This window comes from Scomber scombrus, chromosome 4, assembly GCF_963691925.1.
Source record: "Scomber scombrus chromosome 4, fScoSco1.1, whole genome shotgun sequence".
NCBI lineage: Eukaryota > Metazoa > Chordata > Actinopteri > Scombriformes > Scombridae > Scomber > Scomber scombrus.
Window position 1 is genome coordinate 4,090,843 of NC_084973.1, and position 144,179 is coordinate 4,235,021.

At 40.5% G+C, this 144,179-nt stretch overlaps 2 protein-coding genes across 3 annotated transcripts; one reads left to right on the forward strand and one right to left on the reverse strand.

The window, feature by feature from the left end:
- Positions 1 to 2,392: 2,392 nt before the first annotated feature.
- LOC133978985 (olfactomedin-like protein 2A) lies at positions 2,393 to 27,305 on the reverse strand. Its single transcript, XM_062417377.1, has 8 exons — positions 27,090 to 27,305; positions 17,364 to 17,627; positions 16,006 to 16,113; positions 15,726 to 15,902; positions 14,393 to 14,639; positions 8,592 to 8,879; positions 8,193 to 8,378; positions 2,393 to 4,729 (listed from the first exon to the last, which is right to left on the reverse strand). The coding sequence occupies exons 1-8, from the start codon at positions 27,156 to 27,158 to the stop codon at positions 4,125 to 4,127; spliced, it is 1,944 nt and encodes a 647-aa protein (XP_062273361.1). The 5' UTR covers positions 27,159 to 27,305; the 3' UTR covers positions 2,393 to 4,124.
- Positions 27,306 to 31,427: 4,122 nt separating this feature from the next.
- nr6a1a (nuclear receptor subfamily 6, group A, member 1a) lies at positions 31,428 to 120,241 on the forward strand. Of its 2 annotated transcripts, XM_062417282.1 has the most exons (12): positions 31,428 to 31,494; positions 53,499 to 53,546; positions 54,182 to 54,195; positions 67,410 to 67,419; positions 111,948 to 112,178; positions 112,903 to 112,958; positions 113,863 to 114,023; positions 114,719 to 114,949; positions 115,979 to 116,233; positions 117,846 to 117,967; positions 118,061 to 118,213; positions 118,909 to 120,241. In XM_062417282.1, the coding sequence occupies exons 1-12, from the start codon at positions 31,428 to 31,430 to the stop codon at positions 119,037 to 119,039; spliced, it is 1,479 nt and encodes a 492-aa protein (XP_062273266.1). In that variant the 3' UTR covers positions 119,040 to 120,241. The 2 variants fall into 2 exon arrangements, with proteins under 2 accessions (XP_062273266.1, XP_062273267.1); XM_062417283.1 differs by lacking the exons at positions 31,428 to 31,494; positions 53,499 to 53,546; positions 54,182 to 54,195; positions 67,410 to 67,419 and adding an exon at positions 99,968 to 100,106.
- Positions 120,242 to 144,179: the final 23,938 nt, after the last annotated feature.

Sequence of the window (144,179 nt, forward strand, 5' to 3'; positions counted from 1 at the left end):
GTCCTCACTGCCATCATCAGCAGTGTCTTCCAGGCGCTGGCTGTTGCCTGTGGTTACTGGTGTGAATGGGTGCCACTGTACAGTATGAGTGTGAAGTGAGGTGCTGTTTCATCTTCTCCATTTATCAGCGTATATTTAGTCTTAAGATGAAGCACAATAGAGTGTTCATCCAGATGCAGCATAGCTCTATTGTTCCTGTTTGTTGACAGGTTTATTTTCCTGTCACCATAGTGAACAGATGGGGCTTCCTTCCTTGCCAAAACATAAAAGATATCTTTTATCTATTTTGGAACTACGCATAATATTCCACTTTATTTAAGGCTCTTTATAATTGCCAAACTATTTGTCATCCAGTCATCTCATCTGAAAGACTATATTATATATAGATTCAAATGCAGGAGGGGCAATGGTTCAACACCTCATCAAGTTGACTTATTGAAGTATTTCAGCCTCATAAATAACCTTTGTTTAGGTTTGTTTAGGCCTTGCAGTGTTTTTCCTTGATCACATGCCAAAATTTGTGGGCATTTCGGGGCATCTTTGTCTGCGCCTCTGCTACAAAATGTTGATGTGAGGTCCTGACACAACCACTCCTCCTCTATAATCTCTAAAGGCCTCCATTGTATCTTGTACAATGGCCTTCTTTGGTGTGCTCCTCAGTCCCTCGGCTAAACCTCAGGAAAGCCCCCACTGCAAAAAACATGAGACATTATTGAGTGTGTGCCAGCTCCCATAGACAAGTTCAGTGAAAAAAAGCACTTCATAATTGGATTGTTATTCAGTATTAGACCCTGGGTTCTTATTTTACACATGAGATTGCATGAAGCTTAAGGGACTGACAGAAGGTTGAACAAGTGTAAGTTTCCATGCAGCTTTGGAAAGGATGGCGCTGCATGTTTGCTGTCCTTATTTTGCTTTTACATCCTGTTCAGCCAACTCTTTCTCCGAAGTTACTGTCACAATAAATAGCCCAAAGGATCTTAATGAGAGTCACACTGGAGTTCTCTATTTTCTGTACAGCACAACACTTAAACTGTCACAAGCCCCATTTACACGTGTCTGCAATACGTTATTCTTCTCTCACATCCTACTTATTTCTATTAGATCAATGTGAAAAAAATTGTCACACTGCAATGCACTGCACTTCAAAAGCATGGGATTCTTTTTGTAATCAACCTGAGTGAAAACATGTGGCAGACAGTACAGCAGCATGATTGGCAGTAAATCAAAATTCCATGCTATGCAGTCATTTTGTCACCTCTTGCCTTGTGGTGTTTCAACCTGTAGAATGATTCTGGTATATTTTTGGCTGACTGTGTAGGCTTCCTTTATGTTTATTATGGGACTAATACACAGAGGCCCCCATGAATTGTTGCAGAACTGGGTGTGTATTTGAAAATATGGGTTGATCATGTAATTGGAAGGTCCCCATAGTGGGAGAAAATTACCTCACCATAGCAGAGGCATGTTAGGGGGGTCTTGGAAGAGAACCTCCTCTTACATTAACCCAATTACTTAATTAACATGGATGATATGGTGAAATAGAGCAGTTTCTGGCTGTAAATTGGCATGTAACATGAAGACAAAGGCCTTACATCCTACATTCCCAACCTTACACTGTGAAGATCATACATGACGAATATGTGATGCTGATGAACATGAGGCCCTGCTGATGTGAACAGGATCAAGTTGAGCCCTGATTTAGCAACAGGGGAGCCTTTGTGTTGGCCATGAGGCACTGGGACTGAGGTAGCATAGGTCATGTGAATTGTCAGTGTTCATCAACACGGCTAGCATGGACATCATTGTTCCATTACAACATGTCAACATTTCGTGACAGAGTTCATGATTGGACACACCATTAGTGCTGCACTCATCCAACCTAGGGGCTTGCCTTACAGTCATTAATGAAGTTCTTTATCTGGGTGTAAAAAAAGAGCACTCTACACTGGGACCTTCTTTAAATAGAATTGAGGAGTTGATTTTCTTAAATGAAGACCACATGCGTGGACCCACCACACCCACCATTCAACTCTTATTTCAATGTCTCCCTTCAGAATTGCATTACTTGGAACTGAAGTTTAAGATTTTCAAACACCTAGCCAAGAAATCATGTAGCCATGCCATTATTACCATGACCCAAGACTTCTCCTTTCAGTGTATTTTGGGATTGAGATCAAGCAGAGCGTGGTAATCTTTACCCCAGAACTCATGAGAGCTTGGTCAACCAGAAAAATCAGAAGATCTGAGTCACTGGTCATCATTTCTTCAACACGGGATGGGCAAGGCGGGTCCTGCAATCCCATGGCATATACTGGATCACTGCGGATTGATTTATAAGGCTCACAACAGACTTTCATAATGGAAATTTTATTTCATAGCATAGACACACACACAGCTAGTTTCAAATGTTGTGTTATATTTCATGAGTATGTATAAAGATTTGGCAGTTGAACACATTTCTTTATTGGAATAGGCAGACCATTTTTTAATAAACACTCCTGATGATTTGAAAATTCAAAATAATGTAGCTATGAATGATGAAAAGTGTGCAAGACCAATGCACTACTACGCTGTAAGAGTTGTGTGTCTTAAAACTTACCATTCCCATTATGTGCCTCACGCAATACTGTCAGTCATTGTCAAAAAAAAGAAAAAAAAAAAAAAAAAAAGAAAAAGGTTTATGGTGTCCATTATTGACCTTGGCACAGCAAATGGCACAGTGCACAAATTGTATGAGCATGACTGTACAACATATTCAATAATTGTGACAAATGTCAAGTGGTTATGCATGTTACGGACAATGACAAAAGCTGCATGCTTTCATACAATGACATAAACAATAGAAAACAGTTGTATGATATTAATTGTCAAATGAATTCATGTAAATACAAAAGCTTAGAGACTTGTGTACATAGGATTTTGGAGTTCATACTATATTCAACACACCCCTCAGAACAACATCAACAGTACAGAGACAGGAAGCATCATGAGGCCGGAATAATAAACAAAGTAAAATCATGATCAAAGTGCTTGGTGACAGGATGGAGTTGATGGGCAAGTGAAACAATAGCTCATAGTTTAGTTTGACAAACATTTCTCAGTAATAGAACTACTCTGAAGGCAGGAATAATCTCATTGGTTGAGTTAAATGCCAGTGGGAGGAGCCAAATGACATTAGCTTTGTAAAAAGCCCGTTGAAAAGTGAAAGTTAAAACATGAAGCATGAAAGATTAGGATACCTGGTTGCTACTCACTGCAAAAATAGGAGCTCTAGCCATGCAAAATTATTATTATTATTTTTTTTTAAATTATAGCTAATTAGGTCAGCTGACCTTGAAAGTTCAAACCAATTGACAACCACCATGGCTGATTACTAAAGGCAATTAGATGCTGGCTTCAGTTAGAATTGACTATATTGAACTGACCCATTGAAAAGCATTAGCTGATTGCCATCTGCTGTCTCATTCATGGTTTATAGTCATTGACTCTTGGATCAGCTTCTGGGATACCTGTTGACTAGTAACGTCCAAAAATTCCTTAAGTATTAATTAAGGCTTATGTTTGGGATAGTGCTATCTTGATTGACATAAACCTATTTATCTCAGTTGTGGTTGGTTTCCAGACCTCAGTAATGACCAACATGGCATCTAATGGTAAATCTAACATGCAAGTGTCAAAGTCTCTCCTATTAGAAATTAATGGGCCATATCACAAATATTATCTGTGTTTGTAAAACTCTTTCCTTAAACTATTCAAGCTAGTTAGCCAGCCTGCTGACATTCCATGAATCAACATGTAAAGAAATCTATATTAGCTCTGCCCGTTGAGCTTCAACTCAACCCATAAGATTATTTCCATACTTCTCTATCCATGCCATTGGCATATTTTACAAACACGTCCTAGTACATGTTTGTAACATGTATGTTTGGTACACTGTGAGGTCAGGTGTTTGAATAGCATGCATTGGTACTGGAAGGCTGGTGTAGGTTCATCCTTTGTCCTGTTGAGTCCAATATGGCTGCTTCTAGGCTGTCAAATACTGAGCATCTTCTTTCTACTTAGGTGCCATACTGGCAGACCTACTGTGAGATTATTGTATTTGTGGCATGAGCTAGTTGTGCTCACTGGTCAACAAAGGTTACCCGATATGTGACCTGATGGCCATTGTCCCAGGCATACAAAACCTTCTCCTTGGGGTTGTAGTCAATCTGTGTAGTGAAGGAGTACTCATTGATGAAGGGCAGGCGTGGGATGGCATCACTGTTGGTGTGGGTGTCATAAGCATAGTTCACCTCACCTTCCTTCTGATTGTACACATTGACGGCATACAAAACGCCACAGATGATGAAGCAGTTCCCGTACGAGTTCCTCTTGAGACCTGTCCTCCAGGTGGTTTCCTTTTTCAAGGACAGGTCTCCAGGGTCCAGTTTACTGATGACGATCACCTCTTGCTGGTTGTAGTCATAGTCCATTGAAGGGTAGATCACCCACAGGCCGCTTTCATCCACTGCAAAGTCAATGTCCGAATGGCCCCGCCATTTCCAGGGGGTGGTGTCCTCATAAACCACATCATGCAGCAATGTCCAGGCAGCCACGTATCGCATCCTCAGATCGTACTTGATGATGTTCTTGGTGAAGGCTCTGTTGTAGTAGAAGGCTCCATTGTAGACAACATGGCCCGTGCCTATCCAGTTGTAAGGCAGTTTAAAAAGGTTGCTCCACCGGCCTTGAAAAGACAAGAATATTACATTAGCTTTATAAATTATGAACCATGGGTGAATCCTTCTTATTTGCTAACGACTCATGCCGTTGCTCAAAACAGAACTATGTGGAAGTGTCTAATATCACTGGTGGCTTTTACATCATGCCTCCAATAAAAGCCAGCCTGTTTAAATCTATTCAAAATTCCTTCTCATCACACCTCATTTCCAGTCAGTTCAAGATTTTCTGGCTCCAGTAACTGCCAAGACAGAATCACTAATTAATGATCCGATCCCTCCACAGTTAAAGGAATACAAGTTAAGTACACAACCCCTGAAAACCACAACTTGGCAATTTTACATTTTAGTTCTTGTACGAATTAAACAATCAAGATAGCTTACAATGTGTTGATTAGGGAGTTTTAGAAATGCTGGTACACACCAGGCACCAACTTATTTTTTTACGTCTGGACATAGCAAGACTAGCCAGTCTTTATACTAAGCTAAGCTAGGCTAACAAGCTGCTGGCTGTAGCTTTATATTACAGTACAGACACTGGACTGGTAGTGATCTATTTATTGTATCTAACACCACCACAAAGCCAACCAGCACTTTCCCCAAAATGGTAAACTAACATCTCATAGAATAAAAAACGGTAAGACAGCTATAAGGTTACCCTTGCATAACTACACCATGAAGATTTAAGTATCACACCTATGTGTTAAAAGAACATGGTTTCAGCTGTGTAATCAGTATTAACACAATATTGAAAGGAAAATGCTGTTTTATGATCAGGCCTGTAAAACTTAAAACTGTCTTGCAATTTACTTTTGAGGCCTTGAGACTTGACTTCCAAAAACAATTCTTGTAGAAAGTCCCGATGGACCAACTTGTGGTAAATTTAGCTTGTAAGGAAATCACTTTAATAAAATTAAAGTGATGGTGATGTGTTTGGTTAACAGTCAGACTAAATAAGCAGAATAAAGTCTAGAAAGTGTTTCTTGCAAAATAAAGTAAACTGCTTCAGGATGTCCTGCTGTGCTTATGAATGCATTATCCTTTACTTATTATGATTTGGATACATTTTGCTGTGAGTATGCTATCCTCATATTGTGCCCTTCATAGAGCCAATGACAATGTTTTTACAATACCAGACTGTGTACAGACTGGCTTCATGTGACAGTCACACAGTTTGTTTAGGAGTTCACTGCTGAACAAACACGTTGTGTACTGTAGGTGTCATTTTCTAATCACATCCTATTGGCTGTCCTAACCTTTCGACCTCAGGAAGTGTGATTTAGATAATGATAATAAATGAAAATCCCGGTAAAGGACAAAAACAACGCGCAGTAAAACACCTCCCATAACCCCCCATCCCTGAGGCCAGCCCACACTCTTAATCCCTCTCTGCTGTGCCCAGTTCAAAGGAGAGGCCAGCACACATGTCAGAGAACAGCAGGCATCACCGCCACTCACCAAGATATCTAGTCATCCGCACACAGCTGTGAGCTCACTGCACTGCGGGACACCTCACATGTAAGTGCATTTAGAAAGACCATTGTCCAAACATATCTAGATCAACAAGCCAAGTCCTTAGAGGGGAGATCATCTTAACTCTCTTAGAGAGTGTAATCCAATTCCTCAGTTGATTTGGATGTGGAAGGAGTTGATTTTCCCACCCACTGGAGCCATGAAACTACATAGACCTGCATTCCACAGATCTCATCAGTCACACAGAGCTCATTGGATAATCAAGATGAATCAATGTCAACAATGTTATTAGAAAAAACAAAGCTACAAATTAAAACCTTGTAAGAATTAGGTCAGTATATTTGGGGCAATATGTACCTTTTTAAGTTAAAGGTAATATATCAGTCAACCCAAAGTCAGAGTTCTCTGTTAAACATCTGTAAACACTAAAATGAAACCTATGAAGCCGCTAACCCATCTAAAACATTACAGCATGGTGCAAGAATGGCTGCATTTAAATGTTCAAAAGGTTGAATATTAGTAGCATCAATCCTAAAGTATTGGTATTAGTGTTGAAACCCTCATACTGCTCAAACTGTCATTAAGGCTTTTCAAACTTTCTTAGCCCTAAATCCTAAACTAGCTAGCCCCGAGCTAGCTAAATATAATTCCTCAATTGCCTCTATCAACCCAGGCTAACAGTAAGCTTAAGGGCAGATATAGTTGGACAACAAATGTTCCATTGCTTAGCCATGGCCTAAGGATGTTGTTCTAAGCAGATTACATAGAAATTACACAGCGGTTTGCACTATATTAATGTCAATGTGGAGTGTTTGAGTTTGTACAGTATTAGCATTTGACACGGTTTTGTGAGTAAGCAGAATAAAGATTATTTTAGATGCCACAATAACTCTTTATGGGTCAAACATCTACAGAGATATGGATGTTTATATCATTTTGTAAAGTACAGATGTAAAAGAGGGGGTGTTCAAACTTGGACTGTTTAGCTATGGCTAGTAAGGTTATCTTTGACTTTGGACAAAGGAAATTCACCTTATTTGATTCTCTAAAGGCCCCAATATACTCTCCACACAAGTATGCACTTCTCTTTGAATCAGATTTGATCTGCAAATACCTGGGCATCACCTACTTAGATAATACAAATTATATAACCCTATTGGAATGCTATGTAAACACGGAATAGATAATTTACACTAAAGACTACGAGCCCAAGTGTAAAATAGTGATATGTTGGTCACGACCGAATTGGCTCTATGAGATGGCTCCTTTATGTGAATGATGGGAGCTGCTTTTTTTGTCGTTGTTGATGGTAACTACCTTGCTTTTGCTTGCTGTAATTTACATTGCTTAAAATCTAAGGAGAAAGGCACACACACAAATTTAATCTAGGCTGTGGGGCGGATCTGATATCTGCTGCCAATACACTGGAATGGTATTTGTTTTTTTTGTTTTTTTTAAATCTAATTGACAACATACAATATTAAGGGCAGATAATAACAGAGGGAAGAAAGAGGATCAGCCCCTCTAAGCTGAGACACTTACTTAGTGTCTTTATTAATGTCAATCTACCCTTAAGACAATTTAACACTGTTCAATCTAACTGTTAAAACTGTTTGATGCTGCTGTTTTACAAATTGTAATTTATCATATCTTTGTTATATGTTAATGTTATAAGTGCACACATACCAATCATAGGTGAAAAAAACGGTTAAATTTGGCTGAATTATAAAAGCCAGAAGTAGTCATTAATGAAGCGTTTTGGAGCTGAAAGAGCCGACTCTTCTTGCTGAACTGAGCCGAATGATCTGGTTCACTCAAAAGAGCCGGAATTCCCATCGCTAGTGTAAAGGGGTCAGTATGCTTTAAACAAAGTGCCTGTTGGATTGTCTGTCAGCACCTGAAATCTCTCAGACATCAGAAGTGGGGGTTGGTGGGCGAAGGGGTTTAAGTCTGACAGTCTTTGTTAGCGTAGCGTGAAAAGACCCAACTAAAGCACACCTTGTTTAAAGTTTTCCAAGTTGCGGAACTCCACCAGATTGTTGCCGTAGTAATAGTTAGTGACGTAGATCTTGGAGTCTTTAGCCAGCGGATCCTTCATCCAGGCCCCCTCGTTGCGCCCATAACTGTGCTGCTTCTCTGGTTTCTCGATGGATGCTAGAGTCCCTTCGCATTTGAGGATCTTCCCTGCAAAAAAACAAAACATGCAGAACATTCAACATGTATGCCTGGGAAAGAATGACTTGCCTTAACGCGGGCTTAAATCGATTTCACACTCATACATTTCTTGGCAACGTGAAAAGACATGCTTATCTGCTTCTATATTGGCCTCTGTCACCGCAGTCGCAGCCTGAAATAGAATACTGGGTGTATTCACGGGGGGCGTATTTAAGCATGTACCGGCTCTGTGAAGAGTGGGCCGGCTGTTGTTGTTGGAGTTGTCCAGCAGGAGCACGATGGTCGGAGCTGGTCTCTCATTAGCTGCTGAATTCTGAGCGGCGACGGTAGTGGATGCAGTCGTCGGCGAAGTAGTGGTGGCGGTAGTCGTTGTTGTGGTTGTGGTGGAAGCCGTGGAGGCGGGGGGATCGGCCGCAGCGGCTTCCACGGTTTCCAGTACCATTTCGGCACCTCCGTCCTCAGACTGGCTTTCCTTGACGTGATGGACTGTGTAGGTTTTGGCAGAGTGGTCTAGGAGGGGAGGAGAGGAAGTTGTGAGTGAGACCAGGAGATAAAACAAGCAAGAATCTACAACTCTACAGAGCTAGATTTCATTTAAAATATAGCAGATGGCCAAACAAGGTCAGACAGACCCGAGGCTGAGGGGTGGTGAGACAAGAGTAACACTGTTAGCTTTTTATAGCTGTAAACAACCTGCTCCTTGTTCTTGTTATTGATGGTTACACAAGGCAACCATGACATGAGTAGTGAGTAGAAACATTATCTCTTAACTGTCCTTCATCTGTCTTTTATAAAGGAGTTTTAAGTCATTCCATCAGTGGACCGTACATATTGTATGTGTCTTCTTGACAGTGGGAGACGTATAATAAAGTCTGCTGTGGTTCCAGAGGGTTCACATCAAAGGCAGCACATTAGCAATGCAGCACAGAGAGAAAACCAGCTTCCTCCCTCTCCCTCTTTTCTGAACTTCTTTCTCCACGTTCCGCCCGTCGTGCTGTCTATTTGATTTAACTGGTTTCTTAATACAGCAGACAGAGTAGCTTTTAACAAAAAAAGGGAGGAAGTTTGTAAAAACCACAATGAAACATGCCTCAGAAACTTAAAAATGATTGCATTATACTTATGGTTTTCAAAGGAGAGGGTTAAGACCTCAGTATGCTTGAGAAATATTGCCTGTCAGATTGTTTAACAGCCGGTTATTGTTTATCGACTTTACACTATTTAGTATATCCCTCAGGGGCATGCTGCTGTAGTGCCTCTAAGTGTGTGAGATTCTTTTCTGACAGTACACTGCACTGCTTGTAACGTCTAGTTCCTGAGCTTGTGAGGAGTTTTAGAGTTTGAGTTTTATTTTGTAATCGCCCTTGTCTCTCGTTTCAGAGATTTCCACTTCCTGTCCCTCGTTTCCCCGCCTTGTGTGTGATTACCTGCCCCGCCCTGATTAGTGTCACCTGTGTCTAATTATCCCACCTTCCCTTGCTTATTAATCCAATGTGCTCCCCTTTGTCTCTGCCAGTTCGTCTCTTCAGTTTCCTGTGAGCGTCCCAGCCTTTTTCTAACGTATACTCCTTTCATATTCGACCCAGTTTAGTTTTTTGACCCAGTCTTCTGCCTTTTGTTATTCTGAACCCCCTGCCTAACCTGACTGCCTACCTGTGTACCAAACCTGCTTATCATTAAACTCTTTGGATTGGAACTATTTTTTGAGTTGAGTCTTGCTCTGGAGTCTGCTTCAATTGTCATTACAGTGTTCACTTGACTTGATCTCTTACTTTATTTTAGTTATTTATTTTCTAACTCATTATGCTTACTGTGTCGATGATCTTTATTTTTATTATAAATGATCTTTATTTTATCATATATTTATATATCTATATATTTTTTTACTGCAATCACTTTGTCATGTATCTACATGGCAGGAATGACAATAAAACATTATAAAATAAATACAATAAAAATTCAGTTATTATAGTCATTTAAAACTATCACAACTTTGAACCAAGAAAGAAACTAAAACCAAATAAAAAGTAACCTTTGAAATGAAATCCATCACAAAATATATTCCAGTTTTCATCAGTTAATGAAACCAAAGCCTCAAGGGAAGAGCAGACTTCATACATCTCTGTAATCACACATTCTTCAGTATCATTCACTCCTCAAAAACTATGTCTTCTTCAGAAGTTGATTTAGCTGCTTAACGTGTTGAGCTAATAAGCAGCATCTTGCATATTATTACATTATATCTTTGCCAATCATGTTAGCTAACGTTATCAACTCCTTGAAGGACAAAAAACTAAATGTATCTACAATCCTGCTGAAATTAGATGCACATCACATGTTTTTGCCCCCCCCTTAGGGAAATTCATTTTTCTACAGTATGTATGAAAATGCTTTAAAGACAGTTTAAAGTCTTTATTGTATTATCAAACTTAAGGAGCATAGGGCTGAGGGAACATAGGACTGTGGGAACATAACTGGGTGTGAAGGTGTGATAGTAGCTCAAGCTCTTTTCTTATTATTCACACAGCTACCTTCATTTCTACTGCAGTTTTTATATACTGGTAAGTGCAACACAGTGAATTAAAGTATGCATTGTTATCCCCATTTGTACGATTCATTAAATCTACTCCTCTAAGGACAGCAGGGTTTGTGCCCTACCTTTGAGAAAGCCTTTTCTAGCCTTTAAACATGACGGATTGTATGAGTTTTGCACTTATGAAGCAACCTTAAGCCTTTACTTTCTGTGATGGTCTAAATAATTAAAATACAACCTCATAAAACACGGAATCCTGACCATCTTTTGGAAAATCTGCGTTATTTCCCTTCAAAAACCCATTTTAGTCAACTTGTTGTTTATAACCAGATTCTGGCATCAAGAATCACTCGTGGTCTTTAATAAAAAAAAGACAGCCGGCCGAATCAAAGTTACTCTGAACAGAGAGACAGGCTGCTCTCCTTCTGTTTTTATACGCTGATGTCCTGTGCTGCCAGACAGATGTGGGAAGATTACAGCAGTTCTACATAAGCGACGCATCTTCCTGACACGCATGCTCTGAACACATGGGCCAGATGAAGGCTGGAGCACAAATAATATTCTGTCAAGATTGTGTAATAATAATAATAAATAAAAGGATGTTTCAGAAAGCAATCACGCCCTTTGAGATGTGTAAGACATTTTAATGGTACCTGGAATAAAACGCTAATTTCATAACCAAATTCCAGACATAAATCAGTGAATAACATCCTATCTCTGGTTGAAGTGTAGCGAATGACTCTAAGTGGAGAGAACATGAAAGATGAAAGAGGACATTAGCTAATTGTTAACTGATGTGACCGTTTGAGTTTAGTAATGCAGATGGGCCGCACATTGCACAACTTCTTATTTAGCTAAAAACAGATAAAAGACCGCTTTGTAATATTTTGTTGTTGTGATGCAGATATTTTAGTACTTTTTAAAGGACCAAATGCTTTTGATGTCCATATGTCCATTTCTTTGTACTAACCATCACTGTTAACAATTTGGATCTTCTTTTATTGTTGTCATAGCGACATTCTGGTTGCATGACAACATGGTATTAAAATAAATCTATTGGTGCTTAATACTGCGCTGTCATGCAATGTAACATTTTCAAACATGTGACTGGTGAGGATCTCTTAATTGACTACAGATACCTTGATCTCAATGTTAATGGGCCAACAGACTCAAAAGCAACCAGTGGTTTAAAAATGCATTCAGCTTTGGGAAAGTGAGTGTAGGTAATGAGTGTTTAACATTTTCCTCTTCTTCTACATCTCCTGAGCAATAGTGGAAAGTAACTAAGTACATTTATCAAGTGCTTTACTTGACTCGACGTGTTAAGTGTTTCTTTTTAATGTTACAAAATACTTCTTCATTTCAGAGGGAAATACTGTTGTAATTGTAATGTTTTTAGTTTAGTTCTGGGGCAAAATGTAGGCTCCTACTAACCCCTCTCCTACCATCCTTCAGTGCTACTATCACTACTATGCTGGAATTATAATGAATACATCTGGGTTTGTGCTAATTATGCTCCGAAATGATGGAATACGCACCCTAAAGCTATAGGATTTGGGCTTTGTGAACATTTTAAAAAGACAGCTGGAAACATATTTATTTATTTTATTATTTTATTTTATTATTTGCTGTTGTTTTATTGCATGTATTTTTATTTTCCCCTGTAAAGCACTTTAAGCTACACCCCTCGTATGAAAGCTGCTCTATAAATAAAGTTTATTATTATTTATTAATTTTGAAACACAATTGTATTTACAAAAGCAAATATAAACTGGAACATTACAGCTATTTAAATTCGATTTTTCTGCAAGGCACCTTTACAAGACAAGGGCACAAATGTACCTATAGTGCACACAACCCACCTTAGTAGATATTATATTTCAGTGGTTCACATTTGCCTGACAAATGTATCCACATTTTTCAGTTAGGAACTCCAGATTTTAGAAGTAAGATAATTAGAAGTTTAACTTTTGATATGTGAAGGACAAAAATACTTTTTAATACTAAAATGTTGAACTAAAATGTAGCACTTTTACTTGTAATGGCATATTTTTAAAGGTGCAGTGTGTAGGAGTTAGTGGCATCTAGCAGTGAAGTTGTAGATTGCGAAACACTGAATACCCCCACCCTCCCCTTCCGAGCGTGTAGGAGAACCTAAGAGGTCCTCTCTATTACCAATGTTTGGTTTGTCTACTCTGGGATACTGTAGAAATACGGTGGTGACATGGTAGACTCTGTGGAGGGGACCCACCCCATATGTAGATTAAGTGGTCTCATTCTAAGGTAATGAAACACACTAACTAAAACATAACCAAAACTAACAAGAATATTATATTTCATTTCTGCTGAGGCCGTTCCATTAGATGACACTACATTCTACACACTGCACCTTTAATAATACTTTTACTTTATTTCAGGTAAAGAAATCTGAGTGCTTCTTCTCAGCTGCTATAACTGTTTTTCGATTTGGCAGCTCCCACTAAAAAATGTGAGTAACTGTAGCTGAGTTTGAAATGGGGCATTGCAGGAAAAAGCATGCAGGTGCTTCAACCTTACCGGGATGAATAAAGGGTTTTTTTTTTTAAAGAAAAAGGCATCCTGCTCTTTTCTAGAGATTATGGAAATGTGGCCGAATGGTTTCAGTGATTTGACAAGGGTGGCTGGGCTCGCTGAGACTCACATACATGGCAGAACACACGGTCTGACAGCGTCATGTGCGTGTGCCCTGAGCAAAACGCAGCATGCCTATTCACTCAAATAGACTTAAAGAGGATTGGAAGAAGTCAGGAAATGTTTTTTCTCTGCGTTGGTCTGGGTCCCCACACATTATTGTGAGGAGTGAGGCTGAGGCATGTCATGAACATGGCAGCGCTCCATTGAGACAGCATTCCATCAGCTCCATGTATTTTGTCAATAAAAGATTTGGATTTCCTGCTCGCCGAACGCGCACCAGCAATCCTCCAATCCCTGCGCTCACTAGGCCAGATTTGCTCCAAACAACACCAGAATAAATCTTGTATTGAGGTGATCTCGTGTGGCACATGGCTACGGATTGTCTGTTTTATTGCTCTCGCGCTTGAGTGTAAAGTTTACAACACAATGAAACTTATCTCACATTTGTGTAAAACAACAATCTCAGTAAAACTTTATACTATCCTCAACTGGAAGCTAAACCCAGCCTAAACAAAGATCTCGACTGTGTTTGTGAGACCTGCAAACCCCCTTGGCGGCTGCTTGGGCTCGCGTGGCTGATGATCCCGATCCAGCCGAGTGTCACGTGAGGTCAGATTAGATTGCTGAAGAAACTCATTTGGATCATTTTCAACACCCACAGTGGATCACGCACAGATGATCGCACACAGATGGGAGTGGAAACTCAGCTGAAGTGTTAGCACAATGTTTGCTTTAGCACAGAGAAAAAGGCTTTCTATGAACACAGCACTATTCTGGGAGAGTATACAGTGTCCCTGCCAAGCTGAAAAACTCTCACCTCCTCTGTGCTCATCCTCGTCCGTTTTGGCAGCCTTGTAGTACGTGATGCCCCTCACTACGCCAGGCTGGTGGCCAACTACCTTGGCTTTGGCTGTAGGGTCAGGCTTGACCGGCTTTCCAGGTTTAACGACCTCTTTCTTGGGCTTTACGACCTTTTCCTTGGGCTGTTTGGGAGGGGGTTTGGATGCGGGGCCCTTTTTGTTGCTTACTTTTACAGTCTCCTTGGTTTTCTCATCATTCGTATCCTGTGAACATGGACAATACGGGTTATGTCAGCGCAGTTGGAAACATCTGCAAACAGGTGTGTTTAATATGCTTATGAAACGAAGTGAATTTTGGCTTTGTAAAGTTTTTGTGTGCAATATTGTTAAAATTGATGTGTGTTATCCCTATTGCCAATGTTTCAAAGTGTGTTAACAGAAAACATACACTATATAATCATACAAATGACACAAATAATGCTACTAAAAGTGACACTATTACTATTGCTCCAAAAGCATCAGTTCACTAACAGTACCAAGTCCATTTCTAAACAGCTTTGAGATTAAGCCCAAACTTAGTCCAAATAGTAATATTACTACTATTACTACTAGTACTTAACTACTTGCACCACTACTACAAGTGCAACAATACTATAAATTAACCCTTTCACACATAGAGGTCACTAAAGTGGACAGCTATTCAAAAGCTGTTTTCTTATATATGCATGGATTTAGATGGATTTAGATGGATTTAGGTGGATTTTGATGGCATAGTTGCACTTCAGCCACCACAGTGGACACTAGTGCGTCATCCCATTCACTACCATATCATCTCCAGGAACTTTTTTGGTTGTAAATCAGTTGATTTATGTTATTAAATGAAGTTGAAATATATTTTTTCATGCCTATAGAGAAATTTAAAAAAACAGGGAAATAAATCCTGACTGAGGTTATCATAATTCGTGCATGGAAGGGTTAACTTATAATGTGTGATATTTTTTAATGTGTCACAGTTGACAACCAAGAATACTAACAGTGTATTTATACGTTTTTTGGTACACATATTTCCCTTATATGCATGCTATAATGAAATTATAAGCAGGATCTTTAAATGTTTATTAATATACAGTATTTGTCACCAATTATAACTTATATGAAGAAATGTCTTTTTATATTTTTACAACTGTATTTTAATGTTAAGTTAATATTACTCCTGTGAGGACTTCTGAGAGTTACATTCCATCAATAACATCTGCTAACAACCACATAATAGTATGTTAAAAACTATTTATTAAATGTTTGTACATAGCTTATAAATGCTTTTTTCTCATTGTCAGCGTCTGTTCTAACCTGTGCTTTGCTCTCAGAAGCGTCTTTCTGAAGCAGCTGCAGACTGAGGCTGGAGATCTCCTTCTTGATGCTCATCATGATGTTGGAGTAGTTCTCATATCTCTTAAACTGGTTGGTGAGGCTCGTCATGCTGTCCCGGACAAATTCATTGTCTCTCGTGAGGTTCGTCTTGATCGTCTGCGAAATAAAAATCATAACTTGTCTCCGACTGACGCTTTGAATATAACGATATGATGATGTACATGGCTGTGTGTGTGTGTGTGTGTGTTTTTTAGCGTACCTCCTCCAGGGTGTTCATCTGAGACACCACCTTGTTGATGTAGGAGTGCACTTTCATTAGATCCATGCTGTAAAGGGTTCCCTCAAGGAGGTCCACCATAGATTGGAGCTGGTCATTTGTGCAGTAAAAGAAAGAGAAGCCAGTGTTATTCACTATCTCCTGAACACAAAACTGACAGTTTTATGTCACTCTGTTCAGCTGAGTGTGACACAGTAATTGCTTAAGTGCTCTCCCAAAACATTTGTCTGATTACCACTATTGACAGCCACACTGTCAGCTCTCAGTCTGGGTTCATTCAGAGTCCACCTCAATCATTTTACACGAGATTTATTGGGTTAATCTATAGTTAAAAGTGGAATCAGATCAAACATCTGGTACAGCCTTTTTCTTTCATATGGAACATAGCGTGCTTTTGATGCCTGTGAAAAATGAAAGTGTGCTTTAGGTATGTGCAGAGGTGTGCTGACGTGTTCCCAAAAGATGTTTCGATGACGTGCAACTACAGCCACATCACAGAGAGTTGGATAATCATTTTTTTATGCTTTAAAGCTGGAGGGACAAAATGGGCTTATTACTCTGGAAGAACAAATTCTCGCAGCTGGTCAAACTTTTATAACAGTAAAATCTTAAGTGTCTTTTTCTGTCTGACATTTCTGTATTATGAGTTAAAGTAAACACTGCTGCCTCTACAGGATGATTGTGGGGCTTGTGAGTATTTGTCTTGTTAAAAATGTCATCACTTCTGGTGTAGAATAAACATTTTTAGAGGAGACACATTAAAGACTTTCATGAATCATAGTGATGAATATACTTTTAATTATGTATTTGAAACGTTCGCTGCTTTGAAGCTCCTATTTGTGAGCTTTCATTAACCCCTTATGATCAAATATGTTGAAACCAACACACAAATTATGCAAATTTAAAGGACCGGTGTGTGGGATTTAGTGATATATAGTGGTGAGGTTGCAGATTGCAACCAACTGAATACCCCTCCCCCTCAGCTTCCCCTTGCAAGTGTGTAGGAGAAGCTATGAGAACCTCCTTTCTGGGCTACTGTAGAAACATGGTGGTGCAATATGACGGGGCAATATGGCGGGCTCCATGGAAGAGGACCCACACCCTATGTAAATATGAAGCGGTCATTGTAAGGTAACGAAAACACAATGATCCTTATTTTCATGGGATTTTACACTAATTAAAACATACTTATGATATGTATACTTATTACTTTCCATTTCTGCCACTAGATGCCACTATATTCTATACACTGCACCTTTAAGCTAGAATTAAATCATTTTTCTACACACAAAAATGAATCACATAAATACAGACAAGTGCTTTAACTTTAATCTTCTCACCTTTAGTAACTCAGGGGCCTGTTTCTTCAACTTCTCCATCTTCCACTCGTTCTCACAGGGGTTGAGGGAGGACGGCGGGGCCGTGCATGAGCACTTGCAGTCAGATCCGGAGCTGACCGTTTCCACCGTGTAGAAGTCTTCCACGCGTACGCTGCCGCTCCGCAGCCTCAGGCAGGCGTCCTTACTTAGAGGACGCATGATGCATTTACAGCGGCAGTCCGAGCCCTCTGATGTCATCCGAACGGGCTCTGTCTCACCAAAGATCTGAAAGAGAGAGCGTGAATTAGCAGGAATCCAAACATCCATTTCAGTGTAATCATCCACTCATAAATGTCTCTTAGATGCTTCAATTGGAAATGTTTCTTTATTGTGGCACAGACAACAAGAGGCCTCATGGTTGAGCAAGAATTGATCAGACTTGGATATCAATGACCTGGACCTTGCACTGTTTATTTATCCAACCCCATAAATGTGGCAGATTTTGAAGGTATATGCTGATCTGTGCTGTTCCTTCCCCCAGCAGTTGTCCCATTCATCTATTCCATTAATCTAACCCCTGCTGGACTTCCATGAATAATAAATCCATGTTTTATTGTAGGGAAACAAAAGCAAGGGAAGGAAAGTGATCCTGAGTAAGAACCACGTGCTTCCCCCTCTTTTTGAATGTTGTAGCTGTGTGTGTGTGTGTGTGTGTGTGTGTGTGACTCAGAGGAAAGCCTCAGAGACAAACATAACTCATAAGGATTCTGCATCACCAGCTGGCCTTTGGCTGCCATGTATGATGACAGAGCTTTGGCAGGCCACGGTCATAGCTTACTTAAAAAACAGGAAGCAATGCATGGCAGCTCCAGCAGACATTCCACACGGTTCCTATGTGAGACGAGCGCAAGCTGGCACGCAAAGGAGACGGCTTTCACGCAAGCATTCGATGGCGCAGATTTACTGCATGTTTGATGAAATGTTCAGGTGGTGATGGTGAGTTGGCAGACTGCATTGCGCAGAGAGAGCTCTGTGAATTTCTCAACTTCGTCTATAAAATTTAATCCCTTTTTTCTTTCTGTGAGAACTTCACTAGCTGAAGACTTGTGAATCGGATTTGCGACTAACGGCTGCCTCCTTAACTCATTGGAATAAAAGAGTGTTCAGTGAAGTGAAGCAAATTTTACAGGTGTAGCAATTGCATATAAAGTCAGTGCAAAAAAACACATGAGGATTGGTGCTGGGCAGGGAAAAAATGGAACAAAGACACTTCCACTGGAGTTGAAGATTTTCCAATTTGAGCAAGCTTTTCAACTCATGTTTATAACTGTGGAAAAACAAGTGAAAGAAAAAGTAGATAATCTTAAAGGGGAAACCTGATTCCTGTTTGAGTTGAATAAACACAGACTGAAAAAACACTTTTTTTTAGATAAGCTGCAATGTTGAAATTCAAGTAAATATTGAAAATGGAAACTGCAATGAAACTTGGTTGTCACATTTATGCTGCAAAGGAGACAAAAACACCTAACCCACCGATCTTGGAGACACTATATTTTTAACTGTATCCTCTACTGTGGCTGAAAAGATGAGTGAAACAGAACCGATATTTTACATGTTTTCATCCAACTTTTCATACTACAAGAAGTCTGCAAAACGCTGTCTACATGCATATAATTTTGTTCCTATATTGTTCACCACAATGTTCTATTTCTCATTGGTTATCACTCTTGTTTTCAATCCATGGGATGCATCTTCTCCCATCATTTCGAGATGGGAGTCAAGATTCTAGGATCCCATATTGGGGGAGGTTTAGGCTGTTGTCTCTCCATGGTGAGATTTAGAGGGTCTTTATAAACCAAAGGACATGCACACATGTGGTATCAGCTTTACCAGGAACAGAGATTCTTCATTAATGAGCTGTGGTCCTATCTTCATATGACTGCAGTAAGTAGGTAGGACTCCAAATATATGATGAACACATTTGTAGACATTGAGCTCCCAGATAGGATGGATATGAATGCAACCTATTAACCAGTTTGTTTACAATAGTTCTTTTTCATAGCACACTTTTGCCATAGGTGAGTAAAGTATTTCACTGAAAGGACTGAGAGTTTTGAGTATCAAAACATCAGCTGTAAGCTGTAAGGAAATTTAGGGATTTGGAGGCACTATTCGGCAAGATAAAGTCATGGAGGAAATCCTCTGGAAATCATCTCTTTGCGAAAGTATCTGAAAAAGTACACAAGAGTACTCCCTGATCTGACTAGCAGATGTAAAGTGAAACACATCAGCTCTGCAACAACGATAGAATTGTTATAAATTATAAAGGAGCAACAAAGTCTTTACTGCAGTTGCTGTGGTGTCAGTAAATTAGGCTATGTGTTGATTTACACACCCTGTGGATTATGTACATTTAAGCCAATTAAGTATTACTCTGTTAAACAGGTGTGTTATGTCTTCTGTAGCTCTGGGGGAGCTTGGTTAAGCCTAAAGAAGTAAGTAAGTCTAATCGGGCTTATCCCAGCTTTGGCATGGAGACGACAAATGTACATCAGAAGGCCAGCGATAAAAAGTTGGGGCGTAGAGTAAGAAAGATGTGGGCTGTGGTGGTATTGGCATTTATGAGGCTCAAATGAGAGAATACTATTGGTTGCAGGATGATATTGGAGTTTAATCTATACTTTGGAGTAAAAGTCAGGCTTTTTTCAGCCTCTTCTGTGAGTCAGCCAATTTTATAGAAGTGCAATACCAAAGTGCATGATAGGTAAATGATGTAATATTATGATTTAATCTATATAAAGTGATTTTTTGGAATGGTGTTACAATTTTGGATGTCTTTTGGCAGTGCAGCAGCAGACTTAGTGAAGGTGAGGGGGGGTGGAAGTGAAGTGGTGGTGGGGGCTCATTAGTGAAAGAATGCAGGCTGAGAGTGATGGGGGGAAGATGTGGAGCAGAGCAGGGTTGCTTTCCCTTCCATTACTTCAGACATACTGTGGGGGGGGATGTCGGGGGGTGGGGGTAGGGGGGTGGCGTCTGATACTGGGGCAGGACTCCAGGGCCAATCCTGACACATGTCAAGCGAAAAGGCAGCAGGTTGACAAATGCTACAGCCACATGAAAACAGAGTGGATTAGCAGATTAAACGTCTTTAGCGGAGGCTGGGCCCACGGCCCTGCTGAGCTGCATTGTTCAGCCACAGTCGAACACTAACTGCTCCATAGCAACACCGGCTTAAGTTGCTTTAAGTTGGAGAAGTCGGAGGAATTCCAGCCAGATTTACTTTAGCACTTGGTGTTTTGTCGAGTCAACAAAGCCTAAACTCTTACCTTGCAGGCTTTACCGAAGAGCCATTTTTGCATCGGTTTATCATGAAGAATCTGAATCATTCTGCCAATCAGAGCGACTGCCTCCTCGTCCTTCTGTCAAATCACATGTGCCGGTACGCCTAACTGACCGTCCAGCATTTCATGCTGAGCTGACCTACCAGCATGAGAACAGGCAGCACAATTAAGAGTGCTAATAATTAAGAGTACTAGCTATTTAATGCAGCCTTTGAACTTTGAGTCTTTGGCTTTGACCTCTCAAGTGCAGTCAAGTTTCAGGTCAAAAAGAACAGGGCTCAAACATGAACTCATGTCTGCACAATGGGAGGAAAAGACCCCGCGCGCCGCAGAGAGCCCTATTAGATCAAGCGCTGTAGCCTGTAACGGCTAACACACCCTGACAGTGATGAAGTGTAACCCCGATTGTGCTCAGGGTTGCTAAAAACACAAAATGTGTCACACAATGGATGGTGTATTTGAAAGCCTTTTCTGGCCTTGAAGGGGTTGAAATCAATGTGTCAGTAGCACCGTTCCTGTTGTATCTGCAGCCATGTTCATATAAACAAGGATATCCTGCTATTTAGCACTTTGCCACCTTGTAATTATGGAGGGAACTGTGTGGTGAAAAAGGCAGGTGCAGGTATCCTGTGGCCAAACTCAAATGTTCAGCTGCATGTTCCAACCTTCTTTAAACTTTAAACGATTCCTGTTATGACCTACGGCTAAATCAACCCCTCCTGCTTGTTGTTTTTTGAACTATTTTCCCACAAAAGCCACCATGAATACCAATTCTAATTAGTCTTAAACCCATCAAGCCTCTAAAGGATGGACTATCCCTTTAAAATCCACATCATCTCCTGTCAAGGGCACTCAAGACCAAATACGGGGTCTGCATTCCAGTCCCAAAGAGTCTGCCTGATTTTTAATCTAATTAGCCGTGCTTATGATAAACAGTCTTACTGTGCCACTGTAAAGATTAACATGGTACAAAGGGGGGATTCTATTAAAGCCTTCAGTCTGGAGATGAACCGTGAGGTCGGTGGCCCAGACTCCAAGCAAAAACACTGGCATTAGCACAGGGATGTTAATTAGCCGAAAACAAAGGGTATCAAGCTCTCGCCGCTTTTGGGGGTACACATCGACATTCCTGCCGGGTCTTTATTAGTAGAGCTCCTAATAAAGACCCAGTAAAGTCAGTTCACCTAAGATGCTCCTGAGACCGACCAGCACCTGATTGGATATACTGGCTGTCCACGGGGAGTTCTGTTTACTGAATTCCTGCTAGGTCTGTTTATATGTGGAGATGGGCTCATGACACTCAGATTAATGAGATACTCATATATTGCAACATAAATAGACTCTTCATCTGAGTTTTTTTTACATTTATAAAAATGTGAAAAAAACTGTGTAGTAATCCATGCACAAGGTTATATAAAAGGATACTTCCCTAATTACTAGTGTGTGTCTATGTGACCTCAACCATGACTGGAATGACGTGAGGTTGCCAATACCTTGTCCCCAGATGATTTGGTACAACAGATGTTTACGGGAGATGTTAAAAAAGCTGCAGAGTTTATCATTGAAGGATATTGTGCTCCATGATGGGAACAATTTATCAAGCAAATTATAAATAAAAAGAACATATTAAATGTTTCAAGCCAAAAATGCAGTGTCTGGTGTAACCTACAAGAACAAGCACTGACAGAGATAATGCAGAAATATAATAATAATAATAATAATAATAATAATAATATAATCATAGCCAGAATAAACATTGTTTAGCAAGAAAACTGCTCAAAAATCTGAATGTATTTTGGTATTTTAATTGTAGGAGAACAGATAAGGTTACTCTTATTTAGTTGTTACTGCAGCAATGTAACCTAATCTACATAACTGTATGACCTAGTCAGCCATTTCTCTACAAGATTTGCTAGAAAACAATACTGACATTGGATAATTCTGCAAAACCCTGGATTACGTCCAATGCCAACATGTCTTAGCTGTCTACAATATCTGCACATGGCATAGTTACGTTTAGGGGACTCTGTGGAAAAATATGCTATGGTTAAGATATAGATACGATGAGGGTTAAGAAACTTCAACATTTGGTGAAAGAAAGTTAAAATTGTTGTACTCCCAATGGACAGACATAAAGAAAAATATCAGAATCAATGCAGCAGTACCAGAGATATTGTCTTTTTTTTTATTCCATGAGTCCTGTAGTAGCTAGAGATGAGTAGTGGGCTATAAAAGTCTGGTAACCTCACTTCTTTTAAATCCATACCCTAGGGTTTTTTTTTCTTTTTAAAACATGTAGTCTTTAGCCCCAACTGACAACCCCAAGTGACATCACTTGAGGCAATATATCAGATTTCACACAGTTCCCACTGGAGGTTTATACAATTTTTTTCCACACATGCAGTAGTCCTCATCAACTTCTGGAAACTGGACTGGATGTGTGAAATTGGTGGAACTCCCTTTAATGTTAGGGAAAGATAGCATTCACCAATCTAAACTCCTCTTCCTAAACTTCCTGTAGTGGTACCAAAGGTTAGAAATGGACAGATACCATGAGGAGCAGCATTCAGGGATACTGGACTGGGACAAACCCTGCAGGGAGGACATGGTGACACAAAGACAGGCTGCGAATCCTGACTGCTTCTACTTATGAATACGACATTTTTGCAACTGGACACAAGGTTCAACTGATCTGTAAAAGGTAAAGATACACAGGGAGATGCAGCTGGAGAGAGATTTCACAATATTCAACATACAGTTCTGTACTGTAGACTGTAAAAGAATGAGGACAAGCTAACTTTGAAACTTATCTGCGGTCATAAATCTTACTTTCAAAGACTTAAGGGATCTGCATGGAGGGAGAAAATCACCCAAGCTATGTGAATGAAGACATGAAAGACTGCGAAAAAAGGGCCGAGCATGCTTTGAAATGCACAGTCCTCAGTGTAAATGTGGCATGTGTAATAAAAAAACAGGGCCGATTTGTTATGGCTTCAGATAAGAACCAACAAACCAGGGACTATTTGCTGCTTTTAACCTTTATACAGTGGAGCTGTTAGTTAATGTGTTGTTCAAGGTTCAGGAACATGAAAACATGGATGAGAGGAAGCCTAAAACATATACAGTAACCAATGTTCAGCATTTTATACCAAAGCCAACCGACGTCAGACCTGTATAAACCCCCCGGTCATGCGCGGGATCACGAACTCGGGTCGAAATGTCAAATGTTCACCTATTCACACCAAACACCAAAAAGTAGTTCCCCGGATCATTGCCTCTGTGTGAAAGAGGTATTAGTCCTCATCTTTTCCAACAGCTTGCAGCTCTGTTTTAACCACAAACACTGAGACATGACTTGCACACTGATGATGTTGACCCTTCATCAAGCCCCATGTGACATCCCCAATTAAATTGTTGGCATAACACGACATGACAAAAACTTCACTTTATACACATTGTGGCACTCGTGTAAAGCAGTGAGGCACATTACAGAACATATTTCATTCATCCGAGTTGCCGCGCTGCAGACTGAGCATCCCAGTCTGCTGTCTCCATCTCTCTTATCCCCTTGTTGACCTCGTACCGATTTTGTCCTCGGGTTTTGTTTACAACCAAAACATGAAGCAGGTGCACGCACTGGTTCCCACGCCACCCCTCCGTGCCCTCCGTGCCCTCCTCTGAGAGGGCTTTGTCTCTGGGTAATGCCACTGCCCCAGTGTGGCTACAGAGAGTATGACCGGACATCTACAGAGACGTATGAGTGGACTTAGAAGAGTGTTGATTAGGGCTGGGTATTGTTAAAAAAAATGACAGTACTTCATTAGATACCCATCATGTGAATAGGAACATAAAATGCCATCACTCCTCCACATCTAAATGATTGGATTTTTACACAAATACATTTTGAAAGTCTTCAAATTATTCATATTTATTAATTGAACAACATTTGTGTTGATTGGCTGTGAGCAAGTCCATACAAATAGTCATATTTTCTATCTCTGGGTGTAAAAAGGATTGATTGCAGGTATTGTTTGATGGGAGACGTTTCGATACTACTTGGTATTTATTTTGGTCGATACCTTAAAGGTACTGAGTTCTGATACCTAGCCCTAGGGTTGATGTGAGGAGACGTACTGTATCATGGTGTAGAGTCAAAGCCAAAGATCGACTGATTCTAGAGTTTCTCATCAATATGAATGGTTAATTTTGATATATGTGTATAGTTTTAGTGACTTTTCCAACTCCACAATTTTACTTTAATTGGAAAATTAAAGTTAAAAGTGTCCATACACTTGTTCTCTCTCGCTCTCTCTCTCTCTCTCTCTCTCTCTCTCTCTCTCTCTCTCTCTCTCTCTCTCTCTCTCTCTCTCTCTCTCTCTCTCTCTCTCTCTCTCTCTCTGGGTGTGGCTCCCTGTTTCCCCTCCTGCTGCCTATCGAGCAGCACACCTGCATCCCATCCACTCTTCAAAGCTGCAGTCTGTGTACTTTGGCTCGACACTCCAGTCTTCGCCAGACTCTACGAAGAGCCTGTGTGGTACTAACGTCACAGCCCGAGTCACTACCCTGCATCTCTCTGTGTGTTTTTCTGCATGTGCATCAGCTTCATTACCCATCTGACGTCTTTGCCTGCCTGCCTCGCCCAGCAATGTCTAGCCAGACAGACAACTCGGCTCTTGCCTCACATGCTCCACTGTTGTTCAGGCACAGCTCTCCAAAGCTGACGACCTGACGACTAATTATGGTTTATCTATCTATCTATCTATCTATCTATCTATCTATCTATCTATCTATCTATCTATCTATCTATCTATCTATCTATCTATCTATCTATCTATCTATCTATCTATCTATCTATCCATCCATCCATCCATCCATCCATCCATCCATCCATCCATCCATCCATCCATCCATCCATCCATCCATCCATCCATCCATCCATCCATCCATCCATCCATCTGCTGCTATAACCAGTACTATTATTACAAGTATTAAAACACTACAGTTACCATTATTACCTCCTACCACTATCACACCTACTACTACCGATGCTGCTACTACTCATATAATTAGTATTAACACTATGTCCTCACATACAATTGCTATTACTATTACTACTGGTGCTGAACTACTGCGTCTATAATTGTTAATAGATGTTCATTGCATGTCCACAGGTACAGTATCCAGACAGATGAACATCACATTCATTTGTGACAGCATCCACCTCCATCATCATCATCCTCTTCTTCTGCTTTCAGGCTTTTCACCAGATGTTGGAAACTGGCTGCAGGGATTTTCTCCCATTCAGCCACAAGCACATCCAACATGTCTGCATTCCAGTTCATCCCCAAAGGTGTTAACTTCTTAACTTCTTCCACATTAAACTGGGAACAACATGTTTTATGCCTGGTTTGTGAACAGGTGCATTGTCGTGTTGAAACGGGGCAAAGCCAGACGCAAACTGCTGCCATACTTTGGTTTATAATATTAATGTAAGATTTCACATGGACATCCCTGTTGGCACTATAGTGTACAACAAACACTAATCTACCATATGCTGCTACTATTACAGCTGTTAATAGTGCTGCAGACTGCTACTGCTACAATGTTACTGCCTGAATGCTGCTGTGAACACTACTATCACTTCATATTACTACAACTAATACATTATTATCTATCACTATATCCAGAGTGGTCAGTTGTTGACAGTCACACACCATACTTGGTCATACATAGAGGCGAAAGAGCTTCTGGTGTTCATATCTGTAATATGTACTTGCCTTCTGTTACTGTGTGACTGTTGATGTGTGTGTGTGTGTGTGTGTGTGTGTGTGTGTGTGTGTGTGTGTGTGTGTGTGTGTGTGTGTGTGTGTGTGTGTGTGTGTGTGTGTGTAGAGGTGGATTAGGCTGAGGGAGAGTGAGGGGTTACTGGAGTCCAGCAGCTGTACAAACAAGGGCAGTCAGATATTACTGTTGCCCCACTGAGTGCCATCTCTCCCACACTCTGCTGGCAGCATGCCTGCACAAATACACCCATTGGGGGTATCATTACATAAAGCAATTGTTACCCGTGTCACACTGCAAGCCTTCATTGGGAGGATTACCTCCAGTCCTAAAAAAAATGACACATAACCTGAACCATCTGCCGACGTTAGACAGAAAATGTAAAGGTCTGGCTTGGGGGAAAATGTTAGGTAGGCCTATTGGTCAAGTCACTTATCTGTCTGAGGCAGAGGCACCATGGTATGGGACATGATGCAGGTAAAAGGGGACGTACAGAGCAACATGGTTAAACATTTAATATTACTGACTCTGGACAGTTTGGATTTCAATACAGCAACACAGTGCAATCATGCATGGGAATCCTGGGAAATAAAGTGAATAATATCCTCCTCGTGTATCTTCTTACCTTGCTCTGTGAGGACGCATCCTTACACAAAACCAGTAGGCAGGCGAACAAGTTGGTGTACCTCCACATTTTCTCTCCTGAGTGTCTGTGCGTTATGTTGAGAAAATCCAAAAATCCAAAAACGACCCTCACTGCATTCAGTCCATAAGGTGAAGTCTGATAGCGCGCCTACTTTAGCTCCATATCCACTTTACGCAGGAAGGATCATACAGTGTGCGTCCGGCTGTATGGATGTGCGCTCTGTGCTGTGCGCCCTGTCTGCACCGCGCGCTCTGTCCGCAGCCAGGAGCAGAGTGCGCATCATCTGTCATCCTCTGTCCTCCCTGATGGGAGGGGTTTACACCCCCCCCCCCCCCAAACACACACACACGCGCATACCCCGTACATGTGTATGTTGTCTGCTCGGCTCGACGGGGTTTAATAATAATACTGATAATTATCATAATAATAATGATAATAATAATCATAATCATACACGTCATACACTTACAATCATACACTTGTGTTTTTGTGTGTGTACGTGTGTTTTTCCTCTGTGTGAAGCACTTTGAATCAACAATGTTGTGTTTAAAATACTATATAAATAAAGTTAAAGTTGAAATTTCATTTAGAAGTATGCATTTGAATGTATTTTGTATGTAAATCAATGCACATAATATCCCATATTGACTATTGTCACTATCTAAGTTTATAAGTGGTAATGAAAACATTCCATCCTTTTGGGTGACCAGCGCACTTATCCCAAACTCTTATTTCAAATTTGAAGGGCCTTTGGCGCCATCAGCTGGCCAATGTTTACTTTGCAACTCCAAATTCATATCCCAGTCTTACTGCGGACCAGCAGTTATGCAAGCAGTATTAAGATCCTTTACTTAGGTAAAAGTAACAATACACCAATGTAAAAATACTCCATTACAAGTCCTGCAGGAAAAATCCTACTTAACACAGTACAAGCTTGATGTAGTTAAAGTAAAGGAACTAGTTTATATACAGCTACATAGTTTAGTCCAGTGGTTCCCAACCTAGGGGCGGGGCCCCTCCAAAGGGTCAGCAGATAAATGTGAGGGGTGGTGAGATGATTAATGGGAGAGGGAAGAAGAAAAGTTCTGATACACAAATGTGTTTTCAGTTTTTGAACTTTTTCTCTAATCTTTGATTTTTGCTGAAATATTGGATCATTTGAACATTTATTGAAATGAAAGCATGTGAGAAGTTTAGAGGGAAAAATCAGTATTTGGTGGAGCTGTTAACAACTCATAGACATCTGAAATGTGAGCCGACTACACACTGCTTTTTAGCATAGGCTAATCTTACAAGCACTAACCAAGGAAAGGGCTCAAATGGGACACACTGATGGGGACATGAAGGGAACAACAACAACAACAACAACAACAACAACAACAACAACAACAACAACAACAACAACAACAACAACAACAACAACAGTAATCATTTTTATTTAGCACTTTTCTAAAACAAATTTACAACATACCAAACAGTTGGGAGCAGATAAAAACAATGAACCAAATCAACACTCACAGGAGCACATACAATACATATTAAATAATTAGATTATAGGAAAAAAAATATGTAAGTAAATACAATTAATAAATCAACTTGAATGACTAAATAAAACACTGGCCTATATTAAAAGCCAATCTATAAAAATCAGATATGTATAAAGGGGGCATTAAGGTTGCTTGTCTAATTTCCATTTGACCTCTGACCACCAACAACCCTGTTCAGCTGGGACCTGGGACAGCCAACAACAACTGGTCAGCAGACCTCAACCAGAGTGTAGGGAAAGAGAAAGCCAGTAAAATATAGTGGTAGTAATAATCCATGGCTGGATTAACCTGCTGGTGGAAGTGTACTTGGCCCCTGTAAACTCCCCATTTCTCCCAGTCTCTGTGCAACATGTACAGGTCTTGTGCTCTGAACACAACATCTACACATCTGGCCCCACGTTAATTTATGAGTGTGAATCATTTCAATAAAAAAACTGAAATAGCGCAGGTCTTCAAACTAGAAAACACGTAGTAAAACACAAAGTAGTCTATTACAAAACAAATGCTTAATGACCAGCTGACAAACAGTCAGGCTGGAGCTGCTGGGGCCCCTGGAGTTCTTGGGGCCCGGGGGCAATTGTCCGCTCTGCATGGTGGCAAATTTAGCCCTGTGGGAAAGAGCTATGAGACAGGGAGATGCAGGGTCAGGCAACAGAGACACCTGCTGGACATTAAGAAAAAAAAACACCAGAGAACCTTAATCAACCTTCATGACAGCTCTGACTGTTTACATTTGTTTTAACCTCCCACACATGAATTTATAATATAAAGGTATATATCTTCCAAAATAATTCACAGTGTGTCTCTGATAAGCTAAACTCAATCATAGGCTGATGTGTTACTCTTCATATTTAAGTTTCTTATATAAAGCATAGAAAGAAAATATATTACAGCCTTCTAAAACGTGGTTCTTCTGGTGTATTTGTAAGCATTTTTTTTCACTCGTACTACATAATACACCTTTATCGACATGATGTTTTCAAGATGTTTGGTTGCTACCTCAGAGTAAGAAATATGCACATCGTAACAGGCAAATTGAAATAAAAGCCAGATGTTTTTCCTGCACACCAATCAAATGGTCTGTGTCTGAAGATCTTCAACTCTGTGTAGACAAAGGGTGCAAAGGGAGACTGACAATGGAACAAAAGCATAGGAAATACTTTTACGCAGGCCATGGTCATTTGTAAAAACAGTGTAAGTGCATCCAAGTCTGAGACAGTACGTTTGGGATACTCTGGAACATTTTAGGAAAGCTCAAATCCCCCTATTGCAATAAAATAAAATATTGCTAAAAACAGCAGGTTTAACAATTAACAGCACAGGCAATCTAATGAATTCATCTACAACATCAATTTGTCCCTTAATTAAACTCAGTCATACATCATTTACATAGGAATGGCCTACAGTGTTTTGTTGTATTAGTCAAAACATGTAGCCTAGTTGTGTCAAACTGAGAAGCATCTGTGTTGAAATTAAGAAATGTTTTTAATTGTAGAACGTGTCTAAAAGCAGCTGGCCTCAGGCTAACAGGCTTTAAACATGATTAATGAGACACACAGCATTACAGTGTGAGCAGCAGAGGGCACCACACACTCTCAACTCTTCCTCGCTATTTCCTCAAATACGAAGGTAACATGCAGCTAGCTTTCGGCTACTTTCAGTACAACCAAACGCTGCTCTTTAAATTCAGAGCTGGGGGCCAGGGCAGGCTAAGAGACTACATATCCCATAATGCCTGCGGCATAAAGTCCGCCAGTTGCGTTGCGTAATCTCTGTTGTGTGTTTGTGCTGCCTTCAGGGTATGTTGGAGCGAGCTATTTTAAGTTAAAAGGTTATGAAAAACGACTTTATATTAACTGACGATTTAAATTGAACATATAACGTTACACTGTACATGATATAATATTGACCAATTGTTGTATGCTTAATTGTCTGTTTTCTATTCTCTTTCCCCCCGAAAAGCAGGCAGTGTGAGGCGATATTGAGTTCTCCTGAGTTAAATAAGTGAACAACAAATTGACACAGCTAACACAGCTAACAAACAAAATAGACGCTTTTGGGTATTGGCCTGTAATGTAGCCTAGCTAGCCCTTCGTATATTATGTCTACTTGTTTTCAACTACAAAACAGTTTTGGCTCTGGTTTTAAGGAGCTTATTTTGGTCAGTATTTCACATATGTTAGTCAACTTTATGCTGTGAACACATGGCGCAGTTGTTCATATTTTTTATAGGCTAACTAAAAAGGACGGAACGCATTTTAACAATTTAAGTATGAATAAATATAGCTTAAAAACCACAGCAGCTTACATTTAGCTAACAATGCGTCACCCTAGCTAGCTAACGTTAAAACATTTATTTTTATTTTTATTTAAGCTAATTGTTTGAGTATCACATGTCAGCTTACATATATAAATGCAGACTAAAAAAAGCTTCACCATAATATTTGCACACCGGCCTAATTAGTTATCTCTGTTCTGTTGAAGCTGCCGTCTTCCACCTTCCCCGTTGGTCATGAATGCATCATCTTTGGGGGTGTGGATCCAATGATTCCCTGCTGGCTGGAGGCAGCAGTGAGCCAGCCAAGCTGAGGACAGGGGCATAGCAGCGCCAGCTCGATTCACTTCATCCTGTACGATCATCATCATCTTCGTCACCACCATCACCATCATCACTGTGAGGGGCTCTTTTCGTGGCGGTGTGTGTGTGTGTGTGAGAGAGAGGGAGAGAGAGGCGACGTCGGGGTAACTCGGGATCAGCCCATGCAGGAGGATGGAGATAGAGAAGAGGACGAATGGGTTCGACTACCCGGAGAGAAACAACGCCAAGTCCGTCAACGGTAGGCAACCACTATCCTGGAGCATGATCCTGCATGTGCAACCACACACATATACACACACACACACACACACATCATAATCATCATCATCCACTGCACACACACACATATCTCCTGTCTTTTCTCACCTCTTCCCATGACACTGTGCTTGCATTATTTTTTTCATTCACCCCTCCACCAGTGCTCACATGCCTGTCACTGCTGACACTAAACTGCACCTGAGAGTGCAATGGAAATGAGTGTGAATCCTGCATTTATTGTCATTCGTTAGTGCTGAAATGAACTGAAGGCCTTTAAATGTTACATGTAGATTAACACGTGGAGTGAGATGAATTCCATAGGTAACTGACTGAAAAAAATGTACTTGAGTTTGTTTCTTTGTTTTGCATCAGTGGAAATCATTGAACTGTGTGTGAATGTGTTTGTGTGTGTGTGTGTGTGTGTGTGTGATAGCCTGAGTTGGGCTCGCTGGGAACAGAGGTCGGAATGTTTTTATTTGGAGGTGGTCAGTCAGGCTCGGGGAGATCGTAAAAGGTGAACTTTTGAACTTGGAGAACGCCCTGGAGCCATTATAGTCCCCCAAAATCCGGTGTTGCATGCGCTTCACAGGATGCCAAAAAAGCAGTGATGAGACAAGATAGCTTGCTTAAATTCCTTCTTTTTAATTTTATTTTTTAATATCAATTTTCTTTAGATGACACTGACTTTGAAACCTCTATGAAGATAAAATAGGTCCACCCACAGCTCACCTCTCATCCAGTTTGCTTTCAATTTATTATTTCCTTTTTTAGAAGTTCCTTATTGATCAATTCCAGGCCCCAAACTAAGCCCCACAGTGCCTTGCAGCAGTGTCTGTCCCAGGCGCCACTGCCATATCGTGCCCCCATGCGGGTGACTGAAGATTTATTGACATTTCCAAGATTAAAATTCCTCTAACCGTGCCTTGCTCTGCGCACACTCACCGTGACTTATGCGGACACTGACACAGGCTGTGAAGCTCTGTGTCATTTGATTGTAAGAGGTGCAGTTGACTAAATTAGCCCCGATTAGAAAAGGTAGAAGAAATCAAGTGTTCTGTGATCCCGCTGTATGGAAGATTAAAACTGCACAGCAAAAAAAAAAAAAAAAAAGAAATAAAAAAAGTACATTAAAAAAAGGACATGAATTGAATACATATAAAGCTTATTTTTATTAAGAGTATCACTCAGATGTGAAACTCTATGAACTGAATGTACATAAAATGTATTGTTACCAAGTTTGATAATTAATTTGATTGCTTTAATTAATTTATCAAGAAAAAAAAACTTCCAGCATCTCAAATGTGAGGATTTGCTGCCTTTTACTGAAATATGTTGAATATTTTTTAGGTTTTTAATTGTTGGTTGAAATAGTTTGAAAGGCTTTAGATATTTATAACAGCCTTTTTTTCAAAACAATTTTTTTGCATTTTATTGACAAAACAACTGATCAATCAATTGAAAAATAAATTGATGAATGAAATTAACAGTTTTAAAGATTTTTTATCATCACTATTTTTTGTATCTTTCATAGCAGAATATAATACTTTTTAAAAATGTTTTATCACCTCTAGCTGAGGATTTTATTTAAAAATCATCCATTTAGGAAACTTTCCACTGCAGTGATTGTGGTTAATATGTGGTTGCAAAAGAGTCATTAAAAACCCCAAAACCAAACACAGTATATCGTCTTTGACATAAAAAATGCTGGCTCAGCAGCTTCATTTTCTTCATCTAATAATGTAATTTGTAATAATTCAGTTATTTAAAAGAATGAAATGAGTTGAAATGTTAGTTTATTAATTGATAAACAATTACAATCAAATAATTTGGAACTACTTTTTAATAAAGTAGTTTTATTTTAAGTAAAACTACTTAAGTTTTATTTTAATCAAAGAGTATTATTTTAATCAAAAATGCTAAACGTTCCTCCTCTGTCTTGTTGATTTCAGCATTTCTTTGTTTAATGTGACTTTTATATTTTGGACTCTTAGTTTGAAAAAAAGACAAGCAAACTGAAGACGTCAGCTCAAGCTCTTGTTTAAATGTCCACAGTTTCTCACATTTTACAGCCCAATATGTTAATCAGGAAAACAACATTCAGATGAATTGATGATTGATTTAATCGTTAGTTGCGGCTAACAGAAAGACAGATGTTACAGATGTTAAAGTCCAGCTGGTTAACCCATCAGTGGTTGGTGTGAAATGTTGTCTGTTTAAACCTTCCTATCACCTTGTATTGTTACATAAACAAAGCAGCTCAACCCTGCTTCCACTTTCTGCTCAGGCCTCTCCACATAACCACATCTCTACAACAAACTCAATTTCCATTGATCTCCGAATTGACCAGGAATTTAGCTTCACCCCCTCCACCACCTCACCTCAACTCCCCACCCCCCCTCCCTCCTACTCTCTGCTCAATGAAGTCTGCTTGTTTTAATGTAATTGAACTCAGTGGAAGCAGAAGAAGAAGGAGCAGAATGAAGGAGGAGGACAGGTTCGGTGGAGGGGTTAAATGTTTGTGTGGATCTGTGTTTGGGCCTCGGGGGTTTTGACGGCTGGCACGGCGGGGCAGATAGCGCTGAAAGAAAGTGCTTTGTCAGCCCCCCCCCCACATCCCTGCTCCCTCTGAGGGGACAAGGAGAAGGAGAAGAAGAAGGCGGCTTGCAGGCCTGCAGGATCTGTCCTGTCCTGTCCCTCGAGGGCAGGGTGAAGGGGACGGCTGGCAGTGGGTGGGGCAGGGATTGGGGGGGGGTGTTCAGGATGCGAAACCCCCCGCCGTGACGCTTGAATGATGAGCCAGGAGGAGTACAGTAGGGGAGGAGGGGCTGCTGCTGCTGTTGCTTGGAGGAGGAGGAGGGGGCCAGTTCGGGGGTGGGGGCCACGCAGGCAGATGTGATCCATCATGTTGTGTTTTTATTCTCTTCTTTTTAACTTGACTCCCTCCGCTATCAGTAGATCTGTGTCAACACACACACACATCAAAAAGCCTACTTTAGATTGTCGTAAAGGATCTCTAAATTAACTGTAAAGTACTGTTCCTATTAATAAATTGAGGTTAAAATCATTCATCCTGTATTTATTAGGATACATCAGACTTGTGTGTTATCCAGTAAAGACAGAAAAATATTAACATCAAGCAATCCCCAAAACTGCTTAAAAAGGCTTAAAATCACTGTAGTGGCAACCATTAGTAGATTTAAGATGGAAAAACAAGTCCTCTCTCTTTTTCTTAGATTTCCACAATCTAAGAAGTGGTCCTGATTTTACCCTCATATACATTCATTTTAAATTATTTGTTTTCTTTTTAACATTTTAATTCCTGTTAAGACTGATTTTGAAGTTGTGAAAAAGTAGTTTTCTAAGCAGGTCTGTTCAATTTAAAGTCTCGAAATGAAGTCGGAGGATCAATTTGATGTTTTTTTTCTTTCTTGCATGCTTGATCTGCTCTCTGAAAACCTGCATCTGATTGGTCAGCTTATAAAAAGTCATTAAATTCAATACTTAATGTAAAAATGGCAGCAGTAGTAGGTTGATTAAGAAACGGGGGGAAATAGCAGTGATACTGTATTTATTGTTGCTGTGATTTTTGTGTAAAAACTACATATAAGCAACTTTTTAGCAAATCATCTAAATGTTTAACTTTAACAAATCCAGTTTTCTTAGTTGAAATCAAAAGCTTTTTAAAATCCAGCCATTCCACGGTAATTTCACAGCCAGATTCTAGATAATACTTCCTCTGGGGTTCATTAGCATTTCAAACGGAGTGATTTATCTCGCAGCACACTCCTCGGCCTCGGCAGTTGTTTTAAAAAAAAAAAAAAACCCTCTTAAAGACTCAGTTTGATGGATGAGAGTAACAGAATCGGGGCCTGTGGCTGCTGGAAATTTGAAAAAAATCAAGAGAGATTTGAGTTTGATCATGTGAACCACTGAATTTACTTATTTATATTACCAAAAATAATAATAGACTTCCACTTAGCATTCAAAGTAATGAATTATAAAATATTTTCTTTATAGAAAAATAGTCATTTTAAAAGTGTTTTAAGGATGATGCAGTTGTTTTTTTAACCAGACTCTGTTTGTCCATGTATGAATTCTACCAGAAATGATTAGTTTAATTATTTATTAAATTATTCTTTTAGTTTGGTCCCTTTTATTAAAATTAAACAATGTTCCTTCTTCTCCTTTCAAATATCACATATATTTAATATATATAAAAATGCATACATTTATTTGACATCATTTTACTTCCATAACTCACGTATATAAGTGTTCTGACAGTACATAAAAAAGAATAAAGCCTATAGGTGAACCACAATTAGAGGACAGCAATACTAGACCTCTACTTTCATCTTCATCACCTTCATCTTCACAGGAGCACAGATTGACTGATGTGGGTTTTATTACGATAAAAGAAGTATTCAGTCATTTTTTTCCTTTTGAAGCACTCACAAGGAAAATGAATCTAACGTATATAATAGAAGCCTTGAATGGAGAGCATGTTGTGTGAGGAATGAGGTCCGTGTTGATGAAGAAAGTCCTCTTCAGTCCGAGACGGTCTCGGAGGTTCAGCATCCTTCACCCTGATGCTGCTGTATCCAGGCAACGTGCTTTTTTTTTTTTGTGGTTGGGTTGACGAAGTTCAGTTCAGACGGTGATGCAACACAGACCCCCCCCACCCCCCCAACACACACACACACTGAGACGACTGTTCTCTTATCTTATCAGTACAGTCTCTCTGCTGTCACACTTCATGGCCTTTGCAACCCTAACCACTGCAAAAAATGTAATCTGCTGATCAGGCCAGTATTGACTCCTTAAATCTTTCTTTCCACAGCAGGAAAAATCTGGGTGACATTTATTTCAGCTGAATGTTTTTCATTTTCTTCATATGAGTTACAGTGATGAGCTTTAATCTGCTGCTGAGAAAAAGTGAAACCACAAAGAACAAATAAGATGATCTCAATCCAGCTGATTTTTGCTTTGTTTTATATGTAAAACAGTAGAGCTGCAAACTATTGATTATTTCTATTATTGATCATTCTGCCACATATTCTTTTCCATTTTAATCTATGAAAAAGTCTCAAAGAATAGTACAAAAAAGCCTCCATACTTTCTTAGGGCCTGAGGTGACGTCTTCATATCTCTTGTTTTGTCTGAGCTATCGTTTCATTGAAAACTATCAATTCATTATGAAAATAGTTGCATATTTTCTTCACTGATGAATCAGTCAGTCCACTAGTCATGTCAGCGCTACATTAAAAAAACTGTTTATCTAAACTCTTAATTTTCTCTTTCTCTAACTCTTAATTTAAATCCTTTATTAACACTTCTACTAGTTAAATATGCAAACAAATGCAAAAGTGATAAAGACGAGAGATAAAGAGCTTGAGAGCATTTGTAATTCTAACTGCACCTTATAAAACACCAAATGACCCTGGTACCATTAGACATATATGAGGAAAATGACTGTAATGTAATCTCTGTATTGAAAAAAATAGCTTAGAAAATGAATGTGACTGGAAAAACTATTTAAAATAAAAAATAAATAAATAAATGAATAAAAAAATGTAAATCAATAAAAAAAGTGATTGGTCTTTGGTGATATTTGTTAGATACAACCAATAATTAAAGTAAAAGCCTCATGGTTTGATGAGCTCTAAACTGTCTCACCATCCTTCAGCAATTTCTATCACTCAACCATTTTTAAAATTTAAATCTATTCATTTTTTGGATGAATTAAATAATTGTGTCACAGTTTCACAGAGTCCAAGCTGAAATCATTTGTTTTTCAAACTAACAGTACACAACCTAAAGATATTTAATTAATAAGGATGAAACAAACAAACGACCCTCGAAACTTTTGGTGTGTTTTTATTCATTCATTCATTCATTCATTCATTCATTCATAGCCTTAAAAGTGACTGTGATACTTATTGCCTATTAAATAAAAGGTTAAGATTCATTTTCTCTTGACCGGTAAATGAAACAACAGAACAACAACAACAACAGAAAGCCACATGGAAAGACTGATGGAGAAAACTGACAAAAGAAAAGACTGCTGTGGTGAGAATGAGCGGATGCATTTAAAGGGGGGGGGGGCAGGATGAGTCAGCAATTATCATTCAGTGTGTGTATGTGTGTAAGCGCTCACCACAACACTTCTCATTTGTAGTCATGAATCCCGTTAAACACAGCGCGGCAGCGAGCGCTATGGGAACGGTGACCAGGGTCAGTGGGATGTTGCTCTTGAAGCATTAATGGCCCGGTCTCTGCTGACCTCCCGGTAACCCAGGAAAGTATTTACAACCTCCACTTGATCCATGAGCTACAGGCTGCGATGACAGTGAGGCTGCAGCTCTGTGAGATGTTTGGTGGCTTGATCCTGGCACAACCTGAGGCTCTAACAGCTGGTAATGAGCTGCAGGGGAGGATGAGGAGGGGAGGGTGAAGGGAGGGAGGGAGGGGTGGTGGAGGAGGAAGCAGGACGCCGCCATAAAGCATATATTTTTTGAAGCGTAGTACAGTAAGTTATGAGGGGACAGTTGGTACAGTGACGCTGGCGATCCTCAGTTCCACGCTTTTTGTCAGGCTTCTGTGATATTCAACACGTGGCCAAGCCAGAGGCCATAAACGTCTTCAATTTGAGTTTGAATTTGGGTGGAGGATGAGTTTACAGGCAGCTGTAAAACACTGAACTTGGTATGTAGAGTAGGAATGGCTTTCCTGTGAAAGCGCGGAGCTGGAGGAGGACGCAGTTGTCGAGGGGTTATAAAAGAGCAGCTGAGGGGGCCAGTTTTAAAAAACCCCGCTATTTCCATTTTAGAGAGGAAAGCGGGGTCTCGTAGCGGTTAGGTGTCACTCACTCAGATATTTGAATGCCGGGAGAAAGTGGCTGCAGCTCACGTGTGATTTTTTTTTTTTTTTTTTTTTGTAAACTGTAAAGAAGGTGCCGTTGTTTGGGTGCGTTGTTCCCTCCAGGCTGAGAAAGTGCTGAAGATGATCATCCCATCCTCGCTGGGTTTCAGATGCAGCCGCAGTCATTTCACAGTCAACAGAGAAGACACACAGCCGCGCACATTGACTCTTTTAACAGGAATCTGCTAAACAGTTACTGTTCTAATGACCACAAACACAAACACATACACACACACACTCAAACATACAAACACTCCATCATGAGCAAACTCTGCCTGAGTGCTCACATGAGGTGATGTTTTTAAGTATAGTGCACTTTGGTGGAGTATGCATACCAAGACTTCATCTAACCATTCTGTCCGCTCATTATATATTAAACTGTTAATATTGTAGTTTATAAATTCATTCATTCAGTCACACTGGTCAAATGAAGATTTAAATCTACCAACTTTTAGATTAAAATCACTGTTTTTTTTGTTGTCTTTTCAAATTAGAAAATTGTGTAGTTGCAGTTTGATATTTGTGAGGTGATATTTTTAAGGTGTGACCAAGACTGCATCCAACCAACCATTCTGTCTGCTTATAATATTTTTATTTATGAATTCATTCATTCAATCAGAGTGTTAAATGGCAGAAAACTGTTAAAAAAAGGCCCGTCACTGTCTAAACAGACGTCTTCTGGAACCTCAGTTTGCTAGTTTTTCTTGATAAATGACTTAAATAGTTGATGTATTATCAACTTGTCCCACTGATCCTATTTTCACTGGGAAAATGGTCAAATTAAACTTTCAGATTAAAATCATCAGTTTTTCTTTTCAAATTAGAAAAAAGTTTGATATTCGTCGGCATTCATTTGATATATATTTTTTATTTATTACTTTTTTTTAATAATTGGAACTTTTTTTGAAAGCAAGTTGCTTCTGATTGGTGTGAAAATGAAAGAAATCTGCTCAAAATATGAATTATTTAGATTATAATGACTTTTTTTTTTAACATGATAGTGCCATTAACAAACACACCGTGCTGTTATCTGATAATATATTTCAGTTGCAGAGAAGAAAGTGAGCTAAGTGCTAAAAAAATAGTGCTAAATGATATTAAAACTTTTAATTTTAAGTCGGACCTGTGTATCTGAGTTACAAACACATCTAAACTGGTTTAAAAGTCACATTGAAACCAAGTGTAAGCTGTTTTTATATTTATACTCTTAAACTGAAATGCAGAGTTAGTACCTGTACTTAGATTCACCTTTTTTTTTTTTAACCAGTTTTCAGCCACACATAGTTTTATTCTGAGCTTCTAATGTGTGACACATTGTAGTCTGAGCTGCTCTTAATTAATAAGAGCAAACTTATTATCTACACAGTTTTTCTTTTCCTCTCTCTTTTTTTGGTTTGTTTTGTAAGATGATTATTATCAGATGGCTGCCATGGGCCTGAGTTTGCACAGTGCAGTACGCTGGCCGGCTCTGTGAGGTAGTAAAACTCTGACCCCTGGTATGATGAAAGGGAAGTTGGTTCCTTTGAGCGTGTCAAGCCACGGTGACGGAGCCCCCGCCCCTCTGACCACAGCGTGACCTTCCAGCCGGGCCGCCTGCCGGGATTAACACAGATAAAGACATACATTCATTAGCTTAATATAACATACACTGATGACTGCAGGCAGAAAAAAAAAAGGCTGTGGGGCTGTAAAAGTAGCCTTCAACCCCATTGTTTGATCTTAAAGGATTGTGTTTGCATTGTGGCCACTGTTGCTGCTTGCAATCAAAAGGAGGCTAAACTGTAACCTGAAGGTAGAGATAAGTATAACACAAACTTCATCTGTGATTGATTATACTTTCAGAAAACCAGAAACAACAATACTAGTTCATATTTAATTTGAATTAACATCTTTAACTCCTTCTAATTAAACCAAATCCCTCCTTTATATTTCCTTAAAGGCATTAAAATTAGTTAAAAATCCACACTGACACTTTTTCTAAATATATTGTCTCAATCAATCAATCAATCAATCAATCAAACTTTGTTTATATAGCAGTTTTCATACAGGTTCATATAGTTCAAAGTGCTTCACAGTTGATCGACAAGCTGATAATAAGACAGAACAAGTGGAGACCAAAGATGACATAAAATAAAATAGTTATATAAAAAGTTTTAAAAAATGATGAAGAAACAAAAACAAAGAAAAAAAAATTGAGACCAATGCACACGAGAAAAAATAAGAATGATAAAAATGTCAAAGAAATAAAATAAATAAAATAAGAAAAATGAATAAATAAAAAAAAGAGAGAATAAGAGAAAAGGTATATTAAAAGTTAGAGTAAACAAAACTAGGTTGTAGGTTCATATAGGATCCATACGAGACAAATGCTTGTAAATATATATAATGTTATATGAGCCATCATCATTAAATGAAATAGAGATATTCTAGAAGTGGAAACTCATACATGCTGCCTTTTTGGCCTTTTTACTCTAATGGGATAATTGTCTGTTTACTTGTTGTAGATCGATATCAATCTCATGTGTGTGCATTACGTACACAGCTGGAGACAGGATGTGGTCAGTTTAGTTTAGCACAAATATTGGAAGCAGAAAGAAACAGCAAAGCCTGACTCTGTCCAAAGTGAAAAAATAAAAACAACAAAAAGATGTTTAAAGGATGCTGTGAAGACAATAAAAAGAGATGTGAAATCAACAGTTTGTTTTTTCAGAGGGTTTCACTGCCTGGAACTATTTCCTGCCAAACAACGCCCCAGTCTGTGTATCAGCTGAAGTGCTTTCGAAGATATAGCCGTTGACAACCTTGCAAAGTAACTGCACCAACAGGTTGCCATTAGTTGAAGCATCCTGTAAAACCAGACACATTCACATTTCTGTTTGTGTGTATAGATTAAACAATAGAGAATCAATGTTAAATGGTGAGCTTAAGAGGTGTTTCTCTTCATTTTGGACGGACCCAGGCTGGGATAATATATAAGTGTGTGTGTGTATGTATATATATATATATATATATATTAGTGTTAAAATGTCGGATGCACCTATTAAACATTGCCATAGTGTCAAATAATGAGGTAAATGTATGTAGAAATAATCCCTTTTAGAAAACAGCACTGGCTTCAGACTGCTGTGAACGCTCAGTTTCCAATTTTTTTTCTACTTTCAGCACGAGCTGATGTCAGCTTGTGACTGATTTCTTTATATGGTCATCTGCTCCACACACAGCCTGCCAGTTCACTGCTCCACTGTGCTAACATTATAGCTTTTTTCAATTGTTTTGGTGGTCACGCCGAGTCATGACTCGATTACACAGCACTGCAAAGTAAAATAAGTAGCATACCTGATGGAGGTGTGCAGCTCTTCATCAAATATCACCATCACTGTGGCTGTTTCTGCTTGTACTATTCCTCCCTGCATTACTTCAGCTCTAAATATCATCCATTTTTAGCACCATTAGTGAAGCTCCTCTAATTCAGTTTAATTTCCTTTTAAATTCTTCACAATAAACGTCTCCTGTTGTTTAGTCATTTTAAAAGCTTTTCATTTGAAGCAATTAAGCAGTAAGTGTTTGGTTTGCATTGGTAGTAACTTAACACGACACTGATATGTGTTGACCCTCGGCAGGCTTCCAGAAAGCTAGCCAATAAGAACAGAGTGGGCTCATCTTGAAGAGGGGCCATAAAGAGACAAGAAATAAGACTGAGGGGCTGCATGAGATAGTAAGGAGATTTCTGAGTTGTATATCATACAAAGCTACTGTAGTGGACACCAGAATAAAATATATAGAGCTGAAAATTAGCATAATAGGTCCCCTTTAAATTCACTTTTACAAGTCTTAAAAATGTGTTTCTATAAGTTTTCACTTAATGAAAAGTGTAACTTTTTTCAATGCTTCTGGTATTCTAAAAGTTTAAACCTTCTAACTCCTACAGGTGAGGATGTTCATTCTTGCTGTCAGTTTTAGGCGGTCAAAGTGTGTGAGCTCACGAGCGAGACGGAGCGCGGACTGTGAACTTGAGTGGCGATGGGAGGCAGCACCGTGGGGACTGTGCGCTTTGTCAGCCGGGAGCAGCGGGGAGGACAGAGTAGACATTGTGCTGCGTTGTGTTACACAGCGAGGTCAAGGGTCAGGTGTAGAGGTCAAAGGGATGACCGCGGAGCAGCAGGGACGCTGGAAGTCAGTCCGAGTTTTTGGGGGGAGCTGAGAGAAAGTCCTGCGCAACGATCATAACTTTTGTCTTAATTTTGACAACATTTTGCAGCAGACAGGAAACTTGAACATCATGTCAAAGCAGCATAGTACAGTAGCAGCTATGGATAGTTCTCTCAAGGATGCAGGTTTTTGCTATTTGGCTTTGAGGCCATTATTAAAGAAATGAGAGATTCATTTTGGAGACATGGTGTAGTGCGGTCACTAATATTCGCTATCCTTCGTGGCTACCTGCTTTTGTGCTTCAGATTCACATGGAATGTTCTTAAAATGAAACTGGATATCATAAAAAAGAAAACCATTTGACCAACAATCATGTTTTATAGACTGCTTATGCTCAATTCTACCTTAAAATGTTATTTTTATTTTTAATGATTATTTTAGTAAACGTTTCTGCATTGCAGTTAAAACCCCAGACAGTACCTGCTCTGCTGAGGTTTCAAGCGAGCCGAGCCGATGTGATGTCAACAGACTGCCGGCCACTGATTGGTCAGAGAGTCGTCACTGGAAGAGTCATGAGCCGTCTAACACAAGAATCAAACCCGGCATTTTTAAATACCGGCAGCAGCGTTACAGTCATACGGCTCAATTTTCTTGCTTTGTGTGTGACAAAGAGCCTCATACAGCAGCAAGTACACCACTGTCTCAAAGTCCTCCATTGTTTATGTGTTTATGAGTTTCATGCAGCCGTGCTATGACGACCCCGCCCACATTGAGTTGGTACTATAGTAATGGAAAAGGTTGTTCCTGCTACCGTGCCGGGTCGAGCCGAGTAATGCTATAACTGTATAGTGGAATTGCGCCATTATAGGCTATCAGTGGAAGCTGATCACTGATCACACAGAGGAACAATAAAGCTTTGATGGAGTGATACAGCAGCAGCAGCAACAGTCCTTCCACAGCCTGGTGGTCGCATAACAGTGGACACGTCTCCCCTCTCCACTTGGTTATAACCCCATCTGCTCCTTCAAGGCTGTCTGTGGCAAACTGAAACTCTTTACTGTCATGCTTGGCTGTCTCTGCTGGAGGGAGGGAGGTAGGATGGAGGAGGATGGAGGAGGTGGTGGGTGGATTGAGTGCCGCCCAAGGGGGTAAAGCAGCTCTGACCTCTCAGCAAGCACAGGATTCATTCTGTCCCCACAGCAGAGCCAAAACAATGATATATCTGTGGCTGCTGCTTCCTCTCATCCATCTTACAGTTGGGAGGGCTGATTGATTGATTGACTCGATTAATTGATTGATTGATTGATTGGTTGACGGAGCAGGAGAGCTGACTTCACACATGCCACAACTGTACTGATCAAGTGTAATCTGACAAAGCATTTCCCATCTGTGCTTTTCAAACCTCATCAGTCAGTCAGTCAGTAGCTGAGCTCACATACACAAGAGATCTGTTCATTCTTCATCCTCAAATTTACATGTTAATGAAGTAAAATGTAAAAGTAAAGCGTTGTGAGCAGAACATTCTAAAAGCTGTCATGAACCGGCAGTAGGTAAGAAAAATCAGCAGACAACAGAAAAAACTCAAAACATTTATTTATTATTTAATCAAGCAGTCCAAAAAAGAAAAATAGTTAAAATGTCTTTTAATGTGAATTTCAAAATTACATTTCAAAATAAAATAAAGATGATGAAAAATAGATGACTTACAATAAAATGTGATGATACTGTGGTGTCACTAACACATTATACACTCTGTGCTGTAATTCTAATTGAACATAAAGATCTAACCACATTCACTTTCCCTTTTAAAACTGTGTGTGGACAACATTCATCCATCAGTTTACTAGCAACTGAAAAAGTTGGAAAGGAGCCTCAGAAGACTTAAATGCTTTTCTTTGTCACTTTTATGGACAAGGTATAAAAGCATAAAAAGAAATAAAGTTCTAGACTAATTAATCAATAAATGATACAGTGTTGATGCCAAAACAGTTTATTTCCACTGTAGGTCCATCCACCTTTCTAGTTTGGATGAGCTTGTTGACTCTGACACAGTGCTTGAATGAACCCCAGTGTGGAGCACATGGTGCTCTGAAATCACAACAGAGGGACAGGGGCGGGTCTACAACATGTTTGATCGGGGGTCAGACTGGACTGACTGCTCTGGTGTCGTTGATAAGATTAAGTGCTGCTCATTCCCCCCCCCCCCCCCCCACATCACTTTTCATGCTTCTTTCTTTTTATAGTCCCATCTTTTTTCTCATCTTCTGCAATTCATGCAATCCCAAGCAAACTCAGATAGGCAGACAGGTAGGTAGCGTGAAGGCTCGAATGAATGATTGAACGGAGTTATTACAGACCTGTGACAGCCACACATATTGGATTTTTTTCTTTTTATTGTCAGAACATTTGATTTATTGATTGCTGTCGGGTGAACAATTCAACAAATGTATAATAAAACACTCTAAAAAACATGATCTCCCCTAACTTTACAGGATCAGTTTACGATCAACTTCAAATTATTTTCATTGGATTGTTCTTTTAGTCTGTAAAATATCAGACAATAGTGAACAATTCTCCCAAAGTACAAGCTGACACGTTGTTTTTCCCACCAAGTACAGGCCATTTACCAATCTTAACCAAGATATTTAATGTACAATCATGTAAAATGGTCTATACAACAACCTGTACAACTTTCCTTATTGTTTCATGGATGTACCTAGTTAGCTCACTAGTAAGGAAGTAATATCCCCATTCTCAATCCTGTCCACAAAGCCTGGAGTTGTTAATTGTTTCTCCAACTGTCATTGAACACAACACCAGACCTCTCTGAATCCCTAAATCCAACATATGGGACTCATGATTGAGGGATCTAGAGAAATAATGCCATTTTTAACACATTAAATTCCATTCACCTCCGTTGTATTGTGGTAAAAAAACCCAAAACAGAACATATCTGCATCAGTAGATAGCACTAGACTAAAGGACAGAGAGGAAACATATTTTCTTTACTTGTAGGTGATTCAAAGAACTGTAAAGCCAGGTTCTGGCTTCAAACAGGAGTAATATGAGAAGATGATTCAGTTAAATTTGAAACAAGCGGAATTCAATTTAAAGATGGACTAAAAAATGCGAGCATGCTCGTGGAAACAGTCATTTCTTGTGTCTGTATTAGCAGGAGGCTGCTGCTCATTCAGAGGACAGAATATCCTATTAATGGGTTTATTCACGGTAACAGGGACACTCAGTGTGGGGTATTAGAGGTTCAAAGAAACAGTTTGACCTCACTAAAGCTTCAATAGCTGTATGGCCAATAGCCTGGTTACTCTGGCATCTGAGTACAGCTTCTAAACCGACCCCCTCTGTCTCTTCTCTACGTCTCTGTTAACATTTTCTCCTCTCGGTCCAGTCTGCTGTTTTTAAAGCAGGCCTGACATGTGATAGATGGTGGCTATGTGGGTTAGATAAGAGCGCTGCTGGCCCAGAGCCGGCCGGGCTGGCAGGTAGAGGCCAAACTACTCAGATAACAAGCTGGCGTTGCCCTCCGCTGGCCACGCGGAACCCCAGCCATCTGGGACAGAGGAGCAGGGGGACACTGATGGACTGATACAGGGGCTGCATGAATGTTAGAAAAGGGATTCCCAGGCAGTGTTAATGCATGGCTGCAGTTGAGAGTTTCAAAGGGAGGGAGGGAGGGAGGGAGGGGGGACTTAGTGTACATTCAATACCTGTTGCATGTAAATCACAGCTGAAGCTCCTACATTGTGGCCACATGCACAAACAGTTCAGCCAGATGGTACTTTGTAGTAAGGAATGTGAACCCTGCTGTATTACAGATAGATTACAGCTTTGGGTGTGGTTGTTATTGACCACAGTGATGAACACATTTCCAAAGGTCTTTTTAGTCCCTGCTGTATATTGTAGGGACAAATTCCAGTTTTCACACCAGTTAAAAACATATGAGGATATAACTTAACAAAGGAATATATATATTTTGGTATACTTACATCCAACAAGGGAACCTTGTATGTAACCATGTCGGCTAGAAATGGAAATTATATACCACTAATTTGTTTCGACAGTTTTTGACATATAACTGATGTTTTGTACATTTACAGACTTTGGAACTTTGGCTTAAAAACTCACTAAGATGTTGACTCGATTATTAAAATTGTACATAATACATTTCTGTTGATGTATTTGTTAATTACTCAATTAAACTTTCAGCATAGTTGAATCATGCTTTAGTTGCCAAAATGCGCTGATATGTTCAATATGAACATTTTGTGACTTGGCAGATGGTGGTATATAAACAATATGTCCTCATTATGTTGAATATATTGTTATTTCTAGCAGACGGGGCTGTTGTATGTCTGCTTATTGCACATAAAACCTGCAGATTTGAGACAGTTTCCTCTTGTTTGCTTGGATTGTAAATTTAATCACAACTGTGTTTCAGTTCTACTGGAAAAGGAGCAAAATTCAAGTTTTCTGCTGTGAGTTCAAATCACAAACAGAAAACCCTGTTAGGTTTGTGACATCAGATATCTGTTTCTCAAGTGGCATTTTGAAGCTTGGACTTCTGTTCATTGCTTCCCAGACAATGTTTCTTTGTTTTCTGGGGGTATTGTTTTACATATGAGAATTGAGGGGTTGAAGAATAAAAGGCATCTGCTCTACATATTATAAAATCATCTGCAACAAACTTCAATAACTACATACAAAACTTTTCTTGACTATAGTACTGAAGGGATTAGTCAATTCATTAATTGATTAGTCAATCGACAGGAAATTAATTATCAAAAATATATTTAATTCATATGATATTTATTTAGTAAAAATCCTGAACATTCACTTGATTCCACCTTCACAAATCTAGAAATGTGTTGGGTTTTTTGGTCTTATTTATATAATAGGCCTTCTTATGGAGGATATGTTGCAGTAGAAAAAGCCCAGGTGTGAATAATATAATGAATTGTCAGGGGTCACTGGGACACTTGAATAGAACAGACATAATTAATGTCAGTAATAACACCTTTTCCTACTATGACAAGTCACATGCTGTGAAAAAGGGTTCTCGACAATTACCTTGAAGCTGATAGTGAGCCTGACACACATGTTTAGTATCACGGATTTCTGGATAAGTATGCAGCAGCCATTAGAGGAACTGCAGTAAAATAGATATTATCAGTTAGCTTAAGCTGAGGTGTGGTGGCTGCATCTGGTTTTCCAGTGGCAGTAATTATCAGGCCAGATGAAACAGAGTCATGCTCACATGAAGTGCTCAAAGCATGCTGGCTGGAGGCACCTTGAACCAGTGGTTGAATCACCACATGAAGTAAAAGCAAATGTCTGTATTGACTTGCTTGCACTTGCACATCTTCCATTCATTCAGTGTACTTGTGTCACAGCTGATACAGTACTGAGCCACTTGAGTTAAATACCATATTAAGCATGCATAGCATGTCTCCATCCACAAGGAGGGACATGGAGAGGACAAGAGGCTGTATGTTATTTTGATGGCGAGCTGATTGCGCTGGAGGTTGCAGAGGTTTTAGAGGTGAAAGGTTAAAGATGCAGCCTTTCTTTGTCAACACACAATGGGCCACAGCGGAGCAGGCTCCGGCTGTATTGGCTGCTGCTGGAAGCCTTTCCAGCCTTTCCAGCCTCAGGCTATAATGGTCAATAAGCTGTCATGAGGATTAGCAACAGAGACCACACACTGGAGAGCTCCATTCTTCTCTACCGCTGGTCCATTATCAGCACACACTGCTGCCTCAGAGTATGGACTGAAACAAGGCTTAATCCTCATCCCAGAAACACAACCATTAAGATGTGACCACTCTGAGAAAGAACCCTAGAAAACGATGTGTGGTAGAACGGACTGATATCCTCACAGTGTGTCCTTCTACAGACACTGGCCTGCTCTTGAAAGATCAATAGAAGAAGGCTGGTCATTTTCCAAAGCATGCTGTTATGTTAGATTCTTAGATGTATGTTTCTGTCTTCCAGGCATCCGTAATCCACTCAAAATAATCTCACAGTCTTGAAAATTGTCTGGAGTGAAGATGAGCTGGCTCCTCTTATGTCATCAAGCCAAAATTTCAGTGTGTCCAAATACCGGCAAAACGAATGACTTTCACATCAACCTTTTTTAAAAAGTGTAGTATACGTTAAAAATGGTTAGCAGTTCATGTCAATAAACAGACTAAAACATACAAAACCCTGATATTGTCCTTTTTAAATGGACATTTGACAAACAAGTGTACAGCAATATAGTGAGAAAATGAATTAATATACTTAATATGTCGTTTTATGTGTTGGTTTATTTACCAGAACAACAGCTTACCTTTGAGAAACAACAGACTAATGCTGGCTCAAGCTAAAGCGAAGCTAATTTGCAGCTGCCATCCCTGGTTAGACTTTTAAATGTAGGTTAAAACAGCTAAACAAATAAGTGGATGAAAAAGGACTTAAAAGAAAAAAAAGGATAAAAGCAACAGAACCAATAAAACAGACTTTATGCAGTTAGCTCATTAGTTTGTTAGCTTTATTATGATTACTGACTTGGAGTTGTAATTTGCCTAAACTTTTTTTCCTAGCTCTAAATCAGTGCTACAGTGAAATGTGTGTGTGTGTGTTTTTTTTTTTTTGGGGGGGGAATCTCACTTAAACGCTGTAACATATCTCTAAGTTTCAGTATGTTCGAGGTGGGGGGGTGCTCACAGACATTCATACTTGTCTGCCTGTGTGTTTTTGCGTTACACGTCAATATGTGTCTGTTCAAAGAATAGGCGACTGAGGCACGTGTGTGTCGGAACAGAGCCCGCGTGTGTGTGTTTTGTGTGTGTCGGTGTATGCTCCAGGGAGAACATATGCCGGTGTTGATTGTAGGGGCACGGGTGGAGGTAGGCGGGAGGGAGGAGGAGGAGGAGGAGGAGGAGGAGGAGGAGGAGGAGGAGGAGGAGGAGGAGGGGGGCAGCTGGCGTGTGTCGGGTCAGGGGTCTACAGCTGTTGATAGCAGGGTGGTACGCTGACACAGATAGGGGGGGATCTGATGCTCCCGACAGCCCGCACCCTGCACCCCGTCTGCATGTGAGGGATGGAGCTCGTCAGGGCGGCGTGTAAGTGAGAAGCGGACGATGTGTCTCCAGACGACGGTCGCACAGATGGCAGCGAGATGGGTGGGGGGGAAATAAGGGGGTATGAAATAAAACTCAGACAGCAAGAGGGTAACCAATATGAAGCTAACAGACTGTTGTGGGGTTAAAGTCAGACCCGTATGGTAGTCAGATTATATATCAGGCTTTGTATTAAATCAGATTCGATCCAGTTGGTGTGGTCTTGAGTATTGACTGTACATCATAAATATCAAATTCTTCTAATGACACAGTATGATTGCCCTTTTTTTTTTTTTTTGACATGGACATTTACACTTTTAAAGGAACTATTTAAATATTCTAGAAGTGTGCTTTCTAGAAGTTGCTTTCAAAACCAGTATTATATGAAGTAGACGATTAAAGATTATCCTCCAGCCTATATGGCCATATGAGCGTTTCTTGCACCCCTTATTGATGAGATTATTTGTATGGCACCTACACAAACGTGATTGGTAAGACTGTTATGATCTACCATTGCTACCGCTATAATGTGGTTAGGCCTACGTGCACAAACTACGTGGTGAAGGTTATGTAGAGATTGTGGTCATGATTGAAAGAAGAACATCGATGTACATGTAACACAGTAAATTAGTAGAAATACAGAAGAAAGAGCCTAGGCTAGTACTTACTACCAAAGTGTCACAGATGGTCAGAGGCTATTATCACCAATACAAAACTGATTAATGATTTGCTACACAAATGTAACTCAATGCCTTCCCCCAAATGTTCTTCATGTTGTCCTAGCAGCTTCTAAAGACTAGAAAACACAATTAGTTCATTTTTTTTGGATTTAGACATACTTTACCACTACCTAAAGGTCATATTGTTTGCACTGTCTATATGTCTTTGCAGAATATTGTGCTTTTAGAGGCACATGTACATTTTAAGCAGACTGCAGCACAAACACAATAGAGTTTTCATGGCCAGTAAATCCATTCTAGGGGTAAATTTCAGCACGTTTAAGACAAAATAAACATTAGCATGAAAGCAAATAGGTATAGCATTTTTGTACTATAAACCACACCAACTTGGGGATGACTATACCTTAATAAACGGTCTGAAAGTTAGACCATTTCTTTAGGTAAGCAGTACATGCATTGCACATGTATAATAAAAATAAATTAGAATATTGCACTTCATTTTAAAGGCATCATAGAAAATCCTGTAAAATGAAGTGCAATTTCTAATTTATTTTAATCATACATGTGCAATACATCTACTTCTACATAAGTGTAATACAAGCAACATCTGTATGCATGTTTGACTTAAACTGAAATCTCTCTTTCTATTTGAGCTGTGTGTGTGTGTGTGTGTGTGTGTGTGTGTGTGTGTGTGTGTGTGTGTGTGTGTGTGTGTGTGTGTGTGTGTGTGTGTGTGTGTGTGTGTGTGTGTGTGTGTGTGTGTGTGTGTGTGTGTGTGTGTGTGTGTGTGTGTGTGTGTGTGTGTGTGTGTGTGTGTGTGTGTGTGTGTGTGTGTGTGTGTGTGTGTGTGTGTGTGTGTGTGTGTGTGTGTGTGTGTGTGTGTGTGTGTGTGTGTGTGTGTGTGTGTGTGTGTGTGTGTGTGTGTGTGTGTGTGTGTGTGTTACTCAAACACTAAGTTTGTTAGAAATGTAAGTACATTACTAACAAAGTTAATGTACATGAGAATAATCAGGACACTTCACTTTAATGAAAAACTGGAACTATGTAATTTCCAAATTATTATATTCTAGGGATTTATAGAATTATTGATAGTACATTGTGAAAATTATAATACAAATATAATAAATGTATACCTGGTAACACTGAAGACTGCAAACACACTGAACTCTCTCTGTAATGTCCATCATTCATTCAGGCTTATGCTAATTTAAAGTAGTTTTACTGACCCCTTCAAAGATCGGGCATCCTAAAGGATGATTAGTCTACATCATTTTGTAAGCATGCTACACATCTGTATCAGTTGTGGTGACCATTGGTTTCCTGTTCAGAGTCCTCTGTCTTTTTTTTCTAATCTGTTATGTTGAGTCCATCATCTAAAGTAGTGATTAATGCAGAAACTCATCATTGCTTTAAACAGGGATTCATATCAGTGCACATACCAAGTCTACATAGTGAACTTTGAATACTGACAGATGCTGATTATCTAATCTGTGTAAGCTGCTGCTGTGTCACTGAATAGTCAGACTGGCAAGATGATGTGTCAGCAGGCAGATGTGATGTGGAGCTTATCTAGAGGGGGAGGAAACTGGATTTAGTCTTATAGCTGTGATTGAGATCCAACCTATGGAGCATTTTGAATAGTAATTACCCGAAAAGTAATATGCCTTTTACTTAAAAGAGTGAGACGTAAAACAACAGTTAGGCACCAATATGAAATTCCCTCCTTTGTGTTTCTTCCGCCAGTGTTTCCCTGTTGAGCTGTGGTGGAAGTATAGTAACAAAAAAACTTTGGTACTAAAAACACTGTAACGTTGAAACATAGAAGACTTGATTTGACTCATTTGGACGCTGAAGCTTCATACTAGCTTCAGGGATAGGTGATATATCTGTATATATATATATATATATATATATATATATATATATATATATATATATATATATATATATATATATATATATATATATATATATATATATATATATATATATATATATATATATATATATATATATATATATATATATATATATATATATATATATATATATATATATATATATATATATATATATATATATATATATATATATATAACTGTTATATTATTTGCCTTCACCCACTTAGTCATTATATTAACATTACTGATAATTATTTATTATACTTATACTCAATATTTAGTGAAAGCACCGATAGTCTTTCCAATATTGTCACAATATTGATATTGAGGTATTTGGTCAAAAATATTGTAATATTTGATTTTGTCTATATCACCCAGCACCACTTCAGATAAACTTTTAAATACATTTTGGTACACAAAGAGAGATTTTGTGAACATGAACTATTAGTATTACTACAAGTTTACCCTCAGATTTGTGACTCTAAATACATTGTTCAGCCACCTGTTTTAGAATACTGGCACCTTTTATCTTCTAATTCAAGCATTTGACTAAATACTACAAATATTTCATCTGGTGTTTTTTTCCCCTGTCTTTCTGTTCTCTTGCTCAAACACAAAATTATGTATGTTTGCCCTATTTAAAGGACCAGAGTGTAAACTTTAGGGGGATCTATTGGCATAAATGTAATATAACACTCATAATTATGTTTAATTAGTGTACAATCACCTGAAACTAAAAATCGTGTTTCGTCAATAGCCCTTTATATCTACTTAAGGAGCAGGTCTTCTTTCAAGGAGCCTGCCATATTGAACTGCCATGTTTCTACAGCAGCCCAGAACAGACAAACCAAACACTGGCTGCAAAGAGGGCCTTTTGCAGTCACCAAAGGTTCTTCTGCAGGCTTGGAAGGGAGGGGTTGAGGGGAGGGGTATTCAGTTGGTTGCAGTCTACAACCTCACTGCTAGATACCACTAAACCCTACAACTGGTCCTTTTTAAATAAAGGAAATTCCTTTCTTTTTTTATCTGTGTTCATCTTACACTTTTCTGGAACTTCTCAAATACAAATAGTCTTTTTAGTGTTTAATTGAGGAACTTGTGAGACAGAGCATGACTCTGACTCCTTATCAACCTGAGAATTGATACCAATGCGTATCTGTGCCTGTCTGTTTAAAATGCATCTGATAGCTAACTTTGATCTTGTGACCTTTTTTCCAGGCTTTTATGGGGACCATCCGCTGGAGTCTGAACAGAATGACAGCATGGGTGAGTTCATGAGCATGCATGTATTCTCAGATATGAGTTAAGGATGCAACCCTCTGTCTTCTCTGTATATCTTAAGTAAATAGGACCTTTTTGACATGCCACAGTAGTGAATTATGATGGCTGAATTCCATTTTGCTGTTTCAGTTTTTTTTAGGGTACTGATAGTGTGCATCCCTGCTCAATATTACATTGTCACAGCTTACTTGGACTCTTGAATAGAACCAAACCACTGTTGATGTTAACACCTGCGATTCTCCTAACATGTCAAGTAAATGTGTGCTGTTAAAAAGGCCTATACATTATGTTCATTATTTAGTTTTCCCACTCCTGTGTATCATTAGCTGACTTGTCACTACTTTACAATCATGAATAGTAGTTGAAAATATCCAAAAAACAGAATACAAAACTCATAAAACACAGCCACAGTATATCATGGATTGGTTTTCTGGCAATGAATTAAATCATTAGATGAAGGGCTCCATCTAGTGGTTAAATAGGGTGCCATACATTTAATGACAGGGTTATAATTTCCTGACAAATCCACAAGAGGGGAGTATGAACTCAATAATAATGGAGATGCTGCTTTCATAAGCTCTGGTTCACTGGCTCTTACGCAGTGACAAGAAGTGATCAAGAAGGTAAAAATGAAGTTTAAAATCAGCTGTAGATTGAAGATAGGAAGGGTTATTGTTTTCTTGGTTCAGCAAAAATAGAAAGTGATGTCCTGCTGTGTAGAAACATTTTGGCCAAGCGGTCAGCGAGCACATCCTCTATTGTAAAAGTTGCGTCCTGTCATCACTGATTTCTGCGCGTGGTGTGTTGACGTCCAAAAACCTCAAACGTGAGATGATAAAAATGTCAGAAATGTGTTCCTCCTGGGAGGAAACTGGGAGCAAAGGGGCAGGGGTGAGGCGATGGTCCAATGTTAAGGTCCAGGTTCAGGCGAAGTTCACCCGGCACTCCCCTGGCTGCCATCACAGCGCCAGGTGGCACCGTGGAGGGGTCAGAGGTCGGACACAGTTCAGAAACCGCTGACCTCGCCGTGACTCTGCACTGACCTGATTGTGTGCAGGGCTTCTCCGGCCTTTCTCAACGCTCCCTCTATAAACCGGTGAGAGGAGAAAGAGTTTGGGGGGGTGGCTAAGAAGTGGAAGGAAGCCGGAGAGGAACTATTAAACCTGCGCACACAGTGAAAGGCTGGCATTGTTGCGTACTGCGGGAGGAGGCGCGGATTTATGAGGCCGAGGGCTGATTGGGTTGTAAACTTGACGAGGTGGGCTCACGGCCGTGGCTCTTCTCTCTCTCTCTCTCTCTGTTGGCCCTATTCTCCTCCCAGGATGCCCCGGTGCACGTACTGGGCAAGGGTGACGCTGGGGTCAAGGGGGGCTGAGGCAGGGTTCCTCAGGCTTGTAAATGCTCTGACAGGGGTGGGAATTCAGAGACCCCCATTCAGTGACCAAAAAACCCAGGTCAGGGGCCAAATAGCTGAGTTAGCAACAGCTGTTTTCAACACTAGCCCTGTAGATGAAGTCCTAGTGTCAACTATCTCAAATGGGATGTTTTTTCCACCTCGACCCTTCTTATGAATCTTTCTCCCAAAACTTGGAGCATGCATCCCCATCTTCATGAGCCTAGAGATGGTCATTTATTGGGGATTGATTGGTTCGGCACACATCCTGGGCACAGATGTAGCTCTTTGGAGTGGTGGTAAAAATGCAGGAGTCCATAAAAGGCTGTAGCTACACACTTACTCACTCACACATCCATTTGGATCAATAATTTATCTTCTGTGTCTCATCTTCTAATCATTGTCCAGGCCTGTGTTTCTGTGTCTCTGCACAACCGAAGCAACACAAGTCACATCCTTTTTATTTAGATGTTTTGTGACGTGTATCGGGACATGTTTTGCCCCCCTGTGGCTCCTCCTCCGGTCACCCCTTGGATGACCTGGCTCTGTCGCAGGGTTCAAACTCTTTCCCCTGACACCTCCCCTCCCTCCATCTCTCTCTTCCCCTCTCTCTCTCTCTCTTTAGTCCCAGTGCACAGCTGACCAATAGCTGCAGAGCGGGTTTGTCAGAGGGGTTATCAGGGTTCTTTGGTGACTACCTCTGTTCCATGGGTAATCATTACCAGCTGCCTATTCCAACACAAGGACGGGACTTTCTCTTCTCAACTTTGCCCCCCTCTACCCCCCCTGAGCTGTTTCGCTATACAGTTTCATCCCAGTTGCCTTTCTGCATGTTAGATTTCATATTTGAACCAGTATCTCACACAACAGGCATGAAATGTTACCCATATATCATAGTAAATGTCTAATTAGATAATTAATGGAACAATATAAAGCCTTTTTATGTTTAGGAAAGTATAATGTTTGATTTTTATTGAATTATGTTTTAGAATCTAATATTTGTCACATTAAACAGTGATTGCTTTGTTAAAGAAACCCACCTCATATATGTGAAACAGTCCTCCTGCCGCACTACACATTTTAGGCCAGCAGGGGGCAGTAGATCCTTTCCTGACCCCTGCGTGTGATGTATACTCCCACGTGCCACCTGGACCCAGTGAACTCAACACCCATATGGAAGTACTTGGCTGGAGCCCAGCACATGCCTTTCCTTTGTCCTCACATAACTGGGCTAACTTTATGTGTCTGTGTCCAAAAGTCATTCTAGATCACCAGGTTTTCATTTTCATACGAGCAAACGCAGCAGAGCAGTCAAACACTTGACACCGCCTCAGATCCCTCTCTTTGTTCCTTTTTTTTTTTGTCGCTCTTGATAAAAGTGGACTTGAGTGTTAGTTTTCAATGTTTGACTGAAGTGAATGTATAGATATGGATAAGCTGCTGAGGAATGAAACACCATTACAACTACACTTTTTTTCTCTCACTTCATTTTTTTCTTTTCTTCTCCCTTGGGTGCCCCATTTTTTCTTCTTCTTTGCACTTGGTACATGACGTTGTGAGTGCCGCAGAGTGTTCTGGAGCTGCCTCTGGTGCTGACCTCCGTGCTTTCTTATCACTTTAGCCTTTAATAATTCATGATTAGCCTAGATTTGGTTCACCGTCCCTTTTCCCCTTTTTTTTTTTTTTTTTTTTTTTCACTCGCTTGATGCAATTCGTGTTGGCGTTAGACTCGGGGTCAGCCTGCGGAGTGTTTCCAGGTCAGGGAGAAGTGGGTCACGCTGTTCCCAGTGTCAGTGCCTATAACTTCACAGTGTGTGATGACAAAGCCTAACTCCACGGGGATAAACAAGCAGACTTTTGTGTGGCCCTAATATATGTAGCGAACAGGCCTTTGTAGATATACTGCTTTACTGCGCTGACATTTAAAGGTATTTATTTGCAGATTAATCCTTCGTTTACAGTCATTTTAAAGTCAGTGATGTATTCCTCGGAGCTTTAAATAGAGCAAACTCTAAAGTACTTCATTTTATAGAAACTGTTTCAGCAGCAGCAAAATAATCAGATTATTAGAAAAATAAGCAAATATGTATCTTAAAAATAGTGTTTTGCACTAGTTTACAGTACAAAAATGCACAGTCTTCCAATAATTCACCCCAGAAATCATGTAAACATGGCATAAAAATTGTAGTTTTATATGTAAACATAGTAATTGTTATTGTGTTAGACTAAATATACAGCTTATGAATTCTATCTTTATGTCCGGCACTTAAGGCAAGACCGTCTGCGTATGCGAAACTCCCTTGAGACATCGTGTTAGATTGATCTCTGTCGAGACAGTTGAAAGACAAGAAGTGACCCGGGCTGCTTCTCATTGTCCCCTCCGACACTTTTCCACAGTAAACAAGAAAAGAGAGAACACGCTCTCGGCTCCGCTCTGGTTGGAAAACATAAATGTGTTTGAAATTTCCCAGCATGTCAACATAACCTTACAGGGCAATTACCGCAAGATTATTTCCATATGTCTATATATCTCCTCCAATTACATACTGAAATAGGGTTATGAAGCTGATTAACTTTCCAAGAATCAGAGGCATAGACTGTTTCATTTGTTAAAAAAGAGATATATTTGATTGGGTTGATTTGAAGTACAACAGAATTCAGTGTTTCACCTCAGTGTTACATTTTAGTTACAGTGCTTTTGGATGACTGTCCTGTAATTACAAATGTCTCGGGCTCAACCCCCGCAGCAGCCTGCCTGTCTTTAAAAAAGTGTCCTTGACAGGGTTCCCTCTGGCTTTGGAATATCGTTGAGATTTTGGAGAGGTGCTGCAGACATGGAAAAGTTTGGGAATTGCAGATCAGGGAATAATAATCTGCCAAGAACGGTCGCTCCGTGTAGTAAAGCCCGCAGGATTTTCCAGCTTGTTTCACACATTTGTTGCAGTCGACAGTTCTCAGCCCAAGTGAAGTGGAAAGCAGACAACATTAACAAACAAGGACCCCGGTACAATTTTGAGGTCATGGACGAGGTCGCACTTAGTAATGGAAAATGAGAGGAAAGTTATGGAATTTAACATCTAGGTCATAGTGGGAAGGCTTCTTTAGGCAAGACACTGAACTTCATACCTGCTTGATTTGGATAGGACTGTGCTCGTACAACAGAGTACCATCATAAAATTAACATCTATAAAATAAGAGGCTCAGTCGTTGTCTCCATCCAAGGTTTTGAGACAAGGACCAAAGATCTAAAACATGTAGAATTTAGGTTGACAACCTAAATAAATGTTCAAAATTCATCATTATGTAGTAAAAACACATTTTCAGCATTACATCATATCAAATATTTGTTGAATTGATAGAAAAGATTTAGATTCTTATTCCACACCTGATATGTGTAGCTGCCTTCCTTGGTGTGTTTACACTTTATCACTATCTGTCCAATGAGAACATGTCTTTGTCCATTTAAATTCACTGTACAATAGTCTTTAACACATTGACATTTTTTTTCAGGCAGCATTTGAATCCCATTCAAATTGCTACACTTGAATTAGGTAATGTGGTAACAGTGCAGACTCTTCAAGTTGAGTCAATCGCTTAGATCTACATCACCGCACATGAATAATGTAACTTAGAAAAATACAAAAATAGACATGATGTACAATTAGATTTTCTCAGTCAGTTTGATTTCCCTCATATGAGGTGAAACCTCTTTTTTGCCTGATTTCACACACATTGAGACATGATTGAAGAGCAGCAATTCTTTCCAGAAACAATGAACAACTGTTTCTCTTATAGAAACCACTGAAATGCGATCATATTGATCTTCAGTGCTAACACATCCTGTAAGCTGACATCAGTGAACTACACACAGCTGGGCAGGTATGTGAGGCTTTAAGGCCTGTAACAATATGAAGCTTTGGTTACTTCAATTTTTCACATAACAATTAGTGTTTTGTTTGAAGTCCTTGAGCGCACATCAGTTGCTGTTGTCAGTCCTTGTGTCTGATCGCTTTTTGGGTGGATTGAACCGCAGTCTGCATTCATTGATCAGTGAGTTATTCACAGGTAAACCCACCGACAGCAATGAATGTTTATTGCAGCCTTATTAGTGAACGCCTACTGCGTCACAGGTGAGCCGCTCCTTGATGGATCGTCTCGTGGCCAGCTTGAGGTCAACAGGTTTGGTCCTGTTGACGATGAACGAGTCCATCTGCGGACTGAAATGCCTCATGATACATGTTTGGTTTTCAGATGATTGCGTGCATGTGTGCTGTGGTGTCCCTCAGGGTACAGTCAACGGTCGATGGTTTTGGACAAAGCTCAAACTCACCGACAGCGTTGAATGTTCACCGTGGGCACCGAGAAAGAAAGCGCTCCGCATCCCGCCGTTGGTTCGTTATGATAGATGACGGCTATTTGACTTGTCAGAGAAAATCAACATATGCAACATGCGAGTAACAAAAACGAAGCTCCCTTAGTTTATTTTCATTCATCCTCCGCCTCTCAGTCGCTGCAGTTTGACTCGGTAAAGTGGAAAATCACAGAAACACTTGCCTGTCCCTCTCTTGTTGGTCCCCGTCCAAACCACATAGATTTAAAATGTCTGCAATTTAAATTCAAACATGTATTTTGTTTTTTTTTGTAAGCCTGCTATGGTGTCAGCCCTGTTGGTGATTTATATGTCCACCTCAGCTGTCAACAGATGGGAAAAGCGATGGGAAAAAATGCTAATGTTGTAATACTAATTGACACCGAGAAAGACTACCTAGATATTAGCTGTTTGCAGAGTATCACAATCATACGTGTGTGTGTATGTGTATCTGTGCGTGCTTCAGTGTTTCTCTTGGCCTGTGCAGAGCAACTCCATGCCAAGGCGTGTTACCACCCATGCCGCCGTGAGGTTCAAATTACGTTGATGGTAAGCCAGCGGGAGCGGGGAGAGAGAGAGAGAGGCGGTGATGGCAAAGGCTTGGGGTTTCTTTAAATAGCCCTGCAGACGTGGTGGAACGCCATCACGGTTGTCATCGTCCTCCTCAGCTTCTGCAAAACTACTAACACAACTCCTCGACTGCCTTCTTCTTCTTCAGCCTGCAGCAAGAAGAGGAACAAAAAGAAGAAGGAGAGAGGGGGGAGGGGGTGGGGAGGGGATTTGAAATGGCATGAATAAAAGGACAGTGTCAGTCAGGCTCGTGGAAGGTGGCGAATTGGAACAAGTGTGATCAGAGAACGCCGCTGTGCCCCACAGCTTAAACTAGTGCACTGCAGTGTTGAGCTAGTTAGAGATGATTACTGTTCCCTTTACCCTGCGCTGAACCTCAGCTACTGCTCTGGGAGTGCGCCTTCCTGTGTTCGTCTCTTTGAGGTTGGAAAATCATGCAGTCATGTTTTATTAATGCTCTCTCTCTCTCTCTCTCTCTCTCTCTCTCTCTCTCTCTCTCTCTCTCTGTCTGTCTGTCTGTCTTTCTGTCTCTCCCACCCCTGTTTTTTTTTCTTGTTTCCCTTAACACAGAAGAAGAGATTTGGAACACAGTATCTTGTTTGTTCTGCATCCTCTTTTTCACAACGAATTTTGACATTTCTCATAGGTCGCGGGTTTTTTTAATTTGGAAGGGTACCGAAACCTCGTAGGGGAGGTAGTGAATGTATGACGCAACTCATTGTAGAGAGGTTTGTTGCGGCTCGGCAGGATTTGCAGTTCTGTTAGATCAATCAGATGGAAAATGAGAGAATTGGATCTGCAGGTTTTTTTTGTTTTTTTTGTATGTGCTTTCAGAAAGGAGCCACCCACTCCTTACGTTACTGCATAATGAATGATCACTTTGGGAAGAGTGACGCTCGATTCACTTTTTCCTGCTTTGACACAGTTCACTGACCATGGCGAAGACGTCATTATTGCCACAACATAACACTAAATCATTTCTCAATTTCATGTGCTCCATGAATTATTTCCCTCGCCCTCAATGTTCCTGTCTAATCCCCACATCCAAAACAGAACCCCCGAAGATGAATTTTCCTTTCCTTGATCACCTTGAATCAGAATAACCAACATGGCCTGCTTTTTTAATTAAATAGACAAATAATTGATCAAATTGGACAATAGCTTTTATGTGGCATTGATTTTTTTAGCTTCAAGGTCCAATTTTTTCTCATCTCTAAGAAAGCTAGATGCCTCCTTACCTCCTTTTCTTTGCAAATAATACATTCTCTGGCATTTTCCTATTTTTTCTCAGTGTTTCCACTCACAAACAAGGTGGGAACTAATAGTTTTTTCAGTCTCTCTGGCTCTGGCTTCAATGGCTTCCCCTCTTGGCACTTGTACTGTTTGGCTGTGCGCCTGAGACACACACACACACACACACACACACACACAGGCTTTTTTCATTCTCAAATATCTCTCCCTTTCCTTTAACCCTCCTCCTCCCCTCTCTCTCTTTTTTTTTCATCTGACTTGACTTCCGCTCTCCCTGTAAGAGGACAACTTATGGGAAATGTATGTTAACTCACTGCATGCTGATTTATTCATCGGTTTGAGGTGTGGCTGTACTTCCGCGTCAGGGTTCTTGATAATTCCGTTGCTGGCGTGGTCCCCAGAAACTTTGCATAACTGACAAACTTGCAAAAGTATAGCGTGTAAAAATAGCTGGGCGAGCATGAGAGCCTGACAGGGCCAGAGTGAAGAGTGCAACAGTGTGACTGAACCAGTGTGAACCCTGCGTCGTCAGCACATTCCAGGGGTTGGACAATGAGAAGCACACAGTGTACTCTGTCGTGTTGCCTGCATAGCTGGCTGGTCTGCAGCCAGAACTCCGTGCTGCCTGAAACAAGGCCAACGCAACACAGATGCACCAAATTCAGCAAAACGAGCACAAATTTTTTTCAATTCAGTGTATCGGACATGTCAGCTATGCTAGGATTGTCTGAATTGGACTCAGCGTTTAGCCTGTTTCTCATGTGAAAAGGTAGTGGGACTTGAGAAAGATTGGGCTTTTCATAAGGAAATGTTCTCCACGTGCAGAGTTATCACTGTAACTGGATGGACCAAAATATTGACTAAAGTATGAAGATGTGGTCCATGTGGGAGTGTACTCTCATACTAGATCCACTGAGGAATTCAGTTTGTGCTCCAGGAACAAGAATGTGTCGAACATACGGTTTCTCTTTTCTAGGGTTGAGGTTCTGCAGCTAGGCCTGGTTATGGTTCTGGTAATTCAGATAAATCTTAGCCAGGAATTGAAAACATTGCATCAGGAACTAATCGTGGGATCCCTTGAGTGTGAGGTGACTATCAAACCCATCAAAACCTCCCAACCTCCACATCCTGACATTCCATCGCCCTGTATCAAATCCCTCACTTTGTCCAGTTCATTCATGACGAGATGGTGTTTCTTTCACTTTTCCTTTTCCTTTATGGTCATTTCACAACATCTCACAGGTGATGACAAGTCAGCCATGATGGGACGTAAAACGATTAGGGATTACGCAGCATCCGTTACCGCCTTTTTAGGCATTTAAAACATGCCTCATAGCCATCCATTTCCTCTGACGAATATTTTACTCATGTTACTGTACCCACAGTTAACCTGACACACCCGGCATGTTCAAAAATACCCAGGCTGGGAGCCTGCCAGCATACGTTCTCACACTTTCCCATCCCATCATGCCTCTTGACAATTATTATTATTATTATTATTATACAATCTGCTGGCACTGCGAGACATCTCCTAATGGAAGTGCATGAGGAGATTAAATCGCTAAAATCACCAACGCTAGTGAGTGATCCTCTTCGTGGGCAAACTCAATCAAATTCAACAAATATGCCTTAATTGCTGTGTCAGTCACAAAATGGGCTTTAAGTCAGATTGGACGTTTTAATATCTGCTCGAATTAAGAAGTTCTATAATGAGATTTAGCAGTGCAGCGGGGGTCGCGCGGTATCATATTTAGCTGTCACGCCGCTGCGTTTGTTGCCACACATTTGCAAAGTGGACTGGTCCATGATATAACAGGGCCGATATGAAATGTGGAAGTCAATAAGCAAAATAGGGCGAGATAAACACATGGTATAAATAGTAGCCAAGCAGTAACATATCAGTGCTGATCTCTGTTATGACATGATGTAATCTGATTGACTGTAGATTTACAGTAGAACTAACTAATACCTTCAACTGATGTGCTACAGAAGACTTTTGAGGCAGTTCTGTACAGTTGTGTTATGAAAGAAAAGGTTGTAACAGTATTATTCGTCTTAGAATTGGGGTTAAATGTAAATTCAGCTAATAAGGATAGAACAAGTAGGGAGAAACTGAACATGAGCTGGTTTTTGTTGTAATCATTTGGCAGCGACAGAGAAGGAGGGGATGGTATGCGGCAACGGCTGCTGGACTCCAACTGGAGTAACTGTGGTCACAGTATGACTCCTGCAAAGCTGGACTCCCTCCAATCACCTTCTAAGAAACTAAATATTGACTGCAACTCTCAAGAACCTCAATTCTGAAATACAACCCCCACCCTTCCCCAAAAACCACTGCCTTGTTACAAGCACTGGAATATCTATAGAACCTTTCTGTCGAGCATGGTTTGACAAGCCTTTGTAAGTTTCTTCTGATCTTTAGAGGGTAAAAAAATGATTAGTAACCATTGCAAAACCCTTACTGACTTAACTTGGGTACTGGCAGCAGTGGCCAGGCCGGCCCTGCTCCAGTGTAGAGACTCCTTCAGGCGGAGCGCCAAGCCTTTCCAGAAACACCCTGCCTCCACGTGCCATGGATCATCCTGCCAAGGCTCAAGGGGTTTCATTTGCAACCTTAACTGTGGCTGAGCCAGCTTGTATCTCTGCTGCCAGCTCGTTTCTCAGCATTAACCCATGGCTCTCTTTTTGACGGTGACATGTGGTTTTTTCTCTAACCTATACCCTCCTCACTGCTCACGACTTACCTTTACCCCCCATCTTCTTCTCAGTTCCTCCTCGCAGCAGCCAGCATCCTCGCTTTTTTTTTCACTGCTGATTGATGCCCCTGTCTGTCTGCCCTGTTTTTCTCCCCCGTCTGTCTTTTCTCTCTGTCTGCTTGCGCACCTTTTGAACCCCGGCGTTGATGCACTTGATCACATCACGTCAGTCGGGCTCTAGTTGACTTATCCACTCCTGCAGCATGCCTGAGAGAAACCGCACTGTATGTCACACTCCTCTCTCTTCTCCAAAGCTTTGTCGGCTCATTTCAGTCATGAACGCCAAGGCTGATGAATATGTATCCCGGGCTCTTTTTCGCACCAGTTTTGAGGATCTCTAACAAAGCGGGATGAGAGAGCCCTTTGTGGTTGTCTTCTGGATTTAACCGTGACATTTCTCTGGAGCCTGCTGCCACTTCTTATCTTCAACAGACTTTATCCCCAGGTCAGACTCGCGGCCCCTTTTTGAACGCTGGCATTGTCAAAGCTTGCACCCTAAAAAAAAAAAAAAATCCTTGCACTAACTATCATATTTCGTTATTCGGGGGGCTCACAGTAACGTCTGTTTGAATCTCGGGCCTTAATTGAGTCATTAAAGCACAACAGAAATATCTCGCCCCCTCAAGAAACCCCCAAAACCCGAAAAAGGTTATACAACGTCTTTAAAAAAAAAAAAAATCTGTCGTGGCGACGCAGTGCAGTGGTGGGATTGTCGGCGGGCACGAGGATCAGCATTTTCGTCGTCATGCCCGCCGCTCAAGCTCAAGCTCGATGCATCCCGGACTGCAGCAATATACAGCAGGGGAGCAAGGAAACCGGGCCATCACTATGATCATCATCATCATCATCTTAAACCCCCCCCCCTCCAATCTCTTCCACCCGCCCCAACCAACAAAGCAGGGAAGCCTCACACCGAGAGATTTAGAAATAGCACAGGGCAGGGGGAGGCAGGGAAACGAAAATCACAAGCGGCAATTCTGATTTCATATTTCCGTTATCAGCGGGAGCCAGCAGGGGTGAGCCAGCATGGGAATGACCTGGATACTGATCGATCTTTATTCCTCCTCAGATGCTGCCTGCGCCAACTTTTTTTTTTTTTACGGCCTAGACAGACAGATCCAGCGGATCCAAATCATGTTGCCGGTGTTTTGTTTTTTTCTTTTCGTAAAAAAAAAAAACCCAAGCAGGAAGCGAAAGGGATGTGAACAGATTGTTTTGAGGAGGTGAAACGCCTCATTTCAGTGTCAAAATTAAGCTCCTAGTACAGCGGCATTGATGCACCCAGAAAAACTAATCCTACAGCAGCTACCAGCGCAGTAACACACACACTAAAGACAATGGGAGATACACAAAGCTCCAAATTTTACACTTAAAATTTTGCTTTTTTTGTATTGTGATGATGTGTAGCACTTCCCTAAACCACCATGTCTTCTATTTTTAGCTACAGTTGAAATCAAACTGTAATATTTGCATTTTTAGTGCCTTGCAAAACCAGCTAAACTAAACAGGTCAGTTCCCATAAACCCACATTACCCATTTTTTTTTCTCTTTTTTTTCTCTCAGCGTGACAACATTACAAAGCACGGCGCCCCCCATCCCAGTAGGGGAGCGTGTCTCTGCGTCGCACCAGCAGGGACACTGTGTCCTTAATGCGCCGCACCGTGCTTTGTGCTCTGTTGACCTGATCAGCTCCGCCTAAGCCAAAGTTAAGCTCATCTTTTTTGTCCTACTGTATTTTATGAAAAGATGGACGACTGCTCGCTCGCTCTCGCCGTAGATGAAACACACGGAGGAGCTGGCGGCTGATATTTTTAGAGGTGCACAAACGCGTGACTCGCCGACAGTAGTCTAAGACTGCGGTAAAAAAAAAAAAGAAAAGAAAAAAAGTCGGGGCTGCGTTCGAGCCGAGCATTGCGGCGGTTTTTCGAGTCGGCTGATCCTCTGCAGAGCAGTTTGACGACTGTAGCAGTAGAGTTGTCGAGGCCAGTGCTTTGGAGAGTTGCTCAGAGACTTAACCCTCCTCCCCCAGCACCTTCTTCCTCCCCTTGCGGAGGAAAATCTCTGCTGAATTCATGTCTCCTTTCAGATTTCTAAGAGGCGTTAAACCTTTCTGGATTAAAGAAGGTAATCTGACAGGCAGAAGATTGTATTAGCCGGAGTGTTGGCAGAGCTTTTAATTTTTCCTCTCTTTTCATTTCCGCCTCTCAGCCTGCCTCTCCTGCTGACCTGCTAGATGGTATTATTGTGTTTTTCTTTTGAATTACAGCAAAAACATCCACATCTTCCCTACCATTCACTCTCTTCTCTTCCCTCTCTTTCCCACTCTTTCCATATCTCCTCTCTCTCTCCCTTTCTCTCTCGACTCTTCCAGCAATGACAGCATACTTGTGTGAACCCATGATTTATCATTTGCTAATCCGTGCTGATTATGGAGCTTTCCACACGGCCCTTATCTGTTGCTGAGCCCGCTTTTCACTCCATAGCTGCCAATTATCTTTCAGGCAGCCTGCAAACAGACCTGTCTCTGTCAGCCAGCTGCAGAACCCACCACTGAGGCCTCTTATACACATTATATACACACACACAAGTACGCATGCACAGGCGCACCAATGACAGGCTCGCTCGGGTTGTTGGTGTATTATTTTTGGTGCCCCCTGCCCCCTCCCACCACCACTAACACCACCACCAAGTACTTGTGGAAATGTAAGATTTTAGAGATCAAATTCAATCTGGTGTTTTGTAAATGTTCTGCACTTTCACCTTCATTCTCATTCGGCATCACCTGCTGAGGGCAGGGACATGTGGAATGCTAGATTTAAAAGGAGAAGAAGAAGAAAAAAAAAAGGTTTCAGCTACAACTAGAAAATAAAACCAGCCAGTCCATCATGGCCACTTGAACCGCTTGACAAATTGGAGCCAGTGGTGAAATTGCTTCACTTTAAAGAGACAACAAGGACCGAATAGGCAGCTCATATTAAAACCTCTGTCTGACTCATTGTGCTGATAAATACTGCTGGCGATTTCTTTTTTTAATCTGTTGGTCTACTGGAGTATTTGGTTGGGGCGACCCTTAATGCGGAAAGCTGATATTAATTTAGTTACACGCTGCTTTTGGCTCCAAATAAAGCACAGAGGATGCTCTGTCACAAGCTTTTACTTATTTGACTTGACATCCTGAAGCTTAGATATTAGTACATTAGCATCAAGGTCAACATTCTGCTATAGCGTGCCAAATCAACCCACCCACACACAGCTAGAACCCGAGAGCCTGACGATGACGATGCCTCGCTGTGACTCATCCCAACACTTCACTTAGCCCGGGCGGCAGGACGACCCAAGGTTGGCGTATGACAACATGTAAGGTTTTTTTTTTTTTTTTCTTGCGGGGGGCAGGGGGGGAGCGTGCGAGAGAGCGAGGCCTCGCCCGCGGGGAGGGTATGCAGATCGCTGCGCGCTCAGCTGATGCGGCGTCCAATTGTCAGCGTAATGGGAAGTGACGTGCACATCAGAGCAATGTGGGTCAGAGCGCCAGACGACCAGCCCGCGGCCTGTATCTGCTTCGCCTGTCTAATCTGCTGTAGCCCGACCAGACGAGACTCTCTAATCGACCCTGATATTCACTGAACACACATTACCATCTCCCCTCACGCTCAGGAACGCAAACACGCACACCGACACACACACATACACATGCATGGCACAAATAGAGTTCTCTATCTGAAAGAGTGAAAATGTAGTGGGTGTCGGTGGAAAGAATTCTCTATTTAAGACATGGAATCAGTATTTAATTGTGATCGAATTGGGGGGCAACACTGTAAAAAATAAAAGCACCCTCTTCCTGCTGTTTTGGGTCAAACATGGCTAAAGGCCTTGCTCATATCTTGTGGGGGCAACCTGGCAATCCAATTCCCAGTTTCCTCTCTCTTTTTTTGTGCTTAACCCAGGCAAATTACAATTCACTGAAAGCATGAGAAATCCTAATTTTACACCCCTGTTTATCTCCACATCTCTGCTCTCCTCACTTTGATGTATTGACCAGTATATTTACAATATTTTCCACGCCCTTGTGGGTTTTTGTTGAAATATTTATGCAGAAGGCTAAATTTAAATCCCAGGGTCTGTGGTTTCCCCCCGCAGTGCGATATGGACTGAGCCGTGATTTTATTATTTTTTTTCTTCTTACTCCAACGGGTGAAAATGGGTCGGAGGGACGCAAAAGCTTAATAGGATTCCCATGACATGGTCAGGGGCTGGCGTCTGAAGGGGAGGAAAAAGGAAGGGAAGGCTGGAAGAAGGAGGGGGACGGGGGGGGGCAGGAACAGAGGTGGCGGAGAGGGGGAGAGAGCGAGGGAGAGGGGGGAAAAAAGCGCAAACTTTTGTGAGTGTTTGCTTAGCACCTGTGTACGGACTTAACAACTCCATCGTAGCCAGAGGGAGGTGACACATGGGAGCCTTGAAGTGTTTTGACATTTTCTGCTCAAACAGGTTTTTTACGGCCGGGGGAAGAGGCCCAGAGGAGTTCAGCCTGTGCGAATCTGCCTCTGCCTCATCAAAGGCAGTAATTTCCTGTTCATTTCAGGCCCCCATCCCCCAACCCAGAGCTCTTGTCTGCTAATCCCACCCCTGCAAACTCCCCCCCCCCCCCCCCCCTCACCCCCAAGCACCCACCCACCCCGGGCCCCCCTGCTGGTGTCCTGCCCGCCTGTGCTTCAGCTTGCTACACTCCGGGGCTAAGGGGGGAAACTGGGGAGGCTATACGCTTTGTGTCAGCAGGCTCGCGGCTGAGCACTAACAAATCCTCATTGTCCCGCGCGGGAGTGGTGACAGAGGAGGGAGAGGAGGGAGAGGGGGGGGGTATGTGTGTGTGTGTGTGTATGTGTGTGTGTGGGGGCATCACTGTCTGGTTTCTATTCAAATCCAGGTACACACACATAGGCCTGGGAGGGAGCAAGTGATGCAGAGAGGGGCTTATATAGAGCTCCAAGCTTGGGACCAAAGTCCATCCAGACATCAGCTGAGGCCAGCCCATGCTAGGCCATGCTAGGCCTAACCAGGCCCGGACCAGGGCCCCTGTGCTGTGCTGTACTGTACTGTAATGTGTGTGGTGGTGGTGGGGGTGGGGGTCGCAGGAGACACTTACACAACCGCTTGCCCTCTCTGAACTGACCGGGCGATAATAACTGATCAACAAGTGCACACACACACACAAAAAATTACCAAATCATTACGGTTTCCCAAAAAAAACAAAAAACGCTGCGTGGCCAAGTTCACCTCCAGAGTCCAAGTGTTATCATTTCGTCAACAAAGGACTTTGGCTACCTGTAATCCTTTAACAACCGGCAAAGTTTGCGCTCTCACTAATTTTCAACAGGGTGTTTTTTCCCTCATTTGGAGACACACACACTCTGGTATCAGAGGTTGCCTGTAAGCTTAACTGAACAGAGCGAGGACTGCGTTTCAGTGGCGGCCTCCCTGTTCACTTGAACTCTGGGGTTATGGAGTGTATGAGTTGCCATCGCCGGCGATGAGGGCTGAGATGTGTTATCTGGGTGACAAGACTCTACATGTAGAGGCATTTCAGAGAATGAGTTGTACTCTGCTTTTTAGTCTTGAGAGCCTCAGATGTGCTACACACACACACACACACACACACACACACACACACACACACACACACACACACACACACACACACACACACACACACACACTGAGCTAGGACTTGTTTTTGTCTTTTGTGCCCTTTAAAATCTCAATTCAGGACCTAAAGGCGATGACACTTGTTTTTCAGTTCCTATATATGCAGCTGTGAGTAGTATCACTAAGATCTGCTTTTTTCCCCTTGTCATCAGTCACCAGCGCTTACGTATCAATTGAGATTTATTTGTGTGTTGTTTTTCGGGCCTGGTGTTAAGCCTTTGTGCCGCCTGCGAATCTGTTTTCTTTTTCGGCAGCAACAGCGACCGTGGTGTGTACATCTGTGATCCGGGCCGATGTTTTTCTCGGTTGTTGCTTACTCCCTCACGCCTCAGCTTTTTTTTTTTTTTTTTTTTTTTTTGCGGTGGATTAAGAGCTTTGGACAAAAGCAGACCCGGCGTGCACACACATACACACACCCATACACACAAAAATACATCGGGACGGCCTGTGTTTTCTGTCACTAAATACATTCCAAACTCAACGACCCCCCACGTGAGCCAGCTGGGGAAAACCAAAAAAAAAAAAGGAATAGAAAAAACAACCTCTGTGAAAATTACTGTCTCTCTTATTCTTCCTCTTTTTTTTCTTGCTGTCTATATTTAACCACCTCCTACATTTACACTTCCTATGCTGCTTTTTTACCCCCTCTTCAACATCAGTTTGACAACATTTTGTTGACTCTAGCAACTCATTCATCACCTTTTCTTTTTTGGAAAGATGGGTGGAATCATCCCCACTTTAAAAAACAATACTGCAAAAGGGGGGTGAGTTGGGGGGGGGGATTATTTTTAGCTCATTCAACCGATGCCTCATCTGCCTCTCTCTTAGACATGCAGAGCACGCCGGTGTCTCTCTCCAAAGTGGGGAGAAGAAGAGAGGGCGAGGTGCAAGGTGAGCTTTTTTTTTTTGCTTCTTTTTTTTGAGAGAGAGAGAGGCGGTCGTGAAGCGAAGCGTAAGGTCACCCTCCCTTTAACCCCGACGGCAACTCTAACCCTCACCCCTAAATGCTAAAAGGCGGGGTATCCCCTCCCGTCGCAGAGCAAGAACGGAACAGAGCGGAGCGGAGCAGCAGCTGGCTGACCTGTCCCTCCGCTCACAGCCTCTAAATGGCTGACCTGCCCTGTCTGGACGGCCCTGCTCGCTTTTGTCTACTGTCTGGCTCAGTTCCTCCCAGTCAAACATCGCTACTGGCTACCGCAGTCCGCATTCCCACAGAGCAAGCTTTAGAAAAACACACACACACAGACACACACACACACACACACTTTTCACACTTGGCACACTTTGTCCGGTGCACACAATCTCTCTCTCTATCTCTCTCTCTCTAGCACATACATCCTTTTCAAAACTCTCCCACACACAGAGGCTCTGTCTGGTTTCACACAATCACACACACACCATTTTTAGATGAACTGTACCAAGCACAAACACACTCACGCACATCACGAAACGCATAAAAATATCTTTGCGCCCGCTGTGACGGAGAAATCACAACTTATTTGAACACATGACCAGTTTTTTGGGTGAATAGAACAGCTTTTAAATGACATTTTGAATGGAGTTAAAGCTTTTTTTCTTTTCTTTTTTCTTTAAAGAAGTCGTGCACTCAAAAATTAGAATAAGGTGGAGGAAACAAAAGTGGTACAGACAAGTGTTGAATCAGTGAGGCTGAAAAATGGGGGGGAAAAAGAGTCCAGGAAGGACGAGCGGTTTCGAATACTTACCTAAAAGCGTGGGCCAAAAGTTGGACACCATGAATCTGCTGGTGATTGGATGGTAGGAAAAAAAACCCCCTCAAACACAAAAGAGTGAAAAGCTTCCATATTCGGGATGAAACCTCATGTAGACGGGCTGAAAAGTTGCTGCTGAAATGGGTTGAACGGGTTCCTCTCTCTCTCCCCCTCTCCCTCTCTCTCTCTCTGTCTGTCTGCTTGTCTCTCTCTGTCTCTCCCAGACACGCACACACACACACACTCTAGCGGATACACACTCCTGACACACAGTCTTTCAGTCTGATCTCCCTGCCTCTAGTGGGAACTCAGCCAGTAGTTTGCAAATACAAGTGCCTTACAAATCTCTCTCTCTCTTTCTCTTTCTCTCTCACCCTCCCTCTCTCTCGCTCTCTTTCTCTCTCCTTCCGTGCTTCTACATAGATAAACAAGCACACACATTCCCACTTGCATGCACCCCCCCCCTCTCTTTCCCTCACACACACACACACATGCAAGAGCCTGGCTACGACGCAAGTTATTGAACTGCTCCACATTTTCTTGCATGCACTATATATGAGGCAGTTGATGGACAGCAGCACATAGTCATGTGTGAAGCGAGAGCTGCTGTGATTGGCTAAGGGCCCGGGAGCTGAGGGGGGGCAGGGGGTGCTGTGATTGGTCTGAGCTCAGGCCATTGAAAGTAGAAGGCTTTTCCATTGAGTGGCTGCCGTTCTGGGTGGAGTTTGGGTGACACTGCTCAGGAAGAAAAAAAAAAAAAACAACATCCTGAGAGTTTTGTGCCTTTTTTTTAATTGGAGTTTAAACTGCTGCGGTTGGGCAGTATGGAGACATTATAGATTACATATCACTGTGCGGTGTGAAATGAATGGTGGATTTAGATTAAGAGTCCCGCAAAAAGGCTTAAAAAATTGCTTCAAGCACTGCTTCAGTATTGACTACTTACCTCAGAGTGTAACAGATACATGTATAGTGTTTGAATTAGTAAGACTCATAATGAAAAGGTGCAAACTTCAACAGATGTGTGCAGGCAGAAGTGAAAGATTGAGATAAAAGCCATGTGTCATACCAATATTCACACATATTCAGTTTAGTATCATAGAGAACAAAGAAAACTAGCAAATATTTACATTTGAGAAGCAGGAACCAGCGGTTTTATGGCTTTTTCAAAATTAAAATAGACTGTTGATAGTGTCAGGTCTGTAATTAACCCATTTCGAATAATGTTAATGACTGATTCGTCAACTGAAAGGACATTAATCTGGAACAAATTTGTTATTTGATCAACTGTTTGTCTTTTGCAAAACAAAGCGGTTGGGTTAGTGTTTAGGTTTAGAGGGTTACGGTTGGGTTAGGCTTTTGGTTTAGGGTTAGAAAGTTAGGGTTAATGGGTTAGGTTTAGGTTTAAAAGGGTTACGGTTGTGTTAGGCTTTTGGTTTAGGGTTAGAAAGTTAGGGTTAAAGGGTTAGGTTTAGGTTTAGAGGGTTACGGTTGGGTTAGGCTTAATGTTTAGGGTTAGAGAGTTAGGGTAAAAGGGTTAGGTTTAGAGGGTTACGGTTGGGTTAGGCTTAAGGTTTTGGGTTAGGGTTAGAGAGTTAGGGTTAGAGTTAGAGGGTTACAGTTGGGTTAGGTTTAGGAAATAGATTTTTATATTGACCTCTCAACCTAACAACGGGCACGGGCATGCAGCCTTTTGTTAGTTTAAACCCTTTGTATTCCCATTACATTGTAAAATAGTGTATGTTTCTAGGTCCAGTTTACCATCAGTTGTATACTGGACCTTGACTATCTTTCCATATTGCAGCCTTTAGGTTTCTAGGGTATACTCAATCAGCACAGAACTAATAATTCTTTGGAGTGGTTTTGCACTCAACCGTCTAGAATCTATTAAAAATCACAAGATAATGACTGCTCTCAACCAAAAACAGTACACACACTATAAATCATATTTATATATAATATTAAATAGAAGAAAACTATTTTTAAGTAGTTTGTGCCAATCCCAGATGTAATTACCTCCCATGATTTGACTTTTTAATACCTGACATAAGTCAGTTAATTGTCCTGATTAGTTTCTGATGCAGTTTTTAAACATAATTAGTTTTAAAAGGGTTTTTAAACATGATTGTAGTTGCTTAAGTCAGGTTCCTGTTGGAGTTTTTAAGTAGGGATAGGGTTAGTGTAAGAGAATTATGGTTTGGTTTGGTTTAGAAGGTTAGGGTGGGGTTAAGGTTTAGGGTTAGAATTTTGTTGCTTTTCTTTGTTTTGTAATTTGTGAATTGATGTTTTTGTGGGACTATTTTCTGACATTTTACAGGCCAAACTACTAATTAATTTTATTAACAAAAAACCCCTGCAAATCAATCAATGATGAAAATAACAGTTAATTGCATCCCTGATGTCAGATGCACATTTAGCTTGAAATGATCATTTCACTGTGACTAATTGAAGTAAATAAATGTATATTTCCACCCCCCTTCCCTTTAAGCAATGTGTATCCTCTTGGTAAAAGCATTCTGAACTGGCTGATTTAACATGTAGTTCAGGGAGTGTTTAATATGAAGACTAAAACATTGTGAGGACTAATCCAATTTGAAATGATATATTGCGCACTATGTGAATGATGGGTGATGTCTGCTGGGGGGGCTGGCACCACTCAAAATGCATCAGTAGCATTGCATTCCCTCATTTTCTGTCATTTTTTTTTATTGCCATTATATTTAGTAATCAAGTAATGTTTATGGGCAGCTTTGATATAGCCTTGACAAATCTATGAGTGCTTTGCTGGGCTCACATCAAATCATACAAGAATAAAAATCCAATCATCTCTTAATGTTCAATATATCAGAACAAGAAATCATGTACTGTTATAATTTATGAAATTCATTTCAGCGCTGCAATGTCCTCATAAGTGTAGTAAAACAAATGTATGCGTGCATGTGTGTGTTTTCCGTCCCCCTGAGTAATGACGGCACAGCGAGACCTGGAGCGCTGCCAAGTGCTTTCATTCACACCTGATTAGATCACTCTGACCTGGATAACATGCAGCGCTCCACGCTCGGCAACACGCTGCCACACAAGCCTTTTGTTTAGACTTAACAAAATACTGCCCCGGCACCGATTGCCTCCCAGTTAGACTCAGATGATATTAAAGCAGATACCTCGGTGGATGTCAGGATGGCAAAAGACCTACCTATCCGCTCCTGTGTGCCCTCTACTCCCCTGTAGCCATGCAGATGCTTTCCCTGTGTCATTGAAGTTAAAGACCCAGTTCTATACATATATGTTTAGCCAATCACACAATACAGATGGTGTTATGGATAGAAGGATATTTCTGCTGTCAGTCATTATGCTGGAAGATGGTAGGAGTATAAGAAGATGTCTCACTCTATCTTGGAAGTAGTGATGTATTTATAGAGAGCTGAATAGAGTTGTTAAAGTCAGACTAAAGCTGGAATGAAAGATACAGATCAGCTTGAGTCTGAAGCTATGTGGATAGGTGGGACTAAAATAAGAAAGAATACACCATAAAATTCAATACACACACCTTGAGCAACTCAAAAGCTGCATTATGGACATGCTGTGTTTAGCTAGATGTTGTTCATGGTCATTTCAAATGTTGCTTTATTTACTTGTTTCTTTATCAATAACATTCACAAGCTGCATTAATATTTACAAGAAATAAAGAAAAGTCCACTCTTCAGGAATGTGTTGAAATATTTTCAATTGTATAATGTATTTCTATAGCCTAGCTACTTTAAAAACAAACCTAGCAAAAACTGCAAAGATAAGACGTAGCAACAGTGTAGCATGTGAACATGTAGTTCCTGGACCTTTAAACTCTTAAATAATCTATTTAGATATTATTTTTGATGAAATATGTCCAAAATAGTTCTTTTAGCCTAGTGACGTTAGCATTGAGACAACTTCAGAGTTGTTTTATGCTAGGACATATTTTTTTTTACATTTTTGGTGAATAACAGTTTACGTTAACTTCCCATCTTTGTGCTAAGCTAGGCTAACACATCCTGGATTCATCTATGTAATGTATAGCTCCCAAAATAATCTATTAAGATATTGATTTAGAAACATGTAGGCTCTCATGAAATATACCGTCAGATAACTTCAAACAGAAGTTAGCTTTGAGACAGCTTCAGATATGTTCGGAGCTAGGTTATACTTTTACATTTTTGGTGGCTAGCAGTTTACACTAGTTTCCAGGCTTTTTGCTTAGCTAGGCTAATGTAATGTTTAGCTCCCAAAATAATATATTGAGATATTAATTTAGATACATATAGGCCCGTCATGAAATGTGTCCAAACTGGTTCTTTACGACATTAGCTTTGAGGCAGCTTCAGAGTTGTTGGCAACTAGGACATACTTTTACATTTTTGGTGGCTAGCAGTTTACACTAGCTTCCAGTATTTGTGCTAAGCTAATACGTCCTGGACTCATCTATGTAATGTATCCCCAGAGATACAACTGACAATTTATCTCCTCACCTGCTTCTTTAGAAAGCAATTTCCCCCAAATGTTGAACTTGTTCCTTTAAAGAATAAAAGTTTTAAAGTTCAAGTTATGAGTTAGTTGATGAAAGACACAATTTCACAGTGATTTATTTAATTTATTTTTCTTATGGCTGTGGCTCGAATTGCATCTCCTCCCTTAACACTCAACACTATGTCTTCACATTAGCATGTTGTTCTGTATCGAACACGGCATCTCGGTAAGGGATCAGCTAATTATCCTGGCGGGCCTCTCTCTAAAACACCTCTTTGTTGTGCTAATGCGCTCTCTGTGATAGCATCTCCATCCATAACCTTCTCCATGTGTACAGATAACCTGGAGGGGGATGGAGTGGTGTATGTAGGGCGCTGCGAGTCGGGTTAGTGGGGAGTTGGAGAGGGGGTGGTGTTGTTGCAGCATGTCCTGCAGCTGTGCCTACGATGACAAGCCTGTCCTCAACCTGCCCTCCGCCAGACGTAACACAACACGCAACTTTACCTGCGGGGCTTCCTGCCTGCCTTCCCCTTGCCCAGTTCCACTTGTTTCGTGACTTTGGCAAGAATGCGGTGCAGTTTTTCAGGGGGAATCTCGACAGCACATGTCCGCATTGCGAGCTTAAGTTAAAGCAGCCGCGGCTCCCCCGCTGCAGCTTGATTGGTAGGTTGACTGCTTACCGATGTGCACTGGCCTGACTGAATGCACTGAACCAGGTTTTTGTGCCCATAGCAGTTCTGAGGGAGTCATGCTCAATCTTTCTGGGCCACATGGAAACTAGGTCACTGTGCTGTGCTGTCAGTCGTGTCTCTCTCTTGTTGTATGTGTGTGTGTTTGTGTGTGTGCGTGTGTGTGTGTGTGTGTGTGTGTGTGTGCGTAGAATAAAACTGTAAAATAGGGCTTTTACATAAGGATGGGATGGGTTCCACAGATATGCAGTACTGCTGTTGCGGAGATTCTCTCAAACTGCAGCACGCACCCCCTTCACCCCCCCTTCTTCCTGTGATGCCACACTGGGAGAGAGTGAGATAGGAAGAAACAGAAAGAGAGAGAGAGAGAGATGAAATTCTCATCCTTGGTTCAGATCCCGAAGAACGCTTGGGAAGGCAGGATCTTATTATCACAGCAAATTTGCAATGTGCAGAGTGGAGGAGATTAGATGCGTCTTGCCTTTGAAGTGTATTTTCCAACCATTGTGTGATGGCAAATTCCATCAAGTGTTGGAGGGAGCCGTGATAAGAGGCACGGGTTATGAATGCTGCGGCATTAAACGCTGTCATTTGAGCAATAAGATGAAACACTCGCAAACTCCTGCTAAATGGAAGAAGAAAAAAATTTCCCCTCATTTCAGCAGTGTCATTCATGACTGCGTCTCAGAAAAAGCAGCGGATGCTAAAATAACAAGGTGCATCGGATGGCTTGGATAAATATGTCAAAATATGTGGAATGTGGATTATGTGTTATGTAAATGTTGAGGTATTGGCCTTTTGAATAGTGGACTCCCGTTTATTTTCCTCTCCTCTGTTACATTTGTTCTCCCGATCAGCATTGTTTATTTCAGCTCTGGATCAAATGATGCTGACTTCTATTGTTTAAGTTCTTTATCTTACACTAAACAAATTCCTACCTTTTACAAAAAAACAAGTGTAATTCACTTACAAATTTCAGTGAAGCTAAATTGCAGGGCTCAAAATTCCAGAGTAGACACTGAGGTGCTGCTGGACTTAGATCAAGCAGTCTCAGTGTGTCCTCTTCAGCACTTTGACCTTCACTTTGAGTGCCGCTGCTTCTCAGGGGTTGGGTGTCGTGACAAGGCTGGTAGGGGTAATGCAGGGGTGAACAGAAACATCATTGAAGTGACCCCACACCGCTCCCAGTCCCCCCCCTTTTTCAGGGTTCCTCAGGGGCCGCAGAGCTGTAGGGTGGTTGGACATCCCTGCGGACCCAGCTGAAGAGTGACACCCCTGGCCTGGGCCTCAGATACTGTTGCAGTTTCAGACCAAACACAAACAGAGCAGAGCTGCTGGAGGTGTCTCAACACGCTGGGACACGTACTGCTTCTACAGTTGGTCTATTCTGTCTTATTCCACTTTGACGTCAAAGAACGTGGATGTTTATGTGCTCACAATGCCAAAAATGTTGAATGAATCCATCATGAAATAGTAATCATCAACATTTCCATTATTGTCTTCAGGTTTTTGTACTGTACTGCAGAAAAAGAGTGCACTAACTCTATCAGTTCATTGCACTTTTCTTGTAAACAAACACAAGTCATGTTTACTCATTAAAACACATTGCTTGCACCATTAGCATCTAACAAAAATGCATTTCCTTCCTCATAAAACAATTGAAAAGAGTTCTGGAAGGTTTTTAAATCCTGCATTGTTTACATTCATGTTTATTAGCTACATTGCCTTTGTTGGCACATTGCTGCGTTTCTAGGTACGTTACAGCTACCTGTAGATCTAACCCTAACCTTTGGAATAGTGTGAAACCATACAGAACCTAACCGGGACCCAATCCTAAAAAACAGCTCCATAGTGCTACCATAGAAATTACAAAACTAAAAACAGGAGGAATATGATTTTGTAAAACATGTAAACTTGACCAGGTTTCTTAGAGGCCTTTTACACACTTCATGTGAAAGACAAAAGCTCAGAAAGGGAAGGAGCCCAAAGTCTTAAGTGAAACCGAAGTTTAAAAAAAAGTAGAAAAGTTGTTTAATGATTACCAGCCTTCATCTTTTTCCCCCAGTAATCTGATTGGCGATGTGCATATTTGCTGTGTGAACGAGCACACTGCATCACCTCGTGTTTTAGCTCACATTAGCGACAGAATTTTTTCAGTTTGTCACAAATGCGCTCGTTGAATTTAGTCTTTGTAGTGGTAGTTTGGCGCTGCACTTCAGCTTACTGCTAATCTCATTAAAGTCCACTGCTGTGTTGGGGATCTATATCCCATTAAAACTATAAACCACTTCAGCGGCTTTTATTTTTGACAGACTTGTCGTCAAACCCAGGCTTCTTATCATGTCCACCTACCAAAAGGAAGCATGTGCTTGCCCAATAATTACACAAACGTAACAGATATTGTATTACAGTGCACAACTGTTAAGTAATGAAGACTTATGTGTCGTTGAAGAAGCAGAGAAAAAACTATGAATATGGTTATATTGGTGAGCAGATGATATAATTACTAGTAGTGGCCATAGCATAAGTTAACAGAAACACTTACAATGGTTCCATAAGGATTTAATGGACCCTAAATAGTAGTATAGTGTATGTGTATCCCATATACAGTAAGTGGAGTACGTACCCCTTTTAGGGAAACAATACGTCCCTAAATTAATAATAGAACACACATAATAGGTACATGGACACACATTGTAAGAAGGTAATAACAATTTGACATTTTCACATGTCTAATTTCATGTTTTGGTGACTGTCAAAGTGACCTTGATGCAGGTTCTTGTCATCGATCTGAAAGCACACCAGCATGAGATTCAGCACCATGCAGTGATGGCCGACGCTAGGTTGGACCTGCATATTTCTTGACAGCATATTCACACAATGACAATTTTGTCACTTGTGTCCAAGAATTACAAAAAAACATTGTTGCTTTTCATTTCTCTAAAGAGAACAATTTACCTAGCACAGTTCATATTCAATGAATAGGTAAACATCGGTATTGTGTACCTTACATCTTCAGAAACAAGCATGACACTGGTTGGGGATCCACGCGTTAAGCTAAATAGCCAATATCAAATCATGTCAAAGTTACCACTTTGAATTAGAATGTGACCATAGATTAGTAAGGTTTGGTAGAAAATTCAGTTCAGGTTACTTGGTGTTTAAAAACCATCATCACTGTCAGCTCAGTTGCATTCACAAAGTAATGCTACGCGTCAACGAAACGCTAATGGAACCCATTGGAGGCACAATCAACATCAATGCTGATCAATGACATATAGAGAGCGGTAGGGTTTCTTCACAGTAAGTTTTTTGAATGTATATTTGTATATTCTGTGTGTTTTTAAGCTATGATTTTAAGCAAATCTCAAAACTTAAACAGACTTTTTGCCCGGTTTCTTTGCCGTCAATTTTGCGGTCGGGAACAAGTTGGTAAAATGTATCAAAAAGATGTTTTGAGGAGTAGGAATCTGCTCTTTAGTGACACACAAAGTGAAAGTGCTATCTCAAAAAATGTTTGCAACATTTCTGTAGCAAATCAACAGAAGCAGGGCCAAACAGTACCTTGGTTTTCAGATAATATATTTCCTTGGTTACTTGGTCACTAGAAAGCCCTCTATTGTACATGTTGTGACTGGCTTTCGAGCGCTGGCCTTCATCAAAATAATTGGATTTTAAGAGACTTTGTAGGTTGTGCCTTTGCGTGGCAGGAAGTGAAGGGGGGAAAGACTGAGACTTTTTTCTGATGCTCCCCACATGCTGCTGGTGAAATATTGAGTTGCTTTTTGGGGGGGAAGCCTTCCCACTGAGCTTGGGTTAGGATATTTTTAGATTACAGTCTAAAAGTGGAGGTCTGAGAAATAACAGTTATTGGGGGGGGTGGGGTGGTTCGGGGGGAGAACTCCCTTTTCACTACTGATCCCCCACCCTTCCCACCCCCCCATTCCTCTATTCCTTTTGCCTCCTCTGTCTCCAGATTGGCTCAGCCCCCATTCCCTTCAAGGATTGCTTAATTTTTTTGTCTGAGAGGATAAATGTAAAAATGATGTTTTGTGTTTCCCAAGTCATGTGGCGTAAATACAGCGTGTGCATCATTAAAGGCTTCATGAACTGTTTTATATATGAAGGCTTAATGTCTCCACACTGACAGTTAACTGATTCCTCCCAGGTGCTTCCATCTTTGCTCCATATGTGTGCATATGGAAGCATCACTCCATCCTTCTGTTTTCTTGTTGAAGTGGAACTATAACGGCGCTCTACGCACATTTGCGAGGGCCTCCACAGAATAATTCATTTGATGCTTTGATAAGCGATAATGGACCCAGTAAGGTATAATTCATATGCCCCAGATCTCTTTAGAGAGTCTATGGCTTCCACAAAGTGTCCCGCTACCTCCCTGAGTACCCCTCTCTTTCAAGACTCTCTCGTCTGGTTGAAGAGGGCCCATTTATTATTTAAATCCCTCCATAATTCATCCATTCCCCTCAATACACCCCTCCGTTGCTCATTTCACATCGAGCACAAATTAGCATGAGCTGTGTATCTGTATTTCTGACAAACAGAACAGAGAAAGTAAGCAAGCAGGAAGAGATAGCGGCTCAGTCCGATGGTGCTTATTTTCCGCAGTCCTCCCTGTGATTTGATGCTGTGTGACATATTGAGTCTAATTTGTAGCCTAAAGAACCAAACAGCTGTGGCCTATTTTGTTTAGCTGTTGTTCGGGTGATGTCACCATTTCTGCCTCGTAAGGCTGCCTCGCTCTCGGCGCTCGGTGTGAGGATGTCAGGAGCATTTCGCTAAGCTGCTGATGAGGAGGGCAGGGGTTGTGCAGCCTTTAGATTAATCTGATAAGTCAAGCGCGGTTGTTATGTGCCGCTTTTTTTTCTTTTTTTTTTTGAAGACATCTATTAACCAATGTTAAATATTCACACTCATGCCTTGTTGCTATATTTGACATGACTTATTTTTTATATAATGAATATTGCTTAACAGGCATTGCACGATAATGTTTGCACGATAGACTGTAGAAGGTCTACCAATGCCATTTGGTACTGTCCCTTTCGTGCTCATGATAAGAGGTCACACTATCATGATTTTTACTTTTTAAAGGGTTGATTTATCCAAACTACACATTGCAGATATATTCTAACTTAGATCTAGTGGTTTCTAGTTATGCAGATATGTTTATTTGACATATCCAGATAATGAGATATTCCTTACCAAAGAAATAGGTCTGTGAATGATCCAGTATAGCAATAGTTTTGTTCCTAGAAAAGAGATTGCTGTTTAATTTGTTAAAGAATCACTCTGGTGGTATTCTATATTTTTCTTAGTGTCAGCAGATGTCATACGAAGCCCAAAACCAACAACACTTTAGTCCATCTCTCAATTCTCTCTGACCTCCAGCCTCGAACCCCTGCGACGAGTAGAAGCCTACCGAAGAAGTAAATCTTTAAAAACTGGTCGCACATTTGTACTTTAAAATTTCATAAAGCAGCCGAGCACTGTAGTTTTTAGAAAAGGTCACTCGACTTAAGTAGTGAATTCATCTGGGACTGTTTTCAGCCGTGGGTTTGGTGTGTCAGTGAGTATTTCTGGCTCCAGGATGGTGTATGTGGGTTCAACTCAGAATCTCCTTGTTCATTGTAATGAAGGAACATACATTATATTTACCAGTTAACACTGTGGCAGATTGATGTATTTTTAACCTATTTTAGTGTTTGGATAAGAATGGGGTTTTATGCCACAGAGGAACACAACATATCAGATTTTGGCACCACACTCACAATACTTGCTAACCGATGAATTTACTGATGGCTTTGGTCTTTTTTTGTTGTGTGTCAACAATTAGAAAAATAGAGAATGGTAGCAAGTAAATGTACATTTTTAATGCCCCGAGCACCTCACCTTCATTGTATTGGGTAAGTGGCAGAAATCTCAAGGAGACATACATATCTCAAAACCTGGACAAATAAAACCAATATTATGTGCATGGGTTATCCACCCATGCACATAATATTGGTTTTATTTGTCGAGGTAAGTAAACTGGGTGAACTGGTCCTTTAACTTCTGAACATTAACTTGTAGTTTTTTAGAATTCTAACAGCAAAAATCAAGCATTTTGAATCACATGTATTGTAAAGAAACTTTAGGGACCATTCAGCACATATGACCCAGCTACTGCAAACTTAGAACTTGGTGACTTCTAATAATTTCATTGACCAAATAATATTTAGTCAGTTGTGATTCAGAAACTTTGAGCTACAGGGAATAACTGTAATGGACTGCTTCTATTAAAACAAATAATAGGATACTTGTAAAAATGGATATATGATAAATATACATAGATTACTAGAGCCACCTACCTGACAGGGATTTGCTTGCACCGTGGTGCAACGCTGCACACTGAGTTGAACATGTAACTTGTTTTTTCCAGCTGTACAGGCTTCAGCACGTCAGAGTCGACATAGTCCTGACATAGCACATAGACATAACATTAGCAGTGAGCGAGGCTACAACCACTCCGCTTAAATATGTCCTGACATTCCATGTCTATTGATCATGTGTATTGACAAGGGTTTTGTTTGTTTCCATAGATACAATCAGTGAGAGTTTGATCTCATGAACCTAATAGAGTGCTGCAATGAAGGCAGCAACTAAATCCTCCAGTGGTGTGAAATGTTTCTTATTACTTCCAGCTTCTATATTTTCATTCTTTATTCTAAGTGAGTAGATAAAAATGCACGGTGAGGAAACCTGTATGCATCCTGGACAATGTTTGTCTAAGAATTTAATCTGAAACGTGTCGTTCACGCTCTGTTCCACATTCGGCATCATTATCTAGCCAGTGACACATTTACCAGATCGTGCTCCTGGCTAAAAGTTGGTCTTCAGGACACTTTGTAACGTTAGCTTGTTTTTCGACAGACTCATTTAACCTGATACACAACATTCTAGAGCATGCTCGCTGCAGATTTCTGTCACTGGTCACACTTGCCATTTTCTCACTTTGTGAAGTATGAATAAAAGCACCTAAATTATTATGTTATAAAGTGATTTTTTTTTTTTTAAGTATAAGGCTTTTGAACATATACAAGTTGAACAAAAATCTAACCATACACAGACAAGGGAAGATATAGGATAAGAGGATGAGAACAGCAAATCAAAACCAACAAAACATAGTTGCTTAACATCTAATAATAATAATGAAGATTATTATTCTAGTGTCTAATTCAATTCTAATTCAGAAAAGTGTGCCACATATTCTTAAACATTTCAGGTTGAACCACTAAGCACATATCTGAGCTTCTTTAATTTAAAGTGCTGCATCACTTCCCCCGACCGCAGAGTGTGACTGTGGCTTTTCCAGTTCAATAAAATTAACATACTAAGGTTGTAACTGTATATTTGGTTCCAATTACGTGGCTGTTCTTGCTTGAGACACCAAATAAAATATCTAAAAGAGTTTTAAAAAAAGAGCTCGAGAAATTGGAGGATTTCGGACAATGCCCCAAAAAAATGGTAAAGTGCACTATGCATCCATATTGTGAGTTTTTAAATAAAGGAACATATAACAGCGTATTCACCAGAACAAGAAAGATGTGGTACAAAACAGAGTCCAGGTTTCATTTCTCTGGCTCTTTCTCTATAGCGTCACAATAAAGAACCCAGACAGGTAGGTATGTGCCTTCACTGATTATAATGTATGATTAACACGGTGATATAGGCTGTGGGCTGCGGCATGGAGGCCTGTCACATTCAGGCGTTCCACCTACTGCAGGGAGGAATGTTTTGGGTAAACCTGCCTCAGTGCAGTTTCCTAATAATGTTCAGTGTTTGCTTTAATCCACTTGAAGTGTAAGATGAGTGGGGTTTACTGCTATAGAACATTTCACACAGTGTCAGGTATGTGGTGAAATGATGTTGCTGTTCGTGCAGAGTATGAGAGAGATTATGTATGTGTGCTGTTCTATATGGCATTGAATGTATAGCTCTGTAGCACTTAAAAGTAAAATTACTTTTCTTCATACTCTCTATTAGCCTCTGCTGTGCCACCATAGTGATTCATTATAGTAGCTCATGAAGGCTTTTAAATTCGCAGTTTTTAATGCGGCGTTCACATGTTAGGATTTGCCATAAATACAAGCTAACTGGAAAATGGTTTCTTGTCACTGTCTGAGCGGTAATTACAAGAAAATCCACAGATGTTGGCCGATGCGAGACCATAAAACATGAAGATCATGTGTAGTGTGTTTTTTTTAAGGAACAGACTTCATAACATCTGGGGTGCAGTGGAGCCGGCAGATGTACAGTTACATTCACAACAATTCACCACTGGCAAAAAAGAAAATCAAAGGTGATGTTTAGTTGGACTTAAATTCGCAGTGAAGGGTAGTAAATTAACTGGAGCTGCAACCATTAATCAGGCAGTCGATTTGAAAGAAAATTCACCTGCAAATATTTAGATAACTGATGAGGTCATTTTTTTTGAGAGAGAGAGGGAGAGAGAATGCCGTTTAATGGTTTCAGGTTCTCTAATGTGAGGGTTTGCTGCTTTTCTGATGTTTTCTAGACAAAACAAATTAAAATGAGACTAAGGAACTTGTACTGTACAGCCATGACTGTGGCCACAAGTGTCAAATATGTAATTTCAGATGGCAGAGTCAAACATGGAAATCTCATTAAACTCAAATACATATGTGTAAATAAAGTAAATCATATGTCCTTGTTCCATGTTGCGTATATAATAACACAGTGAAAATATACACATAAGTACACCTATTTCCTTATATATGCATGGTTATATATCACAATTACACAATATGCTTCTAAAGTTAGATGCATTGACTTGATTAAGGGTACGTTTAGTTGATTATGATTAAAGCTTTTCATTTGTAAGATTGTGTTTGTTTGTGGGTCTATGTGTGTTTTTTTTGTTATGTCTGGCTGTGCTTGTGCGTTTCCTCTGCTGTAGGCACAAAACAGATCTCGATCTCAGTGAGATTTCCTGATTAAATAAAGGTTCTAAAAGTTCAACGGTCTTGCTTTAATCAATTAATCGATTAAGAATAATCAGCAGATTAATCAATGGTTGCAGCACTAGAATATACTGACAGGATTTTCTTCATTTTAAATGTCTTGTGCACACTTCAGAAAAACACTTAGTAAGAGTTGGTTGGCAGAAATATATCCTGCCTTGCCTGCCTTGCTTATTCCATTTCATTTGCAAGTGGCAGCAACTAGGTCAAAGATTCTTGAATCTTTCTATTGCTGTCTGGTAAGTAAAACAGCAATATGTATTAATTTAAGTCCTTTCTGATCACATCATGATAAGATGCCTTTAACCGAATCCTGCACATCAGCATTTAAGCTGTCTGTAAAGGTTGAGGTATGACAGTGCCCTGGTCCTTTACCTCTTTGTCTCCACACCGAAACCAACGTGACTGGCCTCTCCTAGTGTCCCTGCCTCCCTGATTAGAGGTCTCCTCAGGGCGTAATGACAGAATTGTGTTCCTGTCAGTTCCTGCAGCTCAGAGTGGGCTAATAGTTACGTTAGCCCACGCAGCATGTCATTAGCTCTCCACCCGTAGCCCAATGAGGGGCAAGTCTGTCATTTCGAGGCTAAATCACAGGGAAGGCAGGCCGGAGATCACAGTCACACCGGTGCTCTTGAAGCTGCAGTGTTTCCGCCCATCCTTCCTTCGCCGCACTTAATATGCACCGACTTCCACATACTGTATTAACACAGAGGAATTACTGCGACACGGGCTAGAGGAGGCAAATGGAAGTCAAAGAGAGACACTTTGATGGGTCGCTGATACCGAGATCATTCCATCAAAATCGTAATTTGAAACACTGCTCATTTCTGACTGTGATTGGATGATTCATGGTTATCACTCGGATGATTAGCAGGCTTGCGTAGCATCTATCAGAGCTCGGGCTAATCTGCTTTGATTATTAGCCTCTAAGCCTTTCCTTCCACGCTGGGCTTGTCTAGTACGGAGTGATGAGAAATTACACTCTTCTCATATTTGTATTAATCTATCTGTGCTTACTTGTCAAACTGATAATTGCGTCGCCCCATAGTTTACATCACCCACTCAAAAAAAACTGCCGAATGCGTTTTTTTACCCCCAACCTCACATCTGCAACCGCCCCCTTCACACCAGTGGGTGATATTGCAGTGTATTAATCAATTACTGCATTGTAAATGAAGGTATTTCTCCTCAAACTACAGTGGATACCTTTCTAACATGTGTTTAGGCTGCTTTATAAAGGCCTGTACTCCCTCTTAAAATGCAAAGTCAAAAGTAGGCGAACCTCCAAACAAAATCAAAGTAAACATTCTGTTAACAGGCTTCAACCGCCCCGAAACTATTAGATGAGATTTACAGATAATCAGTCAGGACACAGCGACAACAGCTACAAATAGAAAATCTCCTCTCCAACTGGGTTCTATTAGTTTCAGGTGTTGGGTTCTTTTACCCCCAGGGATGCTCTCCTGGCCCGGCTCGTTCTCCTACCCATCGTCAGTAGCCCTTGTACGCCATTAACATTCCGATACGTCTGCTTGTGATTACGTTACATATGTCGACATTGGAAAACACAAGCTTCCGAAAGATGCTGATTTTTTATTTTTTTTCCCCCCCGTAGAAGAATACATTAGCTACTGGACAGGCTTTGGTTTGAAAAGCAGCAGCCTGCGTGAAGCATCTGTTACATGTGTGCATGCCATATCGGAATCATTTTACCCTGTTTCTCCGCACAATAAAAACTTCTGCACATTTTACAGCTTATTGGTCACAGTGGGCTTTTAATACCAACCACAACTTGCCCTGCAGCTGAAACTTCATGGGAAATAAGCTGAGCACGATATATTTAACAAATTTTCAGGCCTGTGGCTCTATAAGTAGATAAGAAGTGGATCCGTTTTTGATCCACGTGAGCCAGATCTTAGCAAAAGCTGTGGGTCGATCCTTGAGTCAGGGGGGACGAGCTGATAATTATGAGCGAGCGTGACCGTGTTATACAATCCATGCGCGTCTTTAGTCAGCGCCGTGACCTTCTCCACCGAGATTTGCGTCTGCCTAACTTTGCCCTTTTAGTGGGGCATGTTGTGTAAGTGAAGGGGGCACAACGTGAATAACATTGGTATTTGCGCAACAGCCTGTGCCGGAGCGGAGAGCCAACTGGAGCAGGAGAATGGCGCTGTTCGGCGAGGTTCACGGCTGTTATTCCTACAGGCCATGAGCGTGAAAGGAGCTAATGCCATCTGACAGTTTTGGAGCAAGAAGAGGAGGGCTGGACAGAAAAGGAGGAGAGAGGGAAGAGAGAGAGAGAGATGGAGGGGGGGGGTGTTAAGAGATAGAGTGGGATGGAGAGGGGGGTAGGGGTTGGAGAAGAGGAGGGGGGGGGGGGGTGTTGGATGAGAGAGAAATAGGGGATGAGCTAGATATGGACAAAGCAGGGGATGAGGGATATGGGAGGGGAAGGGCTAAAGAGGCGATACTGTAGGGACCTTCTATTGTTACCCGCTATAGAAAATGGCCTCTGAGAGCCATCGCTTTTTTTTTTCTTTTCTTTTTTTCTATATTATCGGCGTGACATATTAAAAAATCCAAATATTCAAACGTTTTCTCGAAATATCGCAGATGAAGTCCGAACCTCAAAGCAGGAGCTGTAAAGGTGGCCAATCTCTTAGTCTTAGATATTCTATCAAACACTTATCACAACGCAGCACATCCAGACTTCACCCCCCCCATGTCGGCCCCCCACCCCCACCCCCCTCTGCGTGCTCGCACTGTGGGACACACGTTCGCTCACGGCTGCCATTTTGAAAAAAAATCAGCCTTTTGAGGGAATTCCAGAAAATGTACTCAAAGCATCGCAAAGAAACCCCGCATTTCTATCCGACGGTTTTCCGAGATTTTTCCGAGAGGGTGCGCCGACGTGAGAAAATTCCCCCCGTTTTTTTGTCTCCTACAAGAACCCCTTTACAAAAATGAGTCGTACTACTTTTTAAACACCGACATGACGAGACAAAAGATATAGCAAAAAACGAGGAGCGGTAGACAGATGAAGAGGGAAGAGGGAAGTGAGGTGGGATCCCACTGTAATTTGACAGGCTCCAGTCCCTGCTAGGTCCTAAGCGGGAGTTTCTTTTGAAGGAGGCGTAGCAGACACCCTGCTGCCAACCTAACCTGTCATTACCGACATGGCAGAAAGACACCGAGAGATGCTATGTCTTGTTTTGTCTCGTCCTCTGTTTAAAATGCACTCAGAGAGGCAAGGTTCAGGTCTGATTGGGACGACATAGAGAGGAAAATGTGTAGAGTGTATTACACATAGAGACATTTAATAAACACGCTTAACAGCTTTATCTACAATGCTTTGTATCCTTAGTCTAAACATCATTTAGTCTAAACATTTTATTTTTTATTTCATGCTTTTATTTCTAACCCTAACCCCCTAACCCTAACCCTACCCTCCTAACCCCTTCATTTACCTTAATAATAATAAAAAATTATGTCATTTTCTACATTTTTCTTATTTGCCAAGTCTTAACAACAGCTAATATTTTCAAGTCTTGTGAGCAATATTTCTATAATTATTTTTGGCTTATAAATATGGTTTATAAATAACTGTCATCTCTCAATTCAAATGGGAAAGGGAGCAGTGATACACACAGCAGCTGACGGAGGTTTAAGAGGCTCCCTGTCAGTCGGGCTGATGAGGTTTTTGGGGTGGGGTCTCGGCTGTAAACCTAAAAACCTGACTGTAGTGGTTTTTGTTTGGGCTTGCCTGTATTTGTTTGATCTGTGCGAGGATTTTTTTTTCTTTTTTCAACCGCCTTTTTGGAATAATTGTACAGCTTGTCTTACAAATATTTGGCGAGGAACCGGAGCCCTCTTACAAAATGCGGTCTTGTGCATCAGCAGGCCAACATTTTCTACCTCCCGAAAATGGACGCATTTCGTAATAAAAACCACATACTTTTGCTTTTTCGAGAGCTCGGGTGAAATTCTATAGTTTGTTACAGAATAGAAGGTACGGTCACCCGCTTGGAGGAGAGAAACCACTTCTGTTAACAAAAAGCAAACAACATCAAAAAGGTGGTGTTGGTTGTTTGGCAGCAGATAAGACGATTAGAAGTCAGAGCCGCCCGCCTCAGCAACCCTCCATCATTAAAGCTGCTGGCCCACATCTATAGATTATAATGGCTGCTCTGCTGCCTCTCAGGTCACACACTGCTCCACTTTGATCAGCCTGTTGGTATTTGTGAACGAACAAGTCAGCTCATGCTGCTGACTTATCTGGCTCTTTGTCTGCTGACAGAAAGCTCACAGGGGGCTCCAGGTTTTGTATGACACTGCCCTCTGGTGGGGAAGTAGCCCCTAAACAGCACCACCACCACCTTCTGATGATGTGGAGCTGCATTTATGACAGGGAGGCCTAACAGGGCCTTGTAGCTTTGTGACAACATTTTGTAGTTTATTTAAAGGACTGGTTCACAATTTTTTTAAGTGTCAAGTGAAATCAGTTTTTCTTGCTGTAATCATTCCTCCTGTTCACACTGACCATTAGAAGATCCCTTTGTAAGTGATGGAGGACAAAATCCACAGTCCTCCTTCTGTGTAAAAATGTAAGTTGATGTGAAGCTAATATGAAGCTTCAGTCGTCTTCCACCACAGCTCAACAGGGAAACACTAAGAGGGAATTTGATGCTAAAAAGACTGTAAATGTGTCAGATATCACTTGATATGACTAACTCACACTGATGAAGCCGAATAGAAGCTGATCATCTACTTTTAAATGACTGTGTGGACACACTGTGGATTTAGTCCTCCATCACTTCCATTGAAATCACATTAGAAGGAGATCTTGTTATAGCTTCACTGCTCATATGGACACCTGACTGTTGTTTTATGACACACTTATAATTTAAGACTCAAACAGGAAATTCAGTCTGACTTTCTTTCCTGGATTTAAATGCAGCATAAAATCTCAGTTTGTATTAACTTGATATCACTTGATGTAGTTGGTTCCACTGTGGTTTAGGCTGATTGAACTAAAATGATCTTCAATCATTTTATGTGATTTAATTAACTTTAAAAAAAATCAAATTATGTAATAGTGTTTAAAAAATCTACTTCCCTAAAAAAAATTGAAATCCAGTTTTTATTTTTGTCCGTTTCTATATCATGTCTGTTGTAATAATGCACATTTAAAATAGCAAAACTGTTAAGAATGAAAGTACATAAATCTTTCTGACTGTTATTCTTAACAGATTACAGTTCAAATGAATCATTCAGTCAAGCAGCACGTTATTTACTGCAGATCTGAAACAGTCAGTGTTGAGAAATGGTTGAGTCATTGTGAAAACCTGTAGGGGAGGGAGAGTCCCTCCTCTTCCTCCTCGGTCTTGTGACAAAGGCAGTTTGACCTTTAACCTCTCTCTGTTAATGCTGACATGGCTGCCTCACATTCTGACTGTGGACAGGTCAATTCCAGGAAACTTAAACAAGTTCATTTCTTAACATCAGCTTTGTTATTAAATAAGGAGAAAATCCTCTGTGGTGTTAGATAATATAGAAGACGAAGCAGTTTGAAGTAGGAAGAACTTTCAATTTACATGTCATTCATCATTGTGGGTTTTTTTGAAATATATTTATAACTTTTTCATAGTGCTTTACAGATGGCTGACTGATTATAAGACAGTAAAACAATATAAGATTCAGTCAATCAAACGTTACTTGTATAGAACTTTTCTTACAAGTAATAGCTATACATAGTAAAGAAGCAATACACATAAAACACAAGAAATAAATAGTAAAATAAGGTCATTATAAAAAAACAGTGGGGAAAACTAGAAATGTGAGGCGGAGTATTAAAAGAAAAACAAAAGATAAGATAAAATAATAAAAAATAAAACAACTAAGAGGAAATGTGATGACGTAAAAACCAGATATAAAAGGTGGAAAACAATCAGGAAATCAAAATAAAGTACAAACGGATAGTGTATAATAGAAAGAAAAAATGGAAAATAGAAAATGATAAAATATGAATTGAAATGAGTTACTTAAAAACAGTAAATGGATCACAAAAGTAACAAATAAAATAGATAAGTAGTGATAAAACATAAATATAATCAAAATAAAATAGATAATGACTGGCCAAAGGTTTTTTTTATCATAGATGTCATGTCCCCCTAACGTACCATCAACCCAGCACCAGTCATTTTAAGTGTTGAAATGTAATCTTGAACATTTTTCTCCATTAGAAAATCTAAATTTGAACTTGTATATGTTACATTTACACCTTACTAGTTACTTATATTGATAAAACATCTCATCCACATTCCTGTAATGTAATATGAAGGTGTAAATACTGTATATCCAGGGTTACCTTCAGCGACTTTCCTTGACTGAAAACATAACAAGCATCCAATGGTAAATCGTAAAGGTCAGAGGTCACTACATGCTGGTAATAAAACCATCTAGCTACCAAAAGAGAGGCAGAGAAATAAAGAAATAAGATGGCAGCAGATCCTACCTGAATCTAGCTGGCATGTTTGTCTGTGTATTGTTGTCACAGGGTGAATAACTGGTCAAATTTGCACCCCATAATTGGGCTATTTTCTGTTGCTCTAATAGATGTTCGATAGCTCTAACACACCAACAGTCATCATCTAGGTTGTGTCCCTCACAATCCAACACATGCTATTTAGTACTTACAGTCAACAATCATACAGAGAGAGAAACAATCCATTCTATGAGAGCCATAAATGCAGCAAGGAGACGTGTTTTTTTTTAGTAAGGGGGTGAAAGGAATTCTGGGAGATGACTTGCTGAAGAGGTAGTGGATGAAAAAAAAAAAGAAGTAAATGATAACACTTCATCCCAGAATAACTGGAGTGCAGTGAATGTCACAGACTGGTGAGATGTGAGAGGGACGGATGTTTCCTTTAACCCTGCTGTTGTCTTCCCATCAACTGCACAAGATGGACCTGGTCTGATTTAACTGTTAATAAAGCATAAGGTATACATTATCACCCAATTCTGTGTTAGACCAACTTCATTCCAATTTATTACCACAGGTTTTACACTTTATTTTTGGAAGTTATAGTCAAGAAAAACTTAGTTATAATAACCCTTTAAAACATTGACTTTATTACATAAATGACTTGGCAATTTGACATGTTCCTCTCATGTTTGAATAATCCCACAAGTAACAGTATGAGTAACAGAAAGGCTACAGCAGCATGATGTTACAGCCTCACAGACATAATAATACAGATTTGCCTTTTTGTGGTTTCCTCAAGGTCTTTCCCCCCCCACACACTGCAAGAGGAAAAGAAATTCCACATTTCATTATGATCTCTTATGCATAGAGTCTACACAAATAACTGACAGATTGCATTTGTAATGTAGACTACAGTGTAATATCAGTATTGCAGGTGTTGTTTCAGTTCAACTGTGCAATATCGTTTATTACCAATATTCCTCTCAACATACTGTTACAATCCTTTCTTTCTTTTTTAAATTTCCCATTGTTCATATTACTTCTTTACTTAATCATTATTTATTGATCTTTTTATTTTTACAGTCCACTTTGCTGCGGTAACGCTCTAAATTCCCCCATTGTGGCACTAATAAAGGATTATCTTATCTTATCTTAACAAAGTACATTGACTGAGGAATTTTTAATTTGTCAAAGATATTCATCCCATATCACATCAGTCTTTAAAAATAAGTGTATGATCTTTTTCCCCCCCCTTCAGTGTGGAGACAGACCACAATAATCATGCCTTGATGCCACCTACTTACAGTATGAATATCCAGCCACAAGTCTGATTTACCAGCCTAGCAAAGTAGGGAACAGCTTTAGAACCACAACCCCCCCCTGCCCCCCCTGGGCCCCTGAAAATCCTTACATTTCCTAAGTACTGCTTATCTAATAAAGCAGGTTATTAGCTACCATGTCTTTTTTTGCTTTCTTGCTGAGAGTCACATTGAGAAGATTGTGTCTCTCTACATTAAGTATGAAGCTACTGCCGAGAGATGATTAGCTTAGCTTAGCATAAAGACTGGAAGCGGGGGGAAACTGCTAGCCTGTCCAAAATAAAGCAGTCCAAATTCATTTCAATGCTTAATACTTAACTTGATCCTTTATATTCCTCCATTTCAAATCATACCTGAACATAATATGTTACGGATAAACTTCAGTAAATCCACTTTGAAGATGCTACTAGATTTTGATTCATAATCATAAAATGTATGACGTTCCCTGCAGTAAAAGTAGTGAGTGGTGAGTGGGTAGTAGTATAATGTATAGAACACACTCTCCACTTGATATCACATGTTCAGCTCACACTGATTACAGAAATCTATAACACGTTACCATTACACAACATTTACATAACAGAGACTATGATAGAAATGCTTAGAAATACAATAGTAGAATATATTGATAACTCATTTAAAAACATGATGGACGGCTCATGTGTGTGTAGTTTTTTAGTGGTCATTGACTTCAAGATGGTGGCCAGGTCACCTCAGTTTTATATGCCCTTTGGAAGTTCAGGGAGAGAACGGCACCATTGATCTGCTGGTTATCAGGCCTCCAAAAAGCCAGTGCATTCGGGGGAATGTACTGCGGATCATTGTAAATCCAATCTGCAGGAGTGGACACGACCCCAAACGCTGAGGTCAGCTCTAGTACAACTACGGGTCAGGCACTTGTAGGACACACAGTAGAGTCAACTGTATTTATCAAAGCATGTATTAGAATTTAACACAAATATATAATCCCACAATTCATGTTTTAATCTGGTTTTGCCCGTGTCACAGATTGCTACAGCAGTTGTTGTTAACAGTTTCAGGTGAAGGTATTCAGTGTTTCACAAATAAGCCAAAAACATTTGACCCCAACAAATGTAATATTGTCTATTTTTTATTATCTTTTACCTTCATCTATATTCATCTTGTGACCATTCACTCTTATTTAGTGAGCCTTTGTGGGGTCTTTGGGCCTCAGGTTGGGGGTCACTGAAATTGATTGACAGGAGATTACTCAGTGACAAATTTGATGATTGATTAATCATTCTGTTAGAAATACCAAACATTTCCTGCTGTCATCTGATCAAATGTAAAACCTGTTTTTAGTCCCAAGTCATTAGAAATCAAATACTTTTAAATCAAATCAAGAAATTCACCAAAAGAATTGCTAGGTATTCTTGAAGGTGGTCTTGCTGGTCCTTCTCAGGCCGGTTTCAGCTGACAGGTCAACATCCCAAACCTCTGAAACTGAAAGACAAGTGAAGAAACTCTTTCAAATCAGCGACAGATTCTTTACATTTTAATAAGAGGTCAGTGTACACCTCGGTGTGGCTCTGTTATATACAGTATATTCATCAGGCAGCAGTACAGTATGTGTTCCTCTTCAGAGAGACGATGAAGGTCTTGAAGTGCTTTGGAAAGCTTCTGATCATTCTCTAACATGAAACACTGATTGTTCTTCTTTGATACTCAGGAAACACATTAATGCTGCGGCCTGCATCTGGGAATCAGACTGTGCTTGTGCATATTTAGAGGAGAACACGAGCAATGTGGTCTACTCCTGTTTTTCTTGAAACCTCTTTGTGTGAAGAGTGGAGAGGTTTGGCCTGTGTGACAGTGTACGGAGGGGGGGGGAGGGGAGCTCAAACAAAAGAAATGCTCTTTGTTACTCTAATGTTTAGGGAAATGCAGAAAACAAGCCCCAAAACAGCTCATTCGAGCTGACATTTAATCACATTAGCATTTCAGCTAACAACTTAGCCTTGTTTAAAAGGGCTTCGGTGCGTGTGTGTGTCAGGAGCAGGAAAGTCAAGAACAGTGACTAACGTGCTTTTTGCCTGAGGCTGCTTTAACATCACGTATTTACTTAAAATAAAGTTTCTGTGTCTCAGAGATCCAACTCAAAGATTTCAGGGGTTAGTTGCACAAACATAGGAATCACTTCTGAGAAGTGACAATGAAGTAAGTTTGAGGTCATTTCATTGTGGTTACTTTTTTAATCTCATTTCTGTTTTCTCCAAACTGAGAGCTGCTGTAATTCCTGTGAAACCACTGGACGCCTGTATATCTCCTATTAGATTTATGTGTCCTATTAGTCATACTGGAAAGGGTGCAAATTAGAATCCAGTCATTTGGATTTTTGAGGTGATACCTCAGCCGATATTCTTTAAAAAAAAATTCCAAACACACATGACTTAAGAATTTGTGGCAAGGATCCCGTACGTTTGTTCATTTGAAAAGTTACAACCAGGAGTAAACGTGTCAGTGCACCCTGGTGGACAAACACTTTCTAAATGATGATATTAAACATATTCATGACATATTTATCATGTTCATTTCTTCTTCTTGTTCTTGTTACAAGCTGATAGTATCCCTCATCCTAATTCCATATAAGTATTGAAGTAACAGTATATACCAAAAAGAATACATACTACTGAAATCCTTTTCTACTTACTTTGAGGAATAATATATATATATATTTTTTTACTAACCCCTATTATTACTGATGTTTGGCTGATAAAAAATAGAATAAATATCAGTTTTAAGTTGTGTCAGGAATTATCTCAGAAGAAAACTTTTTTAGTTTGTAATACTGTGCAGTCCCAAAAAAAGGCATTAATGATTTATAACCAACCCTAATGCAAGTTTATCAGTTCAGGTCTCTGGTGCAAATTCAGTTAATGTCTATCTACTGCATATGCTGTATATGCTGAATTCAGAGGTTACAGTTCTCAGGCATAGAGCAGTTTTAAATTCATGGAATACTTGCAGTGTGTTGTACATATTTCCTCCTGGACAACTTTTATGCTCACAGATCTTTACTTACTTTTATCATTTAGTTCAAAGATGTACAGAACAACAGTAAAATAAACGTTTAAAAAAAGGAGTCATTTTAGAGAAGCTGTCGGATATGAAGTAGAAAAAGTGACTGATGGATGTATCGGCACTCTACCCTCACAGTCATGAGCTGTTGTGGAGGCTAGTGGCCCCCATCCTGGGGCCAAGTCTCAGTTGGTCCTTCTCGCCACATGATAGCAGATAACCAATCAGGTCTCGGCGCTGTCCTGGCTCCAATTGACTTCAAGGTTAAAGGCACCATAGCTGATTATGCTGTTCATCTTCGCCACATGGGACGAAAGGTGCTTAGGTCAAGGGTGACATATGGCGCCCCCACACCCCCCCACCCACCCACCCCTGCACGGCTCAGGTTTGATTTGCTATTAGTGTCGACAAGAGAGGTTATGCCATTCGTCAGCACAGCTTGCTTTTGACACTGTTTGTATGGAGGGAAAACGAACGTTGTTTATGTAAAAGAAAGCGCTTGTTGTTTTCCTTTGTGCTCCGATGAATGTCAAGAAAATGTGATTCCCTGCTGGGTTTCCTACCTATGATAACCTTTGAGAAATGTCTCTGTGAACCAGGAATGGAATGGTAAGATAATAAGCTGGTTAAACTATAGCTCCTTTCATACATGCAGTCTATCCCTGAAATGTTCAGGAACATGAATGGGATCAGGGATCGATATTCAGGGAATTCAAGACTGAGTAAGATTTCTTGGAAAATGCTGGCATGGCTTTTGTTGTGAATGAAAGCAAGAACATTGTTGACACAAACATGCAAAGGGTTGCATCTGTTTGACGAAAGACAATTCGACATGGGGCTAGCTAACCAATCACACCTTTGCCAATGATCAGCAACTCGTGTACGGTTGTCTCGTCAATGCTTTCATGGGTGATTTGACAACTAACAATCATTACAAGTTTTTATTTTTTTTCAAGAATGGCTGGGAACTTGACAGATTCAGAAATAAAGGGGCTCCCCTTGGTATGCACAAAGCAGTTGGCATCCATAACGGTTGCATGACCACCATCTGCTGGAAGTATCCCTTGCAGCAACTATTCCGGCATTGCCATGGCATGTGTGAAAAGGTGTGATATGGGCATGTTCCTGAATGTAGCTGTATTTGTGTAGTATAATAAAAAATCACTAGTGTTGGAAGGAAGCCAGAGTACCTGGAGAGAACTCATGCAGGTATGGGGAGAACATGCAAAGTCCACACAGAACCCAGAACCTTCGTACTAACCACGTGTTGCAAATATTTACATCGAGCTTAAAGTAAGTCTGCAAATAGGTTTAGGTTGTTTAGCTCTACTACTCCACATCCATTAACTCTTGGTGAACTGAAACGTGCTAATGCTTGAATCTGCATGTAAAGACGTATCCAATTACAACACCTTGGTCAGGTCTTTCCTAAGCCATGTCTTTGACACAGTGACATATGGTAGCAGACTCTTATGGTATTAGTGTAAAGTAAACTGGGAGACGGCGAGACTGCCTTTGATCACCAACAGGTTACACATGTCCTCATATTTCTACTCGCTTATCAACCCCTTGACGGCTCTACTGTGTTTTTCCTTTTTACTTTGAGAATCCTCTCGAGCTGAGCTTAGCTGAAGCTTCACTTCTCGGTTTTCTCTCTCTTTCTCTGTGTGTACACGTCCTCATGAGCTATATCTCTGTTTTGCGTTTGAATGTGAAAAGCTTCTTAGATGTGACTTAGTGTGGCCGGGTCATTAGCATTCACATGGGGGGGGTGGGGGCTCTTGGGGGGGAAGGTTGCTTGTGCTGCTGTGAGAGTGAACAAGTGGTATTAGTAGGGTGGAGCTGTGGAGAAGGGTGGGCTAGGAGCCTGGCTGGATGATCAGGTCAGGTTTGACCACTACAGTGTGAGGTTAGGAGGCTGCAGGGTAAACAGGATCAGTTTGGGCAGTTAGGTAATAGTAGTTTAGGGTGTGGCGCACTGGTGAAACACTGGATGCCTCTCATTATGGTCCTATAGCCAGGCCAGTGGATGGGATGAAGGAAGCCAACCCTCTGGATGGTAAGAAACCTCTGTAGATTTCACAATTTTACGGCTGGTCACAGTACCACCAAGATACAGTACGACGAGAACACCTCAGAAAATTAGCTTTACTATAAGGTGAATTTCAGTCTGATGGCCATTTAAGTCATAGTGCAAGTAAAACTGACTATTAATTGTGTTTATTTGGGCTGAGTATAGCTGGTAGTTTTGTCTTGATTTGTGATACCTGGATCTTGAGTACAGGCACCAAAATAGGATCTTCCTTTTTTCTTCTACAAAACCAATTTTTATTTATCAAAGAGGACCAAAGATATCCGATTAAATGTCTAAACTCGACAAACTGAGGAGGATTTAGTTTTTGCTTAAAATTGGCAACATTTAGATGTATTTATGGAAGTTGATCAAAGTTAAGTAGCATTTGGTAAGAAAGGGTACAACATTACTCGCTGTTACAGACACATTTAGGTTCGTACCAAAACGTTTGAAGACCCACAACTAGCAGTTTTAAAATGTTCATACTCAGCATTTTTAACATGTAAAATAATGTATCATTTTCTAAAAAGCACTAGTGATGTCATCAATAGTTTATTCTATTTGACTAACAATCCAAAAATCCAAACCACAGAGGTATGAAACTCAGACTATGGAGAACCAGTCACAAGTAAATGTTTGGTGTTTTTTGTGCCAGTGACAATTAATCTGTTATAAAAGTGATAATTGATTCATTTTTTTAGATAATGGAATGAATGAAAACCAGAAATGAATGGGGGACATTGCTGTTCTAGTGGTTTGCCATTTAGACTAAAAGGCCATCAGGTTGCTTGATTTATTGTCAATTAACCCATTAAATTGATTGATCGTCAGATCATTTATAAAATAAGTATATCCTACTAAATCTTTAGTTTGCATTACACTATTTACATCACTTTTAATGTTTGATTCCCTTCATTATGTGTAGTTGACTTAAGGTCATGAAGCATCAATTTGGTGAAGAAAACTAATTATAAATTTAAAATGGAAAGTTATAGTTAGAAATGTATACATTTAGGAGTGTCCCTGTTGAGTCTAATATAATGTAATGGGCGTTTTCTGACCTCCAGGGTTTATACAGAACATGGTTCCTCACTCCAGTGCTTCTCTTGGTCTCCTTCTTACCGGCCCTCAGCTCCTTTGGCTCTCTATTTGTAACCAAGCGAACTGTGAAACTTTAGTTCGAACTGCTTTCATTGTTGCACTAAGTGGTTTTAATTAGTTAATGCCTGTGTGTTTTGTCAGCTTGAACCAGTGTTTATGCTTGGACATGCACTTTGGTCCCTTCTTACAAGTGCCAGAGGCATGGTAGAAGGGGCGGGGAGGCTAATTTGAACAGCAGCGAAAATAGGACTATCAGTTCCACTCAGATAACCCCTAGCTGTCATTGGACCTCAAGCCAAGCCGTGACCCCGGGGCTTGAACTCTGCGAGTCATGTGACCAAGTGGTGTTGCTCTGCTCTGGCTGTGGTCAGTGAGGGGCAGGCTGTTGAGGAAAGAGGTTGCTCGGAGAGAGAACAGAGAGAAAGAAAAGAGAGTCATGAGGCGAGCAGGCCTAGTGGCTTTTCTTAGCAGAGTCCATGCATGAATGGGGTCCAGGCAGACTGGGAGAAGCATGAAATGGATACATGGGAAGGTAAGGGTTGGCTAGCAGAGCAGGCTATTACTTTGTTGAATTGGGCAAATGCTTGAACTCACCCTAATTATGTGTGAATGAAAAAGGAGGCTTGTGTGTGATTAAGTAGGGAATATATCTTTAACTGCTTTTTGATGACTGTACATTTTCCTTTTTGTGCTTTTTTTTCTCCATTTAGATTAATGAGGATAATTTCAGTCTTGTTTTGTTTTTTTCAAATATATTTGATTGGTCTGTTGCTAATCTGTCAAACACGATTTCCTATCCAACCGGTCTCTGCTGTAGGGTTATTTAAGAAACCTCAAACCTTCTTAAAAATGAGTAAATACTCCCCCCCCCCCCAAAAAAAAGCACAATTATTCTTAGATGCTTCTATCAAGAATCCTCTTTACAGTTTGAGTTAACGAAGTTGCTTTTAGATGTGTGCTACATTTGATAGGATTAGCTCTTTATATCCAGGGACTCATTCAGGCTAATTAGCAGAGATATTTGAGCTTTTCTCAAAGCTTGTCGCGCAATCGATGCCTTCGGGTGCTTTGTTTATGCTCGTGTTATGATGCATCTCCACTCAGCGGAGAATGAATCATACAGTTACCTCCATATATGTATTGATCTATGTATGTGGCTGTGGGTTTGCAAACAGTCAGCACTGTTGATATGATAGATCTCACTGTGCTGACCAACACAGACAGAGCTTTTACATATCGTTCATTTTTACTCATTTCCTCATTTTACTTCACGTTTTTGGATATTCACGGTTTAGTCTCACACTAAGAACACCTTTTCTTTCATTTTTTTGCCAAATGGTTGTGCAGCTGTTTTTTACATAGCTGATATTTCCTTGACCTTTGTTGATGATGCTTTTTTGCCCTTTTTATCTCTTAAGTCGCTTTGTTCGACTGTTCGCGCGATTATTTTAAGTGCTAGAATAAAATAACCCTCTTTTGGCAGTTTTCACACTACTTTTCAACCCTGGAGCACCCACCCACCCACCCACCCACCTAACCTCCCGACTACCCCCCTCCCTCCCTCCTTCCCTCCCCTTGTATTGCAAGGAATTTGGAATGTGATCCTTCCTAAGCAACGGGCTGCTCATCACTGGTTGCGTGTCCTTTTTTGATAACCGCCTATCTCTGCGTATTTATTGACAGATCATTCTCACAGATCATTCTCACGACACAACTCGCTAATCCTCCCAAATTGGGCGCTCGGGGGAGGTTTTTTTTAAGACAATGAAATAATCCTGTTTCTTGTAGCTAGTCTGTCCTTCATTTGATATTTTCCTTCAAGGACTTTGGAGTGTAGCATGTGGAGGAACCATGTTACTGTATTCGTCCCCTCCCCCCAGCATGTTAATCCACCCCCCCACCCCCCCAGCCCAGCAGCCATGTTGGTTGTTGGTTGTGTTCCAGCTGAGGGAGGGTTAACCCCAAACAATCAGCTACTGCTACAACTCATTACATCACCTTGAATGTGCAAGAAGACCTTCTTTATCATTTTGGATAAATTCACGTGTTGTGTGTAGCAGCAAAAAAAGCAGGAGAGATACAGAGAGAAGAAGAAGGAGGGCGCACGGGAGGTTGTTTATGTGGTGGATGTCAATGCAGGGGACAGAAGCTGTGTGAAGATCAATAGTAACGGTGGGGGGAGGTCAGGGACTCCTGTGACTCTGTAATGCTCGCCTATAAATAGCCAATGACAGAGGCTGCTGCTCATTACAGCCACGCACGCTTCCTTTTTACTTTAATTTCACTGAAATGTATCCATCTCTTCTAACACCCCCCCCCCCCCCCCCTCCCCTTCCTCATCAGCCTTGTCAAACCAAACCATCAAGTCCATCATGTTACAGATCTTTGTCTTGTCAAGGGTGTTTTATTTCAACTGCCCTGCACCTACCCTTCCCCCAGTGCACACACACAAACACACAAACACACACACACAAACACACAAACACACAAAGGATTTAACTTATCTGATGCCTTCCAAATATACTTTCTGTCTGTATTTAACCATCAGGAGACGCCTGTAACAACAAGCTCCCTGCATTATCTGAATGTAGATATTTTACATTAAATTGAAGGGTCTGCTCATGCTTGGGAAATATCAGTGGGAGTTTGTCCTGCTGGCTCTTGCGGTCTCTGGGAAGTCCCCCCCTACCCCCACCCCCTCCTGTTATTACAGGGGAGACTCAACATTCATTAACAGCACTCTTTATATGAGTGTGTATCACAAAAGCCCAGGTTGTAAAACTCACCACATGGTTCATATCAGCGTGTGTTGTTGGCTGTTTGGGCCCCCAACCCTTAAAAACAGAGCTCAGGGCCAAAACCGGGTTTCCGCTGTCTTTTATTTCTGTGTAGGGTTTTTTATGATAGTTAAAAAAAAAAACACTATGGGAGATGAAATGATTGTGGTTTACTATCCATGTTTTTATTTTTTCACAATGTCAGTCTGCTTCAACACACCAAACATTTAAACATTTACTACTGTCAGATTCACAGGATTTTCTTTGCTATTGTTTCACTACATTCAGTTTAATCTTTTAATTAACAGTTGTAAAAGTAAAAGATTCAGTCAGGAAAATAATTTAATTTATTTGGTAGCTTTTCTAAGCTTTTATTTTGTAGGGAAAATGACAAAATGTGTCAAAAAATGTGCAAAAAACCCCAATATTTGCATAGAAAACCGGTTGAAATGTACTTTTATGTCCTGTTAATGCTAAAACTACCTTCTGAATACTTACTATATTTTAGTATTTGACTGTCCCGTATTATTTCTGGTCATATTCTTAATGTTGTTTCCTTATTCTTTGATTAGATAGTTAATGAATGTAGTTTTTCAAACCAAAATGTTGCCATTTTCAGACACTTTGTAGGCAAAAGTGTAGGATTGTTTTTTTTAAACAACATTTAACACCTGAGAAGTTTGGACTTTCCTCTTTTTTAATAAGAAAAGGGGATATTAAGAGACACATTTGTATTTTTTAAAATAAAACATCACAAAAATATGTTAATTATGTTGAAATATGTCAGTATTGGTACTTAAAGGAGATATGTGGCCTTACATAACACTCAGGATAGATCACTAAACAAAATAACACCAATCGCAGATATTATACTAATTAAATATCGTCACTGCTATAAAATATGTACTTTACTTTTCTTTAATAGTGAAACTCAAAGTGCTAGAGTATTAATAACTTGGTAATAACAATACATTCGAAGCTCACACTTAAATTCTTATTTAAAATTTACATTGAAAAAACAACATTTAAATGAGCTGTTGAGATGCAAAAAGAGCCGTGACAGTGAGGCAGACTCCTACAGTCGAGCCTCTTTTCCCGCATTACCTAACAAAGTAGCATTGCATGTGGCTGCGGCGTTAGCATAACATTAATATGGAGCCTTATCTGTGGAGCGGTATTACTCAATGCTAATGGTTTAGTCTGTAAGCCTGGGTGTATATTATCAGGACAGCGATGTCAACAGGTTGCCATTGTCTTGTGGAGGAGCCCAATCTGCAACTGCATGCACGTAACTTTAAAGATTAACATCACAATGTGGGCTGCAAGGAATGCCGAATCTGACTCCCAGAGGGTCTTCAGATGCCTTTAACCTCTGTGAATGTCTTAGATGTGTGTCCACGGCATGTACATACCAGTCATAGTGAGAGAGAGAAAGAGAGAGAGAGAGAGAGAGAAACAGCTCCCTTCCCCTCCCCTCCTTTCTCCCCCTTCACCCCCAGGTAGAAGAGATAAGTTTCAGAGCAGAAGGAGATATGAGGAGGGGAAAACGGTGAAGAAGAAGAAGAAGAAAGAAGGCAGAGAGAAGGAGGGGAGGGAGGGTTTTCCAGCAAGCGGAAAAGTACAGCAGATTCCTCCAACCCCCGCTCCCTTTCTCAGCTGGGCACGATTGTGATGGAAAGCCTGAGACAAAAAAAAAAAAACCTGAAGAGAAAAAAAACCCCTTCAGCAGCAGGCCTTGTTGCTCTGTCAGCCACTCAAAAGGCTGCTTTACACTATACACCAGCCTTTGTGTGCGCGGGGTGTGGACAATAGGGAGATTTGGCCGCGATACATCTCTGTTCTCAGTGTGAAGCGGCTCACAGAGGGTCAAAGAGACGGTGAAACCTGGCCGCTTTATAAAAAAAAAAAAAGGAGAAAAAAAAGAAGCAGGCACCTTCTTAAATGAGAGCATTAAAAAAAAAAAGTCAAGTTGCAACGACTGTCTTTCAGATTTAAAAATCACACTGCTCTGCTCTTCTACATAGAACTCACCCCCCTCTCTGCGCCACATGAAAAAAAAAAGACAACTCCACGTAATTCCACATGACGAGTGACGCTCATCTCACTCAGTCAGCTGTCTCTTACAGTGAGACATTTTGCCGGGACATATTGGCAGCAGTGGGAAACAAGAGCGCTGTTTGTCTTTGCCATTGACTGGGGCTTAAAATGCTCGACTTGCGTTTCCTGGTTGGTGTTAAAAGTTTGGAATGAAACCCGGGCTGACCCCTGGGAAACAATGCAGCCTTTAATAGGCCTTGTGTGTGTGTGTGTGTGTGTGTGTGTGTGTGTGTGTGTGTGTGTGTGTGTGTGTGTGTGTGTGTGTGTGTGTGTGTGTGTGTGTGTGTGTGTGTGTGTGTGTGTGTGTGTGTGTGTGTGTGTGTGTGTGTGTGTGTGTGTGTGTGTGTGTGTGTGTGTGTGTGTGTGTGTGTAGGGGTGACACAATCATACAGAGCATCGGGGGTTCCTGCACCCAAGCTGGAGAGAGAAAAAGTCTTCATCAGAGAGGATTCATCATCTCTCTCAAAATCAGCAATCTATGTATAAAAAAAAACAAAAAACTACAAATTCCATTAGCAGTTAGGACAGATAATCAGTAAGTAATATAAGTTAAATAGTAAGAACACATTAAAGGGATTCTCCCTTTGTATAGTTGAGGGTCTTAAAGGATTCCAAATCAATGCAGTTGAAAGATATTCCTACATTTAGTCCTAGAGTGTGTAGGCTAAACTCAAAAAGTGCCACATCCTACATTTCCCATAATGCAATCAATAACAACTTCTTTTTTTTTTTTACTTGTCGGAAAAACAATTGTAGTCCCGACGCCCAAACTCAGAAAACCCTGATGACATCTTCAGGTTGACAAAGCTCCTCAGGAGTAGAGTGACCATTATGTGTAAAACTGGTGGAATTCCCCTTTACCACCTTTTTTTCTTTCTCTTTTTTCAGCTTTGAGAATGTTTAACATTGCTGACCTCATCTATCAGTAAAAATAATGGATGTTGGACTTTCAAACATAGGAAAATATTGACTTACAACCATTTCTTTCCTTTTTTTCCCCTCATCAAATATTGTCACAAGGAAAAAGTAACATTCATTTTTACTTTAGGGTAGACATGACATAATCAATGCCTTGTTTTACACAGATTCTGTTTAAAAAACATTATAGCTTTGGTGTGATTTGTATTATAATGGAGGTGAATGGGACGTGTCCTCCCAGAAACACTGTCCCAGTTTATCAGTATAATAGTCCCTTTGAAAACCATTCACAAGGTGTTCTGTAGATTTTCCAGTCACTGGTATGTTGTTTCTGGGAAGAGATGTTGCTGTTATCTCAGTGGGCAGTGTAAGGGTGATATGAATCTCACTTCCTGCATTTCTACATACATTTAACGGTACAAAATCCAGAACTTCACACAGATAACTCAGTTTAATAACAGAAAATACTGTTTAGACTGGTTGGAGCATATCTCTATTAAATCAATGGTGATGATGTTTCTGATCACTTTCGAACTGACTGATTAAGTTATTTAACAAATCATTGATAAAAGCCTTTTTGACTGCTAAGCATAAGTTTTGAAAATATCACAGAGTCCCTTATACAGCACATATAACCTCCCTGCAGCTCAGCTCTACTTCTCCCTACTATTCCATAGGCACCTCCACCTCATCTGATCTCTGATATGAAAGCAGACTTGAAAGAGTGGAGTTCCACCATTGAACCCGTGATGTGTGATTTAATGTTACTAGGAGCAAGAGGGACTCTGTTTTTCATACATTGTTGGTTGATACTTGCTGCTTGTTCCATAGGTTGAAAGCAAAATGATGCCGTTTTACAACCGCCTTAAATATTCAAGTCAAATCACTTTTTTCCCTCCTCTTAGAAATACGTGGCTAGCTGGTAACTATTTCACTCTACAGCCATAGTAACAATGTTACCTATCAAGAGTGTATCGATGATGACTCAGTCATAGCCTGACATCAGCAGGTAGACAGAAAATATGATTATCCAGAATAATCAACTAGGGGGGGTGGGGGGGGGGTATATCAGGCCTTAAAATCAGCAGCCAAGCTCACATTCTCATCCACAATCTGATGGCTGGCCAAACAGTAGCATATGCAGTTAAAAAGTAATAATGAAAAGATTTTGGGGAGGACACAAAGGATTTTGAGTCCCCATTAGAAATGACACCCCAGTGTTAGGTGTCATTTTTCAATACTGTGCCCAACACATATGAAATTCCCTTTACCTCCATCGTCCTGGTGTGAATGCAAACATTACACAATTATCTGACAATCCTTCTTCTAGAAATTAACGAGAATTTTGGGGACCTCATTTAATTCATACTTTTGGGAAGGTCAAGTGTTTTTTTTCTCTTTTGTTGCATATCTGTTCTATGACTTCTCCAGACGTCCGCGATACTCGGGGGGGTCAAACACGCTGCCGACATGTTAAACTCACAACCTTTACAAAGTGAAATCCCTCAGTAGATGCCATGAATATTTAACTGTCATCTACAGGGAGGAGGAGGAGCAGGAGGAGTCATAGGACGTGACACGCTGAGATCAAGTGTGTGAAGGTGTGAATCAGCCTGTTTTATATGGTGGCCATGCACTTGAAAGACAGGGTGATAGATTTGGCAAATAAGCCCGAGTGAGGCAACTAATAGCCATTGTGTTTTTTCCTCATTGAAGGAAGTCAGGCGTTTCACATGGGGCTGGCCAGTGAAATATATGGTTTTAATGCATTCTCTGAATGGTCACATGGGCTGACAAATGGCTGGCTGAGGAGGTGAGGATCCATACTGTCTGTTTATTTGATCCTCCACATGGTTTTATGATGCCACAGTCTCTCGCTTGGCCTCATGTTAAGCTCTACTTACAGTAAAATCATCCCCTTAAGAGTCGAGGATGACCGCTGCAGTGAGAGCGGCGTCGTTTTCAGCTGAAAGTGCACTTTTGCTGATTGAGGAGGATGGTGGAGAAGTGAGAAGTTTTTCTTCTCCGGCTTCTCGGAGGTGTCGCTCTGTCTTTTATTCTGCGGCTTAGCAGCTGGAAAGCTCTTTATTGAGACTTGAGCTGAATCGGTGCTGACCTGCTCCTCAACTCACACACATGAGAATACTCTGCTCTCCATATCACCCCCCGTCTGAAGTTTGTACACCAACCCTGTATCTAATTTGTAAGAGCTTATGCATGTGTGACAATAAGCATTACATTTAACCTTTCCACCTTCTCATTAGTAGATCACAAACTGCTATGAAAAGTTCCATAACTACAACATGTAACATATGTATCATCTTTTCTGCAACATGCTGATGTGGGCCCAACCCAAGGTTAAAGATATTATAACTGTAACATTTTTAATATAAATACTTCATATTTCCAATCTAAACAGACAAATTCATGTATGTAGATATTGGACATGGTTGTATTAATGATGACATGCAGTATGTACTTTATACTGTTGCTGTATAATGTATATCTCATAATTGTCAACTTTTTAAAACTTTTTCACTGGACATCTATGAATCCTTAAAAGCAAATCCAGACATTAACTTGTGCCCTTGTCAGTTCTCTTGATTTAGTTCCTGTATGTTATATGGAGCTGAAATAGATTGATTGACACTGATCTTGGTATTTAAGCCATTTTTTCAGGTAAAAATCTTTTCTTTACTTTGCGTGATACCAAACTGAATATATTGCAATTTTAGGCTGTTGGTTGGACAGAACAGGTAATATAGGCGGTGCTATATTCTTATTTCTCTTTAATGATACTACAGTATTCATCATCTCTGCAGAGTTGATTTGAGTCAACAGCAGCGAGGATATTTCTCTGACTGCTAGTGCCTCCTCTGCTCTCGGAGTCGATTTAACCTCTGTGCCGTATAGAGTTAATCACCAAAATAGTTAAATTCTAATCCCAGGATGGGCTCACTGTGTGACGCCCCATTGTCTCTGTACAGTATGGCTGCCCCTGCAGTCTTCTGCAGGCAGCAAACTTAAACCTCACACCATTTAAATGGTAATCTGTCTTTGGGCTTTTAGAAGTCCTCTATTCACCATTCTTTATCTGGGAGAGGCTTTATGCCATGTGCCCCCCACCCATCCACCCCCATGCCTCCTTCTAATTACCTTTAGTACATGAACCCTGCAGCCCACTATGAACTCCCCCCCCCCCCCCCCCCCCCTTCTCCCTCTCTCTCTGGGAGGCTTAGCAGTCACATGCCTCTGATGAGCTGCCCCTTTAAATTATATACACACACAAAAGCTTAATCCTGCTCATTTGAATATTAAAGATTGTGCTACTGAGGCCTGTTTATTGTCACAACATTGCACCTTTTAACCAGTGGAGGGTGACTAGGTCAACCTCTGACAACAGTATCAGGTTCCCCTCTATCATGTCCCATGAGGTGACCACATCCATACCCTTCAACAAGTTACTCCCAAACATATAATACCTGTATTTAAGCTTTCATTTATTTTTATAAAAGCAGTATTACAGAAGTATATGACTCAAGTTGGATCTGTAAGTGTAATTTTAAATGGTATAAAAGGCAGCATGTCTAAATCAATTCCCAGTCTGGACCATTGAGAAAAGTGTGTGTGTGTGTGAGAGACTACGGCTTAAGTGAATGATTAGTCAGTCAGTAGGGCATTGCTGAAAAAGCATAGATTCAATAAATCCTCCCTTGATACATGAAGTTAGAAATAAACAAAGATGCACTTTAACCGCCCACCAGCAGGAGATGAACCCCTGGGTAGATGGTGCTGCCTTGCTCTTCACATCGAGCCACGCAGGAAGCCCCTCTCTCTCTCCCTCCATTATGGGCTTACCAACCACAGAATCCCATAGGAGGGTAAAGGTCCCTCCTGTGTGTAGTGCCGTTTGTTGCATTACACAAGCGTCTTACATTAATCAGATGTTTAGGTTAATCTCCAGGCTCAGCAGGCAGCATTAACCTGCTGGACAGCAGCATCAGACCTGTTTTGTCTGCTCCACGCCGTCTTGGTGAAAGCACACACACGGTCCACATATGTTCTGCTGTTTGTCCCGACCATGGCCTTCCTTCAGCAGCAACATTTCAGCTCTTTACATCACCCGCATCCAGTGCTCCCGAGTCCTCGTCAGGCTGTGATCAGGTACCTGCAGGAGGCTTTTATCTCCTGCTCCAGCATAAAAACATAAAGCTGGGTTGTGAGTGTACTCAGCAACAGAGGAATCAAGAGCTCAAACCACACATGGAGTATTACCGGACTGTGGTTGCTACGCAACAAAAATTTAGGCAATTTACAAGCTATGTCATAAATGTTAGCTAGCTCACCTAAAGTAACAAAGAGGGTTATGTTAAAAATGAAACAGGATTGAAGAGGACTATTGCTAGAATAATTTCATTTTCAGATATTTAGCGGCCTAAAAGGGTTAAAGTAGTTCTCAGGGAATATCTAGAAAAGATAAGCATACGTTCTTTTTGCTTTCCTATCTGCTGAGGCATCTTGACACTCTTCAGATTTATCTTGCCACCCCTGTTGGGAATGCCGAGGGAGGTAGAATCCTTCAGAAAGCAAAGTAAATATGTGACATCATTGCAAAATGCAACTATTTATGCAACAATTTATCACCAAAAGAGACAATACTGAGCTAAATAGCTTGTCAAAATAATGATAAAGAAAACCTTTTTGAAAGAACTATACAGGTTGTATATCACATCTTACGACTTACCTCATGTCTCGAGGACCTGCACGTAACAGACATTTTTGAAATGTTCCATGTCCCATTATTTGATACTTCTTCTAGTGTACATCTTTGCATTTGTAAATAAGAGCAAATTCCACATCTCCTCTGACCAACAGCAGCGGAAGCAAAATGTTGCTTGCTCATATTCTGGATAGAAAAACATCACAAAAGGCTGGGATAGCTGTTTTGTCTCAAACATTTTGTATTTAATCTCCCATTAGTTATTCAATTCCTCAAAATACCTTTTGCACATGGTGAACATCTGTAATACTCAGTGTTTTCTCTGGGATTGTATCTCTATAACCATAGCTTGACTCTCCAGTGTAACCTACACTAATGGAGCTCTCTCAGCACATCTTTTCGGCGTGTGGTACACCGGTCAGAGAGGAGCATCCATCGTATCAGAGACATCAGCATGTTGTATCAGTCTGACCTCTCTCTGGTCCTGATGTGTTCGATGCCAGTCTGGCCTTGATATGAATCAGTAGAAGTACCATTCCCACTGCAGCCAGGCTTTGCAGAGCGAGACTGTTCTCTGTAACCATGGAGTCCAACTCATTTGCGAATGAGTGTATGTGTGTGTGTGTGTGTGTGAGATAAAGCTTAACACCATGGACAGCAGAGAATATGCACTCCGACTTAATTCTCCGCTTCCTCAGTGAGTTTGATTATGTGCATTATGTGGCCTGGAGGTACAGTAGATGGGGGATTAAGAGAAGATTTTCGGCAGCGTTCTCAGATTGCTGTCTTCACAGTTTGAGAGCACCTTCACGATTAGTAAAGCGGCTTCACAACGAAGGTCCTCAGTGGGATCCGTCTCTTTGATCCTCTCCCTACGCCGTTCTCCGATACACCCAAAACGTCATATCGAATCAGTTTGCGAGACTCGGGTCCGTTTTCTCGCCTTGCCATCTTAACGTCTCACCCTTTCATGGTCAGTACGCTGCCAGCCAGCCTCACAAACCCACATCACTCATTTGATCATGTCATTTCAGCTACTATTTTTAATGTACTTTGTTAAGGACATCCTGTTCCCCCGCTACTTCCTTGCTGCGAGTTCCCACCTCTCACCCCGAGCCCTTAAATATCCACTCACATGTGTTCCAAATTACCGCCCTCGCTGATTCCTGTCTTAACAACTTTTCACAGTTTTGGAGAGATCAGCAAAAAAAAGTCTGCGCCCTCTTAGGAAACAAGGTTAATGAATGAGAGAAAGCCTGTGTTGAACATCTGACGAACTAGTCGCAAGATGAGGCTTTTACTGTACTGCTATAGCGCTAAATGTGGACAATCAAAATTTTAAACACCTTGAATTGTGTTTCACAAGCTCGATTGACGGAACAACATTTGACAAAGCACATCATCATTCGAGACTTTGAGTAATAGGTCTCCGAGGTCTTTGGAGAAAGAGGACCCTTCATGCGATCCGGCTGTTGTTAGGAGATGAGAAAGGAGAGACTGTAAACAAATCAGTCGTGTCGTTTTAGCTCGCTGCCTCCTCCCATCAGAGCTTCTGAATAAAACATTTGCAAGACGTCTCCGCTCTCCGTCCCGCTGCATGTTACACCTCCACTTTCACAAAATGAGAGTTAGAGCTTAAGAACCTTTTGGATTAGCCAGCGCCCGGCTAGTGCTTAAGCTTCAACCGCCCCCATGATCTCAATTAAAAACTTGTGTCTTCAGCAAGGTTTTTTGCACCCACTGTTTTTTTTCCCAGGGTATGGATGAATTAGTGTTTTTAAAAAAACCCAGTTTTAAAGTGGGTGGATATGGTTCTAAATTTTTCCCTCTTCATGTTTCTCTTTCAAATTTTCCTCTGCAGATGATCCAGCTGACCAGCGTACTTGCCTTATCTGTGGAGATCGCGCCACAGGCCTGCACTATGGCATCATCTCCTGTGAGGGCTGCAAGGGCTTCTTCAAGCGCAGCATCTGCAACAAGCGCGTGTACCGCTGCAGCCGGGACAAGAACTGCGAGATGTCACGCAAGCAGCGCAACCGCTGCCAGTACTGCCGCCTGCTCAAGTGTCTGCAAATGGGGATGAACCGCAAAGGTAATTTGGGCCTCTGGGACGATATAGTTGTATATAGCCTTTGACTTTAGGCTCTGACTTTGCTGCTTTCAAAGCCCACAATCAATCAATCAATCTTTATTTATATAGTGCCAAATCACACCAAAAGTTATCTCAAGGCACTTTTCACATGGAGCATGTCTAGACTGTACTCTTTGATTTAATTTAAAGAGACCCAACAATGAAGGCTGTAACACATTAGTTCTACTTATAATCTATACCAGCAGGTCTTCTGTGTGGTGCTTAGTGGCACACAGGCAGTAAAATGAACAGTAAGTAGTTTGGACTTGCAGTTTGTCCCCTGCATCAGGAGAGTTTCAGTCTTTGATTCTTAGTTCTACACTGCCCCCTTGTGGATGAACATTGTAAATGACCCTCCAGTTCTGTTCCAGCCTGATGCTCTCATTTTATGTGATTTATTTCCCAAATTCTTTCATTTAGACAAGCTTGTCATGACATGTGAAATATATTTGATTAACTCCCCCTTTTTTTAAAAACAAACCATAGTTCTGAAAACGACTGACAAAAAAGTCTGCCTGTCAAAAAATAAAAGGAAAAGTATAGTTAGAACTGCAACATTCTGTAAATGTAAAGCAGTATTTAGTGATTTATTTCAGCCACTAAGTAGAGCTGTGACACTAATCACGGTTGACTTTTTCTTAATGAATCTTTTCTAAAAAATGTATCTGCCTTTTTTGTCACGCAGCAATCAGGGAGGATGGCATGCCAGGAGGGAGAAACAAAAGCATCGGGCCTGTTCAGGTAAATCATGACTGAACATGTTGTTTTTGTGACACTCACTGACCCGCTCCCAAACTCCCCATCTGCACACATTGTTCTGGCTCGAGATTGCCTACCCTGAATGCATTCAGAGCTCAAAACCATTCACTTAAATAACACTGAGTGGAGTGCTGTGATGCTAATGATTTTGGTGTAAGGGGATACTGGTGAAGCATGTAATGAGAATGAGCCCTGACCTTGTTATATCATCAGTATAATCGCGATTATACAGATTATTCCCCATTCAGCACTGGCACCATTATTAACTCTGGTTAGAGAACGGATGGTCAGGAAAATGTGTGACATGAGGCTAAGTACCACTGAGCCACTATTCAGAGAAGGGATGTGGTCAATTCATTCAGGCTCAATTCACTAAGTGAAAAAAATATATACATAACAGGAATGCCTGCTTCCATTAAAAGCCTGCTTTATTTCTAAACCCTAATGAAAAGAGGACCACTCTGTAATGAATATGGAATGAATTGCTGTTTCAGTATATGTGCTGAAATGAAAGAGAGCTGACCCTGGCCACAGATACAGGACATAACATTTTCTGGCATGCTAATCTCTCAAAATGCCTTTTTGTCTAGGTTTTCTCCTTGCACTGACCTGTAAAATTCTTTTATTTTAGGCATCTGTGTATCAGCCAATCAAATACACACAAAGAAACACAGACACACACCTGTTTTCTTCCTTTATTTCTTGCTTTAGCTCACTGTTTCATTGTGCACACCGTCCTTGCTCCCTCAGCATTTGAGTGAAAAGCGGCCACTCGGCTAGTTGATGCTGATCAATTGAGCTGCTTTTGGTCACACGAGGATGTGCTGTAAATTCCACTAAAACACAGGCGGAATTCTCATTGTGTGTGTGTTTGTGTGTGTTTTAGATTACAGAGGAGGAGATCGAGCGCATCATGTCGGGTCAGGAGTTCAAGGAGGACGCCCCCGAGCACACCTGGGGCAACAACGGCGACAGCGACCACAGCTCGCCCAGCAACGGAGCCTCGGAGGGCAACCAGCCATCACCCGCCTCCACTCTGTCATCCAAGTGAGTCACTCGTCTCATCCACTCAGCCGCTCAGCACCGGCACTCGCCCCATCGTTGAGATAATGAGCCGGCCCTGACAGTCTAACACCTCGTTCCCATCTCACCCAGACTTTTAGTTAAGGTATTCATCAGACGAAGAATGCCTGAATATGCAGCTCCTCGGGCTCGCCGATGATAGCGAGCACAAAGAACTCGCCGCGCTATCTGCTCTATCTGTTCTTGGAGACGAGCGCATTGTCTATCTGTGCTCATCAAGGACAAATATTGTCTAGCAGATTGCATGGTGTCATTTATTTTTGACTCATTTTGTGTAAACATGAGGTTTATCTCGGTAGCCGCACAGTCTGATAGCTGTTCAGAAGGATCGTTCTGAGTTAAATGAACAACGATAACAAACTACCTATTGAGCATAGGCTGTGGTATGCAGGTACTAAATGAACTGCAAAGTTTTGGTATAAATGGAGAGAGAATGGAGCTCAGCTGGCCTTCCCCAGATAAAAACAAAGCTTCTAAAGTTTAAAGGAGCAGACTGTATGTCCAGAGATATAGTAGTATATCGGGGCATCTGAAAACACAGATATCAGTCCTTTAATCTGATTCTAGCTAAGTATATTTCCCAAAATTTCAAAAAACAAATACATTTCCCCCTATATGTAACCCTCAACCTGTGTGTGTGTGTGTGTGTGTGCTTCCAGTCGCTCTGTGGAAATGAACGGCTACACGGCGGCCCTCAGGGACCAGTACATCAACACCTCCATGTCCACACACTACCAGCTCCTGCCTCACCTGTTCACCTACGCCGCCCAGTCTGGCCTGTTGGCCCCCCAGCCCCGCAGCCTCTACCCACAATCCCACCCGCTGGTGCTGCAGCTGGTGGCGGCAGAGGACCTGGCCCCCCTGGCCACCCCGATGCTCATAGAAGACGGGTATGTAGAGAAGTATGTAGAGTTTCAATGTGTTATTAGTGATTTAAATCTTTTGCTAGCGTGGAGTTTCTTGTAAACACATTCAGACTGTTTATTTCATTTGCAAAAATACTTCAAGAATGTCTGTATTGTGTTTCTGTATTACTCTCATAATTCTGATAAATGATTCTAATCAATGATGGAAAAGGACTTTGAATTCAGCCTGTCTGCCGGTATTTTGTCTCAGTCGGTGACTCGGCCCACCTAACATATTTGAAAAATTTGCTGAAGGCTATGCAGACTGCAGATTGGCCTTTATGTAAAACTTTGAAATATGTGCCAACAATTTTTCCCCTAGATGTTTATAAAATGCATCCAGTTGCATACTGATGTGTGATTATGTGACAGGACTAGAACACAGACAGGGCAGGATGAGAAACCTTTTTTTCTTGCAGTAATCATTCCTCCTGTTCATACTAACCATTAGAAGATCTCTACATAATGCATTTACAATGACAATATCCACAGTCGTCTCTCTGTGTAAAAAAGTAGCCGTCCAAATGAGTCAAATCTTCATCTAATATGTTTCAACGTTAGTCTTTTTGTCACTATACTTCCACCACAGCTCAACAGGGAAACAGTAAGAGGGAATTTGATGCTAATAAGACTGTAAATGTGTCAGATATCACTTGATATGATTAACTCACACTGCTGAAGCTGAATAGAAGCTGATCATCTACTTTTAAATGACTGTATGGACACACTGTGGATTTAGTCCTCCATCACTTTCATTGAAAGCACATTTGAAGGAGATCTTTTAATAGTCAGTATGAACAGGTAGAATGATTATAGCAAGACCTCTTCACTGTTCATATAGATACCAGACTACTGTTGATTGTATCTGTTTGGTCATTCACTTTATGTTATCAATTGTATCATATTCATCTTGTCAAGGATAATCCACTGTAAACACTTCAGAGCTGAATTTACTCAACAAGCCAATGTCTCCATAGTTCTCACAGTGCTATCTTCTTTTTTGTGTCTCCCCAGGTACAAAGTGACACAGGTGGAGCTGTTTGCCCTGCTGTGCCGCCTGGCAGACGAGCTGCTTTTCCGCCAGATCTCCTGGATCAAGAAGCTGCCCTTCTTCTGCGAGCTTTCCATAGAGGACTACACCTGCCTTCTCAGCTCCACCTGGCAGGAGCTCATCTTGCTGTCCTGCCTCACCATCTACAGCGCCCAGATCTTTGGAGACCTGGCCGACGTCACCGCCAAGTACACGCCGTCAGATGATGAGCTGCAGGGGTGAGTGAAAGAGACTCGGAAAGAAATGAGTGTCAGAAAGAATGGTTTGAGTGATCCCTTATTGTACGTTTTTGGAAAGGAAAGATTACCAAAACTGTGAAAATGAGGCCCTTATAACTAACTCTAAGTAGTTTGTAGCCAATCAAAAAAAGAAGACGACAGGTAAAGACTCACTTAAAGGAGCACTAATATATATATCCATATCAACAATAGGTCACATGACTAGGTGTAATGTGAACAGTGTTGCTCATAGTGGCAAATGCACAATTCTTAGCAATTTAGCAGTTCCCCTTTGATCTACGAAGGGTTTAAGCATCTGCTTTAATGTGTCTCTACAGTTAGAGAGTTATTTACTGTTTTTGTTCAATCTCATCATCAACAGACAGGTATTTACAGTGAAAAAGCTTACTGAACACCACCTGCTCAGCACAAAAAGGCTAACAGACAAAGCGACTAGCTGGTGAACACAGTGGAGCATTTAGCAGCTAAAGAGATGCTAAATACCAAAACAGAGCTAAAAGAGGGTGAATATTGGACAGAAAGATGGCTCCAAATGAATGATGATGTTTGTTCATGTCTGTAGGGCGTGTTGATAGACAGCAAGTGACCAAAAACTCTCCTTACATTGTTTTCAGCCTGATGTTTAGTAGCCAACTAAATGTTAGCTTAACAACGACGAGGCTACCGGTTTAACTTTTGCATTCAGACATCAAAACAAATGACTATATGGTTATATCTCATCTAGGGAGACTCCTATTACCTCCTACCTCTCTTTTTCTAGACGCTATCGCACCATTAACAAACACAAGTTATTAAATGTTAGATTTAGCCTCCCGGAGTTTTGCCAACTCCATAAATCACCGGGTCAGACGTTCCACTGTGTGAGCTCAATATCTCCAATAGGATTTAGATAATGTTTGCTATCATAGCAGAAGTATTGTTGTTGGTCGAGGGCCAGCCAAGCAGTCCGTGAACGGGAGGACTGGTCAGGACAGAGCAGTGGCTAGCACCATCTGTCCAGGCATGTGAAATACACGCACGTCCCTCGCTATAGATAGAAAAGGGATGTGTGTGTGTGTGTGTGTGTGTGTGTGGGAGGTGGGGGGTTTGGTTCTGTTTAAATCAGACTTAAAGTATCTGACCTCATGACACACATTCTCCTAATATACGGCGCCGTTTCAGCCCATTTGCCTGAAGTTTAGGGTTTTTTTAAGAGCGAGTATCTGATTTACAGAGGCAGCTTTTCTGAAGCTTTCTTAGAACCGCAAGACTCTTGACAAGTGAAATTAATTAATTATTGTGGATCTGTCAGACTCCTTTCAAAAAAGCTGTGTGATCAGCAAAATGTTTCTTAAAATACTTCGAGTGGATCTGACATCTTCCCTCCCTCATCTCTTCCTTGTTCGTTGAAGCGTAGAAACTTTAGATAGTGGATTTAACTTTTTCTTGATGCGCCGCTTCCTTTTTTAATGTGAACATGTGGACAGTAAACCTATTAAAACTAATCTTCCATTTTCTTAAAGCTTTAAAATGGTATTAACCCTAATCCCGTAGAGACAGTTACCTCTAAAACTGTCCAGCATAAGTTGACAAGTCCGTCTTGATTCCTCAGCTTCAGCGAGGACGGCATGGAGGTGATGGAGAGGTTGATATATCTGTTCCGCAAGTTCCACCAGTTGAAGGTCAGCAATGAGGAGTACGCTTGTATGAAAGCCATCAACTTCCTCAACCAAGGTAACGGGACAAGTTCTGTCATTACATCACAACCGAGCCTTTTCAGTATTCTCATTGTATTCACTACCTGACTCTCTGCTATACCTTTTGCAGATATCAGAGGTCTGTCCAACATCTCGCAGCTCGAGCAGCTGAACAAGCGCTACTGGTATGTGTGTCAGGACTACACCGAGTATAAGTATCCGCACCAGCCAAAACGCTTCCCTGAGATCATGATGTGTCTGCCGGAGATTCGCTGCATCGCAGGTAAGACCTCTTAGAACAGACTGCTTCTGTCTGTCCAATGTTACTGAAAGTGTAATTGTGTTATTTTTCAAGGATTCAAGGATACTTTATTGTCATTGAAAGAAGAAATGATACATTCTTGCTCTTCTAAATGAAAAGTTAAAAGAACAGGTTCTCACTTTAAAGCAGCAGTCAGGCATCATACGACCAGTGAACAAGGTTTTCCTCTGTAATCATTCCTCCTGTTCATACTGACTATTAAAAGATCTCCTTCAAATATGCTTTCAATGGAAGTGATGGAGGACTAAATCCACAGTGTGTCCACACAGTCATTTAAAAGTAGATGTAAAGCTTCTATTCAGCTTCAGCAGTTTAAGTTATATCCAGTGATATCTGACACATTTACACTCTTTTTAGCATCAGATTCCCTCTTAGTGTTTCCTTGTTGAGCTCAACCAATGACCACAAATAGCTTGTAAATAATACTATACTGATACTGCTCTAACTAGCTTCATGGACTGGTTCTGATATAGTGGCACCTTGAGAACATTACTAACCTATCAGATCCGAATATGTAAATTGTGCACTCAGTGACCGCCTGCCTTATTGTATCTGTATGTGTGAAGCAGATCCTGATGAATTGATATATATTCCAGAATCCAGTATCCTGTACATGAGCTAATCCTGAGTGCTGTGTGTGTTGTGTGTGTTTTCAGGGAAGCTGGTGAACGTCCCTCTGGAGCAGCTCCCCCTCCTGTTCAAAGCAGCCTTGCACTCCTGCAAATCCAGCCTGACCAGCTACAGGACCGGCCCGTCGCCCTGCGTGACCACTTCCTCCGGAAACTAGACCCCACCCCCCACCCCCCAAAAATGACCCCCCAAAAAGTCGAGGGACTGGTCTCCCCTCTTGTGAATGTGACAAGCAGCTAGTTTGTTTTTCTTTGTAACTTTTTTCTTTATATATTTATTACACGACAGAGCTGAATGTATGCTGATTTACACTGTGCACATGCTTCTGTACAAAACAAATGCTCGTAGATGCATTGGTCTTTGGAGTTTACAAGTGTGTATCCAGTTTGCTCAATGTGTCAGTGTTGCCATTGTTAGAGCTAGACTTTAAAAGAGTTTATTTTATTCAGATGGGGGCGGATAGACACATGTGACGAGTGTTTTGAGACTACCTCAGGAAGATGTTGTTGCTATTTTCAGGTACCTTTTCTTGCTGTTAAATGAAGAGTTGCCCAGTCTAAAACCAAATCCCTGTGGATACTTTGGCACCTCAATCAGAGGCTGAATGTTCAAAGGAGCTGCGTGAAATCAAAGATTGAAAAAGAAAAAGGAAAAAAAAAAAAGTGTTTTTGTCACACTGAAGATGCAAATTGAATTAGCATAATTTAGCTACTTTATCTGCATGGACTCTCAGACATCCTGCTTATGGGAGGCGGTCTTGTCAATTTAACATTCCATGAGTTAAGGTGACAGTTATTTGGATCTGTGGGATCTTCATTGAAAAAAGGAGCATACGGGTATTTTTTACAATCATAGACTGGGGATGTAAGGCTTTATTGCAGGGGAAGGGGAGGATAGCTAGGTTTGCTTTTTAGTTTTATTGTTTTTCTTTTTTTTTTTGACCAAAGTGTTTATGCAATGCTTTTTCTCAAACACCCATTGATGGGTAGGGAGCTGATAATCTCCGCAAAGGAAAAAAAAAAAGATTTCTTATTAATGAAGGATCAGGATAAGAAATGAATCAATCTGTGTCAGAGGGAGACCTCTGCTGGACAGACGAGTACGTTGTTGCCGGATTTCATTCTAAATGCTGCTAAACATGCGAGCAGACATGATTCCTAGTCTTTGTTTCTCCGTCAGATGGGTGGCTTTCTTTTGGCCCCGCTGCCTTCAGTGCCAGGAACTTGGTACACACATCATTTAAAGAAGGCTGTGTTAAAGTGGTAATCTGTGACATCTGCTTGGTGTTTTAAAACAGCAAGAAGTCTTCAGGGGTCCAAAACATACCTGATGTGCTAGAACCCAAATGGGACTGCCAGATGCAGGATTCAGGCGTTAAGAGGACTGGAGTCCTTCTAGAAGGAGCGTCTTCTAGCTCCAGTTTTGTCAAAGCCGGTCTGACTCAAACATCTGACTAAAAACCGGCTGCGCCTCAATAGTTCAACCTCTAACACGATGCCACATTCATGCTGCACTCTGATTGGCTGATGATGAAGATGCACCATGTGTTTCTCGTGCTATCAGCCTTTTGGTTAGGTCCAATCAAAATTTTGCACAGACCCAAAACCAGACCAGTAGCAATCTCAGTCAGACCTGACCCAGATCCAAGGGGGCTTTTTTTTGTGTCAACCTAAAAATCTGGTTCAGGTCAGGTCTTATCAGGGTTAGGGGTCAGATTGGGCCAAAGATCTGTTTCAGAACCAGCAAATGAAGTTTGGCAACAGGTTTTAGAACATCACCGTGTCATCTATCAAAAGGTTGTCAGATTACCACTTTAAACTGGACACAAGTGGACTCGGCGTGATTGATCCACGTCTCCACGAATCCAGGATAGGTTTAGAGAATTTAGGTGACTGGACTCCGGCTCGCGTACCCTCTGTGACAGATATGCACATTGTTTTAAAAAGAAAGCCATAGAAAATGGTCTTTATTTTTGAAGTATGAGATGATCATTTCAAACCGATTGAAGTGTCTTCTTCTGATTCCTCGACTCTTTAGCCGTTTCACGATGTGCAAACAATTAGAAACGCAGACGAAAACAATGCAGTCCTCGCAACGACTCTCTTTTTTGCACACAACGGTGAGGTTCAGAGACCTTGACCCTTGACCCTCGGCCACTGCCCACCCAGTGTGTTCCTCTCTCTCAGGTCCCTGCCGACCTGGATCTAAACAGGGTAAAGTGAGTGTTATGTATTGCATTCAGGAGTAACTCAGTGACCATGCTGATGTACTTGTAGTGTTAGTAGAATAGGTCCAGGACATTGTAGGTCCTCTGTAGAAAAAAGTGTTTTTCTTTTCCACTTTATTTCCCTCAAGGTCACCACCCACTCCACCCTTCCTTCAGTGAAAGTTTGAAGGTGAGACACGCAGGGCGGATTTTTTTTCTTTCTCTCTGGAATTCGCGATGGACGAAGCGAGAGACGCCGTGGCATCTCCAGAATGTCGGCTCCTCTCTCTTTCCTTCGTTCATCCGCCTGTCTGCGTGCAGCCTTAACGACACCACCAGTCCAATGCAGGGTTCCTCTTTCAAAACTTTCAGTTAGCCTCTTTTCATCTTTTGATTTTTATACATTTTCATGTACCTTTGTAGTTATTGTGAATGTTTTTTGGGGTTTTTGTTGTTTTTTCCACATTATTCATTGTCTTTTTTCTTTTTTTTTTGGTGGAGTGAAGACATCTATCATTTTTTCTAAACTTTGAATTCTTTACTTTTGTTTTTTAGGACATGATTTAAAAAAAAAAAAAAAAAAAAACCCTCATTCCCTTGTCCACAGTGGTTTCTGATATAAGTATTACTCTGGCCTTGTCAGCCACGTTTTATATGGACAATACTGACATCTCAGAGCCTTTTTATGTATTATTTGAATCCTTTTTACAATGCAAATGTAATGCTTTGGAGCTTTCCAAACTTGGGTGAAGTTTCACTCATTTTCTAGGATTCCCAGAGCAGCTGAGACGGGTGTGTGTAAACTACCTCTCTCTATTTAGTAAAGAAATGTCAGTCATCATACAGGCTTCTGAGGAACAGCCTAAAGAATGGGTTAAAGGGTTACACCTGAATTCCAAAAAAATATTTTCTCACTTATCTTTAGTGGTATCCAGCTGTGCAGGTAGATTATCTGCTCAAACATTGAGATATGGGTCTTTGAGATGTCTGGAACTACTTTTTACTGAAGAAATAGTCCCAGTGACAATCTGTGGATTGTTACAGGTTTGCTGCTTCTAGAAAATAGAACCACAATGGACCAATTAACATCTATGATATTGAGGTGGAGGATGACATTTAAAGCCTGGACAAGTAAAACCTCCAAACTATCCAGCTGGATACATGGTTAGATACCACTTCTGGTGAGTGAGATGTTCTTTTAGTAATCTGGGTGTACTGACCCTTTAAACCACATAATCTCAGGGATTTGTGCTGTTATGTGACAAAAGTCTGAATGATGACATGTATTATATTAAAGGAAAAATCCCCCTAAATGCTTTCCTACTTCCAAAGAAACTACTACAATTTTTTTTTTAAATACAGGTGTCAGGTTTTGGTGTCAGGAGTGACATTAGCCTCCCATCAGGCAACAAATAGTCTGGGAAATGTAGTATTGGTAGATGAGGAAGATCAGGGTGGCCAGCAACAAAGTCACTAACTACTCTCAGACTGCTGAGATCTGACAGTGGCAAAGGATCTTAAAATGGGGGGGGGGGATTTTTCCTTTTAGGTGTAGCAGCAAATCATAGAAACACGGGTCTCTGCTTAATCAACTCACTACTGCTACCTCACTGCCACTGCTCTGACTTCCTACTTCCTGTCATGTTTTTTTGATACACATGTGCTGAGGAAAGTGTTCTTTTTTTTTTTTTTTTTTTTTTAATAATTTTGTGTTTGTATTTTTTTGCAGACAAGGGATATATGTCATTTGCAATTTCTATACGTAAACTACCTCTTTATTTGTCATCATGTTGCTTTCTTTCAAATAGGTGATTTTTCTTTCTTTTTTTTGTCTTATTTATTGGTTTCATTGCACCAATGTTCTGTTCTGTTATTTTGTGTCTTCTTATTTCCTCAGATTTATAACAAGCGCTGACACCTGATTATTTTTTAAACGTGTGAACATGTTGCCTCATATTCCTCTCTACCTCAGACTACCTGCTGCCTGTCTCTGTCAGCAGCTTTTTTTTTTTTTTTTTTTTTTTTTTTTAATTTCCTCTGACCTCAAACACTCTTTAATCTCTCCTTTCAGGGATCCTCTTCCTCCTTGTTTTTGCTTCCTTTCATCTTAAATTAGCGTCATCTTTTTTATTTCACTTCTGCCCCGTTATCATGAATCCGATACCAAAGATGAAAGAATGTCAATGACATTGTCAGAGTACTGATTAAGCGCTGCACGTGATGCGTCCTCGCCGCGGTCCGTGCGTGCTTTTATTTTCCCGTGCTGACCTTTTTCTGCATACGTCTCGTTATCTTGTGAATGGCTGTTTTGCTGTGTACACTTTATTCACATCATGATATGCCGCCGTGTGTTTTTTCTTTGTGCTCCATGATTGTTGTTGTGTTGAAATGGTGAGGCAGTTCAAGGTAACGCGGGGAGTGTTAACAATAGGACTGCTATCATATCTGACTCTGTCAATGCTGCTTATAATCGATTATCAATCAGAGAATGTAATTGTGGTCAAACTGACATCTCCTTGTGTTTATATGCTTTTTCGCTCACAGATTGCTGCAGCGTTATCACCGGGGTTGGACTCATGACTAAATGACAAAGCAATCAAGTGCTTTTACTTTCATTTCCCATTCCAAATGAATAATATCAATTTTGGGGGATTTACATACATACACCTGATTTTTACAGGAGACTTGTTGCACTCCTGTTGTGATAATCTGCAGGTGTCCTCAGATCAGTAATGTACCTGAAAACTTTTATCATAACAAATTAGATTAGATAGACAAGTCCATAAGAGCAAAAAGTAAAAACCTCAGAAAGGCAGATTCCTCCTTTTTAAAGAGCCTATCACACCCTATGTGTCCCATCCCGGTCATGTTACGCTGTCAGAACCCTGTCGTACAGGAGCACAAGATAAGAAGAAGAGTTTGGAGGAGTGTGAAAGAGTAGAGAAATAATCATGACATTATCTCAGGGAAGAAATAGATTTTTACACACTGTCATCACCTGTGAACAGACAATTGAAACGCCTTTATTTTTTTTTTCTCTTCAGAAATCTCTTGTCTGCTCTTGTTACTTTAACTACCTGTGAAGAATGTGATCCATTACGTGTTAAAAGCATGTTTAGAATGTGTTAGGACTTGAAACCAAATAAATGTGAACGTTATGCAAGTGTACATCGATTGTCCTCCATTCTTTTTCCGCCATTTTTTTTTTTTCTTTTTCAGATGAACACACAACTGATGAGTTGATGTTTTTTCTTCAGTGGGTGATAGTGAGTTTACTGAGGCGTAACTAGACAGACGGGTAGAGAGCTGTGGAGCGTTATGTGGAATGGAGTCAGGACGTCATTGTCCCTGAACTGTTGCTCAGCTCACTCTTGTGTGTGTTTCATCAAAATAAAAACAAGTGTGTTTCATCCTGTTGAGCAGTTATGTGTCTTTAAGCTCACCAAATCCAATCATTTACAGCAAATCATGGCAACTGATTTTTTATATATTACCTTTTGTCCAGTATAGATTCAGACTTTGCTGACCTGCACTTTGTCCTTTAGAACTCCATAAAAATACTTTGAGCCATCAGATCTTTCTTATGATTGAATGTGGAAGAAGGTCTCAGATCATTTACTTATGTAAAAGTACCAATATCACAATTTAAAAAGACTCAATTACTTAGTTATTTATATGCTTAATAGAATTCATAAAGCACATGATTGGTATTGATGGTAGCTGGTAGTTATTTTATATACAGTAAGGTAGTTTTACTTCAGTGCTTCCCATCCTAGGGTTTAGGGTTCCTCTGAAGGGTCACATGATAAACATTAAACAGACTTTATCCTGCCATGTCTCTGGAAATTGTCCTAAGTTCATGTGTGAAAAGAGCCCGAGACATCTGAAACATGCCACAGCTACACACTGATTTTATATATTTAAAAAAGCATCTTGCAACCAAACTGGGTTTAATTTAGTGGAATAAAGTATTTCCCTCTGAAATGTAATGGAGTAGAAGTAAAAAAAGTAGAGTTGCATAACTCAAAGTTGTACTTAAAATACAATACTTGAATAAATGTACTTGTTACATTCTACCACTGTATACTGTTGGTTCACCCAAATGATAAAATATCAATATATGTACCTCTAAGTGAGAAAATAGAGACAGATATTTGCAGTTTTAATTTTCTAGATTTGAATTTCAACCTCCACCTCAAAACAGTGGAGGTTACTGGAAATCTGTTAATTAGATGCAATCCCATAGTTATAAAATAAAAAGTTGTAATTAAAAAATAAATGCATAATGAAATACATACAGTACATTCAGTGCTGCAGGTTTTTACATCCAAGCAGGTCTCACATGCAATTAACAAACATGAATAGCTAAATATCACATATGTATATGTGTATATATATATAGATGTTACGTTTTAAGCTGTGAAGGTAAAATAGAGTCTTTTCCACAGTGATTGCTACTGAAACACAATAACATCTACTGTGTGGGGACAGATTGATCAGGTCCACTGTTTGTGGAACTGTGACAAGAGCAAACTGCTTATCCTTGGTGGGTGCAGCATTGAGTGTTACAGCTTACAAATGGCAGCTCTATAGGTGGAGGATATTATCACCCACACAAACAAACACCACACACATCTACAAGTAGTTTAAAAAAAAAAAAAAAAAAAAAAGCAATTCTCAGCGGCTCATTGAAAGTAATGAGGCGGTGTGTATCGGGTGGTTTTCACTGGCGGTCCAGGATCAAGGCTATGATTTATGAATGCTTCCTTTACAGACACCAACACTTAATAAATAGATATATGAGTCAATTAATGAGTCTGTTTTTGCTTTTAGAATAAATGATAAACTGTCTCTACTGATAACAGCAGTACACATGCTGGGTGAACTCAGATACGGCTGCTATTGTGAGGAGTGATTTAAAGTTCTATTGCTCACATCTTACATACACATGCTGTGTATGTAGTGTAGCTGCATTAACCTGCTGTTAAATATGAGCTGCTGCAGTATTAAAGCAATAGTTTGACACTATAAAAAAAAAAAATGCTAATTTGTTTTCTTCCAGGGAATTAAATGAAAAGATTTCTTCATATCTTCATTCATATCCCAGGAAATAGTCCGACATACTGTATGACCCATGTAAAAACCCTTAACTGCAGCATTGTCACACCATAAAAAGCACAGATAAATGTCGTCCGATCTCACAGAAATATGTGAAATGAGGACAACCTCTGAACACGCGTCATTTTAACACATTACATGTCACCACTAAGTAATGTGATGTTAAGAGGTCAGGGTAAAACTACAACTTCACAACAGTTTTACACCTTGTTTTTGCCATTTTCTGTCCAGTTTATATCCTTTCAATAAGTTTTAAGTAGGCATAGTAGTTTGTTTTAGTAGGCATATTTTGATATTTTGTTTGTCTTGGACAGAGCCAGGCTAGCGGTTTCCCCTGCTCCCAGTCATGATGCTAAGCTAAGCTAACCAACTACTAGCTCTAGCTTCTTATTTAAAGTGAATTCAGACATTTTCTTCTAAACACATTAAACAGGTCATAAATGTATTTCTAAAAAAGGTGTAAAAAGCATTTCAACCACTTAGATTTGAATTGTGGAGCTAGGCTTCACAAACTGTGTTTCAAGATTTCTGCGTCTGGATTTAATGGGCGGGTCTTAAAATCACCGCCAACCAATAGCACGGTTACACACCAGAGCATAAACCCGCCCCTGCTGCTGTAGGTATAAATAAATTCAGTGCACAGTACTACTACTACTACAACAGTCTACAGTTAGCCATTTAGTTGAGTTAGCTGCCGAGTTAGCCACCGAGCTAGCCGCCGAGTTAGCCACCGAGCTAGCTGCCGAGTTAGCCGCCGAGTTAGCCGCTGAGTTAGCAGCAGAAAGCTCTCAGACCTAACGTCCATGTTTCTGGTAGAGGTGGTGACTTTGATTGACAGGTGACACTTGGTAGGGGGCGGGGTTTCAGCGGACTCGGCGGGCACTCCCACAGCGTTTGGGAGCTGAGAAAAAGGTGGATTTTTACACAACTTTGAAGCCTAATTTCATATATTTGGCGATTTTTTTTAATCATTCAAATTTGGCAGGGTGGTTAACAACACACTTTTCTGTGGTATGTCAAACTCAGAACACATATTTATTCTTACTTTACACGGACTTTGACAGACTGTGTTTACCTTCTTACTCTGTCAAATAACAGGAATATTATTCATTCATTCATTCAAGCTCATTTAAACTCGAGAATACACTGAGTTGTTAAACTCATTTAGTGTTGTTAAGTAATTATAGTCATTTAAAAATCACAATACAGTAATAATTACAATTTAATAATAGAATTTAAGAACAACTGGGAAAATGAATAAATAAAGTAAGAATAATAATACTAATAATGATAATGATAATACTAATAATAATCAGAATAAAAAAATTATAATTTAAAAACAATTACATCATTTTGTGGTGACCTTTTAGTCACCATTGTCCTAAACCAACACACGGACACTAGAGTATCTAGTTTCAGTGGATCCTGTGGGGTACAGTGGTAGGTTCAGTCCTAACTCTCAGCACTCTGAGCTGAAGCCAGTCATTGGATCTTGTTGGATGGGACCCAGAGGTCCATTCTAATAATGAAGTGATGATGATCTCCAATGATGGCTTTATACAGGAACAGATGCCAATGCAACTCACCTATCTCTGCCAGAGAAGACCACCCAACTTTTTATATAGAACACAATGGTGAGTACCGTAACTATCCACATAAATCCATTAGCTGATCTGCTAGCTAGATCTGATATAAAAAGATTGTTATAGGAACAGTTTCTCTATACAGGGCTGGAGGGTCAAATGGAATAATGACATAAGCAGTGCTATGGATATACTAACCTTTGACACATAACTATCAAAAGCAGTCATTTTACATAAAAACTGTGTGTAAGGACAACACTGACTTGAGCCACGCAACGAAAAGTCTGCATGATGGTCAATTTGACAACATCTCCTGTCGAGAGCCAATAGACAAACAATTATTGATCAAAGTTAGCTAATCAAAGTCTATAAACTGCTTTGGTCAAACACATTTTTGAGCAGATTGTATCAAATACGTGCCATAAGTGTACCATCCAAATCATTTTGATGGGTGGGTCCCCAACTGCAGTAAGAGAAACAGGGCCTGTCATCTTACACAAAGACATATTGACCAAAATATTGGACTTTACCTGTAATATAATATCAATATCAGCCCTGTGCATTGCCAAAATGAAACAACAGTCTAAGCCCACACACACACTCACACACACACACACACACACACACACACACACACACACACACGTGTTACCTTGTCGGTGAGTGATGGTTGTCACTAGGGTTGCTGATTGCATCATAAGTGCAGAGCAGGCTAGAGGTCCATGAAGCATCACTTTATCTCCTCAAGGCTGACGCGGTGGCTTTTGACAGGTTGTCCTACCCCCCCATCCCCTCCTCCCATCCCCTCCCCAACAAGCCTCTAATCAGATCAGAGCTAGTCAAGGCTGGACTGTGGTGTGGGTGGGTGGGTTGGTGGTGATGGGAGAGTGGGAGGTGGTATTTTTAAGGATGGATTTCGTACATAAGAGTGCAGGACCTGAGCCTCACTATCTGCTGTGGGAGATAGCTATCTCAGCAGGAGAACAGGCGAGTTATTATCAGTGTGAAGGGTGTTTATTTTCCTGGCGTGTTGGTGTTTCTGGTCTCACCTTGGCACGCAGCATCGGACGCTGCCCTTCACAAATGCCAACCGCTGCGAGATTGTGTTATCTGTACCAAATGTTCGACATCCTCTTTTCTCTGTGATAAAACGCACTGATAGGACTCAAGCTGGATCTCAAATCTAAAGTAGGACCACTGTTTTGATCAGTATGTAAAATATGGAGAATTAGTTCCCATCCAGCTTGTCCATGTGGGCCCCATAAGGGTTCAATTTGGGCTGCAAATATGGGTCCCAAGTGGGTTTGTCCGCAGTTTCCATGTAGGCCCCATTTGTTTGCCCATATGGGGTATAAGTTGGATCAGAATGGACCTTAAACGGGGCCCATGTTTCTGAAACAATATAGGGCCAAAATAATTTGCCCAGCCCATGCCCACTCAGTACCCACGTGGCCCACATTTAACCCATGTGGGGCCCACTTGGACCTGCTGGCTGGGTTATCTCTGAAAGCATTTTCAAACCTGGGTTGTTTGGTCTGGTTTCAGCCCAGACTCTGGTTGACTTTCCCCCTGTATTTTATACAACTGTACTTACCCTTTGTGGTCTTGATCCGGTCCCAGAAGAACTTTGGAACAGTCGGTTTGCAATGAGAACAGGACCAGACCTCAATCTAACCCAACTACAAGGTGTTCTCTGCAAGTGTGAGCTAAATGGCTTCCATAGCCAGGTGTACTTTGCATACAGGGATGCTAATGAGCAAAATCAGCAGTTGTTGGTCCAGTAGAGGCTGTGGATCAGGAAGGTAGAGCAAGTCGCCCCCACCAATCAGAAGATCAGCGATTCGATTCCCGGCTTCTCCAGTCCACGTTTTGATGTGTCCTTGGGCAAGATACTTAACCCCAAATTCCTGACGGCTGCACGAACAGTGTGTGAATGTTAGCCTTCAACTAATGAGCAGGATGGCACCATGTGTGGTAAGTACAGTCTATTGACCATTTAGTCCTAGTCCAAGTACAATGCCACCAATGAACATAATCTGCTGTTGTATTATTGTATTGACTTTGCAAAATATTGCAAGGTAAGACAAAGCATACTGTGAGGGAATTCACAGTATGTTTTGCAAATATTTTGCATTCTCTCGCAACACTTTTTTTCTTCCATTCCATCTGAACCACATGTCTGTTTCTGCTCAGCTGCCCCAGGATGAATCATCTCCATGAATTCTACTGGACCTGATAGAGTACGACTGCTAAATATGCATGGTTATCTAATTAATGACAGGAAACTTAGATGAATTCTTAGATCAAGAGCTCTCTCCACAGGAAAGCAGTACAGTAATCTGCACGATGCTGTCAGCTTCATTCTTTTTAATATGATTTCTTGGACTTTTTTTGCCTTTATTGGACAGTTGGTGGCAGAGAGGTCAACAGGAAACAAGGGGAGAGAGAAAGGAGTATGACATGTGACAAAGGTCTCTTGTTGGACTACAACCAGGGACATGTGGGTATAGGGCATGGCCTGTAACCACTCGGATATGAGGGAGCTCTGTTGACTTGGATATATTGTAAATGTAGAGAGAGTGCCCTACGAGTAAGAAGAAGGATGTCCAATGGATTATGTGAGAGTTGGATCTCAGAGGAGTTTTACTGAGAAAACATGGGAATGCAAAAGTATTGTGAGTTAGCTATATTAAAAATATATAAATATACATGAAAAAAATTATTAACTAATTAATAATTCTGCCTATTTTAAGGACCACAGCAATAGATCGCCATGTTTGACCCAATCAACTACAAATCTGATGATATTTTGCATCACAGTCATGTTCCAAAGTGTCAGCGGGTTTTGTACACTATGAAAATCAACTCGCAGACAGATGTTTACCGTGATCACTCAGGTAATCGATCGCCGCCAACATCTGCCGCTGCATTATTTTATATACGGCGACGCAGATGTGACAGAACAATTCTTTTGAGAGCTCTGATCGCTCGTTGAAGGCAGCTGACAGAAGGAACTCACAGTGTAGACCAAGGAGGGAACGCAGAGTCGTTACCGCCACATCAGCTGATCTCTCTGAGTGGCAGCTTCACAGCTACACATTAAAATGATACAGAGGTCTGCTCTATACATCTACTGCCATTACTGCTGTGATACAATACTTTACAAGCTACACTGCATCACCAACAAATCATCGCTTTCACACGTTATTCAATTTAAGCTGTTGCTGCTAACTGATCTTTTCACTGTGAAGTACTATTTACTTGCTAACACCGTCACAAATGGAATTATACCACTATTACTTTGAATAAGAGATGGATTTCATGTTGGGAAATTCAGTTTAGAGACAATGTAAGTGAACATTTTACAGAATATAAAATATGTCAAATTAAAATTAATTTAAAAAAAAAAACAACTACAATCTTCTGGAGGTGGGGGTTTAGGGAACATGGGCTCATGGCCTCAGTATTTTTAAATGCTGGCTCTGCCTTTATTAATGACTCAACTGAAATTAGATTTTTTTTTCTTCATATTGATTATTATTTGCTGTCTGGAACACAGATTCTGAATCCAATGCTTTTTGACAGCCAACGTCTTGGAATGTTGGACCAGAGGAAAAAATTCCACATGACCACACAGCTGTTATTTCAATTTGACAAAATAAAGGTAAAAAAAAAAAATCTAAATGATTAAAAAAGAAACATGGGAAATTGTGTGGTGATTCAAAAATAGAGTAGAATAGAATAGAATAGAATAGGGGTGTGAGTTCAGTTCACTGATAAACATATCACAAAAACCTAGAAGCACACTTCATCACGTCATTGTATCTAAGAAAAAAACAAACATAGCTGCGTTTAATGACGTTATTTTGCCTTCATTCATTCACTTAGTAACAAGCGCTGTGTCAGCACCACCGCTTGTTATTTTAACAATGACCCTGTTTAGGTTGAGGGAACACATCGCGTCGCTTGTGTCTCTCTTATGGAACAATTCTGACATCAGATCTGTGAATTGTTGAAAACACTGAGCTGATTCTGCAGAGCTCAAATCTGACGAGTTGTTTGAAGAATATTTTGTACCTCATGACAAAAACACACCACGCTGTGCCTTCATGTGATTCATAGAAAACAATACAAACATGCACGTATGTTTATGTTTAACTTACATTTAAGCTGATGTGTGATTTTGAAGGAATGTGCCAGTTAGTACAATAAATAATAATACAATGTAGATCATCTGTAGTTAATGTAATATCTATTATCCATCATTCAAAACTATATTATCAGCTAATTCCACCCAATTAACAGTTGTGTGCATTACATTTAATATTAAAAAACGTTGTAATCTGCAGATGAAGAGACTGCACTGTGTACTTAGGGGACCCCCCCCTCCACCCCCCACCCCCCTCCTCCTCCTCCTCCTCCTGCACCGTACAAACACGCATTAGTGTGGTTGTGGCCTACTGTATTTACGTCAGTCGGGACACAAGTCAAGGCCAGAACTGGCTGTGCAAGCTCTGCCTAAACTCTTCCACTCCTGGCTCGTGTTTGCAGAGCGTGCGGTCCACCACGCTCCTGAAGCGTGCCTTCACCAGGTGTGGTCCTCCTCCCTCTGTGTACCCCCACCTCTTGTACCCCTCCTCCCCTCCATCTTCTCCCTCTCATCTCTCTCCCCTTGACCCTGACACTCTAGGACCTAAACACTGATAATGGGACAACAGCCCTGCCATTCCTCATCCCTCGCCAACTGACACACTTCCAGAAGGGGGGGGGGGGGGGTTGGGGGGGTTGGGGGGGGGGGGGGTAACCTTGTTCCCTCACATTTCTCTGATGCCTCTGTTGCCATTTCCTCTGCTGCTCCCGAGAGCGCCGTCTCTCTCTGACTGTGTATGTCTCCCACCACTCAGTTTTAATTGCGAGTGCATGACCATAGCCATACAAATAAATTTCCACTTTGCGATTATCGCCGACTGATATAACACCACAGCGATACAGCTTGCACATTCACTGTTTTAAACAAGGAAAGATCTTTCAATTGTGGTGAAGCACCTCCACCGATCCAAGGCCTTGGAATTGGAACAAAGACCAGGGTTAGAGCTGTGGAAGTAAATTTGTAAATGTGGGTGCGAGCCACAACCACAATGAATCAATGACCTCTTACAAGAGACAACAATGTTGAGGTGATCAGAGGGGTGAAACAGGGCTGAGTGGTATGGAAGAAAAAGAGTGTCAAAATACCAATTTACACAGCTGAAGCAAACCAGAAAGAAAGAAAAGAAAATATATTATTACACATTAAAAAAGTACCCATGCTGAAATAAACACACAATAATGCCAAAAATGCCAAAATTGAAACACTTTACTGTCTTTCAATAACTTTTATCATTTAAGTTTCCTTCACTTGGATGTTTGAGCTTCACTGTACAGAATGCGGTACGTGCAGAGTTTGACTCTAAAGTACTTTTTTACATTCAGCTGTTGAAAATGTAAAGCAGGGGTGTCAAACATACGGCCCGTGGACCAGAATTGGCCACCAAGGGGTCCAATCTGACCTACTGGATAACTTCACAAAGTATGAAAATCGCAGAAAAGTCATTTCAATTGCTCAATAAAATGCACTGCTATGGTTTATTATAGTAAAGTATATTATATATTATTTATAGGTTATTATGCAGTGGTTTTACTGGTCCAGCCCACTTGAGATCAAATTGTGCTATATGTGACCCCTGAACTAAAATGACACCCCTGGTTTAAAGTTTCTCTGAGATTAATGGAAATAATGATGATGCATGATTTGTGACATCACAAGTTCCAGTACACACAGTCTAAGAATGGACCTCACAGTGAAGCTGGAGACATCGTCAGTGTTAAACTTTCAGATTTTTCCTTGAGAGAGACGGTGTGATAAGTTAGCTGAACTGGGGTTTTTTTTTTATGTGGTAAAGCCAAACAGAATACTTAATGTCTTAACTCTACATAACAGCTGATCAAATCACTGCATTCAACTGTGAAGTAGGTCTCAAGGATCCTCAGCCACTTGCACAATTCTTGGTAGAAGAAGAACTGTAGTAATGTCAGAGTCCCCACAACACATTTCAGTAGTTTAAGCAACAAGACATAAGGTCAAAATTAAAATGGGTAGTAGAACTTAAGACAAACATAAGTGAGGACACCTATTGCTCTATTTATATGCAGATATTTGGAGTTATGTGGCACTGTAAAGAATGATGATGTTATTTATCATATTTAATAAGTCAGTCTTGATTGTCACATCTTCTTGGAGGTTGTCTTGGTGTTCCCTTACAGTGGTTTCCTCTGAGGTTCTGATCAGGCCCAAACTCATGGAGTGATCAAGATGTGTTTGAACAAGGAGCACCAGATTGTTTTAACACCTAAAGCTCCTGATATACTCCAAAAGTGGACGGTAGACAGTTACAAGCATGCAGCCCTAGCTCAAATGATCTGTTTGTTTAGCCGCAAGGGTCTGCACGAGGACATCCGTGTCCAGCTCTAAAGAACAGGATATAGACTCCTGTTCATATTAAACGGGATGTTTGCACACATGCATGCACTCATAAATGTTGGCCTGTACATGGACGGTCATGGACATGTTCAGATGACAACTTCTTTTTTTTTTTCTTTACATTTTTCAGTGTTTATCAGACAGCCAGTAGTAGAAAACATGACAGGAAACACGAGGAGAACGAGAAGTGGAACAACATGAAACAAAGGTCCCGGCCGGACGTAATCCTGGAACATTACGGTTCATGGTCGGCGCCTTAAAGGAATAGTTCAACCTTTTTGGAAATACTCTTATTTGCTTTCTGGCAGTGAGTTAAATGAGGAAATTGACACTTAGCTCAGCATTACGACTGGAAACAGGAGGAAACTTACAGCTACTGTGACTCTGTCGAAAGGTAATCAATCTTAACAGGAACTCTAAAACTCACTAATTAACACATCATATATTGCCTGTTTAATCCTAAAATTGTAAAAAATAAAAAATAAAAAAAAAAGTCAATTTTAGATGGCTTATGTGCTGGACTATTTCTTTGCTGTGAGCTTTAACTTACTGGAGTCTCTGCCGGTTGCCTGGCAACTGCTCAGAATTGAGATTCCATTTATGACCGTGGGACTTGAATGTGTAGACTGTACGCACCAACAACGTGCGAGCACATCTGCTTATCCACGTCTGTCACCCTTCACAGCTACACAGATGCAGAAAGTATAATTTGTGTTTGACACACAGTCCAAGTTACATAAAGGTTCTTTGTAGAAATCCTTAAAGCAGCAAAAAAAAATGTTATTCCTTGAACCACATTTAACCAACCAAACAGAAATATAACTTTGGGTCTTTATGTGCGTATTGAGTGTAGAATAACATACCGTGTTATCCATGGCTGCACAGGCATTAAGTTGATCCTATTCACACAAAAGTCTCGTGTATTGTACTGTAGATATTTACTGAGCTATCACAGCTTCATAGGTATTCACACAAATCTGGATAATGTGTATGTGAATAGTTACCGACAGCAGAATGACTGGGAGGGCACCTGGACCGACGCATGCCCTCTGACTGCACTGCATTTGTTTGCATATGATGAAGTCTTCATTGGAACAATTGTATTAGGAAAGAGACTCAGTTTGGTTTTAATTCATTTCACATTTTGCCACTGTGTTTTGTAAGTCAATACATTCCTCAGAATGAATCCTTCAGTGTTTTGCTCGTTCTTTAGTCTGATGTCCGCCGTTTTGTAAAGTCCTCTTTTATGACAGCTAATTACCAACCAGCCTTCTGTAGCCTTGAAAATGAATGTGATTCTGGCATAAATCTCCAGTTGAACATCTGGTGTCCAGATAATAAAAATCTCTCAGCGCCACGCTCATAATGCAATAAATTCATTTTCAACATAAACGGTGATAAGACCTGCAATTATCTGGCGAGGAGAAGAGATTTAAAGGAACCAAAAAGGAGTTTTATTTCCAGTTTTCAGATGTTATGAGATGTATGCAAACACTTTTAAGATCTCTCTCCAAATTCTCAGAGGGGTCCGTGGGTCAAGGATTATTTGAAAGGGGGGGTTTGGACAGAGTTTGGCTCCGTCTACGGCAATATTTGCACTGTAAGATGTCTGCAAACTTGGATTTCTTCAAACTGTAAATTCATATTAACAGATGCTATTAGACACGTGTGTAAACATATATTTATTAACTTCAGTTTGGCTTCTACATCAATCATTAAATATAGTGGGTGTATCAAAGCCTGATTGTGCTGTAGAGCTTCATTGTCATTTTAAAATGATTAAAAACACATGGGACAAAATATTGCAATGGATTACATGCTCCTTCATGACCATGACAACACTGTAGTTTATTTTGACTCACAAACACCATGCTAGAAATATTCATTAGAACACCCAATATAGATTAATCAACAGTGGAAAATGGTCCCCCAAAAAACCCCCCACAGTGACCAGCTGTTTAACCCTTATATACCGTTCATATTGTACGTAGTATGTTCAATTTTTACCTAAGAATCCCCCCATAAAAAATGTTTATACCAAATTCTGAACAGAATGATCAATAATTATAATAATGAGTGATTCATGTTTCAGAGAGCAGAGAGAGTGTATTTTTTAGGTTTTACATCACTCATTTTTGGAGAAAAAACTGCTCCTATCACACAATATCATGTCCTATTTTACCTAAGACATGAAAATATAACATAGCAATAATGATGTAAATGTATTTGATGTAAAGTGAAAATGACAAGAACTTAATGGAAGTGTGGGGTTTATTGTATAACCATTAGAGCCATCAGTCTTCACTGCTACATCATAAAAAGAAATCCTCATAACTACTATCTTATTAAAACTATGAACTATTCATTTCACTAAAACACATGTCAATAGATACGGAGGTAATTTGGCCCAGAACAGCCTCAATGGACAAACATTTGTAGCATCTAAACAAAAGTATAACATTTTAAAATATTTTCATGTTTGTGCATTTTGGGTCACTTTAGGAAAAGTCATCAAATTTCAGAGTAAAAGATACTAGATAGAAAAGGAGAGAGTCACTCAAAGTTCAAATTCTATGGTGAATTTTATGATTATAGTTTGTAAAGTTTGGTGAGGTGCACAAAATAACAGAAACTCCTTTTTTTATTTATTTATCCCACCACATCCTTGAAAACTACAACGACTGAACCCAAACACAAACAGCTAGTAGTAACAACAGCCCGTAAGAAATATTACGAAATGTTCTCAGGGTTGTGCGTATTGTGACGAATTAGAATTCAGCTAGATAGAAGGAATTTTATTCCATATACATGTATTGACTGAGTCCTCTGAGCTTTTTTTTAAAAATTGGATTTAGCGAAAGAAAATGAAACCTTGGGCTGAGAATCTTGAGAAAAAAAACTTTAGCATAGTTGTTTTATGGTCTGAGTGGTACTTGTTCTTTGAATTGGAGGCAATGTGACAGTTGTGATCCACAGTGTTTCAATATTTTAAGACTGTATTCATCTATTTTATATATTTATCTGAAAATATGTTTTTTTCGTGTTTTTATATGAATTAAATATATACATGAATGAATATATGTATTGCTGTTATTTTATTAAACGTATTCCATCCTATTTATTTATGATCCTTTTTCCTAATTCATTAACAAGTCTATTATATTTTATGTGGTGTTGCTGTTTTTGTTTTTTTTGCAAGGACGCTCCTATAAATTCCACTGAGGCCTTGTCCTGGTGGAAATAGAATGATGTATTTTTCAATGGAGAGAAAAGATTCAACAAAAACCATGAAAGACCTATTTAAGCTATTTCTCCACAGGGACTATTCAGGACTGGTGTTTCAGTAACTGATTCCCTTACAGACTGATAAATAGAAAATGATGATGTAATAACCAGTGGGTGTAATGAAAAGCTTTTTGCATCGGAGCGGCCAGTAACTACTGAATAAGACCGAGTAGAATTCAAACCTACTGACTAAAAAATCTTAAATGGCGTTTTAGCGGCTGTCGGATGTTGATGTGGGCTTTAACTCTTGTTGTTAAGTGAATAAACAGCTGTGGTAACAATAAGATAACTTTGTGAAATTAACAAGAATTTGCCTTTTTAGCCTGAGTGAAGCACAGCCTTACGATTCATTTCCCTCATTAGCTCCTTCATAATCAATGTGTTTACAGTCGCTGAGTACAGCCTTACTGTTTCACACGTGAATTCATGCAAACCAAGTGGTTCATTCAAGAGCTTCAGCCCACAGTGATGGATTACTATACAGAAGATATATTTAAGATCGAGCAAGGTTGCAATTGAGTTTAGCCTTAACTAACAGCGTTTTCCTATTGTTAACCCAACACAAAAGCCAAGTTCTGAAAGGAGCACTGTTAAGAATAGGGGCTGTTCAAAATCAGGAACCTTGTCAAGGGCAAGAAGTGGTGGTGATTTATTATGTCCACCCACCCCACCCACCCCCTGTTATTCATTTGGAATTCACTGCCCTGATAATGACTTTCTCACAAAATATTGAAAATATTACTTGCTACTCATTTATAAAAGAATTACTATTTTTTCAATTTAAAGGTCTGTTGTGTAAGCGTTAGTGGCATCGTTTGTTTTTGTGAGTTTTACGGTGACTGTAAGTTTTCCTACACACTTGGAAGGGAAGGGTATTCAGTTGGTTTCAATCTCCAACCTCCAACCTCACCGCTAGATGCCATGCTGATCATTTAACAAGTAGCCAGCCTACAGTTTTGGGATCCCACCGGGGCGCGTGTGTGTCCACCTGGTGTCCTACCCCACTGAGAATGTTTCAGAAGCACAGTGTATTGACTCTGGGCCAGCCATCCAACTTTTAAATTAAGCTGCACTGTTAATACAGTAATTACGACAACCCAATCAAAGCCAAATGAGTATGGGGTACCAGGGACGTTGCTGCAAGTCATTTGGTTGTCATATAACTCCAGTAAGAGCTGTGTCCTCATTCTCAACAGTAAGTCAAACACAGAATCAGACATTGATTCTCAATGAGTGTTGATGTAGGAATATTGGCGTGTGTTAATATGACATACAACGTTCCCAGAGAACCACCCTGTTTTTAGGTTTCTTGATGCCAGGAGGAAGCACCAACCCTTATTCAATTTAATGAATTAATCAGTCTCATAACCGCAAGTTCTTGTCCAAGTGACCAGTGACCTCTGTTTTCCTGTGCTCCAGGAGGTCATGATAACAACTTTATGGGATAAAAGAAGAAATGTATTGGTAGCTAAAGAGAGGGGTAAGGTGACTCTCCATGTCTCCACTGAATTCACTCGCCTCCTCAATCCAAGATTGCCCAAGGTTGTTTGGGACAGAATCTCAAGGCACAGCTGGGGCTTCATTATTATTATAATAATAATTATTATTATTATTGTTCATTTATTATTAATTTTTTGGCAGATGATGTGGTTATTCTACACACTGTGACTTCCAGCGGTCACTGGGACAGTTGAGTGGGATGACAGTCGGCACCTTCAAATTTGAGGCCATGGTGTTGTTCTGGTAAAAGATGGACTGGGAATGAGTTTCTGCCCCAAGTGGAGGAGTTCTGGTGCTGGTGCATGCTCTAATGTTGGCAGCATAACTGTGAACAAAGCAATGCAGTGTATGTACAGTTTAGGCTTTTTTGTCAGTGAATAAATGGTACAGCTCCTCAAGACTTTGCTTGCAAAGTTCGCCTCTTGTGATGGAACATAAATGAGCTACACCTGTTACCCATTGGAACCTGAACTGCAGGGTTGACCTTCAAGATGGACCAGCTAATCTCATTTTAACGATAATCTCAGCCGCTCCTAAACAGAGATCAGACAAACAACAGTGTGGCTCCAAATTTGTTGCAGGTTTTGGGAGGGTTTGATGGACACTATTTACCAACAATGCAATGCAAAAAGGAAATCTCAATCCAAGCAGGGCATCCTTCTGCAGATAGCATGATGGCTAGTTTGGCTAGGCTAGCCAGGCAGCTAACAGCTGGTGATGTTTATGGTTAACAGCTGATGATCAGCAATTCTAGAAAACAGTTCCCAATGTGGATCAAGTACCAGTATCAGCTCATAGGTCCCAAAATGAGATCATCCAACTGTGTAGCAGGTAGTTAGTCCACAGTTCAAAGAACAATAAACATTGTAATGTTGCAGTTTCATTGACATGCATCAATGAGCTTATGTATCATTTCCTGTTTGTGTAAAATGTTGGGTTTTTTGCATAGCTGTAAAAATACTTTACACTAAGACAATAGTTTATCCCTTTATTGGACAAGTGACTGTATTTGGTAACTTTTGGTAAACAAAATAGCCTCCCCATGCCTCTCTGTGAGGTTGTAGAACTAGTTTTTATATAGAAACTTTTTGGTACATGTTTTAGGAACCACATATGGTAACTTCATTGACTCTGAATTGCAACATAAAAATTAAAACATTCGAAAAAAGTCTCAAAAGCAAAAACTAAAACGAATATCCCTCAATAACCGTCTAGGGTCTCAATTGCGAATACTGTACATACTGGTAGGTTTTGAGGTTTGGTGTAAAATGACACCCTGACCTCACCCACATTCATCACCTTTGGGATGAACTGGGAATGCAGACAGTGAACCAGACCTTATCACTCAGCATCAGTGATAAGACCTCACTAATGCTTTTGTGACTGACTGGGAGCAAATACCTGCAGCCAGGCCACAACATCTGGAAAGCTGTAGCAGGCTGTTGTAGCAGCAGGGTAATGATCATGGCTTTAGAATGATTGGGTGTCCATATATTTGTATTTGTATTTGTAGATGTCATTTAGATTGTGTGGAAGTTATTAATTGTATGAGTTTAGGTGTATCTTATGGAGAAACAGCCTTTTCTTTCTACTAATTCTAACACACTTGATTACTTATTGTCTACTTTTCTACAACTGGTATTATATATTTAATAAGTAGTACTGATTAATAAATCAGTACTACTTATTAAATATATAATTGTTTGCCTTCTTTATTTGCATGATGTGCAAATGTTACTTCGTGATGGCTCAATTATAAAAATGACAGCCACTATGTCAGTGATTAGAATGTACCAGCAGGGGGCATGAGTCAATCGGTTAAGTTAACTATGAGCTATGATTTATTATCCTCTTCAATCAATCCACCATTTAGTGCAATGCCAATGCAGTTCAGTTGATAGGCTGAGTTTTCTTGGGTGAATTTGGAGAAGCTGTGTGTTATAGGGATCAGAGAGATAGATTAGGGTTCTTTTTTGATTTGACCTTGTAGGATGACACTAAGGAAAACCCCTGCCATGTCTGCTTTCTCTCCATTCTATTGTAGTCGTTCTACTTAATTTCCCTCTTCTAAGTGGTTTGTTGTGGTTGTGCCCCGGTTTGGTCAAGGACAGGCATGAGGACACTGAATGTAGTCTGTTTAGCAAAAAATCTCACCATTCTTCTTTATCTTATTGTGGAACACGAAGCCCAGGTGCTCTCACCTGTTCACACAGCTCTCCTTAGCAGTATAGATTTATCAATTAGTTAAATAGGAAGGTTGTGACTGTGTATCACAGGTGAAAGTCAGGCCTTTTCATTGCTAAGGCCAATGAGAGGATCAATTATAGCTGGTAATGGACTCCATGATATGAGGTATACGGAAGATTATTAATGTCAAAATTATTAAGTACACAAAAAAAAAACCTGAAACTGTGATCAGTGTTCAAGTCAGAAAGTGACAGTGTGTACAGTCACATGCTAAGTCAGCTCTTATTTCAGGCATGCTTGGTTTAAAATATATTATAACATAACAATTTAACAATGATAGCAACAATGCTATGTGCTATAGTGACAACATTCTGTCACCAAACCAACAAATTAAAAAAAATGGCAAAAGTTGTAATCTGACTCTGTGTCACAAATCATTTTTTGCTGAAGTATGAAATTAGCTTTTAGATTTTGTAGTGCACATTCTCATTCTTCTTATTCTAATTTTTATTTTTATTCTAATTCTAGTATGCCATTGCATTTTTGAGGGGCTTCCAATGCTTGAAAAGCCATGAAAATTGGCACACACTTCAAAACTGAACAAAATTGCCAATTTTTTTTGCTGACTGAGCTCGGTCATTACTTGGATGTTCGTGAAATTTGGAGACATCATTGATCTCATCAAACTAATAACGCCAAACTAGTAAGTATTTCAACTTGATATTGCATTTGATATGCTAGTGGTGCTTGAAAACTCACAAAACACATCTACATGTCAATACAGAGTAATAGTCATAGAGCCAACTACTGACAACATGTAGTAAACCTCATGACAAACATTGGCTGATTTACATTAAATTGACATGGCAGGTCTACCCATGATATACAGCAACATGGCGTATAATTAGTGGGTGTTCTCTATACTTACAATGTCCAGTATTCATGAAAATGTATATCCATGTCAGTTGTCCTCTGGTAAATGTATTTCTGCATTAATATTTCAGGTACCAATTCACACATTGTGCAATAATCATGACAATTCAAAGCTGTGTCAACTGACCTCTAGTTTTGACACCATAGCTACCGCTCCCTCCGAATCATGCAAGGTGCAAGGGTCTGTTCATCACTGCTGGTAGCTTTAAATTCATTTAATTATCTATTTTACAAATATTGGGGTTATAATTCATAGACCATATAAAGCCAGTGCATCCAGGAGCTGTACTGCAATGGTTGTGGAGTGCTTCAAAAGAATAGTAGATCTACACCTAACACACCAGATGAACTGTAGACCATGGCAAGATGTCAGTGTTTGTTATTACAAGTGCTGAGTTTGCTGTCCTGTGCAGTAATGTTGGAAATGTGTTGGGGGCGAGGTGGATTTACAAAACATATTTGACCATCCGACAAACAGTTCTGGTCCAGTACACTGCTGGATAATCATTGTCTCACTTCAAATTCAGTGAGCTGGACTTCATAGCAATCTGTATACTCTTTATCTCACTGATTTATCAAATGGTGGTAGGTTCAACCTGATAAAAAAAAAACATTTATTTTCATTGATATTTGCATGAACCCAGTTGCATTCCAATGGCATCTGCTTCATGTTGTATAAAAATCTATTTTTGCAAACTAGAGGGCAGAAAAAACACTGACTCCTGAACTTGTTTTGGCTAATGCATTGACAAACAATTATATTTTCACATCTGTGCCTACACATGAAGCACACACATGAATAACAAGCATTTTGAGTGTCACGGTACAGCAAATACAAAAGCAAGGAGCTACAAGAGTCTGAAAAGCTCAGTAGAGGGCTGATGAGTAACCTTGTTCACACTGCATAGAGCAGTTTGTTCTTGTAATATTTACAGGGTTAGCCTCACAGAGTAAGTGTTAGTGCTGTACAATATAGCTGCATTTAAATGTCACTGAAGGGCCATTGAGAGTATTTTCTTTCAGCGTTTTTTCCGTTTTTTTTTTTTTTTTTTTTTAAAGCAGCAAACCAACTTATAATGTATTCGTGGAAGAGAAGAAGGCAACCGATTAACAAGCCACGCACGTGCTCACGATCTTTAATCTTACAAATTATCTTCAGATTTTGCTAAACCTCATCTTCCTGTAGCTTTCACCCAGAGTGATTACACCACTATCATCTTTCACTATCACCCTGCCACTCCAGCAGAAAATGGTTGTGGGTGGGTGGGGGAGGCACAAAATGAACAAAATATAAATGATGAAGTCAAAACATAAGCCAGGCCTTAGCCCTTCCCCTTTATTTATTGTACAAATATATCTGGGAGACAGAGACAGAGCTTGTCTTATGTTGGTGCTCCGCTGACCTGTAGCCACAGCACACTTCCAAAACAAAATCATCCTAGAAACAAACAGCAGATAGGCTATATTTCTTAGCCCCAATGACAGAGGGCCCAGCTCAGCAGGGGCCCCTCCTCCAGTCAGCCCGGCTTGTATTTTTGGCCTGCGCTCCCTAATAGTCGAATTTGCAGTTATAGGCTAATCGGGGACCTTGCTGGGACTCTGGGAGGTCAGGGGTGAAACAGATTGATAGATAGAAGCTATCTCCCTGTATGCACCTTCTGCTGAGCAAACACTTCTAATGGCTGAGATGTGCTGTGCAAGTTCTTTTATGAGGTGGGGCAACTTTGGCAGGGACGGGGGTTCATGAGTTCACTTTGACACTTTCACAAAAGTCCCTCATATCCCACCAGTTAATAACCTAACTATCAACCTAGTCTGCTTTTAATAATAGATTTGTGAATTTTTGATCACCATTAAATCATTATATCAATAAAAAAAACTACAAGATTAGATATAGTTTAACCCTTACAACCCAAATGTTGTTTAATCTGAAATTTGATGACTTTTCCTAAAATGGCCCAACAT

Excerpts from the sequence above, each read along its gene's own strand:
- LOC133978985 (XM_062417377.1), bottom strand. The coding sequence starts at position 27,158 with ATGTGGAGGTACACCAACTTGTTCGCCTGCCTACTGGTTTTGTGTAAG. Across the intron at positions 15,903-16,005 it reads AGATGAACACCCTGGAGGAG|ACGATCAAGACGAACCTCAC; the intron begins GTACGCTAAAAA and ends TTTATTTCGCAG. Across the intron at positions 14,640-15,725 it reads CTTCTGAGAGCAAAGCACAG|GATACGAATGATGAGAAAAC; the intron begins GTTAGAACAGAC and ends CCATGTTCACAG.
- nr6a1a (XM_062417282.1), top strand. The coding sequence starts at position 31,428 with ATGGAGATAGAGAAGAGGACGAATGGGTTCGACTACCCGGAGAGAAAC. Across the intron at positions 114,950-115,978 it reads CCGATGCTCATAGAAGACGG|GTACAAAGTGACACAGGTGG; the intron begins GTATGTAGAGAA and ends GTGTCTCCCCAG. Across the intron at positions 116,234-117,845 it reads TCAGATGATGAGCTGCAGGG|CTTCAGCGAGGACGGCATGG; the intron begins GTGAGTGAAAGA and ends TTGATTCCTCAG.